General features: G+C 35.1%; 6 protein-coding genes across 15 annotated transcripts; 3 read left to right on the forward strand and 3 right to left on the reverse strand.

Moving 5' to 3' along the window:
• Positions 1 to 406: 406 nt before the first annotated feature.
• Positions 407 to 80642, reverse strand: LOC101895390 (sodium-coupled monocarboxylate transporter 1). Of its 10 annotated transcripts, none has more exons than XM_059128498.1 (11): positions 80469 to 80628; positions 74650 to 75657; positions 45624 to 45783; positions 5165 to 5230; positions 5058 to 5109; positions 2898 to 2965; positions 2676 to 2830; positions 1690 to 1939; positions 1241 to 1621; positions 815 to 984; positions 407 to 747 (listed from the first exon to the last, which is right to left on the reverse strand). In XM_059128498.1, exons 2-11 carry the CDS (start codon positions 75195 to 75197, stop codon positions 516 to 518), a joined length of 2082 nt encoding a protein of 693 aa, XP_058984481.1. In that variant the 5' UTR covers positions 75198 to 75657; positions 80469 to 80628; the 3' UTR covers positions 407 to 515. The 10 variants fall into 10 exon arrangements, with proteins under 10 accessions (XP_058984481.1, XP_058984479.1, XP_058984480.1 ...); XM_059128496.1 differs by lacking the exons at positions 407 to 747; positions 815 to 984; positions 1241 to 1621; ... (3 more) ...; positions 5058 to 5109; positions 5165 to 5230 and adding exons at positions 6923 to 7243; positions 7323 to 7492; positions 7628 to 8008; ... (3 more) ...; positions 10390 to 10441; positions 14317 to 14382 and having other exon boundaries at positions 80469 to 80627; XM_059128497.1 differs by lacking the exons at positions 407 to 747; positions 815 to 984; positions 1241 to 1621; ... (3 more) ...; positions 5058 to 5109; positions 5165 to 5230 and adding exons at positions 14587 to 14883; positions 14943 to 15112; positions 15173 to 15553; ... (2 more) ...; positions 17232 to 17351; positions 17655 to 17720.
• A 12552-nt stretch (positions 80643 to 93194) lies between these two features.
• Positions 93195 to 105192, reverse strand: LOC101893947 (lipase 3-like). Its single transcript, XM_059128523.1, has 4 exons — positions 104904 to 105192; positions 100740 to 101486; positions 100348 to 100663; positions 93195 to 93424 (listed from the first exon to the last, which is right to left on the reverse strand). Exons 1-4 carry the CDS (start codon positions 105177 to 105179, stop codon positions 93195 to 93197), a joined length of 1569 nt encoding a protein of 522 aa, XP_058984506.1. The 5' UTR covers positions 105180 to 105192.
• Positions 105193 to 108401: 3209 nt separating this feature from the next.
• LOC101893777 (lipase 3) lies at positions 108402 to 110386 on the forward strand. Its single transcript, XM_020039047.2, has 3 exons — positions 108402 to 108530; positions 108597 to 109322; positions 110000 to 110386. The coding sequence occupies exons 1-3, from the start codon at positions 108402 to 108404 to the stop codon at positions 110384 to 110386; spliced, it is 1242 nt and encodes a 413-aa protein (XP_019894606.2).
• Positions 110387 to 112532: 2146 nt separating this feature from the next.
• On the forward strand, positions 112533 to 114044 carry LOC101893609 (lipase 3). The gene is made up of 3 exons (XM_005189842.4): positions 112533 to 112706; positions 112765 to 113490; positions 113551 to 114044. The coding sequence occupies exons 1-3, from the start codon at positions 112578 to 112580 to the stop codon at positions 113941 to 113943; spliced, it is 1248 nt and encodes a 415-aa protein (XP_005189899.2). The 5' UTR covers positions 112533 to 112577; the 3' UTR covers positions 113944 to 114044.
• A 2960-nt stretch (positions 114045 to 117004) lies between these two features.
• Positions 117005 to 118372, forward strand: LOC101887293 (lipase 3). Its single transcript, XM_005184818.2, has 3 exons — positions 117005 to 117133; positions 117192 to 117917; positions 117977 to 118372. The coding sequence occupies exons 1-3, from the start codon at positions 117005 to 117007 to the stop codon at positions 118364 to 118366; spliced, it is 1245 nt and encodes a 414-aa protein (XP_005184875.2). The 3' UTR covers positions 118367 to 118372.
• Positions 118373 to 118989: 617 nt separating this feature from the next.
• On the reverse strand, positions 118990 to 120532 carry LOC101887460 (lipase 3-like). Its single transcript, XM_005184819.4, has 3 exons — positions 120263 to 120532; positions 119468 to 120193; positions 118990 to 119407 (listed from the first exon to the last, which is right to left on the reverse strand). The coding sequence occupies exons 1-3, from the start codon at positions 120389 to 120391 to the stop codon at positions 119015 to 119017; spliced, it is 1248 nt and encodes a 415-aa protein (XP_005184876.2). The 5' UTR covers positions 120392 to 120532; the 3' UTR covers positions 118990 to 119014.
• Between the last annotated feature and the right edge of the window lie 1990 nt (positions 120533 to 122522).

Below are 122522 nucleotides of genomic sequence, written 5' to 3' on the forward strand. Positions count from 1 at the left end.
GTCGATTACAATGCTACCTCGGATCTTACATTCTTCATAAGCGGACACATATATACATTTCTGTAGCGAATTGTTGCAAATTAGAGAGCAGTTAGAAAGAGAGAGAGAGAGAGAGAGTGAGAGAATTGTAGTAAAAGCCTTCCCAAGAAATGAATAAAATAAATTCGTCAAGAGAACATTACCCTCTAAGGGGAGATTAGGCAGCCTTTCAACTACGGTCCGTACAGAACGAGGTTAAAGCTCCCTGAATCTCATAACACCATATAAATTAGCCACCTATCGTTTCAGACCTGTTAATATAAAATATGTATCTCATTTTAGTTTTTCACCACCCTCTAAATTTCTAATGGCTTTTCCCATATTTTTTTAGAATATTAGGTTTTTTTTTTTTAATGAAACTCCACAGTTATGGGTGGACCTCTTTAGATCCGTTGCCTTAATTTGATATAGTTTTATTTCTAATAAGTAGCTTAATATAAATAACAATTTATAATAACAAATGAATATTTATACATTTACTTTAGACCGTTTAAGGGTAAATCCTTCACCACTTTCACTTCCGAATATTTATATTTCTGTATGTATTTAACAATAAATGGCGATACCAGTTTATCATCCAACTTGGAAACGTCATTGAGGCCAAAGAACAGGCAGGCCACATTGGAGGCAATCATAACCAAACAGGCACCCAGCCCAGTGTACCACAGAAAGGAAATGTGGTAAATGTTACTGCCATGGGATGGTAAACTAAAAGGGAATTGGGAAAAGGATTTCTTTATTTAAGAGGACACATATTTTTGATTTCAATACTCACTACTCCGAGGTGGTATTCAAATATTTTGACATATCAAAGTCATAGTTGCAGCCGTCCACAGCAACGGGTAGTTTGGGATGGCGAAAAGTCCCTGTGACATTGGCAATCTGGGCATTGATGCATATCCAGGCCATGGTTAAAAATGAGCAAATGCTGCCGGCCAGGACACTCTGGAGAAGAGAAAAGAAATTTTCAAAATTATTTAAAATAAAAAAAATATATATTCATTATTTTTTATTTATTAATTTGTTTTATTAATTAATTTATTTTATTTATTCAATTTTTTTATTTATTTAATTTTTTTATGTTGTTGGAAATTTTTTATTTATTTTTATTTTAATTTATTTATTTATTTGAATTTTTTTTTTTTGTATATTTATTTATTTTAATTTATTTATTTATTTTTTTTTTTGAAGTGCTTCTTACCTTCTCATTCAGCCACGGCATGAGCATGCCCACCGTAAATATACCCAACATCGGTCCATAGACAATTGACTGCAGAGTGGCCGATAGCTGCAGAACCATTCCCAATTTCTCCACCACATACACCAACCCTATCGAGCTAAGGCCACAAATCACCACCACGGTACGCATAATCAAACCTGTGGTTCTCTCACTGATATCCTTCTTGGCAAAGGGTTTAATAAAATCTTCCAAGACCACGGCAGCCAAAGAATTCAAATAGGTTGACAGGGAACTCAAAGCTGCACTGAAGACACCAGAAACAAAGAGTCCTGGCATACCAGGGAATTGACCCAAAACATTCATCACCAGAACGGGGACCAATTGATCTCGAGAGTGGCATAACTGTAAACAATATATGAGAAATTCTCTCTCACTCTCTCTCATTTCTCATCTCTCTGTGAAATACTTACCCCCGTTGCAATCGGGTCACAATCATGGAATGTGGCAAAGGCCAGTAGGCCCACGTAGATGCAAAGGCAGTATAGTAGAGTCAAACCAATGGAAAATGTCCACAGCGTCTGCTTAATTTGCTTCAGGCTGGGCAAGGACATAAATCGTTGTATAGTTGGCTGATTGATCGAAGTATTTTGGAGTTTGAAGAAGGTACCACCAATAAATACCGGTAAAATGCCCATGCGCACTGTTGGATCCAGGGTAAGTCTGTAAATATTTGTGTAAATTAAAATATATTGAAACCTTTTTTATACCCTCCACCATAGTATGGAGGGTATATTAAGTTTGTCATTCCGTTTGTAAGACCTCGGAGTATGAATCAGCAGAAAATTCTATGTCGATTTAGCGATGTCTGTCCGTCCGTTCGGTGGAATTCACTCTAGCTTCCGAACGAATTGAGGTAAGTTGATACAATTTTACACAGAAGTGTCTTTGGTTTGAAGGACTTTTGGGTTTGAAAATGGGCTATATAGCTTCACGCTTAGGTATAGCCCCCATATAAGAATACCTCCCTATATTCGGTATATTGGCGATCTTAGCGACATTATTCAATGGAATTGTTTCAAATTCGGTATTTGAAGTTCGAAATGGATACAACAGCCTATGACAGAAAATTGTCTGTGCAGCTCCCCGTCTTTGTATAGCCCCATATGACGGTACCTCCCTAAATTCAGTATTTTGAAGATTTAAGATGCATTATTCGCCGAATTGGTTTCAAGTTCCGCATTTGAATATTGTAATGGCTTGTGACAAAAGTTGCCTATGCAAGTCCACGTCTTCGTTTAGACCCCAATGGAACGGCTATATTCGGTATTTTAAAGATATTAACAGAATTTTTAACGGATTTTTTTAAAGTTTCCAAATCCGTTCCAAATGGTGGAGGTATTTAAAGTTCGTCCCAACCGAACTTAATGCTTTTTTTTTTTTGTAAATTTTGACTTACTCTGGGAAATTCAACCTTCCCCCTTCCAAATTCCTTTGCCATAGCACTCCTAGGCCTCCAACATCGATGGTCCCCTTAATAATCAAAATAAACATCGATCCAAACATAACGAAACTCTGAATAACATCAGTCCAGACAACACCACGAATGCCACCCTATTTTGAGAGCAAATATTGAAATTTATGAGAAAGTGTTGTAATTTTTTGCTTGTACAGTACTTACCACAGTGGTGTAGAAGGTGCAGATGACTATGACAATGGGAACAATGGTGTGCAGTTCAATGCCACTGACTGGAAAAGAAAAAAAAAAACATGATTATGAATTATATCAACAATTTCAGATTATTCTAAAATCGGTAAAATGGTATAATTATGTACTACAACGTGATAAGAGGAAAATCGGAAATGTTCGCCATCTCCACATTTTCCTCTCACAATTTAGAAGACCCTGCTCTCATTTGGTTACAAAACAATTTGAAATGTTTTGCAGGCATTACACACATGGTACAATTTTTACTACGGTACGTGACACAGTACCCAGGTTAAGTTCGGCCATAGACCATGTCGATTCATATTTCCATACAGCACCCACATAAGAGTATCTCTATATTTTCAGTCATAAATTCTAACATAATTGAAAAGAATTCAAATTCGGTATTTAGAGTTCGTAATGGGTTCTACCTCCTATGGCAGAGCATTGTCTATGTAGGTGCAGGTTTTCGTATAGACCCCATATAACGGGACCCCCGATATTTGGTATTTTAAATTAAAGCCACAATTTGTAACGAAATTATTTAAAACTAGTTTTGTAGAGTTCTTAATGTGTTCTTCCTCTTGGGGCAGAAAATTGTCTATATAGGTCAAAGTTTTGCTGTAGCCAATATAAAACATTTTATTAGCAGTATCGTCTGAAATTCGGTATATAGAGTTTGAAATGGGATCAATCTCCTGTGACAATAGCTTGTCTGAATATGTCCACGATCTTTTTTTTTGTGAATGGTCTTCATACCACTCTACTTCCCGATTAAAGAATTCGGAAAATGTTAAGTCAATTTCTGTCCAAATTTGTTTTATTGACTCGGAAATCCGTTCCAGGGCATTTGGACGATCTTGAAGTGTACGTCCGTCTATCTGGTTATTGCGCACAATAAATCTCGAAGGGAGTATCATATTTGATCCAAACTTGGTACATATTAATATTATTGTGAAACTAACATCGAGTTCGCTGGTAAACAATATCGGTTCACTCCTTCTGGTAGCGCCTCCATAAAAGGTCAACATTTTTACAGAAAATAATTTACGTTATAGAACAATAAAGGAAGATTCGATTCTATCAAAACTTTGTTAATCCCAATATTAGGTGCAAAAATGGTCCATGTACCTCCCACACAATGGGTCAACATTCTGAATAATTATAACTCCTATAAAATGCGAAATACGCATCCGAATCTCCTCAAATGTCGCACATCCCAGTATGTTTAAAAACACACGACCTCGTGTGGAGTAGGAATACAGCAGCCGCTTCTTCTGGTTCCTCCCCCACAAAGGTAGCAACATTTTGAATATTAAAACGATCATAAAATGCGAAATGAGCACTCGATTATTTTGAAACTTGGTACGTCCCAATATTTCTATCAACATAAGATATGATATGAAGATGGAATATGTCGCACCCCACCTTCTGGTGCCTCCCCCACAACGGGTCAAAATTTTAAATAATTCCAACTCTTATAAAATGTAAAATAAGAGTCCGATGGTCTTCAAATTTTACATATCCAAATATTTTTATTAAAACAAGATCTGGTATGAAGATCGGACATCTCGGTTCACTCCTACTGGTACCATCCACACAACGGGTCAAAATTGGGCTCGTAAAACACGAAATGTGCATCCGAATCCTTTTTAATTTTAAGTTTCTATCTCTTGAAAAGATGGTAGATATCAGTCCATTCCTTCCGGTATTTCCCACACAAATTTTCAAAATTTTGAATAACCAAATAACCACTCCTTCTTGTCCTTTCCTTACAAGCAAGTCGATATTTAGATTGATAATTTTTAAGTTCTTTAAATAGTTTTATGTTAAAACCCTACATCTAGGTTTTCTACCAAAATATTTGAACATATGAACAGAACTTAATAACAATAACAAAAAAAGAGAATATATGCAATTTAAAAAAAATTACATTTGAAAGATTTGTCTATATTTTTATTTTTCTGTTGCCTTGTCCGTATGCCTTGAAGGTATGGGTCTTGCGTATTTGGGTAATACGGACGCACAAAACATATTACCATAGAGAGAGAGAGAGAGAGAGGGTAAGTATTTATGTACGATACGTCATGCATTAGGTAGGCTTCCGAAATTTAATAAATAATTGACACTCACCTTGGCTCAATGTTAGGGCTGGAACGTAAACTGCAATGGGTAACCATAGGACCTGTTAAAAATGCAGCGTTATTATATGTCAGAAATTTTTATACCATTTTACTTACAGTTTTGATATTGAACAATACAGCTCCAAAAAGTCGCATACGACGACTGAAACGTTTATCAAAATACTAAAAGAGAAAGAAATATTTAATTACTTTCAAATTAAAATAAGCTATGGAAATAGGGGAATAGGTTCTCTTAATTTTAATAAAAAATTACGAAATGTAATTGGAGATAATTTTGGAAAAAAAAAATAATTTTAGCTAAATCAAACAATACTCACAGATAAGGAAGCTTATTTTCGCTTAGATATAGAGATTTTTTAGATGTTTATAAACCGAAACCTGCTGTAAATCAAAAAATAAATACTACTTTCCAAATGTGTAGAATGAAAATAAAAGTTATCAAAAAAAAAAAAAAAATCAAATCGAATTTTTGATTTTGAATTTTAAACCAAAATGATCAAAATGGGCATTTTTTTTTTTTTTTTTTTGATAAATTATTGGTAGATACTTTGACACATTAAAAATAGAGTAGAATGACGGTTTTAACCACAATAATCCGATTTGAAAATAGAACAGAAACATAGAAATATGCAAAATCTTCGCTCACCAACAAGGAGTGAACGTTTGGGTTATTTGAAATGTTAACCCCTTGTGGGGGAGGTACCAGAAGGACTGGACCGACATTCCATCTTTAAATCAGATTTTGTATTATTAATTGCATTTTATGAGATGTATAATTATTCAAAAATTTTACCCTTTCTGGGAGAGGTACAAACGTTTATGTAAACTTTCTTTAAAGTTGGTTCCTGCCCGTAACTGTCTTTGACTAACTATGATATCAACGGCTAGACTAGACCGCTACAGCCTAAAGTACTTTTTGGTAAAAAAAATCTTAACTGTACCAAAAACAATACTATTTTCGAAATACTTGAAAAATAAATTAATTTTGAGCCTAATTTATTTTGGTAACAAAAATATTAAATTTCGATATGAGTGTATACTAAGAATGTGAAGGATTTCGACAATCAGGTGCTTTTGGAAAGTCGTAGTTTGTGGTCTACAGAAAGTTCTAAATGCTACAAAATTTGGTATAAAGTGTAAGAGTATGAGCAAGGTTGGCACTAAAAAATACCAAGTGTCAACCTCAAGCAAGCGGTTCGGCGGAAATGTGCCAAAATACCGCATTGGCCGTTGGAAGGTCATAATTCGTGCCAAAGGTGACCAATTCGAACTAATCTAAACTTATTCTAAAATTTGATGCTATTTCCGACATTTTTGCTTTCACTCAATTAAAATTAAAAAATAATGTAAAACTTATGGCGTTTGACTTTGTTGCAGTTTTTTTATCTCACCCCACCAGAGTTTTGGCTTTTCCTTACTTGTTTAAAATTAATTTGGAAAGTACAAAAAAAAATTTTTTTTGACAACACAAATCGTTTCAGATCAAAAATATCCCAATTTTTTTTCTTTTCAAATTTTGCCTGATTTTATGAAAATTTTAACCTGTGCTGAGTACACTAATTCTCATGTAATGCGAATTTGAACCCATGACATTATGTGTCCAGAATAAAAAAAAAACATTTGATATTAAAGGCAATAAAAGCAAAATTACTTTTCATCCGGGAGAGGATAACATTATCTGCAAACTGTTGACCCATTGAAATTGATTATCCGGAAATATTTGATCTAACCCATAGATTAATAAAAACAACTTTATTTCTTTCTAAAACCCAAAATTTTATTTACTTAAACGAAAAACACAACCCAATATATACATACATACATACATTTAAAAATAATTGTACTAAATTAAAAAAAAAAAACTTAAAATTTTGATTAACATAATCTAAACTAGGCAATCATTCCTGTGTCGTATCATTCTCCTTATGATTTAGAGATTCCATTTCCTTGGCATTTTTATCCAAATCCACGGGAACACTGCTATATTTGTAGGGTTTCAAAAACCGCCTCAACTTGGGTATAATCAAATTTGGATTCACTTCACTGCTGTCCTGTCTGCCGAAATAGAATGTGGCCAGCAGTGAGACAACAACAGTTGTTGCCGCCCCCAATCCAGTGTACCACAAGAAGGATAAATGGTGGAAGGCATGGGGTGCGGTTTCTGGTGGGGGAATGCTACAGTGGAGGAGGATAAGGAGAGAAAATCATAATTTAATTATTTTTAAATTTTGATTTCAAATTCAATTTTAATTACCCAGTTAGAGTGGAGTTCACCACATGAGACATATCAAAGCTATAGGGGCAGCCATCTATGGACACCGGTTTTGTGGGGAATCTCAAAAGACCCAGGGCAGCATCGATTTGGGAACGTACGGCAATGTAGCCCATCAAAACAGAGGCTGAGATACAGCCAGCAAGTACGCTCTAGAGAAGGGAGAATTATTAAAAAAAAATATTCAAAATTATATTTTCAGGAGGACAAGAATTTAATGGTGCATTTTCGAAACATTTGGAAATTATCCAAAGTTTTGGAATAAGTTTTAACAACGATAGTCTTACCTCAGTCTTAACAAACGGCATTGTCATGCCCACGGTAAACATTCCAAACAACGGGCCCGCAGTCATGGAACCCACTGTGGTCGACAGCTGCATAACCATGCCCAGTTTTTGGACCACTTTCACCATGGCCATGGAGGACATACCAAACACCACCACAATAGCTCTGAGACCAAAAGCTGTTTGTCGTTCGGTCAGGGGGGTTTTACGATAGGGTTCAATGAAATCTTTTAGCAAAACTCCTGATAGGGAATTTAAGGCAGTTGAAAGGGAACTGAGGGCAGCACTAAACACCCCAGCCACAAAGAGACCAGCCAAGCCAGGATAGCTGCCAGCAATTTGCATAACATACAGTGGGACAATTTGATCTTTGGCTTGGGCGAGCTGAAAGAAAAAAGTGTTTTTGTTTGAAGTGAAGACCCCATGGAGGTCCTCAAGCATGGGAAACTTTTTGAGGTCGATCTTTTCTTAGGAGCCTTTCATCAGGGAATTTGCACTCAGTAGACCTTCCAGAGATCTTCAATACATAGAAGACAAAGAAGACCTTCTGGAGGTCTTCTATAAGGAAAAGTCCTTTCGGAGATCTTCTATAAACTGAAGACCCTCTAGAAGAAAACCTTTCGGAAATCTGAAGACCCTCTAGAAGTCTTCTATACAGAGAAAATCTTCTATAGGTCTTCTATATAGAGAAGACTTCTGGGGGTCTTCTATAAATAGAAGACAACCCTAAGGTATTCTACACATATGGCCTTCTGAAGGTCTTTTATACACAGAAGACCTTTAAGAGATTTTCTACAGAAAGAAGATCTTCTGGGGGTCTTCTATACATAGAAGACCTTTTGAAGGTTTTCTATAAAGAGAATACCTTTTGGAGGTTTTCAATAAAGAGAAGACCTTCTGGAGGTCTTCTATACAGAAAATACCTTCTGAAAATCTTCTATACAGAAAAGACCATCTGGAGATCTTTTATACAGAGAAGGCCTTCTGGAGGTTTTCTATAGAAAACACCTTCTGGAGATCATCTATGCACAGAGGACCCTCTGCAGGTCTTCTATGCATAGACCTTTATATAAGACCTTCTGGAGGTCTTCTATAAAGAAAAGACCTTCTGGAGGTCTACTACACAGAGAAGATCTTCTGGATGTCTTCTGTAAAGAGAAAGTACCTCCTACAGGTCTTCTATATTGAAAAGACCTTAAGGAGGTCTCCTAAATAGAAAAAACCTCCTGGAGGTCTCCTAAATAGAAAAAAACCTCCTGGAGGTCTCCTAATTAGAAATAACCTCCTTGAGGTCTTCAATATAGGAAAGAACTCCTGAAGGTCCTCTGCATTGAAAAGATCTCCCTCAGGTCTTCTATATGGAGAAGATATCTTGGAGGTCTTCAATATAGAAAAGACCACCTGGAGGTCTGCTATATTGAAAAGACCTCCTGGAGGTCTCCTAAATACAAAAATCCTTCTTGAGGTCTCCTAAATAGAAAAGATCTACTGGAGGTCTTCTCTAAAGAAAGGCCTCATGGAGGTCTTCAAAATAGAAAAGAAGTCCTGGAGGTCTTCAATATAGAAAAGACCTCCTGGTGGTCTTCAATATAGAAAAGACCTACTGGAGGTCTTCTATATGGGAAAAGACCTGCTGGAGGTCTTCTATATGGGAAAGACCACCTGGAAAAAGAAAAGACTTTTCTATATAGAAGACCTCCAGATGGTATTTTCAATATATTCCTGAAGGTATCCTAAATATAATATAACTCCTGAATATCTCCTATATTGAAAAGACCTCCTGGAGGTCTTCTATATTAAGAAGACCTCCTGAAGGTCTCCTAAATAGAAAAGACTTATCTTTCTCTTAAATATAAAAGACCCTTTAAAAGTCTTCTGTACTGAAAAGACCCCCTGGAGGTCTTCTATATGGCTAAGACCTCCTGGAGGTCTTCTGTATTAAAAAGTCCTCCAGGAGGTCTTCTAAATAGAAAAGACCTCACAGAAGATTGGGGATCTATTCCCAAAAAACCTTCTGGAAATCTTCTTTACACAGAAGACCGTCAACTGGCCTTCTTTACTCTCTTTGCATAGCAAAGTTTCCCGATTTTTCTTCAAATTCTCACCTTTGTCGTTATCGGATCACAATCATAATAGTGGGCATAGGCCAACAGACCCATGTAGATGCACATACCCAATATGAATACCAGACCAATAATAAAGATAATCAGGCATTTCTTGACCTCCTTCATGCCGGGTAATGATAAGAATCTCTGGACCGCCGGTTGAATGATACAGGTGTGTTGGATTTTCAACATGGTACCACCCACAAAGACGGCAAAGAAGCCCATGCGCACAGTGGGATCAAATGTGAACCTAGGCAAAAGAAATATTTTCTAATATTTCAAATTTCTTCACAAAATCTCGCCAAACTCACTCTGGTGCCTGAATACGTCCACTTTCCAAATTACGATCATACACCACACCCATGCCGCCCAAGTCGACGGTACCCTTTATGATCACAAAACCCATGGAACCAATCATAATGAAACTCTGCAAGACATCTGTCCAAATGACACCCTTTATGCCGCCCTGGAAATGTTTTGAAAATTAATTTCAATTTGTTTCTCTAATGAGTTTTGTAAGTCTCCACTTACAATACAGGTATAGAAGGTGCAGATAACACAGACCACCGGTATTATGGTAAATAGGTCAATACCCGTAACTAAAAGCAAGAGATATAATTAAATAATTAATTTATTCAGTTTTTTTAATGATGTAATTACCTTGATTGAAGGTCAATGCGGGAACGTAAATTGATATTGGCATCCACAGAAGCTAGATGTAGTATTGGAATAAATATGCATAATTTGTTCAGAATTGAATGTAGAATTTCGAACTTTGTGCAGGTTTACCACAAACGAAGTAATGGACTAGGGGGGAAATAATCAATTTTGACAAACAAAGTCGATGAGCTCTTTTGAAAATATTCTGAAACTAAAGGTTAAAAACCATCAATATCTACTGGAAACATTTTGTTCTAAAATCCCCGTTAGTGTATCTGAAGCTTATTGAACGCTTGATGATAAAAATACACTGTGCAACGTAAAAATGGTTACAGTGAAAATACAGCAGATTATGAAAGTAGAACTAAAATAGAAAACCCATGTATCGGCGTTTTGAAAGATAACATAGCAGGGTAACCTTAATAGAGGGTATAAGTTCCGCCCTTTTCAACACTTTTGGAAATGTTCGGATTAAGATTCTTCGGAATCCGTGCATTTTATATGCATAGTGTCTCCGGCAATATTGCTGATAAAAATACGAGGAATATTTTGGTCGAAATCTTTAACTCTTAAGCGATTCAACAAAGGAGTCTTTTTAGTTATTTTTGGAAAATATGGCCAAAAACTCCCTTTAAGCGGCATCGTAGCAAGTCAAACTATTGTACAAAACTATTTGTCATAAAATTCTACTATAGGACCTAGAAAATGTCAAATGGTTAACCATAAATATAACCCAATAATGTGGGTTCATGCAAAAACCTCCCACAAGGCATCATTTTAGAAAGATGATGTCAAAGATAAATATATTCTTCGTCAAATTTCACAATAAGTCACCAAAGAAAATAAATCTGTATTCCAATTGTATATTAAAAAAAAAAAAAACAAATTTTTTTTGTTACATTTTTCTTTTGACTTTGTTCGAGTCCATGCATAAAAGTAAAAAAATCGTTTTCGGCAAAAAGTATTAAAGGAGGAATTTTTGAATATCAAATTCCACTATTAGTCACTAAACAAAAACATAAATTTTTCCTCGACCTTTTTTCGAGTTGACACCTGAGAGTAAATAAAATTTCGCTTTAGGCCAAAGGTACCAAAGGAAGAAATATTCTACACAAAATTTCTCTATAGATCTCAGAATAAACTATATATCTAGGTACAATAGAAAATTACATTCAAAATTTATGTACCAAAACTTATGTACACCTTTTTTGGGAAATTGTCAAAGAAAGAATTATTCTACTTCAAATTTCATTGTGAGTCTCTGAACAAAGGAAACCTTGTTTATTTCTATGAAATTAAGCTCGTTTTCCGATTGGCTGAACATTTTCCTATAATGTCACTGTCTGGTTTTGGAAAAATTCCAAGTGGATTTAATAGTACTCGTTTTTAGTTGAAAACCCCAAGGGAGTTTCGGATTTCTAGGCCAAGCGTAGTTAAGGCCTTTATGTTGTTTTTACTGTTTTCAAAGGAAGATATATTTCGCAACATTTAAAATAGAGCTTTGAAATTTAATGGATATCTTTGGATTATATCCAAAATCATTGATACAGAAAATGGCTCATATCCATCCACTTTTTGGAGTAGCCTCCAATGAAGGATTTCAAGTATATTCTACATTTTTGAGATGCTTTCCCTTTAAATTCGCCAAATTTTTGCAATTTGAGTTCAAACAAGTTAAAAAACAGTAAGTTCGGCCACCATTTGGAACGAATTTGGAAATTTTCAAAAAATAGAATCCGTTAAAAATTCAGTTAAAATCTTAAAAATACCGAATATAGCTGTTATATTGGGGTCTATGCGAAGACGTAAACCTACATAGGCTATGTTTGTCATAAGCTATTACCATATTCAAATTCGAAACTTGAAATAAACGGTGAATAATGTAGCTAAAATCATCAAAATACGGAATATTTTTGAAGGTACCGTATTTTGGAGGTATACGAAGACCTGGACCTGCATAGACAATTTTCTGTGACAGGCTGTAGCATCCGTAACGAACTTCAAATAAGACATATCAAACAATTTCGGAGGGTATTGAACCTAAAATCTTCAAAATACCGAATGTAGGGAGCTACTGATATATGGAGCCTATACGATGACCTGGACCTGCATACACAATTTTCTGTCACAGACTGTAGCTCCCATTACGAACTCTAAATACGTAATTTGAAACTACTCCGGTACAACAGACAGACAGATAGAGAGACGGACGGACATAGCTAAATCGACTTAGAATCTTACGTTGATCAAGAATATAAATATATATATATATACTATATACAAACAGAATGACAAAGTTAATATACCCTCCATAGTATGGTGAGGTGTATAAAACTGGTCAATGTAGATTCTTTCGGTACAGCTATTTTAACCATATTTGACCAATTCTTTTACTCGCATGAGGATTAACATTTCTTTCTAAAATAATCCCCGTAATGTTATCTGCAAAATTACTCCAAAAACTATATTTCCAATATAAGCGGATTCCAAGCAATTGGAATCTTAATCGGAAAATTCCCAAAAATGTTAGAAGGGGGAACTTGTCACCTATATTTGGGTTATTTTGCGATGTAAGCTTTAAAATCGCCTATAAACGCGTCTTCTATTTTTGTTCTACTGCCATAATCTGCAGCATCTTTCGCTGTAATTATTTTTGTAGTGTAGCACAGTGTAATTATAGCTTTTTTATACCCTCAGCCATATGGCTATAGAGGGTATATATCATTTGATACAGCCAAAACGTGGCTCTTCGCAATAACGGTTTTAGACCCTAAGTCTTTGGACCAAATTTATTTTAAGATATTTGCAGTCGATCTAGAGATGTCCGTCCGTCTGTCTGTCTGGTTGGTGCGCACGACAACTCTCGAAGGGAGTATCCGATTTGATCCAAACTTGGTAATATTAATATCAAACTTAGGTCAAGTTTCCCCACAAAGGGTCAACATTTTGAATAAACACTTTACAATAATGGTCCATTCCTTCGAAACCTACTCCAAAAGTCAAAGTATATTTAAACAATCGAGCATTGGCTGAGGGCATATATCTGCAAAACCGACTGACACTTTTTATCTTGTTGTTCTATTCAGTAAAATATTTGCTTTGCGCTTGAATTTAAAACCGCTTTAAATGAAAACCGCTATGTGGGGTCTATACGAAGACGAGGACGTAAGTTTTTTTTTTCATAGGCTTTAGTACCGATTCCGAGCTTCCAACACGACATTTGAAACAATTCCACTAAATAATGTATCTAAAATCATAAAAAGACCGAATATTGAGAGATACCATTTTATAAGGGCTTTATGAAAACGTGAACCAACTTAACCTGCCTACTGGAAAAATACACATGTGAGGAAAATTGTAGCCTTCTATCTCAATTCGTTCGAAAGATAGCGTGATTACAACAGGCGAGCAGACTGATAAACAGACAGACGGACATCACTAAACCGACTTAGAATTTTATGCTGACCTAGAATATATATACTTTGTTGGGTCTATCATTTCGAGGAGTTAGAATTGGAATGATAAAGTTTATACGCACACATATCCAGGAAAGAATATCGGCGATTATTTAAATCGTCGCAGTATATGTGTTGGTCCCTGAAAATGTGTTCTTTAATCTTTTAAAAATCAATAATTGATAGTTCATTGTTCCCCGACAAATCTGTTTTAAAAATCGATCACTCATTGTCGATTATAGCTCTCCCTAAAACTTAGCTGTCCAATATTGCGTATAACACATCAGGTTACAGGAATTATACGTTACGGGATACAATGTACCAAGAATGATATTGTTAGAGAAAAAAAAACTCTGGAATGGTTTTTGGATTTATTTTCCCACCCTCTCTTTGTTTGCGGTAAACCCTATGGTAACTGAAAGAAAATTCCAGAAAAATTTGTTATTAATTTCAAAATCATTTTCATACTTACCGATATGAGTAAAAACATCACCGAACCAAAGAAACGTAAACGACGATCGAAACGCATTTCAAGATACTAGGGTGGGGGGGAGAGATAAAAACCGGAAAAAAGTTGAAATTTTTTCGTTCACCAAAACTGTGTAAGAAATTGCTACAGTGCGCGGTGCGTAAAGGCAAATGAGAGGTGCAAAAGGGTGCGATAGGACAAAAGAACCGACTATTACCACTACTTCGATATCGTAAAACTAGGACAATACAAGGTAAATAAAACAAAAGGAGATAAATGATCAATTTTCGATTCATATTTTATTCAACAACATCCAAAGATTTCTTAAAATTAAGAATTTCATCCTTGCCCTTCTCCATTTTCAAGGGTTCCATTTCGGCTGAAATAACTTCAACCCGGCGGGCGGGTAAAAATCTATGTAAAACAGGAGATATTAGATCAGGATTAATGTCCTCCAATTTGTTGGTGCCACACAGCAGACAGGCCAAATTGGCCACCACACAGCAAATTATGCCACCAAATCCGGTGTACCACATAAAGGACAAATGGTAGATGTTACGTTCCGAAGGCCTTGAAAAATAAGGGAAGAAATAATAGAATCTGAGGTAATCATAAAAATGGAGTCTTACGTATAATTTTGCCTCTCCCACAACGTCGAATTATCATAGTCATAAGTACAGCCCTCAACAGAAACCGGTAGCTTGGGATGCCTGACCAAACCCTGCATTTGACCCAACTGAGCATGGAAACAGATCCACCCCAGGGTAAGAAATGAAACCACACCGCCAATCAGGGTGCTCTGAAAGAAAACTCATAATTCATATCACATTCCAAAAAATATATTTAACCCCCTCATTACCTTCCCATTAACCCATGGCATGCACACACCACATATATAAAATCCCAATAGGGGACCCATGGTCACAGCTCCCGTCATTGTGGCCAATGTCAGCACCGTACCCATCTTCTCCACCACAAACACCAAGGCAATACAACTCAACCCAAAGAAGGCCACAATGAAACGAAGCATAAATCCCGTTTGCCACTCGGTAAGAGGATTTTTCAACACCGGTTTTATTATGTCCTCTGATATGACACAGGCCAAGGAATTTAAGCCAGTCGAGAGGGAACTCAAAGCGGCACTGAAGACACCGGCCACAAAAATACCCGGTAGACCGGGTATCACGCCCAAGATACGCATTACCAATATTGTGGGCATCTGGTCATCGGCACTGGCGAGCTGGAATCGAAAAACAATATTTAAATAGGTCAGAAAGAATAAGTCGGTTCACCGCCTAGTAGGAGGACCCCCTAACACTCTTCTGTGGATAAAATATCTTTAAAAACTCTTCTATTAATAGATAAGAAACTCTGCCATGGACAGAAGACCTTTTAAAGCTCTTCTATGGATAAAAAAGCTTTTAAAGCTCTTCTATACACAGAAGACCTCTTAAAGCTCTTCTCTTCGTTTAAAAGGTTTTCTGTACATAGAAGAGCTTTTAAAGGTGCATAAAATAGCTTTTAAAGGTCTTTTATGCACAGAAGACCCTTTAAAGCTCTCCTATTAATAGAATAACTTTTAAGCTTGTTCTACGGATGGAAGAACTTTTAGAGCTCTTCTATGCCCAGAAGACCTTCAAAAGCTCTTCTCTATATAGAAGACCTTTAAAAGAGAAAATATCTTTTAAGGTTCTTGCATGGATATAAGACCTTTTAAAGCTTTTAAAATTGTTCTACGGATAGAAAAACTTTTAAAGCTCTTCTATGGATAGAATATCTCTTTCGTGGATAGAAGAACTTTTAAAGCTCTTTCGTGGATAGAAGAACTTCATAAGCTATTCTATGCATAGGAAACCTTCAAAAGTTCTTCTATGGATAGAAGACCTCCAAAGGCTCTTTAAAGCTTTTTTTTGAATTGAAGACCTTTTAAAGCTCTTTTATGGGTGGAAGTCCTTTTAATGGTCTTCTATTGAAAGAATACCTTTTAAGGCTGTACTATGGATAGAGGACCCCTTTAAGCTCTTTTAAAGATAGAAGAGCTCTTAAAGCTCTTTTAAAGATAGAAGAGCTCTTAAAGCTCTTTTATAAATAGAATAGCCCTTAAAGCTCTTCTGTACACAGAAGGACTGCTAAAGCTCTTCAATGAAGAGAATATCTCATTAAGTCATTTTATTGATAAAAGATCCCTTTAAGCTCTTCTATTAATAGAAGGCTTCTTAAAGCTCTTCTATATATAGAAGACCTCTTAGAGCTCTTTCATGAATAGATTCCCCCTTCAAGTCCCCCTCGGAATAGATGTCCTTTTAAAGTTCACCTATGAATAAAATATCTCTTAAAGCTATTCCATGAGAAAAAAGCTTAAAAAGGGTTTTTCGCTGTTATCTCACCTTTGTCACCAACGGATCACAATCGTAGAACGAAGCATAGCTCAGCAGTCCCATATAACAGCAACAAAAAAGCAGGAATACCAGCAACGTTGTAAAGAGAAACATACACTGTTTCACCTTACCCATATCGGGTAAAGAGAGGAATCTTTGGAGAGACATTTGATTGACATCGCTGGACTGGATTTTATGCAGAGTTCCACCGATTATTACTGAGGTCATCGAGAGGCGTACAGTGGGATCCCAAGTCATGCTAAGGAATTTTTTTTATAAAATATTTAACCTTTCCCAACCTACTATTTCGTACTTACTCTGGAATCTTTAAACGGCCACCTTCCCAGTTCCTCTGCAACACTGCTCCCAATCCACCCAAATCCAGGGTACCTTTAATGCAGATGATCAAAATGGTGCCATACATCACCACACTTTGTATAGCATCAGTCCAAACCACTGCTTTAAGTCCTCCCTAGTCGTAGAGTAAATAAAGAATTAAGCCGAAACTAAAGCTTTGGCACCTGTAATAAAAAAGCTTACCACACAAGTATAGAATGTACAGACCACACACACCACTGGCGTTATGGTGTGTATATCAATACCGCTCACTTGATTAAAAGTTAAAGCGGGAACATAGATTGCGACAGGGAGATATAAAATCTGCAAGAGTAGAGGCGTTAATATTAAAAGCTCTTCAAGAAAAGGGTCTCGGTGAATGACTTTTTTATCAGACGCTGTGCACCACTTGTTTTGAAAATGTATTTATTTATTTATTATTATTTTTTTATTTTTATTTATTTATTATTTATTTATTTTTTTTTTTAAATCATTTGATATTTTTTTTTCTTTTTGTTCAGTTTTTTGATTTCTTAATTTTTTTAAATTTTTTAATTTTTTTTAATTTTTTTTATAATTCTGCTTGGTACATTCACCGTAACCCCTTAAAATTTCCATCATACTTACCATTCCCACTGTGAACAGAATTGAACAGAAATAACGTATCGACTTGCCAAAACGCATTTCGAAATACTATTTTGTGAATAAAAAGGAAATACATTTTACGATTTATTTATTATAATTTGCACTTGGTTTCAGAATGCAGAGAAATATTTCGGGCACAATGCAGTGTACATAAAGAAGAGCACAATTTCAAAACTTTTAAAAAGCAATGTCGATTAATTTAGTTAGAGAGTTGGTAACTAACTTTTTTTTTTGAATTTAAGATTGTTAAAGGATGCAAAAAATTAATTCAAAATTTCATATCAAAAAATCGATTTCATAATATGCGTTCCTTAGATATAAGACATTCCAGATATAATAAATTTAGATATATATAATTTAGAATATTAAGTTATATACACTGGAGCACCGAATTGCGTCATCCCGATTTACGTGGCCAGAAAATTCGATTTGCGTCATTGCAATTTCAAGTTGCGTCAGTCCAATCTACATTATGGATTACTAGTTTTCTGTCGTTTAGCATTTTTACAACTTCTGGCAACACCGATCGTAACCAAATTTTCAAATTGCGTGAAATAAGGGGAAATTCCTTTTCCATGTGGTGTATAGAAAAAGGTAATTCGATTTGCGTCTTTTTGAGTTGCGTCGCTATTCTCCGGTCCCCATTAACGACGCAAGTCGGGGCTCTAGTGTATTACAAATCTATAGGTTCTATTAATAGGTTTAATTGTAGAATATAGAAAACCCCTATGGATAGTTGCCCCCAATAAGTCTTTTATGAGAACGGGGCTCTTAAACCTTTTCAAATTTTAGAATCTTCGCATCTTTTTGATTTGTTATACATAAAAAGCTTTCAATTGATTTTTTGAAAGATGTATAGAAATCTATTGACTGCTTTGATTTCATGGCTATGTGGAAGGAAAAGATTCATCATTCGGCATTCAGCCAAATATTTTAGAATAAACCGAATTTCATATAATTAATAGTTATAAATTATCAATCATGATAATGTTAAAGTTATTACATTTGATTTAATGTGAATGTAGCCTTTATTAAATGTTGTACCGGACTTTGCTGAAAGCCTTTGAACGAAGTAGACGTGTTTTTAAATTTACGGAAAAATAAAAAGCCTGGCTGTGGGATTTGAACCGCGGACCTCGGTGTGCAGCCAACTAGAAGTTGCCGTCTCTACGTTCAGAGCCATTAACCCGTCTTCCTAAAGCAGCACTAAAACAAGTGTATGCATTGGAAGCAATGTAGTTGTTGTGGACAAAAAATCCATCACTACAAAAACAAAACTTTGCTGTGAAAAAGATCTGCCAATAGAACTTGAGTCGAACCTGGAGAGTTTCTAGTGTATAATTCGCATATGCTAATTTGCAATAAGTTCGAAATATATACTACTTTCCAGAGAACGGCCCTTGTAAGCCATCATCCACACCAAATATGCCTGATGAGCCGCTTAACCAACGGCGAAACGCGTCGCATAGTGGTGAGTGTGTGATAGTGTCTATCTGGCTTTCCTTTTCACTGCAAATTCCTGATCATTAAGCTCGTCTCGAAAGAGAAAACAAACACAAAAATTAATTAATTTTTTTCTGAACAAACTTTTCTGTCAAATTTTGAAATGGATTTGAACTCTTTGGGCGGAGATGTCCGCGATCCTGCTGAGAACATACCTCCAGATAAAGGCAGACAGACCACAAAATCAAGAATCGGAACGCTTTTGCATGCTGCTTGTTTCAATGAACATGTATCACCAAGACCTGATTCTAACAATGATGAAATATCGAATTCAAACCGTCAAGCTACATCTTCAATGTGTAAATTACACAAAAATACGAATATGATTTTAAGTGTTGAAGACTTGCCATCAATAGACGTCAAGAATTTGCAAAACCCAAATCCCATGCAAGACCATTCCGCAAGAATTTCGGTACTAGACTCTAATAGCAATATGGATCATGAAGAATTGTCTGATGAAGATTTTCAACTCGTGCAGAAGAAAAGGAAAATCGCAAGTAGCAATAAAAAAGCAAAAGTAGATTTGTCAAATGTTGAATTTAGCATTCCTAAAAACGTACCTGGTACATCGACCTCGCCATCTAATAGATTTGCACTGTTAGGTGACCTTGATGTTAAATCTAATAGCTCGTTGCATAAGACAGTCCCATTGAAAAACACGGCAAATGTAGAAAAGCCTAATGGTAATAAGAAATCTTTTTGTCCCCTAATCTTTCTTTTTGGTGTAGATATGCAGAGTCTAATTAAAGATTTAGAAGCCCGAAATATTGTTTTTAAGATAGTGAACAAAAACAGACTTAAAAGAAAACTCTATTTACAAGATACACAAGTTCACACAGAATTAATGAGCCTCCTTCGCGAAAAAAAATTAGATTCTTACTCTTTTACGCCAAAGGAGATGAAACGACAATCCATGGTTTTGCGTGGCCTCTTGTATGAGTCAAATGTAGAAGATATTAAAGCGGATATTGATAGGTTAGTTCCTGATACAATTGATAATGTCTCCAAGTTCTCTACTTCATTCTCGAGGAAAAACAATGTTGACACGGGTCTTTTCCTTGTAACTTTGCTTCCTGGTAAATCGGTGTCCGAATTAAAATGTCAAAGGTATATATTGAAGCAACTAATAACTTGGGAGTTGCCACGAAGGAATTTGGGTGATGTACGATGTTGGCGATGCCAGAAATGGGGACATATGTCAAAAAATTGCAACAGAGAGTCCGCCTGCGTAAAGTGCGATCAAAACCATGCTAGAGGGGAATGCCAATTTGTGCAGACTGAGAGTAATTTGCCATATTGTGTAAATTGTGGTAATCACGGTCATCCAGCAAGCTTCAGAGGTTGCTCTGAATATAAAAAATATGTTGAGCTAAAGAATAGAGCTGGAAAAGTTGCGAAAGAGGGAAAAGAGAAAGCTAATACTAATGACCTAAATGCCTTTAACTCAATTATTAAACCGAATGTTTCATTTTCAGATGCATCTCGAGGTGTTATTAATGCTCGTAGTCAAATTCCATCTCCCAAACCCAAGATTATTGAGGAATTCTTAAAGATCGCAAACGAAATTTGCCCTCCAAAAACGATTGCGCTTGAAAATAAAATAGCTACATTTCTAAGAGAGTTCAAATCGATTTCAAAGGATGAGGCTATACAGCAATGTATAAGTCTTTTACGCGAGGTGAATGAAGTTTATGGTCCGTAGCTTCCTAAACCTAATTACATTTAACGTCAGGTCACTTATTGAGTATGGCCGTAGATTTGAACTATATAATTTAATCAACAAGTTTGATGTTGATATTGCATTCCTTCAGGAAACTCACTTGCGCCCAGGTGTAAGAGTTAGTTTCGAGGGATGCAATTTTATTCGGGACAATAGTGCGCAAGGGGTTGCCATATTGCTCAGGCAAAATTACAAATATAAAATTGAAGATATTTCTGATTTCTGTTTTCCTTGTATATTTATCTCAATAGATGTTTCAATTAATGGGGTTCCTAGGAAAATTTTACTAGGCTCCATTTATATCCATGGGAATTCTAGTCATACACAAATAAACAGTTCTTTAACTTGTTTAGGAAATTATTCAAGAGGTTTCGATTTCACCTTTGTTGGCGGTGATTTCAATGCTAAACATGTTTCATGGGGGGATTCTATAAATAACTCTAACGGCACTTGCTTCTACGACTTTCTTCAACAACACCCCTATATGTTCACAAAAATTTCTTCGACTGAACCCACCTTTCCAAATGGTTCATCATTCTTGGACCATTTCATCGTCAATTCTAATTCTTCGGATCTACCAAACCCTTTATATTCCACCACATCCTTGCCCACATTTTCAGACCACTACCCTTTAAAACTTAATATTAAGCTTCCAAGTGTTGAAATTTTTCTACATCCTCCATCCTTCTTTGTGAGTCACCAAAACACGAATTGGAGCGATTTTAAACATGATGTGACGCAGGGTGTTATGACCAATTATCCTAATTCCGTTAATAATTTAACAAACGGAGAAATTGATCAATATATACAACATTTTACTTCTGTTATATGCACGGTTTCTGAATCTCATTCTGAAAAAGTCGAATTAGGAAGACGGAAGTTTTTGATTTCTGATAGAATTAAGAATCTGTACAAACTGAAATATAGTTGGCAAAAGGAACTTAAACGAATTTATCAACTCTCAAGTGATAGACATAGTCCGCAATATCGATTGTTATCTAAGCAGATTCAATTGCTAGATTTAATGATTAAGAAACAAGTTGAACTGGAACAGGTCTCAATTTTCAGGGAAAAACTCCGTGGAATTAAGCCTGGACCGAAAGCACATAGACAAGTTTTTAAGATCATTGGACATTATAAGACGCCTCCCTTGCAAAAACTATCAATTGATGGAGTAACGCTTACTAATGAGGCTGAATGTCTCAACCGTTTAAGATTGTTCTTTTCAAGTATTTATAATATGCCAGTACACCAACCTTCTGAAGAAGAACTCATTAACGGCTTCATTGCCAACCTTCTTCAACATAGTGTTTCATTTTCAAATGACGTGGATTCCAGAAATAGAGAAGGATGCGAAAGTCTTACAACCTTAGATGAAGTGATGGCCATTTCAGCAGCTATCAAGAATAAAAAGTCTTCCGGACTCGATGGTCTTTCTAATTTTATTATTCGCAAACTTCCCGTCAAAGCTTTCGAGTATTTAACCATTATATTTAATAATTGCATTTCTAATGGGTATTTCCCTGATTCTTGGAAAATTTCCAAGATTATTCCCATTAAGAAAAAAGCCAACAGTGAAGAAATTTCAAATCTTAGACCTATATCTTTACTTTCAAATTTGGGCAAACTTTTCGAGATAGTTATTCGGAAAAAAATGGATAACGGAATATCGTTGCCACATATTCCAAATTCACAATTCGGTTTTCAGAGGGGCCATTCAACAGTTGATGCAATGACAAAATTTCATAATGATATTGTTCTAAATTTAAGGGATAAAAAATGTACTGTCGCTGTTTTTCTTGACGTAGAAAAAGCTTTTGACCATGCTTCTCATTATGGAATATTGACGAAAATGATAAACATTGGATTTAATCCTCAGATCATAAAGCTGATTAAAAGTTTTTTCACAAGAAGACAGTTTTGCGTGCAGTTTAAACACAAGTTGTCAGAGCTTTCAGATGTGAACTGTGGTGTCCCTCAGGGTTCGGTTTTAGCTCCCCATCTGTACAATATTTTTATGAGTGATTTCCCCCACGATCGTGAACACTCCAAAAGTATTTTGTATGCTGACGATTCCTTGCTATATTCGCACCACGAATCGCCTGTTGCTGCTTTGGCAGATATCTCGCAACATCTCCGCGTAGTAAATCAATATTTTGATAAATGGGGTATCAAGATAAACCCTTCAAAATGTGAAGCCATTTGCATAAGGAATGCTTCTGGGAAATGCAAACGGTTTGTTGTTCCCGAAAGTAAGACATTAAAGCTTGTTTTGAATGGTACAGAAATTCCATTCAAAGACTCTGTCACATATTTAGGTATTGAGTTTAATAAACTTTTTAAATTTAATGTTCACGCGAGAAAAGTTCGAAATAAAGCTCAAAAAATCTTTAATTCTTTTCTAAAACTTTTTTGTAACAAATTTTTACCATCCAACACCAAAATTCTTTTGTACAAAACCTGCATAAGACCAATAATTAGTTATGCATTTCCAATTTGGTTCAATATATCACCGACGATAATGAAGGAACTTGAGATGCTGGAGAGAAAAATTTTAAGGTTGTGTATAGGGAAAAATTTTAGCAGTAGAGATAAAAGATATTCAAATAACTATATTTATTCCAAATCAAAGTTAAAGCGTTTTTCCAACTACGCTTTTGATATTTTGGATAAGTTTAATTTAAGATTGGAATTTCATGAAAATGCTCATATGATAGAGGCAATTAATAGTCAGAGAAACTTTGGGTTGTCAAACACACAATATCTCTCTCCTTTGGGGTTTTCAAATGAGGATCAGGCAGGCATTACCTGCTTTTATGAAAAGGCGCTCGCCGGGACTCATCGTGGGTAGCTATTGCGTACCTTTTTATTATTATTTTTTTTTTATTATTATTGTTTTGTTATTTTTTTGTTCTTTTTCATATGTTTTTATTTTTAGATGTAAGTTTTAGTTTTAAGTTTTAAACCCTAGATTTAAGATTTTCTCTTTTATGTAAAAGTCCCGGGAGCAAGGGCGTCCATTAACACACCAGATGTTCACATTTTATTGCCTTTTTATTAAATGAAGCATGATGCTGTATAACTTTTCTTGACATTAGGATAATACATTATAGTCTTAAGGATTCCTTTATATTGTTTTTAATTGTAATCTTATTGATAAAAAAAAGACTCAATAAAATATAACTTAACTTAACTTAACTTAAATGTTGTACCCTTATATTGAATCTAGAATCTAAAGCATACTTTTAGGTTTCTAGAAAACATTTAATAACATGTAGCTACAGCTTATTATAAGGAGAAGTTTAGTGATAAACAAGTAACGTACTGAGTAATTATGAAAGCCTTCAAAATGTTGCATGTCCGATAACCAAAATTGTTCGACAATACCTTTGAAAAATGTGGATAAACCCAATAAAACACCGAATATGGGAAATTGCTTCAATAGGGCCTATACCAGATCATGGGCGAATATTGGATACTTTGTTTTTGAATGTTAGGTACCCATTACCCTGTCTGCTGCCAAAAGGAATTTGTGTACTCTTTTTCAATTATATATATTAATCAATCGTATAAATATTTTAGTATAATCAAGAATAAATCCTGTCCCATATAAAAATTGCAACAAATTATATCGAACTGAACCGACAAAAAATTTAAAAATTTGGTTATGCACAAAAACACACCAATCAAATTATCTCGGAAAAGTTTTACTGTGTGAACAACTATATCATCTAAGACAATGATCGGCGTCTGATATTAAGGATACAAGATTTAAGGCTGATGACATACAACTGAAAAAAAAAATATATTCGACTTGGGCATCGGTGGGCAACATAGCTAAAACCATAGGTCAAATATAAATATCAATCAATTGTAATAAGAGATTAAAAAAACATTTTTAACACTTAATCTCACGCATTCTCAATTATTTTTTGTTTTTTTGGCATTTGAAAATTACATTTGCTGCACTTCAAATAAATCAACAACTAACCATAGCATTCAAAGTTGTTACATTTTGAAGTAGATTTTTTTTTTTTAATTTATGCCAATTTCTTGAACTACTGTACCATAGGAACAACTTTGTTAACATTCGTCGCAATGTTACCACCCTTTAAATACAAACAAGTAACAAATTTCAGATCATTAAGCTCGTCTCGAAAGAGAAACAAACACTTAAATCATAACCATATGATCTTCGCCTTAACAAGGCAAAACTCAAAAAAAAAAACAGTAAGTTCGGCCGAGACGAACTTTAATGCCCTCCACTATTTGGGATGAATTCGAAAAATTTCAAAAAAATAATATCGGAATATATGTATAAACAATTCTCTTCTAGGGGAAAAAGTACTCACACGGAACTCCTTGTGTGCAATTTCGGACAATTAGGTTGGAAAATGTAGCTAAAATCATCAAAATACCGAATATCGGGAGGTACTGTTATATGGGGACTATACGATATCGTGGACCTATATACACAATTCCCTTTCCGGGGGTAAAGTACTCACAAAGAACTCCTTGTGTAGAATTTCAGACAATTCCATTGGAAATTTTGGCTAAAATCATGAAAATACCGAATATCGGGGGTGCCGTTATATGGGGGCTATACGATATCATGGACCGATATAGCCCATCTTCGAACTTGACCTGCCTGCAGACAAACGACAGATCTGTGCAAAATTGTAGCTTCCTATCTTAATTCGTTTTGAGTGTAGCGTGATTACAACAGACGGACGGACGGACGGACTAAATCGTCTTAGAATTTTACGCTGATCAAGAATATATATACTTTGTTGGGTTTAAAATGATTATTTCGATGAGTAACAAACGGAATGACGAAATTAATATACCCTGTATACTATTTATGCTGGAGGGTATAAAAACAGATTCAAGAAATTAAACTCTTCTTTATGTACTCCGCAATATTACTTTAAGCATTCAGCCCTTTAATATTGGTATGAAGAAATATTTATATTTACACATGATTTTTTACATATTTATATACACACAGAGCACTAGCGTCAAATTTGGAAAAATGGATAAATTTTCAAACCGTAATTACACACATGCAAGAAAAAGGTAGGTAACTAAGGAATTGCTAAATATAAGTACAAGAATAACAATGTAAAGTTTAATAGAGGAAACATTCTAATAGATTTCATAGGTTAAGTCATTAGAATTTTACTTGATGTTAAGCTTTGCGAGCTGAATGACTTTATAGTACAATGAAAGAATAAAAATTGAAGCATACTTTAAGGCTTACAATAAAGAGGGGAACTAGTATGTACCTTGTGTGGCTCATGGACTTGTCGTAATGCACACATACCCAAACCCAAGTCAACAGTAAAACCAGTAAAGAAAGTCCTTAAGTCGGGCGGGGCCGACTTTATGATACCCTGCACCACTTTGCTAATTTAGTAGAGCTGCGCATAACAATTAAAAGTTCATACACGCTATGATTATAATTTAAAGGACTTGTATTACCCATTTGGTGCACAATTAACTTGAAATCGGATAAAGATATATATGGGAGCTATATCCAAATCGGAACCGATTTCGATAAAATTTGGCAAAAATATTTCTGCGCTGTATTTGATATATTTCCCTGAAAATCGTCGTTACGGAGTGCATATTACAGCTGTGGTAACAAATATAACAAATCGGATGAGCAGTATATATGGGAGCTATAGCTATATCTGAACCGATCTTCACCAAATTTGACATACTAGCTTCTAGACTCAATTCGGTCGTATGTGCCAAATTCCATCCCATTTGGACAAATATTAGACGTTTGGTGCACAATAAAAGGGAAATCGGACGAATTTATATATGGGAGCTATATCCAAATCTGAACCGATCTCGATAAAATTTAGCAAATGTATTTCTGAGTTGTATTTGATATATTTCCCAAAATATTGTTGTTACAGAGTGCATATTACGGCTGCGGAGGACAAAAATAACAAATCGGACGAACAATATATATGGGAGCTATAGCTATATCTGAACCGATTTCGATAAAATTTGGCATACTTATTTCCAGGCCTAATTTGGTTGTATGTGCAAAATTCCATACTATTCGGGCTGATATTACACGTTTGGTGCACAATAAAAGGCAAATTGAACGAAGATATATATGGGAGCTATATCTAAATTTTGACCGATTATCTCCATTTTCAATAGGGTTTGTACTTGGGCTAAACAAATGATTTGTGCAAAATTTCATCTGGATAGGACAATAAATGCGAACTGTACTATGTTTACAAAAATACATGGACAGACAGACAGACGGACGGACATGCATAAATCGACTCAGAATGTGATTCTATGCCGATCATCAAAAGGAACTATGGGTGTATCTCGTTTCCTTTTGCCTGTTACAAACAAATGCACAAAGACATAATACCCTGACCACCTTGTGGTGTAGGGTATAAAAAGAAACCAAAGGCTATATTGGTACGGAACAGAGCACGTAATACCCTAAATTTATTTGCGGAAAAGTTTCTATAGGTCTAAAACCCTTTTGAATAGAATGAGCAAACATTCACATATGGAGGTACATTTCTGGACTTTCTTGTATCAAAAATATTCACAGTTAAATGAAAATTATAGTATTTTTTACACATACGGTTCATTCCATCCTCTATATATAGTAAAATTCTGCATAGAACTGTCCATAATTGTGAACTGCGAAGGGAATTCAAAATGGTTTGCGATTAAATTCAAAAATATTTGAACTTATATCCTGACCGTAACCCTGGCCACATATAGGAATTTCGTGACATCAACCCATAATAGCAACCTATGAGGGGTTTAAAAATTAACATTGACAAATAGCTAAAGGGATAACTCATAATGTTCGGTATAATGCATGGTGGAGCTAGAACCAATATCTTCAGGTGTGACAATCTTTATGGTCCCATCAAACTTACGAGGGTATTGTAAGTCCGTAGAGAATTCTACCAGTAAGTCTTCTAGCTAAAATGAAACAAAGGAATAAACTCATTTGGAGGAAGAACCTTCTCTTTTATTTTCGCTCCTAACTTATGTATGACACATACATTACGGGCTACAAAATTGGACTTGCAAGTTTCAGAAAATTTTGAGGATTTTGGGAGGGGTGCCAGAGAAAAGAGGTCGATATACCGATTTCCACACTAGATCTCATAACGGCAAAAATATTGAGATGTGCAAAGCTGGAAAAAGATTAGACACCATTTTCACTTGGTTTAAGAGTCGTTTTTCTTCCCAGAAGGAACGGGCCGATATATTCGATTTTTGTGAAATTTTATAACATGCTAAGGGAATTCTGAGTTATTTCTTGCTTTATAAGAGCTATGATAATTCATAATTCGATATTTTTTTGGGAGTGATGAGTGGATGTTTACAATTTTCCCACCTGACCTAAGTCTGATAGATGGCTAATCCCAATGCTTTACATGAAATTTATATAATTACATAATTTTTGAATTTTTTGAAATTTTTATTTTAGGCCGGTTTTGGCACCAATTCCTACTTTATGTACTAAAAAATAAAACATATTTTACAATATTTATTGCTGCATACATTCTGCAGGAACACCCAAGTGCAGTTTTTTATAGGCAGTTTTCAAATTTCATATTAAAACCAGTAAAGAAAGTCTTAAAGTCGGGCGGGGCCGACTTTATGATACCCTACACCACTTTGCTAATTTAGTTGAGCTGCGCATAACAATTAAAAGTTTTTATGGGAGAATTCAATCATACACGCTATGATTAAAATTATAATTTAAAGTTCAAAGAACTAAATATGCCGAAGCATTTGTATCTTTTAAATTCTGAGTTGTATTGCCCATTTGGTGCACAATTAATCTGAAATCGGATAAAAATATATATGGGAGCTATATCCAAATCGAAACCGATCTCGATAAAATTTGGCAAATATATTTCTGAGCTCTATTTGATATATTTCCCTGAATATCGTTGTTACGGAGTGCATATTATGGCTGTGGGTAACAAATATAACAAATCGGATGAGCAGTATATATGGGAGCTATAGCTATATCTGAACCGATCTTCACCAAATTTGACATACTAGCTTCTAGACTCAATTCGGTCGTAAGTGCCAATTTGGGCAAATATTAGACGTTTGGTGCACAATCCAATGTAAATCGGACGAAGTTATATGTGGGAGCTATATCCAAATCTGAACCGATCTCGATAAAATTTAGCAAATGTATTTCTGAGCAGTATTTGATAAATTTCACCAAATATTGTTGTTACAGAGTGCATATTACGGCTGCGGAGGACAAAAATAACAAATCGGATAAACAATATATATGGGAGCTATAGCTATATCTGAACCGATTTCGATGAAATTTGGCATACTTATTTTGAGGTCCAATCTGATCGTACACGCGAAATTCCATACTATTCGGTCTGATATTACACGTTTGGTGCACAATAAAAGGCAAATCGGACGAAGATATATATGGGAGCTATATCTAAATTTTGACCGATTATCTCCAATTTCAATAGGGTTCGTCCTTGGGCCAAACAAATGATCTGTGAAAAATTTCATCTGGATCGGGCAATAAATGCGACCTGTACTTTGTTTACAAAAATACATGGACAGACGGACGGACGGACATGCATAAATCGACTCAGAATGTGATTCTATGCAGATCATCAAAAGGAACTATGGGTCTATCTCGTTTCCTTTTGCCTGTTACAAACAAATGCACAAAGACATAATACCCTGACCACTTTGTGGTGTAGGGTATAAAAATACGAAATATAAATTAAATAATGAAAACGAATATAATTCGCTTTAAATTAAAAATTTCAAAATTTTAGCCATCATAATTCAAATTAAAATAGAAATAAATGTATTTCAAATTATGTTATCATTTTGCAAACGATTTCATTCGAAATATAATCAAAGAAAGTGAAAATTTCCTATTTTGAACATATATTACTCGAGTCAGATATCCCCCCGAAAAAGCATTAAAAAAAAACAAAGTCTATATTCATTGTTTAATAAAAAATTATTTATTTTATATCATTACAATAACAACATCAATATATACATTTAAAAACAAATAATTTCGTAACAATTAAAAATATTTTTCCTACAGATTCTTACAGAACCTCATCGTCCTTTAAGGACTGCTTTAAGTCACTCTTTATCTGCATATCGTACACCATGACCAGTGTCTCATCCTCGTCTTCCTTGTCGAAGACACTCTGATATTCTTTCGATTTGATGAATTTGCGTACGAACGGAGGGAATAGTTGACGATTCATGGTCGCCGGATCGTTACGACCGAAAGCGCACGATGCCAAATGGGCTACGGCAACGGAAATGAAACAACCAACGGCCGCATAGAAGAAGAAGGACATTTGATAGATGTATTGGGCGAAGGTTTTGGAACTGCAAAAACGGGGGGAGAAGGCAAGAAGGAAAAATTAAAAAAAAAAAAACATAAATTGAAAATAGGTTTTAGAAGAACTCTACATTTTTTTAAAAGCTCTTCTGTATATAAAAGTGATTTAAAAGCTCTTTTTTATATAGAAGACTTTTAAAAGCTCATCTATAGATAACAGAGATTCGAACGCTCTTTTATGCATAGGAGCTCTGTAAAAGCTCTTCTCCAGATAGAAGACCTTTACATTGTTTCTTTAGATAGTAGGCCTCTAAAGGGTCTTCTATAGATAGAAGACCTTTAAAAGAATTTCTGTGAATAAAATACTTTAAAAAGCTCTTCTATGCATGAAAGACCTTTAAAAGCTCTTCTATGGATGGAAGAACTTTAAAAGCTCTTCCATGGATAGAATATCTTTAAAAGCTCTTTAAAAGCTCTTCTATGTATAAAATACCTTTAAAAGCTCTTCTATGGATAGAAGACCTTCAAAAGGGCTTCCTTACACAGAAGGCCTTTAAAAGCTCTTCTATATATGGGAGACCTTTAAAAACTCTTCTATGAAGACCTTAAAAGCTTTTCTATGGATAAAATACCATGAAAAGCTCTTCAATGGATGGGAGACCTTTAAAAACTCTTCTATGGAAGAACACTAACAACTTTTAAAAGCTCTTATATAGATAAAAGTGCTTTAAAAGCTCTTCTATAGATAGAATGCATTTAAAAGCTCTTTTTTATATAGAAGACTTTTAAAAGATATTCTATAGATAAAAGAGATTTGAAAGCTCTTTTATGCATAGGAGCCCTTTACAAGCTCTTCTCCAGATAGAAGACCTTTAAATTGTTTTTTAGATAGAAGACATCTAAAGGGTCTTCTATAGATAGAAGACTTTTAAAAGCATTTCTATGAATAAAATACTTTGAAAAGCTCTTCCATAGATAGAAGATCTTCAAAAGCTCTTCTATGGATAAAATACTTTTAAAAGCTCTTCTATATATGGAAGACCTTTAAAACTCTTCTATGAAAACCTTAAAGATTTTCTATGGATAAAATACCTTGAAAAGCTCTTCTATTGATGGTAGACCTTTAAAAGCTCTTCCATGAATAGAAGACCTGTAAAAGCTCTTCTATGGATGGAAGACCTGTAAAAGCTCTTCTATGGATGGAAGACCTTTAAAGCTCTTCTATAAATAGAAGACCTTTAAAAGCTCCTCTATAGGTAAAAGAGCTTTGCAAGCTCATCTCTGATATTAAAGCTCTTTTACATAACTTGCCTTGTATCAATAATTGTGGCATTGGCTGGTGTCATTTTCGGCTCAAAATCATAGGTACATCCTTCAGTTGAAAATGGCTTCTCGGGATACACCAGTTCACCGGTGGCCAAGGCTATTTGGCATTTAATGCAGATCCAGGTCATTGTTACAAAGGCCACAATACAGCCACTGATGGCACTCTACGAAAACACAAAATCCCAGAATTTAAAAACTCAAAATTTCCATTTTCGACAGCACGCTTTACCTTCGAATTAATCCATGGCATCAGCAGACCCATCAAGAACAAACTCAACAATGGCCCACCTGTCACCGATGCCAAAGTCGTCGATAGCTGGATAACCGCATGACCCAAAAATTGTATCACCAACACCAAGGCCACACTGATGATACCGATAATGACCACCGTCAAACGCATAATCCATGCCGTCTGCCTCTCAGTCAGTGGTGTTTTCTTGAAGGGCTTAATGTAATCCTCCAAAAAGACAGCAGCCAATGAATTCAAACCCGTCGACAGCGAACTCAGAGCAGCACTAAACACCCCAGCCACAAAGAGGCCAGCCATACCGGGTAAAGATTTCAAAGTTTCCATTACCATCAACGGCACCATTTGATCTTTGGCCTTGGCCAATTGGGTACTCAACGGATCACAGTCATGATAATTGGCAAAAATCAGCAGGCCATTATACATGGTCAGGACATTGATGATAATAATGCCCACAGTAAAGTAGATACAGGCAACCTTGGCTTCTTTGAGTGAGGGTACGGATAAGTAACGTTGCACAATCACCTGATTGCCACAATTCACCTGGGTATACCAGAGAGTGGTGCCCACCAAAATCGATAACATCGAGACACGGCTTGTGGGATCCCAGGTAAGTCTGAAAAGAGCGATATTTTTCTCAACTTTCTCAGTTAGGAATATTTTTCTAAGACTCACTCTGGTATCTCTATCCGTCCAGTGGCCACATTTCGTTCCCAAACCACCCCCAAGCCACCAACATCTATGGTACCCTTGACAATAACAAAAATAATGGCTCCTACCATAATAACCGTTTGTATGACATCCGTCCAGACAACGGCTTTTAGGCCACCCTAAGAATTTAATTATTTAATACGGCATTACAAGGTTCTATAAATTCAGATTTTGTCCCAGATTTAATAAATACACATTGAGATTGGCAGAGAACGAGGTAGAGAACTAGAAAAGAAAAAGCGACCAACATACGGTTCCAGAAATATCAAAATCAATTTAGAGATATTTACTTCGGCAGATTTTGTCCCATTAGCAAAATCGAGTCGTGTTGTGACGTTTTTTTGTAAAAAAATCCACTTAGGCCGGATTCGATTCTTATTTTGATATAAAGTTTTGCCAACAGGTAAATAGCTCGCATATTTCTGGTTTTTTGATGGGTAAAAAATATTAAAATTTTCACTTCGTCAACATTTCAATTTTTACGGCAAAAAAAAATCGACTTCGATTTCCTAATACCAAAAGTCGATTGATCTAAATTCGAACTATTCGAAAGTAGTCGAATTCTGACGACTTATGATATGAACTATGTTATAAATTTTCGGTAAAATTCACATTCTCCTATCCATCTTCTCTCTCTCTTTCTCAAAGCATTTGTTAATCTAGAACATTTTTATAAATTTTGCGAAACTTACCACACATGTATAGAAAATGCAGACCATACACACAACCGGTGTTATAATGTGAATGTTGACACCAGTCACTAAGAATTAAAAAAATTGCAAATCAATAATCGATCGACAAAGAAATCTAATTTTCATCGATTGGAGTCTGGACACATTTTCAGAAATAACAAGTAAAAACGCCGTAAGTTCTGCTGGGACGAACTTTAATTACCCTCCACCATTTCGAAGGAATTTTGAAATTTTTCAAAAAAAATTCGTTAAAAATTCTGCTAAGACCTTAAAAATTCCGAATATAGCAACTATATTGAAGACGTGGGCCTGCATAGGAAAATTATGTCATAGGCCATTACAATATTCAAATACGAAACTTAAAAAAAATCGGGTGAATAATGTAGCTAAAATCATCAAAATACCGAATATAGGGAGGTACCGATATATGGGGCCTATATGAAGACCTGGAGCAGCATCGACAATTTTCTGTCGCAGGCTGTAGTAAATATTTGGAACTTCAAATACAAAATTTGAAAATTCCGGTGAACATTGTACCTTAAATAGTCGAAATACCGAATTATGTGAGGTAGCGTTATATGGGGGCTATACGAAGACCAGGACCTACACAGACAATTTTCTGTCAATGACTGTAGTATCCATTACGAACTTCAAAGACCGAATTTGAAATGATTCCGGTAAATAATATCGCTAAAATCATCAATATACCGAATATCGGGATGTACCGATATATGGGGCTGTACGAAGACGTGGACCTGCACAGACAATTCTCTGTAGTACCCATTAGAAACTTCAAACACGAAATATGAAACAGTTCCAGCGAATATTGCACCTAAAATCGTCTAAATACTGAATACAGGGAGGTACTGTTAATATGGGGGCTATACTATATTGTAGACCTATAAAGACAATTCTCTTCCAAGGGGTGAAGTGCTCAGAAATAACTTCTTGTGTGGATTTTTAGACAATTCCATTGAAAAATATAGCGAAAATCATAAAAATACCGAATATATGTAGGTACGGTTATATGGAGGATATACGATATTGTGGACCTATATAGACAATACTCTTCCAGGGGGGTAATGTACTCACATGGAACTCCTTGTGTGGATTTTCAGACAATTCCTTAAAAAAATAAAATACAGAATATGGGAGGGTACACGATTTCGTGGACCTATATAGCCCATCTTCGAACTTCGAACAAAAGTCTTATCTGAGCAAAATGTTAGTTTCCTATCTTAATTCGATTTGCTTCTGGATTACAAAAGACGGAAGGACGGACAGAGTTAAATTGTCTTAGAATTTTACGCTGATCAGGAATAATTTTTGTCTAAGGTCTAAAATTATTATTTCGATGAGTTACAAACGAAATGAAGAACTTAATATACCCTCCATAAATAGTATTAGCCTGTTTTGCCTACAGGTGTATACACCCAGCCTGGAGTTATGATTTTTCTAACTGTTGATCATATACGGACAAAGTTCTGAAGAAGTGGGCCAATATTGTCCATTTCGTATCTGACCAAATATGATATATATAATACAACGTGCCATATTTGGAGTATATCGTCTACTTCCTATACTTTCTATGGGATATGTGGAAATTTTTGGAAAATGTGGAAACAGATATAGCGGATCGAAATAATCCACTTCATCTAATACATTTATATCCAATTTTATACGAAATCATAAATTTTGATAAATCAAGTATTTATATCAGATTTCAGGTTAAGAACATACTTCGGTATAGCAAGTTGTAAGGAATAGCTGACCCTCTGTGTGGGTGAGGAACCAGAAGATTTTGGGTCATAAAATATTTGGATGTGCGAAATTTGAAGAGAGTTGGAAGCTTTTTTCGCTTTCTTTGAAAGTTTGTTTTTTAAATATTTTGAACCCTATGTGAGAGAGGTACCAGAAGAAATTATCCGATTTCTACCATCTATATAAATGATCTTGTGTTGATGGAAATATTGGGATATACTAAATCTGGATGGAATCGGATGTTAATATCGCGTTTTAAGAGCTTCATAGATATTCAATATTTTGACCCACTGTGGGGGAGGTACCAGAAGGACCGATACATCGTATTTTCACAGTAGATCTTGTGTCAGTAGAAATAATGGGATATGTAAAATATGGAGAGTGCCGGATGCTAATTTCGGATGTTATGATTGTTTTGGTTATTCAAAACTTTGACCCTTTGTGGGGGGGTACCAGAAGGAATGGTCCGATCTCTACCATCTTTATAACAGATATTGTGTTGATAGAAATATTGAGATGGACGACGTCTGAATGGAATCGGACGCAATTTCGCTCTTTATGAGATTCTTGGATATTCACAATTTTGACCCTTTGTGGGGGAGGTACCAGAGGGAGTGGACCGATATATTTCATCTTCACATCAGATCTAGTGTTAGTAGAAATAATAGGATGTGTATAGTTTGAAGAGAATCGGATGCTTATTTCGGATTTTATGATCGTTTTGGATATTCAAAACTTTGACCCTTTGTGGGGGAGGTACCAGAAGAAATGTTCCGATCTCTACCATCTTTATAACTGATCTTGTGTTGATGGAAATGTTGAGATGTCTTCAGTCTGAATGGAATCGCATATTATTTTCGCGTTTTATGAGCTTTATGGATATTCAAAATTTTTACCTTTTTGGTGGAGGTACCAGAAGGAATTCGCAGATATACATTATCTTCACAGCGGGTCTTTTGTTAGTATAAAAATAGGATACGTGAAATATGAAGAGAACCTGACACTTATTTCGGATTTTATAATAGTTTTGGTTATTCAAAACTTTTACCTTTTGTGGGGGAGGTACTTGGTGGAGTGCACCGTTATTATCTGTTTTTGCACCTAGCGTAGAACTGACGCAAATATTATGATTGGCAAAGTGAAAACAAAATTGGATCATCGATTCTCTTTCTGTTAATTTTTTTTTTTTTTTGGAATTTTTAATTTTTTGTGGGAGAGTTACCAGAAGGAGTGGACCCATATATTCCATCTTAACACCAGACCCTGGGTTAATAAAAATATTGGGATCTGTGAAATTTTAAGACAATCGGACTCTTACATCACATTTTAAAAGAATTGTAATTATTAAAAATTGTGACCCATTGTGGGGGAGGTACTTGATGGAGTTGACCGATATTGTCCCTTTTTCACACCTGACTTAATACAGAAGCAAATATTAGGATTTACAAAGTTGGAGAAAAATCAGATTATCCTTTTCTCTCTATGCAGTAAATTATTTTTATTGAAAATGTTGACATTTTGTTGGGGGAGGTACCAGAAGGATTGGATCGATATTGTCCATTTTCGCACCAGACCTAACACTGACGCAAATATTTTAGGATTTGCAAAGTTGGAGCAAAATCGGATTATCCTTTCTCTTTCTGTGCAAAAAATATATTTTATGAACATTTTGACGTTTTGTGGAGGAGTAACCAGAAGGAGTGGACCCATATTTCCCATCTCCGAACTCCATCTAAATTTGACAATAATACTACGATATACCAAGTTTGAATCAATCGGATACTCCCTTCGAGAGTTATCGTGCGGACCAGCCAGACAGACAGGCGGATGGACAGACGGACATCGCTAGATCGACTCCAAATGTCCGGAAATGGATTTAGTCCAAAAAGACTTAGGGTCTAAGATCGTTATTTCGATAAGCCCGTATCAAATGATATATACCCTTTGTAGCCATATGGCTAAGGGTATAATTACTCAAAACTGTGACCCTTTGTGGGGGAGGTACTTGATGGAGTGGTCCGAAATTTCAAAATTGGATTATTCTTTCTCAGTAAAATATATTTTTTTTCTGGAAAATTTCGACCTTTTTTCTGGGAGGTAACAGAAGGGGTGGACTGATATTGCCCATCTCCGAACTCCATATAAATTTGACAATAATATTACGATATACCAAATTTGTATCAAATCGGATACTCCCTTCGATAGTAATCGTGCGCACCAGCCAGCCAGCCAGACAGAAAGATGGACGGACGGACATCGCCAGATCGACTCCAAATGTCCTGAAACGGATTTGATCCAAAGAAACCTAGGGTCTAAGACCGTTATTTCGATGAGGCACGTTTTGGCCATATCAAATATTTATACCCTCTTTAGCCATACGGCTGAAGGTATAAATAGTAGTTAAATTACACAGACTTCTCTCTCTCTCAATTAAACTTTTCTCTCACTCACTCGTATTTATAATTTATTCCCCTTTTTTGTTTAAATACATTGATACTCTTTAATATTTAATTTTCACTGAAAAAAACTTTCTCTACCTCTCTGTTACTCTCAAAATAGTGTCCAGACTCTTTCGATTAGTTTTCAATCAAACATTAATACAATCACAGCAGACTCAGAGAATGCCGAGAGAATATCTCTGACGACATCAACGCAACACAACAAGTGGCCCTGTTAACATTACCTTGATTGAACGCCAGCGCTGGGACATAAATCACAATAGGTAACCATGTTATCTAAACGGATGTTGGTATTAGAGGAATTAGGAAGCAGTGATGCAACAGCAACAACAACCATGTCAGTATGGGTAAGGAGACCACACATCATCGTGGTGTGTGTGTGTATGTAGGGATTGATTTTTTCAATTGTTGCAGGTCGCCATTGAGGTTGAGAGTTTTGTGGTATTGTTGCGACGACAGGAAATAAGTCGTTAACATTGCATTGCATCGTTGAGTCCATTCGTCACAAGTTCAGCAGGAGTGGCATCGGCATTGGAATAAAAGGTGTATCCATCCGTTTTGCAAAGGTAAACAATGAACACCGAGAATACAATGCAATGCAATGCGACATAATACCAGTTAGTTGGAGTGCAACCGTCCATCGTCGAAATTCCATTGTTCACATTCAAGAGTAGTTGAATGGATTTTGGTAGATTATTCAATTAAAGGATTTTTATTGTTGGTCGCAATGGAAGGGGAAATAGAAAAAAAAAAATACGAAATAGATTTGTTTTCAATTTTACTATTTGACTATCGTGAATACTTACCGTGCCCAGTGAGAACAGTATCGAACCGAACAAACGAATTCCTTTGCCGAAACGCATTTCAAAATACTGGAAAATAATTGTTATTCACTTTTTTTGTGTGGCACGAAAAATTAGTTCGATTTGTTTTGTTAATTTTTTTTTATTTTTTGTTTTAGAGAACGGAGACAAAAGCAACAACAACTACTGCATTAAAGTTTTTTTTTTATTTTGGGAAATTTTTTTAATTTTTATTTCAAATCAACAATGGCCATTGTTGTTTTTGTCCTCTCTAGGCGAATGCACTTGTTTTCTTGGTTAACAACAACAACAAAAAATATTATAAAAATATTAAATACAGATGATAAGCAACACAAATAGTTAGAAATAGTGTACAAGAAAATCCGATTAGACACGATAGCAGAGAATTGGAAATATTAGCAAATATTCCCACACAGAAGAAAGTTTAAAGTAGATCGCAGAAGTATTTGTGTAAATATGTTTATGTTTTTAAAAATAATTATATTAAAGTGTTAATTAAGAAATATTAATATTTAGTAAGAAAAAAATCGATAGGAAAATATTTTTTCAATAGACGAGAAATTCAGACTCATAAAAAATCAAAAGATAAAAAATAACAAGTAAAAAGCTGTAAGTTCGGCCGGGCCGAACTTTCAATGCCCTCCGCCATTTGGAACGTATTTGGCAATTCTCAAAAACAATTAAATCCATTAAAAATTCTGTTAAAATCTTAAAAATACTGAAAGTAGCTGTCATATTAGGGTCTATACGACGACATAGACCTATATAGGTAATATTTGTCATAAGCCATTACCATATTCAAATTCGAAACCTGAAATAAATGGTGAATAATGTAGCCAAATCATCAAAATACCGTTCATAGGGAGGTACCGTTAAATAGGAGCTATACGAAGACCTTTACCTGTATAGACAATTTCTGTCACAGGCTGTAGCTTTCATTACGAACTTCAAATGCGACATCTCAAACAATTTCGGTGAATATTGTACTTAGGTACAATATTCAAAATACCAAATATCGAGAGGTACCGTTATATGGGGTCTCTACGAAGACGTGGACCTGCACAGACAATTTTCTGTCTTAGGCTGTAGTATCCATTTCGAACTTCAAATTCCAAATATGAAAAAATTCCGGTAACGCTAAAATCTTCAAAATACTAAATATTGGGAGGTACCGTTATATGGGGGCTATTCCAAAATGTGGACCTGCACAGACAATTTTCTGCCTTAGGCTGCAGTATCCATTACGAACTTCAAATACCAAATTTGAAACAATTCCAGTGAATAAAGTCACTAAAATCATCGAAATACCTAATATAGGGAGGCACTGCTAAGTGGGGGCTATACGAAGACGTTGATCTGCATACGCAGTTTTGTGTCACTAGCTGTAGTACTCATTAGGAACTTCAAATACAAAATTTGAAACAATTCCGATGAACAATGCCGCCAAAATCATATAAATACCGAATATAAGGAGGTAACGTAGTATGGGGGCTATACGAACACCCTGACCTGCATAGACAATTTTCCGTCACAGGCTATAGTACCCGTTACGAACTGCAAATACGAAATTTGAAACAATTCCGGTGAATAATATTAGTGACATTAAAATTCCGAATAAGAGAGGTGCCGTTAAAGGTATATGAAGACCTAGACTTGCATAGATAATTTTCCGTCATAGACTGCAGTACCCATTAGGATCTTAATTACTACATTTGAAACAATTCCCTTGAATAATGTCGCTAAAATCATCAAACTACCGAATATCTGGGGGTATCGTTGAATGGGGGCTATAAGATATCGTGGACCTACATTGACAATGCTCTTCCAGGGTACTTAAAAAGAACTCCTTTTGTGGATTTTACAGCCCTCTCATTTTTGGATTGAATCCCAATTTAGAACCTATAGCTCTTTTACAGGTTGTCCATCATCTATGAGCTTTGTTAGCCCTTTCTAGGATGTGGTCTCTCGAAGTAAGTTTCCTATTTAGAATCACATCCAAATATTTAAATTTTTTGTAAATTTTGATTGTCTTGTTCAGGTAGACTGGTTCATCGAAGGACCCAAATTTGGTTTTCCAAGTGAAAAGACATAACTGAATTTTTCCGATACCTGTTAAGCCCTATTGGTCTAGTCCAGTTGTATGCAAATTTCAGAGTCAAGTCGGGCCTTCTGCACAACAATTTTGGGTTATTTCCCTTAGAAGTGTTATAACGATACAATGCCTTCATGTTATAACGTCCAAATAGCTCCCTGTGGCGTTCCTTTTCATATAGCCCACCACTTATGCATTCTGAGGGTCTGGTCGACCTGGAAATTGCCTAAAGAGAGGATGAGTATATATATGCTGACGTTTTTGAACGCGCCTTCGATATCAACGCTTACTGCCAGTGCGAACATCTTTTTATCGAAAGTGCTCTCTAAAGCTGTTTCCACTGAGCGTCCTTTTACTAATAAATGTTCCTACATCACTTGTATTTATCTTTTACTTCCTCTCTCAAAATTTCTAGGAAGCTATAGAATCAGATAAACTAGGCAATGTTTAATGATAGCAAAATTGCGAGTCAAATCGGACCACAATAAATATATTCGCAGCCAAAATAGTACAAAAAAAGTGAAATACATTTTGATTGGCTGTTACTAGTTTCGTAAAAGCTACCATAACCTGGCCGAGAGTATAAAAAAGGTAAACAAGTGCAGGTAAACGATAATGGGTTGGTAAACAAGTGAACCTAGCCCAAGAAGCTGCAAGAAAAGGAGAAGTTAAGTCTTTACACAACATATCAAAAATATTATGTGGAAACTCCACTTGTGACAACAAAGTTATCTCCAGCATTTGCAGCTATTTTGGTGGATGGACAACTGGCAGCATTCGAAGTCAACAGAAATTCATCCAATAGGATTAAGTGCGCCTAGAGCAACGCATTCTGCAGCCAATTGCGAAATGGAATTAAAGACCAAACAGATTCAAGGTGAAAGTCGCAATGAAATGTCTCCAAAAAAAATGAGACCCCAGACAACAAAATTTTTTCCAATGCAATGCGTATATGAGACACAGACAAATACATTATAGCCATTGTTTACATAGCGATTTCCGGAAGAAGATGTGCTTCCATCTTTTCGAAATGAAGACATTTTGAGCGACGCATATTGCAGCCAATCGCGAAATGACATTCATTGGACTTATTGACCAAACAGACAAAAGGTGAAATTCGCAAAAAAAAAAAATCTTAAAAATGTATAATGCAATACTCATGTGAGACGCAGACAAATCAACAAGATTATGCCAATAGTTTACAAAGTTAATTCCGGAAGAAAATAATAGCCATTTGAAAATTTCCAAAGAAACTTTTTCAAAAATGGCAACAATTACAAAGGACACTATTGCGCGTATACTGACAAATTGGTTGAAGCGATTAGCCTTGATTGATGACCAATCACAATCAATTTAATATATCGTGGAAATGAAGGACGGGATAAAATATCTAGGGATCATATTTCATAAGAGATATGTCATAAAGAACACGTTATAGTGACAATTCCGAAAAGGCACACTTTTAACCTTTTTAATTTTTATAAAATACGTTAAGATTTTCTCTGTTAAATATACAATTGAATCAAATTTACAAGACTTTTCTTGAAGTAAAATCACAATACAATTCAACTAGTTTTGAAATTTACTAAATAGTTCCTCGAATGCGGATTAAAGAGTAGCAAAATAAATTGTAAACTACTGACTCGATGGTTTAAATATCTCCATATGGACCTTCATGGACTACTAACTCCCTGGGTAAATATCTCCAAATGGCTCCGAAAGAAATACTGTCTCGTCAGTCGTGAATAACCGCTTACGTTTCCTACAGCGGTTTTACAATGTTCACTTTGAATCCTATGTTTCGTCTGTAGGCGCTTCAGTTGCATAATATGATTGAAACCCTTAAAATGCCAAATGTGGGGAAATAATGTACTTTACCAAAAAAAAATACCAAATTAGGATCCAAGAGCGATACATCTGGGCAAGAGAGATGATCTAGCCTCCTATTAGTACCAAAACTCTGTAAAATAAATCGTTCCTTCTGTTAGGAGAAAAACGGTCTTGTATGGTACAAAAAGAAGTTCTTTAATAAGAACCCATAAATCATATTTATATTAGCAAAATTAGTATTTTTAAGTGACTAATAAATATATGTGTTTATATGAGAAACGCTACAGCAGCATCACTGCTGAACTGTTACTTTCTGAACATACCCCACATAAACACTGTCCCTCTTTTGTTACTCTCTTTCGCTTGTTGTGGATATTGTAGACATGTGATTAGTATAAATCAGTGGTGCTCAAAACCGTGTTCTAGAACATGAAGAGAAAAAAGAGATAATTTAAGAGAAATTAAAACTCTGTTTTTCTTTATATTTTACGGTTCTATTTAATTGTTTTTAAACACGAATGTTTGCCAAAACAATTAATAAAGCAAATGGATAAAAATATTTGTATAAATAATGACTTAACACTGTTTTGTTCTTGATTTAAATAAGCAAAGAGAAATTTGAATGAAAAGAGATATTTCTTTTTGGGCACCGCTGGTATAAATATAAACAGAGCAAGAATAGCAACAATCACACAACAGAGAGAAAGAGAGCTGTGAATTTTAAGTCAGTGCAAACCAGTATTGCAATTAGAAGCAGCATCAGTGCAAGAGAAAAGGAACTGTTTGCTTAGAAGAACTTGATTTTAAATTTGTCATTCCATTTTCGCAACCAAGGAGACAAGTTAGCTGAAACATTAATAAATACATTTTAAAGATTAGAACACAGTCTTTCTTTTCGAATTAAATATACATGAGCAAGAGGATAAGTAAAAACCTTATATTACTTTAGGAATAGTATTGTAAATCGCTGGATTATTACTCGTGGAGAACTAATAAATAGATCAAATACAAGGTGACGCAAAAGTAATCCTCCTATCGGAAAATGCTATAAATTAATGTCAGTTCTGTTTTGACAGTTTTGTAGTAAGCACATGCGAAATACACGTTAATAAACAATCTTACGCTACACTGCTCCATAACGCGGAATATTGGTGACTATTTATTTGACCAATAATCGTTCGGTGACTCTGGCACAACATGAATTTCGTCGCAGATTTTCTGGCCGTCCAACGCCTACTGGTGAAACACTACGACGTTTAGCCATTCTCCTCGAAGAGACTGGCACAACAAAAGATGCTGCCAAGCAGACCCCGAAGTATCGGTTCTACAGAGAATATTGCTACTGTAGCCGAGGATGCCATGGAAACGCCGTCGACCAGACGACGTATCACGTAAATGGGTATCAGTCGACGGTCTTTACAGCGAATTTTGGTACAAGATTTGAACATGTTTATGTAGCCGAGGATGTCATGAAAGCGCCGTCGATATCGGCCAGACGACGTGTCACGAATTTTGGTACAATATTTGAAGATGTTTCCGTACAAAGTCCAGATGTTGCAACAGCTGTTAGCTGCCGAACGCCAATTGCTTCTAACATACGCTCAAGCCATCCTTAATTAACACCAAGAAGATGATTTTTCATTAAAAATAATCATGAATGATGAGGCCCATTTCCATCTCAGCGGGTACGTAAATAAGCAAAATTAATGCTTCTGGGGCACTGAAAATCCACGTGTAACCCACGAAGAGACATTACACCGCTCAAAGTCACTGTAAGGTCTTCTGTTTTCGCTAGACTAGCCATCGGACTTTTTTTCGAAGACGTAGCGGGCCAAACGGTTACTGTGAATGGTGAGCCCTACAAAGCAATGATCAACGACTTCGATTTTGCCGCAATATGATGAGTTGGGATGGAAAACATGTTGTTCTAAGAGGACGGTGCAACGACACATACTACACGTGCCACAATCGATATGCTGAAGGATACATTTCTCGGGCGCCTAATCTCCCATTTTGGCGACTTGCACTGGCCCGTAAGATTGCCTGATTTGACTGCTCCATACTTCTTTTTGCTGGGCTTTTTTTAAATCGTGGGTTTATGTCAACAAGCCTCAGATTCTTTCAGTTCCTTAAGACAATATTTGTCGAGAATCTGAGGACCATTCGCCGGAAGTTTTGGCCAAAGTGATGGAAAATGCCATAAAAGGGGCTCAATTGACAATAAATTGTTGCGGCGGACATTTATATGACATCGTATTCTCGACTTGTTGTAAAAAAAAACTAACATTGTTTGTGAAGCAAGTATTAATAACAATTGGGAAACGATCAATTACCCTTACATTAGAGGGGTCGTTGGCGCATCACGGGTAAGAAATTTAAGTTTTTTTTTAACAACAGAGAAAGAAGTCAACTACAGCCAGAAACGGCAAGTTTACATCGCTGCAAAGGGAGTTTATTGATGGGAGAAGGGATTGACCAGGAACAGTACATCCGTGGTTGTCAGCCTCAGTAAATTTAGGAAATTGGCCCAATATTTGTAGCCGATTCAGTTGAATATTGCGACATGAAAGAGACTCTCTCAGAACAAAAAAAAAAGTACATTTATAGAACGAAGAACCCACGCACCTTCTTTTTACTAACCCAATTAGTCTTTTTAAGTGACTAATAGATCTATTTATAAAGACTCCTCTTTCAAAATCTTTGCGAGATAAGCTACTGGATCATTAGCATCATAGTCATTAAATAATCACATACGAGACATTTAAAAGACACTTGGTTCGTGCTGCTGATAAGAACGAACCATTTCTAAGAGTTCATAGTCAAGTTTCTTTTAAACTCACATGCTATTGCGTTAACTGATAATAAATTATTGTTTTGATTTGGGTTCGAGGAACCCATAAGTTCTAAATGATTTTGCATTTTTCAGCTGGGAAAGATGTCTAGTATTGAGAATTACAATTTCACAGATGGTTGGAATTTATTTTTGGATTTTTAACTCAGTTTACTGCGAGAAATGCCAAAATTAAAAATTAAACACGAATGTTTGGTGAGAACCTTTTCGATATCCCAGTCCAAAATAATTTTCAAGTTGTCGTGATAACCTTTCAGGTATTTAACCTCCAAAATAATTTACAAGTTAACAAAGTAAAATAGAGCTGTGTTAAAGAAGCATATTTACAAGCATTGAAGTAAGAAAAATATTATAAAACACATAAAAAATAAGTAAAGTATTTAAGAAAAAACAAAAGAAATGATAGAAAGCGGTATAAGAAACATATAAAGCTACTGAGCATGCGTGCAATTATTTACAATAAAAGTAATAGGTGTTAACTACGATATGCCAATTAATTTTTATAGCCAATTCCATGTTAATAAAACAAACTAATATTCTAAATGAAAATCAAGTAAAACAATTTCAAATCACTTACCTCATAGGTCGATGTCAATTGGAGATTACAGAATACCGGCAAGAAGACATACCATGAAATTACACCGGACAATGCCAGCGTAATCAGGATGAAGGCATACTGTGTTCCATAGACATAGATTTCCGTGGATGTACCCAAAAGGGATATGCCCGAAACGAAACTGAAACGAAAGAAAATGGAAATATTAGAACACTGATGGCACAACGATTTGTAGAGGGTGGCCCGGAAAGACCGAAGTGGGATTTCACACCACTTCGGGCTTTCCGGTCTTTTATTTAAGACATATTTTTATTTATTTATTATATTTTTTAAATACAGAAAATTTTTAGATTAAAATAAAAAGTGGAGCGAGAGCTTCAGAAAGCAGACATAAGAAAAACGACAGGAGACATTGAGCTCGAAAATCCTGGGTCATTGAGAAAAACCCTGGAACTATAATATAGTAATGCAGCAACCGTTTTGGGTGTTCCAGCAGAAAAGATGCTGTTCCTATTTCAAATGCAGCAGGAATAAATAAAGCAGATGTTGATATTCCAACAATCATTCAGAAATAATAAAGAAGACATGAAACGAAAGGGCAAACCGTAGTATGCGTACAGGCTAACGGTGACAAGTGCGAACGCTGTGTCATCCATCTCCAGTCAGAGAAAAGATAATGAAGCTTTCATATGCCGTAGAAGAAGATATTTCTGGGGTGAGTAAATATGCTCTAGAAAATAAAATGGGGATAAACACTTTGACGACATTAAGCAGCTGCATTTAGAAGTAAACATGGAATATGGAATGGAAAAGGCGAATGACGAATTGGATAAATAATTAGTGCCCTAAACGTCTCAGTCCGTGGATTTAAAACCGATACAGATTCCAAGCTAGGATAGAAATTTTGAAGTCTTTTTCCACCGGCATGTTGTCATTTTGAGGGAGTAGAAGAAAAGAAAAAAGTAAACCAGTAAGGAAAGCTCAAAAGTCGGGCGGGGCCGACTATATGATACCCCACACCACTATGCATATTTAGTAGAGCTCTCGTAAAAAGGTTTATACAGGGCATTTCAGAGCTCTATGAGATATTTGGTACAAAATCAAAATCTATCTAATTCTATCGTGCATTTTACGAACTATAGCTATCTCTGAACCGGGTTTCTCCAAATTTTACGTATTCTTCTTCTTCTTCTAGACTGGTGATTTGGGCTGATATTGACCATTTTGTGCACATTTAACCCGAAATCGGATGAAGATATATATGAGAGCTATATCCAAATCTGAACCGATTTCGATAAAATTTAAAACAGCTATTCCTGTGCTCCATCTAATACCTGGTACCAAATATCACGGTTGTGGAGTGAATATTACGAATGTATGGGACTAAAACTCTAAATCGGATGAAACATATATATGGTTGCTATATTTATATCTGAACCGATTTTCACTAAATTTGATATACTTGCTTCTAGGCTGAATTTGGTCCGATGTACTAAAATTCAGTCCATTTGGACTTATATCGGCCATTTGGTGCACAATTAACCCGAAATCGGATGAAGATATATATGGGAGCTATATCCAAATCTGAACCGATTTCGATAAAATTACAAACATCTATTTCTGGGCTGCATCTTATATCAGGTACCAAATATCATTCTTGTGGAGTGCATATTACGAATGTGAGAGGCTTAAACACCAAATCGGATGAAAGATATATATGGGAGCTATAGCTATATCTGAACCGATTTTCTCCAAATTTGTTTTATTTGCTTTAAGCCTAATCTCGGTCACATCTGCCAAAATTCGGGCCATTTGGGCTGATATTGGTCATTTGGTGGTCAATTAACCCGAAATCGGATGAAGATATATATATGGGAGCTATATCCAAATCTGAACCGATTTCAATAAAATTTAAAACAGCTATTTCTGTGCTCCATCTAATACCTGGTACCAAATATCACGGTTGTGGAGTGCATAGTAGGAATGTGAGGAACTTAAAGATCAAATCGGATGAAAGATATATATGGGAGCTATAGCTATATCTGAACCGATTTTCTCCAAATTTGATATACTTGCTTCTAGGTTGGGTGTGCCAAAATTCAGGTAATTTGGACTGATAGTGGATATTTGGTGCACATTTAACCCGAAATCGGATGAAGATATAGATGGGAGCTATATCTAAATTTGATCCGATTCTCACCAATTTCAATAGGGTTCGTCCTTGGGCCAAAAAAATATTGTTTGGAAAATTTCATCTCAATCGGATAATAAATGCGACCTGCATTTTGTTCACAAGAATACATGGACAGACGGACGGACATGCATAAATCGACTCAGAAAGTGATTCTATGAAGGTTCTCAAAAGTAACTATGGGTCTATCTCGTTTCCTTCTCCATGTGGTGTAGGGTATAAAAAGCAACTGATTTCAGCCGGGTCGAACTTTTCATACCCTCCACAGTTTGGAAAGTAACTCATGTCTGTTAACACCGAAATTCCGGTATTTGATTGGTATGCGTCACTTCTGTTATTAGGAACATCTAATTCAAATACTAAACAATTCTGTAAATAATACCGAGTATCTATAGAAAAACTTTGATTTATTTAGAAATATTTCAATATAAGCAGAGGAACCCATTACAGAATCCGTAAACTGAAGTCTATGTAATTTTAAGCATATCGGGAAATACCTTTATTTGGGGGATAACGTGGGTCTAAATAGACAGTGTTCTGCTGCAGAATATAGTATCTAATATGAACTATAAATATCGAGTTTTAAGAAATATTAGCTTGGACATATAGAGGTAGTTTCCGAAAGTCGTACTATAATTGTACGAAATGTACTGAATGGTACTATATTTGGTATTGGGTGAAGGAATAGAGATAAAAATCTGAAATTTGATATGGATGCCACTTATGGTGTCTGTGTTTGAGAGAAGAAGCTGGTTTTGGATATGCGTACTATAATTGCACTAAATTTTGTAATAGAGAAAATTAAAGAACTGAAATCTTGAAATTTGTTATCAGGGTCTCTGTTTATATCTGGTGTTGACATATGAAGATTGTTTTGAAAATGCGTACTATAATTGTACGAAAAGTACTAAATTTGGTATTAGGTGAAGGGATAGAGATAAAATTCCGTAATTTGATATTTAGATTACTGATGGTATCTGTGTTGGAGATTTGGCGGTGATTTCGGAAATGAGTTCTTTATTAGTACGAAAATTACTAAATTTGGTACTGAGTGAAGGGAAGGGTCTGTTATCCTGTACTCTTGAGATCAGTCTTGGTATCTGGAATTGAGATATGGAGGTGGTTTTGGAAATTTTTACTATAATTGCACGAAAAGTACTGAATGGTACTAAATTATTTGAAGGAAAAGAGATAAAATTCTGAAACTTGTTATGGATTAAATTTTGGTGTCTGTGGTTGAGAGAAGATGCTAGTTTTGGATATGCGTAGTATAATTTGACTCAAAAGTGCTAAATTTGGTATTGGATGAAATTAAAGTGCTGAAATTTGATATCAGGGTATTTAATGGTACTAATTTTTGGTATTGGGTGAAGAGATAGAGCTGCAATCCTCAAATTTGATAATGCAATCTCTCTGGGAATCTGGAATTGAGGTTGGTTTGGAAATGCGTTCTATAATCGAACGAAATGTAGTAAATCTTACTAAATATGGCATTGGGTGAAGGGATAGGGCTGGAATTTCAAAAGTACTAAATGTTACTAAATTTGGTATTGGGTAAAGGAATAAAGCTGAAATCCTAAAATTTCTTAATGTGGTATCTGGTGGTGGTGGTTTTGTTATTACTTTTAGATGACTTTTGGTGTCCAGGATGGAGGAATGTTGACTGATTTCGATACTAAATTTGGCATTGGGCAAAGCGATAGAGCTAAAATTCTGATATAAGATATTGAGGACACTATGATTTACGTTAAAATAGTTTTGAACATAAAAATTGGATGGAGGTCCATTGTGAATGTAATTTGGTATTGGGTGAACGGATAGTGCTTGAAAACTGAAATACGACGTTAGAAGTACTGTAAGCATGTAGGGTTTAGATTTGGAGGTGGTTTTGGAAATTCGTACAAAGAAAGTACGAAAAGAACAAAATGGTACTAAATTTAGTACATCGGAAAGGGGTAGAGCTGGAAACCTGAAATTTGGTATAACAGTAGACAAACCAAAAGAAAAATATCGGAAATAACATCAAATTTTAGAATATGTTTAGATTTGTTCGAATTGCTCAACTTTGGCACGAATTATGGCCTTCAAACGGCCAATGAAACCACACGCTGTCCGAATGTTACTCTGCGGTATTATGGCCCATTCCCAGCGAAGCGCTTGCTTGAGGTGATCGACACTTTGGTATTTTTTAGTGCCAACCTTGCTTTCCTAAATACTCCAGATACAATAGTCCAACGGATTGGTATCCGGAGATTCTGGTGGCCATTGTGTGCTGGAAATGAAGCGAGGAACCGCATTTGCGATGGTGCTGGATCCTGTTGGAATGTCCAAGATCTGCGGCCAAAATGTTGGCGTGCCCAAGACTTTACTACACCCTACAGAATATTTTCGCCATAATATTCGGCATTTATTCTGATGTCACGGTCGATTAATACGAGCGGAGAGCGGCCATCGGCTGTTATGGTGGCCTACACCATCACCATGGCCGGCGCTTGAGTTCTGGTGGCCAATCGAAGGTGCACATTTTCAGCTGATCTCTTTGGCAAGTTAACACGACCATTTTGTTTGTTTACAAGCTGCTAGACAACGAATGTTTTCTCATCGAAGAAAACCAAATTCGACAGTTCACCACTTTCGGCCAAGCGAAGCCACTCTTTTGAGTCTATTTTCTGTTCTTTCTGTTGCGGTGTAAGTTCTTGCACTTTTTGAAATCTCAATGGCTTTACCCCGAGCTTATATTTGCCGAATGGAATATTGCGATATGTTCAGCTCACGAGCCAGCCAGCTTCGTACACTGCTACGCGGGCTTCGATCAAGTCACTTCTTTACTTTTCGAACCATTTCTGCTGATATTGCTGTTTCCTTCTTCAGTCCTCTACCTAGACACTGGGCTACGCTACCAGCATCCCTGTAATGAGCGATGATTTATTCACATTTAAATGCCGGAGTGCTCTAAGGATAGCCACTTGCGGTTTTCCGGCCAAATATAAAGAAATCACACTATCACGCTTGAATTCCATCACGAATAACTTTTTTTTCTGGAAAATTCTCACCAAAATGCTTTTTGTACTCTTGCGAACAATATAATGAGCTACCACTGGAATAATTTTAACAGCTGTCGGACGTGTGGCTTAGTAATGACAGCAGTCTGAAGTTGGTTGCAGTTTTTTCATCTCACCGTGTATTTATGAATTTTGCTATCAGGGTATCTATGGGCCAAAAATAACGGACCGTTTTTCAAAATGTGTACGAAAAGTCGTAAATTCGGCTTGGAGTTTAGATAAAGAGGTTGATTTGCAAAGGCGTACTATAATGTACAGGAAAAGTACTAAATGGTACGATTTTTTTAACAATCGAAAAGTTACCTTTTTCTTTGAAGTCAAAAAGACGACATTTGTTGCGATAACTTATCCCTAGTCCAGATTATCTCCTAGTCGCCTACACCCAACCATGATCCTTTTCATTCCTCTTTTCAATCTATTTTTCTTGGAAACATCTCATGGTAGCCAATTTTCTACGTATCCCCCATATCATGCCGACCATGAAAATGGTTTCTTTCACCTGCCTATCGAACTTGTTTCAAACATCAATATTTATTCTTTAAAATTGCCCAACTGTGTGTTGTGGGGCTATAAATGATGACAGAATTGTTTCCAGGGATTTGATACGACACAACAAAGGTTAATTTCCAACTTAAGCTCTAAGTTATTAGGCATCTCATAGACCGAAACTGAAACAACAACAAACAATTTACGAATAAATTAATTCCTTGGAAAATTCTTTCTTTTGTTGGGCCAAAAAAAGGAAAGTTTAACAAATTTTCTTCTTCTTCTTTGGAAAATTCATCATCTTTAAGATTAGTTTTTCGTTGTAGTTGGTGTTGGTGTTCATTGTCAATTTGTTATTTTTCATTCATTGCCTTCGAGTCAAAATTGTGAACATCCTTTGTGTCGCACTCAAACGCACACACACACACTCACCCAAGTTGTTTACGGACAGTCTGTCCCGGTTCGATGATGATCCTGATGATGCTGGCGACTTGTTGCAAATTGAGGCCAATGTCAATGTAAAACATTTCACACTTTCCTTTCTTCCCTGGAAAAGTGAGGCCCGAGGATGGATGTTAATGTCAAACGACAGCTGAGTGATGTGGCTGGACGGATGGACGGGTGGGTGTAACAATGCTTGATGGCATTAATAAATTTTATGGTTAGCCTTTATGCCAGTGCTAATCACCAAAATGCGGTAGACCAGACAGGCAGACTGGCTGGCAGGCGATAAGACGTTTGGGATTCGCCCTCCAAACAACAAAAGACACCAACATCAGCCAGCCAAGAAGAATTCATTAGTGAAATAATTTTCTCCTACGACCCTCAAATGAAATTCTTTTGTGTGTGTGTGTGTCTGCCTGGGCATTCCGCCATTTAAATCTCTGGTACTTGAAATTCCTAATCGCTGCGATTTCATGGGAAATTGTCAAGGCAGAAAATTTCAGCTTAAATTCGATATGCCGCGAATGAAAACTTTCTTTTTTGTCGTTCAAATATGTTGATGTTATTATCCCTTGTTTACCTTCTTGCCAATTGCTGGCTGACAAGACGGACGCGGGGATCGAACCAAAGCCTCAGACAGTTTTGACAGATTTCTTGCAAATGATATTGACTTGCTGTTTTTTTTTTTTTTTTTTAGTAAAGGGGGGAAAGTATTTCAGTCAAATTGTTTTTGTTGTTGTTGCTATTTTAGGTTCTTGCAAGAGTATAATTAGAAAACTGATACCAAAAAAAAAAAAAGAAAACAAACTCTTTGGAATTAAAAACCGTGTAAATTTTGCCATTGGCTGTTCAAGCGATTTTAAGTCGCCTTAAAAATTAATGATGGTTTTTAAAGGGAGTGCGGAAAACGGGGGTATTTCATACAAAATAATTAAGTGAACAGGGTTTAGTGAATCGTAAATACGAAAATTCATAAGAAAGCTGGTTTCCATTCACCTGGAGTGAAATGAGCAATTTCGCCTGGGTCGTGGTAGTCTTGAAAAGCTAGACTTCGACTCTAAATACATCTTACGGAGATGGGCAATGTCGGCAGCCTCCTTCTGGTGTCTTCCTAAAAAAGATCAACATTTTTACAGAAAACAATTGCCCACATGGGACAAGAAACAATTTCCAATTTCAATATTTCTTTATCAGTCCTAGGTAACTTTCAGTAACTCCCTCACAAAGGGCCAACATTTCAAATAATCGAATTTCGAATAATCCCTTCACATAGCTTCAAATGCTACCAAATTTAGTGCTTTTTATACTTTGGGTACACTTACTTTCCGTATTTCCAAAAACCCTTTGGTTCATCTACCTTACGCAACTTCAAAAACTGTCACACCAAATTTCAGATTTCCAGCTCTGCCCCTTTCCGGTATACCAAATTTAGTACCATTTTGTACCTTTCGTACTTTCTTCGCACGCATTTCCAAAATCACCTCCAAATCTCAACCCTACATGCTAACAGCAAGTCTAATGGCAAATTTTAGATTTCAAGGACTATCCGATCATCCAATACCAAATCATGTACCATTTAGTATTTTGCGTTTACTTGAAGCATGCATTTTCAAATCCACCCCTTTATTTCACAATGGACCCCTCATCCCATTTTTCTGCCCAAAACTATTTCAACGTAAACCCTCGAAACCAAACAGTGACCTCATTACCAAATATCAGAATTTTAGCTCTATCCCTATACCCAATACCAAATTAAGTAAAATTTAGTACGCATATCGAAAATAATCTACGTCTCTCCATCCTAGACACCAACAGTGATCGAAAAGTAGTACCATTTAGTATTTTTTCGAACAGTTGTGGAACGTATTTGCAAAACCACCAACAGATACCAACACGGAACCTCAATATCAAATTTCAGGATTCCAGCTCTATCCCTTTACCTAATACCAGAATTTAGTACCATTTAGTACTTTTCGTACAATTAAACCAACAGTGACATCCATAACAAATTTCAGGATTTGAGCTTAGTACTTTTAGCACAATTATAGTGCAGATTTCCGGAAATACCTCCATATCTTAACCTCAGATATCGGAGACCCCTATATCAAATTTCAGGATTTCAGCTCTTAAATTTCCTCTATCAACAAATTTTATACCATTTAGTACTATTATAGTACGCTTATCCAAAACCGGCCTCTTCTCTCAACCACAGACACTAACCGAGACCTCAATTTCTAAATTAGGAATTCCAATTGTATCCTTTCACCCACTACCAAATTTTAGTAACATTTAGTACTTTTCCAACAATTATAGGACGCTTATGCAAAACCATCGCCAGATCTCAATTCTACATACCAAAAGAGACCTCAATATCAAATTTCAGGATTTCATTAATTTCCCCTATTACCAAATGTAGTACAATTATAGTACGCTTATCCAAAATCAGCAACTTATCTCAACCACAGACACTAACAGAGACCTCAACATTAAATTTTCGAAATTCCATTTGTATCCTTTCACCCAGTACCAAATTTTAGTAACATTTAGTACTTTTCGAACAATTGTAGTACGCATTTGCAAAACCATCGCCAGATCTCAATCCTAGATACCAAAGAGACCTCAATATCAAATTTCAGGATTACAGCTCTTTAATTTCCCCTATTACCAAATTTAGTACGCTTATCCAAAACCCTACTTCTCTCAACCACAGATAATAACAGAGACCTCAATATCAAATTTTGAAATTATATTTCTATCCTTTCACCCAATACCAAATTCACTAACATAGACAGGGTTGCCCATATTCGACGGATCCATGTTTTTTTTTTTTTTAAAAATCAAAGAAAAAAATAAAAATTTCGCGGTTGACAATGTTAATCATTTAATTTGTTCCAAGTAGATTTGTTTACATCAATTTTTGAATATGATATCTCTCAAATGGCCGCCTCTGGCGTTGATGGCGTATTGTGCCCTTTTTGCTGCATTTTCCATCGTTTTTGCCAACATTTCGGCCGGAATAGCGGCTATTTCTTCACGAATGTTGCCCTTGAGCTCTTCAACGGTCCTTGGCTTGTTAACGTAAACCTTTGACTTCAAATATCCCCACAAGAAGAAGTCAGGCGGCGTCAAATCGGGCGAACGCGATGGCCAGTCCAAATCACCACTTTTCGACATCAAACGGCCCGGAAAAAAATTCTTCAGAAAATCGATTGTTATGCGACTTGTGTGCGGTGGAGCGCCGTCTTGTTGAAACCAGAACTGCCTCATACGCTTTCGACGAATAATTGGCATCACAAAATTGGTCATCATGTCGCGATAACGCTCCTGATTGATGGTAACAGCATGGCCATTTTCATTTTGGAAGAAAAACGGCCCAATGACCGTTTTCGCACTAACGCCGCACCAAACTGTGACCTTTTTCGTCATGAAGAGGCACTTCTTGAATCTCCTGAGGATTTTCAGTGGCGTAAAAACGGCAATTTTGCTTATTTACGGTCCCATTCAATGTGAAATGGGCTTCATCGGACATGATAATTTTGTTTCAAAATTGCTCGTCATCTTCGGCCATTTCGATGACTCTTTGGGCCAATTCCAATCGACGAGACTTGTCCGCAGGCAACATTCTTTGCGTCAATTGAATTTTGTAAGGGAACAAATGCAAATCAATGCGAATGATCCGTTGTAAAGTGGACCGAGTCATGCCCAACTGTTGAGAACGGCGTTTTTGGGATGTTCTTGGGGACCTCTCAACACTGGCTCGTACGGCAGCGATCTTCTCGGCCGATCGCCTTGGTCGACTATTATATGGCCTCTTCGGATTAGAAAGAGCCTTACCAGTCGAAAATTTTTCGTATAAACGCTTAATGGTGTTCTTAGAAAGCGCACTTCTCACATTTTTATACCCTACACCACAAGGTGGTCAGGCTATTATGTCTTTGTGCATTTGTTTGCAACAGGCAGAAAGAAACGAAATAGACCCATAGTTCCTTTTGATGATCTGCATAGAATCACATTCTGAGTCGTCCGTCTGTCCGTCTGTCCATGTATTTTTGTAAACAAAGTACAGGTCGCATTTATTGCCCGATCCAGATGAAATTTTGCACAGATCATTTGTTTGGCCAAGGACGAACCCCATTGAAATTGGAGATAATCGGTCAAAATTAAGATATAGTTCCCATATATATCTTCGTCCGATTTGCTTTTTATTGTGCACCAAACGTGTAATATCAGCCCGAATTGTATGGAATTTTGCATATACACCAAAATTAGGCCTGGAAATATGTATGCCAAATTTGATCGAAATCCGTTCAGATTTGGATATAGCTCCCATATGTATTGTTCATCCGATTTGTTATTTTTGTCCACCGCCGCCGTAATATGCACTCTGCAACAACAATATTTGGGGAAATATAGCAAATACAGCGCAGAAATACATTTGCTAAATTTTATCGAGATCGGTTCAGATTTGGATATAGCTCCCATATATAACTTCGTCCGATTTGCCTTTTATTATGCACCAAACGTCGACTATTTGTCCAAATGGGATGGAATTTGGCACATACGACCAAATTGAGTCTAGAAGCTAGTATGCCAAATTTGGTGAAGATCGGTTCAGATATAGCTATAGCTTCATCCGATTTGTTTTATTTGTTACCCACAACCGTAATATGCACTCCGCAACAACGATATTCAGGGAAATATATCAAATACAGCTCAGAAATATTTTTGCCAAATTCGATCGAGATGGGTTCAGATTTGGATATAGCTCCCATATATATCTTTATCCGATTTCAAATCAATTGTGCACCAAATGGGCAATACAATTCCGAATTTAAAAGATACAAATGCTTCGGCATATTTAGTCCTTTGAACTTTAAAATATAATTATAATCATAGTGTGTATGATTGAATTCTCCCATAAAAACTTTTAATTGTTATGTGTAGCCCTACTAAATTAGCAAAGTGGTGTAGGGTATCATAAAGTCGGCCCGCCCGACTTTAAGACTTTCTTTACTGGTTTAATGTTTTAAAAGCACGTTGAGTTTTCACAATTGACTTCTTGTAAATTTGAACTATTTCAGAGCGCTCGCGGGGCGTGTATTGGTTCATGGTAAAAATCTGCTTGGACTGACGCTTTAAACGCGGTATGTCATTAAGCGATGTGACATCTCTGTCAAAAGTTATGGCGATGACAGATGGGTCCGTCGAATATGGGCAACCCTGTAGTACTTTTCCTTTGATTTTAGTAATCATTTGAAATCACGTTCCATATTGCAATATCCAATTTCACGGTATCAGACCTATCTCTTTACTCAATACCAAATATAGTACATTTTCCAAACCACCTCCATATCTTATATCCAGATATCAACAAAGGCCTTAAAATCAAATTTGAGGATTTCAGCCCTATTAGTTCACCAAATATCAAATATAGTATCATCGAGTAATTTTGAACATTTATAGTACACATTTTCCTGGTGCAAAAGATTCAAGATTCTAGTTTATTCTCTCTTCAAGTAATTTTGTTCCAGAATTAATACTGAATATACTCACTTACGTAATAATTGTATTCCACCCTCAATCATATTAGCTAGAGAGGGTATATATCATTTAAAACGGCCAAAACGGCCCTCATCGAAATAACGATTTTAGACCCTAGGTCTCTTTGGACCAAATACGTTTCAGGATATTTGAAGTCGAAATAGCAGTGTTTTCAAGCTTAGATTGAGTTCGGAGATGGGCAAAATCTGTGCACTCCATCAAAGAAAATAATTTACTGCACAGAAAGAGAAAGCATAATCCCATTTGGTTCCAACTTTATAAGTCCTAATATTTGCATCAGTGCTAGGTCATGTGAGAAAATGGACAATATCGGCCCACTCCATCAAGTACCTTCCCCACAATGGATCAACATTTAGAATAATTATATCTCTTATAAGATGTGATGTAAGAGTCCCATTGTCTTCAAATTACACACATTACAAAATTTTTATTAACCAAAGGTCTAGTGTGAAGATTGAATATATATTGGTTCACTCCTTCTAGTGCCTCCCCCACAAAAGGTCGAAATTTTGAATATGCATTTAACTCATAAAACGCAAAATTAAAATCCGATTCCATTTAAACTTGGCACATCTGAATATTTCTATCAACACAGGATCTGGTTAAAGACGGTTGAGATTGGACCATTTCTTTTGGAATGGAATACTTCGGGTGACCACCTGGTACCTCACGCACTTTTTAACATTTTCTAAAATTATCACATATCTCGTATAAAGTGGAAGAAGTTACCAAACCTGGCAATATTTCTATCATATTTATTTAGGTCCGATACGAAATGGGCAACATTGGCCCATTCCTTTGGCACCTACTCCATAGTGAGCCAGCCATTTGAATAATCATAGCAGAAGTCGCAATTTATTTAAATAATCGAACATTGGTTGAGGGTATATATCTGTCGGCAAAACCGACGGATACTTTGAACTTGTTTCCATTTTTATACCCTCCCTAAGTTTGTCATTCCGTTTGTAACACCTCGAAATATACATTTTAGACCCCACAAAGTATATATATATTCTTGATCAGCAAAAAATTCTATGTCGATCTATCAATGTCCGTCCGTATGTCCGTCTGTGGAAATCAGTCTAGCTTCCGAACGAAATGAAGTAGGTTGATAAAATTTTACTCAAATGTGTACTATGTCTGCAGGACTTCTGGTATTGAAAATGGGCCATGTAGGTCCACGTCTTCGTATAGACCCATATAACGGTACCTCCCGATATGCGGTATTTTGATGATTCTAGCGACATTTTTTACTGGAATTGTTTCAAAATTTATATTTAAAGTTCATAATAGATGCTACGGCTTAAGACAGAAAATGGGCCATGTAGGTCCACGTCTTCGTATAGCCCCCATGTAACGGTAGCCCCCTATATTCGGTATTTTGATCATTTTAGCGACATTATTTACCGGAATTGTTTCAGTTTTAGTATTTGAAGTTCGTAATGAATACTACATCCTAAGACAAAAAATGAGCCATGTAGGTCCAGGGCCCCCATATAACGGTACCTCCCGATATTCGGTATTTTGATGATTTTAGCGGCATTATTTACAGGAATTGTTTCACATTTTGCATTTGAAGTTCATAATGGATGCTACAGCCTATCACAGAAACTTGTATGTGCAGGTCCACGCCTTCGTATAGCCCCCATATAACGGTACCCCCCGATATTCGTTATTTTGATGATTTTAGCGACATTATTTACCGGAGTTGATTCTAATTTCGCAATTTGAAGTTCGTGAAGTACGATATTACAGCCTATGACAGAAAATTGATTGTGCATTATAAACAGATTTTTTTCAAGTTTCGCATTTCAATAGTGTAATAGCTTGTGACAAATGTTGCCTATGCAGGTCCACATCGTCGTATAGACTCTAATATATGGCTACATTAGGTATTTTCAAGATTTTAACAGATTTTTTAAGGGATTTTATTTTTTTGAAAATTGTTAAATTTGTACCAAATGGTGGAGGGTATTCAAAGTTCGGCCCGGCCGAACTTACAGCTTTTTTACCTGTTTTTATCTCACCCTGTATATGGGAGCTATATCGAAATCAGAACTGATAATGACACAATTTTAGGCACTTATTTATGAACTGTATCTGATATCTGGGACCAAAAGTCATTATTGTGGCGTGCATATTACGCATGTGAGGGGCCTAAGACCCCACATCGGATGAAACATATATTTGGGAGCTATAGTTATATCAGAACCGATTTACACCAAATTTGAAGTACTGGTTTATAGGATGAATTCTGTCGTAATTTCCAAAATGCAGTTTATTTGGGCTGATATTAGGAATTTGGTGCTCAATAAACCTGATATCGCCTAAAGATATATATGGGAGCTATATACTAATCTGAACCGATCTGGATAAAATTTTATAAAGTATTTTCGAGCAGTATCTGATGTCTGATACCAAATATGATTCTCCAAGGGGGGCATGTTACGCATGTAAAGGACTTAAAACCCCAAATCGTATGAATCACACATATGGGAGCTATAGCTATAAAACCGATTTCTTCAAATTTGATTTACTTGCTTCTAGAGTGAATTTGGTGGGATGTGCCAAAATTCAGATCGTTTCTAATATTGCCATTTGGTTCACAATTAGCCCGAAATCGGTTGAAGGTATATGGGAGCTATATCTCAATCTGATCCGATTATCACCAAATTCAATAGGGTTCGTCCTTGGGCCAAACATATATTGTTTGGAAAATTTCATCTCAATCGGATAATAAATGCAACCTGCATTTCGTTCACACGAATTCATGGACGGACGGATTGACATGCATAAATCGACTCAGAAAGTGATTCTATGAAGATCCTCAAATGTAACTATGGGCCTATCCCGCTTCCTTCTCCATGTTACCAACAAAGGCATAATTAACAAGTTAAAAAGTATCAGTCCGTATTGCCGACAGATATATACCCTCAGGCTATTTTCGATTAAATAAACGAAATATATTTGACTAGTACCGGCTCCGAAGGAATGGGCCAATATTGTCCATTTTGTATCAGACCCAAACATACGATATAAATATTTCAACGTTCCTGGTATGGATATATCTACTCACTCCTTCACTTTATAGATATGTAATAATTTTTAGAAAATGTTAAAATGTGCGTGATGTACCATATAGAGTCTACCGAAATATTCCATTTTTATACTTCATCTGATACAAATAAAAAATATTGAGCGAGATATTGGGCAAAATTACACGAAAGGATATTTATGTCCAATTTTATGCCAAATCATAAATTCCGATAAATTTCATATTCATATCAGGCTTCTTATTAAGAGAAATATTTGAGCATAGCAATTAGTAAAGTTTCGAAAGTTATTACAAATAAAATTATTGAAAATTGTGATCCTTTGGGTATTCAAAATTTCGACACTTTGTATGGGAGGTACCAGAAGGAGTGGACCGATACATTCCATGTTAACACCAGACCTTGTGCTAATGAAATTATTGGAACGTGTGAAATTTGAGGACTATCTGACTCCTACAACACATTTTATAAGAGTTGGAATTATTCAAAATTTTGACCCTTTGTGGGGGTGGTACTTGAAGGATTGGACCGATATTGCCCATTTTCGCACCTAACACTGATGAAAATATTAGGATTCACAAAATTCGAGCAAAATTGGATTATCCTTTCTCTTTCTGTGCAATAAATTATTTTCTTTGAAATTTTTGACATTTTGTGTGGGAGGTACCAGAAGGAGTGGACCGATATTGCCCATCTCAGAACTCGATCTAAGTTTGACAAAAAAATTACGATGTACCAAGTTTGGATCAAATCGAATACTCCCTTCGAGAGTTATCGTGCGCACCAGCCAGACAGACGGACGGACGGACATCGGTAGATCGACTCCAAATCTTCTGAAACGGATTTGGTCCTAAGAGACCTAGGGTCCAAAACCGTTATTTCGACTAGGCACGTTTTGACCGTATCAATTGATATATACCCTCTGTAGCCATATGGCTGAGGGTATAAAAATGTTTAACGAGTTCCTTTACCTCGTCTTCATGGATAAAATTTAGTTGCCTAAATATCATAAAGAGATCTCTAATTTTTTTCCATTTCAGATTTTGTATCTCAACCCTGTAAAGAAATCCCAAAGGTCTTCAAAATAAAATTAATACTTATCATTATCATTTTGGTACACAACATCCTATTTCAACGTGGTAGGATACAATATGAACTAATATTCCCTCCTCAGCGACTATGAAGACAAATTAATTTGTTACATGACCCGTCGTAGGAGACTCCTGTAAAGCCGCCTACCTCGAAAAAAATTACAAATTATAGATTTGAACTCTGCTCTAAGGAAGTCATTAAAGAAAGAAAATCCTTCACGTTCCTCTGTGTTGCCATAAAAAAGACACACGGCGAACAAACAAACATTTAACCAAGATTAATGACCATCATCCGGGGCGGCCAAAAAGGGTCTGGCATAAAATTGTGTTAACTTTGTCCTCCTTTGCCAGCTGCATTTTAAAATATTCCACCTATCGACCTATTTAATATTTTAAGAATTTCATTAACTTTTGGCGCGTAGACTTAACCTTAAAATGCTGTTCTTCCACAAAAATGGATCCTTTTTAACGTCGTACTTTTTTAATAAACATAAATATATTCACTTAATTTTGTCACGTAGCTTAAAAGACAACATTTGAAATAATTTAAGACAAATTCTAAACGCTTAACGAAATTGCACGCACACCCACACAATCTCGCGCACACACTCACACAACCATACATCCCAAAAAAATTCAAAAGAAACCCAACGAATGGAAGAGGAAACCAAAACAAAAACGTGGAATATAAACTTTCCAGCCGAACGTTTTGTTGTAAAAGGATCCCTAGAAATCCTTGTGTAAATCTTGAAGTGAATTTTTATTTATTTTTTTTTTTTTTTTTGATTTTTGCCGTTTGAAAAAACAAACACAATGCGTTTGCCCGACATGGCCATGGGCCCAGGGCGAAAAGGCCGCACTATAAAGCCAACATTATAAAAGGCAGAAAGGCAGGCGGACGGACGCACTGCCAAGTCAAGCAGCCAAGCCAAGTGAATAAAAGCCATGACAAGTGACACGTGCATTTCACACACAAAACTGGAACTTCAAATCAAATCAGTATTGGTTTCGAAGAACACCGGTCTGTTAGGTTTCCAAATTCGCCGAAATGTGTGTAAATGTCGTAAAATGTCATAAAGTTTTAAACTGGGGACATGACTTGTGAGTTTCTTTTTATTTGGAAATAGATTCAAAGGGCGAGTTAGGTTACAAATCTGTTGGTGGGAAGGTAAGAGAAAAGGTGGGTTTTTGGATATTTGTCCTATAAAGGTACTAAAAAGTATCAATACTGTATTTTTGGCCTAAAATTCCAGAAGGGGTTCAGAGATATATATCTTCTTCAAAACAGATCATGTGTTAGCCAAAATGTTTGTATGTGTGAAATTTGAAGAGAATTTGAGGCTTATTTCGTTTTTTTTTTTTTGAGCGTTTTGTTTTTCAAAATCTGCAACCCTATGTGGGTGAGGTACCAGAAGAAATGGTCTGAAAACTTTGACCCTTTGTGGGGTAGGTATCAGAAGAAATGGTCCGATCTCTACCATCTTTATAACAGATCTTGTGTTGATGGAAATATTGAGACGTGCCAAGTCTGAACGGAATCGTATATTAATTTGGCGTTTTATGAACTTCATGGATATTCAAAATTTTGACCCTTTGTGGGGGAGGTACCAGAAGGAGTATACCGATATTTTCCATCTTCAAACAAGACGTTGGATTAATAAAAATATTGAGATCTGTGTAATTTGAAGACAATCGGACATCACACATTCAACACACATCACATTTTATAAGAGTTATAATTATTCAAAATTTTGACCCTCTGTGGGGGAGGTACCAGAAGGAACAGTCCGATCTGTACCATCTTTATAACAGATCTTGTGTTGAGATGTGCCAAGTCTGAACGGAATCGTGTATTATTTTGGCATTTTATGAACTTCATGAATATTCAAAGTTTTAACCCTTAGTGAAGGAGGTACCAGACTGATGCAAAAATTAGGATTCGCAGAATTGTAGCAAAATCGTATTTTCCTTTCAGATCAGATTTTTTTTTTTTTTTTTTTTTTTGAAAATGTCGACCTTTTTTGGGTGAGATACCAGAGGGAGTAGATCATCCCCGAGCTCGATCTAAGTTAAATGTGTGGGGGAGGTACCAGAAGGAATGGTCCGATCTGTACCATCTTTATAACAGATCTTGTGTTGATGGAAATATTGAGACGTGCCAAGTTTGAGCGGAATCGTATATTAATTTGGCGTTTTATAAACTTCATGGATATTCAAAGTTGTGACCCTTTGTGGTGGAGGTACCAGACTGATGAAATTATTAGGATTCGCAGAATTGTAGCAAAATCGGATTTTCCTTTCTGAATTTTTATTTTTTTTATTTTTATTTTTTTCATTTATTTATTTATTTTTTTTTTTTTTTTGTTTGAAAATGTCGACCTTTTTTGGGTGGGATGCCAGAAGGAGTGGAACATCTCCGAACTCGATCTAAGTTAAATAGTAATATTACGATGTACCAAATTTGGACCAAATGGCATACTCCCTCCGAAAGTTAACGTTCGCATCAGCTAGACGGAAAGGCGGACACTCCTAGATCGGCTTCAAATGTCCTAAAACGGATTTGGTCAAAAGAGATTTAGGTCCTAAGACTGTTATTTCGAATATCGGAAAATGATATTACATAAGGACTGTAAGAAAACTAGGACCGATATAGGTAATATTCTGCCAAAGGAGGCAGAACCTGCGTTGAAATATAAATGTCAAATATAAAAAATACGTCAAAATAAGTGACTAAAATCACATTAATATCGAAAATCGAGACGAACCGCTATATGGAGGCTACCGAAAAACATAGACTGACTGACGAACTTAACCTTCCAACTGACAAAATACAAACTTTAATTATCTATCCTCATTCTTTCGAAATTTCAGTAGACAGGCAGACTGACGAATAGGCGGATAAACTTAGAATTTTACGTTGACCAAGAATATAACCCCATTATTTCGAGGAGGAACGCGAAAAGGCATGTAAGTTTAAAAAAATACCCTCCATAGTATGGTGAAGAGCATAAAAACAAATGGCTATTCAGCAGACCTTCAAAATTCATGAAGCATTTCATTAAATGAAACTCATTTCTAAACTTGGAACTCCCTTAAATATTTTTGGGGATATTTTCTATCTCTCAGGATATTGGCACAAATAGAATGGAATTTGGCACAAATTGGGACTAGAACAAATTTGGTGGAAATCGGTGCAAATACAGGGTGAGATAAAAAAACTGCCACAAAGTCAAACGCCATAATTTTTACATTTTTTTTAATTTTATTGAATGAAAGCAAAAATGTCAGAAATAGCATCAAATTTTAGAATAAGTTTAGATTTGTTCGAATTGGTCACCTTTGGCACGAATTATGGCCTTCAAACGGCCAATGAAACCGTCATAAGCTGTCCGAATGTTGCTCTGCGGTATTTTGGCCCATCACCGGCGAAGCGCTTGCTTGAGGTGATCGACTCTTTGGTATTTTTCAGTGCCAACCTTGCTTTCCAAAATACTCCAGACACAATAGTCCAACGGATTGGTATCCGAAGATTTTGGTTGCCATTGTGCGCTGGAAATGAAGCGAGGAACATCATTCTGTAACCATCCTTTGGGAGACGCGTGCTAAGTGCGATGGTGTTGAGTCCTGTTGGAATGTCCAAGGTCTGCGGCCAAAATGTTTGCATGCCCAAAGCTTTAATACACCCACCAGAATTGTTTCGCGATAATATTCGGCATTTATTCTGATGCCACGTTTGATTAACACGAGCGGAGAGCGACCATCGGCTGCAATGGCGGCCCACACCATGACCGCCGCTTGAGTTCTGGTGACCAACAGAAGGTGCACATTTTCAGCTGACCTTTTCGACAAGTCAACTCGATCATTTTGTTTGTCTACAAACTGCTGAACAACGAATGTTTTCTCATCGGAGAACAACCAAATTCGACAGTTCACCACTTTCGGCCAAGTGAAGCAACTCTTTAGCTTATTTGAGTCTATTTTCTGTTCTCTCTGTTGCGGTGTAAGTTCTTGCACTTTTTGATATTTCAATGGCTTTACCCCGAGCTCATTTTCCAATATTTTCGAATGGATGATTGCGATATGTTCAGCTCACGAGCCATTTTTCGGTCACTGCGACGCGGTTTTCGATCAAGTCCCTTCTTTACTTCTATTTCTGCTGATGTTGCTGTCCACTTCCTTGACGTCGGGCCACGCTACCAGTATCGTGGCGGTGGAACGAGACACATAAGATTTATTCACATTTAAATGCTGGAATACTCTAACGTAAGCCACTTGTGGTTTTCCAGCCAAATATAAATAAATCACACTATCACGCTTGACTTCCACCACGAATAACTTTCTTTCCGGAGAATTCTCACCAAAATGCTTTTGTACGCTTGTAAACAATATAATGAGCTATTACTAGAATAATTTTAACAGCTGTCGGACGATTGGCTTAGAAATGATAGCATCCTGAAGTTGGTTGCTGTCACATCTCACTGAAATTTTATCAACCTACTTCAATTCGTTCAGAAACTAGACATATTTCCACAGACGGATGGACATCGCAAAATTGACTTAAAATGTGCCGGCTTCAATTGACATTTTTTCAAAGGGGTGAGCAAAAGCCGAAATATGCCAATTTACATCAAAGACGTAAAATTAGGTCTTAAAAATTCCGAAGTTTGGCGGACTTTACAATTAAAAGTTTTTATGGGAGAATTCAATCATACACGCCATGATTATAATTATAATTTAAAGTTCAAAGCACTAAATATGCCGAAGTATTTGTATTTTTTAAATTCGGACTTGTATTGCCCATTTGGTGCACAATTAATTTGAAATCGAATAAAGATATATATGGGAGCTATAGCCAAATTGGAACCGATCTCGATAAAATTTAGCAAAGATATTTCTTAGCTGTATTTGATATATTTCCCTGAATATCGTTGTTACGGAATGCTGTGGGTAACAAATATGACAAATCGGATGAACAGTATATATGGGAGCTATAGCTATATCTGAACTTGACATACTAGCTTCTAGACTCAATTCGGTCGTAAGTGCCAAATTCCATCCCATTTGGTCAAATATTAGACGTTTGGTGCACAATAAACGGTAAATCGGACGAAGTTATATATGGGAGCTATATCCAAATCTTAACCGATCACGATAAAATTTAGCAAATGTATTTCTGAGCTGTATTTGATATATTTCCCCAAATATTGTTGTTGCATAGTGCATATTACGGCGGCGGTGGACAAAAATAACAAATCGGATGAACAATATATATGGGAGCTATAGCTATATCTGAACCGATTTCTATCAATTTTGGCATACTTATTTTCAGGGCTAATTTGGTTGTATGTGCAAATTCTATACTATTCGGCCTGATATTACACGTTTGGTGCACAATAAAAGGCAAATCGGACGAAAATATATGGGAGCTATATCTACATTTTGACCGATTATCTCCAATTTCAATAGGGTTCGTCCTTGGGCGAAACAAATGTTGATTGGAAAATTTCATCTCAATCGGATAATAAATACGACCTGTATTTTGTTCACAAGAATACATGTACACACAGACGGACGGACATGCATAAATCAACTCAGAAGGTGATTCTGTGGAGATCCTCAAAAGTAACTATGGGTCTATCTCGCTTCTTTCTCCATGTTACAAGCAAATGCACAAATACATAATACCCTTACCTCTATGTGGTGAAGGGTATAAATATTTTATTGAAAATTACATCTGAAAACTTCAAAATGGATAAAATCTGCATATTCTTGTCTCTACCAAATAGATATACTCTAATCTCCATATTATGGTGGGTAGGGGCACTGGGGCCGGATTTTTTTTTTTTTTTTTGAACTTTTTGATTAGAAACTTTACTTTTCTACAGTTTGGGTTTCCTTGCCGAAATGGTTTCGAACGGTATCTCAGCGTACGTCACTTTTAAAATATGACCATATTTAGATTTCCTATAGGTTTATAGGTCACTAAGAAGAGAATTTTCATCTTTCAAGAGAGCTCGAAAGGTCTTCTTTTTTCGATTTTCTGAAAATGTAATTAACTATATAAAGTTAGTAGATAATCCATATTTTTCCTATTCATTGAACACCTCCTAGGAGTAGAGTAGGAGTAGAGGTCTTTATAAAAAGGGTTTTTATGGTGAAAACCTTTCAAACGATTTTATGGATATTTGGTACATCTTAGATTAATTTCCACTTATCCTTGAGGTAGCTTATGTTAGAGGCTACTTGTAAAATTGTCTCAGTTTGGCATACATTAAAATCCCTGTCAAATATGAAACATTCACACGACTTGTCATCCCTGCCATAAAAACGCCCTTCACCCAAACCCTGCAGCCAGACGAATTGAAATGCCAAACACGTTTGAAATTGGGATATTTACCTTAAAAACCATGATTTTTTTGGCTAAATAAAAATCGAAAGAAAATTTTCACTTAAATGTACTCCGCACATACCTACCAATCCGATAAGTTTGTGTGTTTATTTACGTGTTTGTGTGTGTTTTTTTTTAGTTCAGCCACACAATTATCATTGGAAAACATTATAATGATGCTGTTGCCGCTTGGTGTTCAATGCAGTATTGCGGTTCACATTTTTTCGCTGGATTTGAATTGATTTTAAAGGTAAATATTTACATATTTAAGACCTCGGATTTCTTCATCTTACCCCTGGCCTTGTTCCAAATTCCGATGCCTGTTGCCAAAAAGTCAATGACGTTCATTAAGAAAAACAAAAGCCCAAGGCATTTTTAAATGGGGGAAAAGGGCAAAAAACAAATGTCGATGATTTTGCAAAATTATGCTAATTTTTTTGGAGGGTGTCCATTGATTTCAAGTTCAAGGTACAACAGCCGTTCGGGTTTTGTTAACATTCATTAAGTTGGAAAAGATGAGATCTAACTTTAAGACAATTACCTAATGAAATATTTGAGGGCCAAAGGTGGCGTTTTTTTAATCATGATTTTGGATGGGTATTTGAGTACAGAAATGGTAAATTTTAAAGGTTTAAGGCATCAAAAATCTAAAGAGATTTTGGAAGCTACTAGTAACTAGTAGTACATTTATTTTTCATACTAAGTAAGGATTAATTCCCAAATAAATTATTACCATTTCATATTTTTTCTTCAAACACACTATTTCTGTACACATGGTTGGGCGCCATCTCGAATTTGTTGACTAACGTCGCATTGAAGAGCCTGTACGAATATGACTACAACCCTTTTGATGAGATGAATTCCGGATGGCGCCCAACCTTGTGAAACCCTACCCCACATAGTGGTAAGGGTATTATGTCTTTGTGGATTTGTTTGTAACATGAAGAAGGAATCGAGATAGAGCCATTGTTACTTTTGAGGATCCTCATAGAATCACTTTCAGCGTTGATTTATGCATGTCAGTCTTTTTCCGAATTTATTATTGAGATGCAATTTTCCAAACAATATTTGTTTGGCCCAAGGACGAACCCTACTGAAATTGGTGAAAATCGGTTAAAATTTACCAACTAAATTCAGACTGCTGTCATTTCTAAGCCACTCATCCGACAGCTGTTAAAATCATTCCAGTGACAGCTCATTATATTGTTTACAAGCGTTCGAAAGCATTTTGGTGAGAATTTTCCAGAAAACAAGTTATTCCTGATGGAATTCAAGCGGGATAGTGTGATTTCTTTATATTTGGCTGAAAAACCACAAGTGGCTATCGTTAGAGAACTCCAGCATTTAAATGTGAATAAATCTTTTGTGTCTCGTAGCATCGCTCGTTACCGTGATACTGGTAGCGTATCCCGACGTTTGGAAGTGGACGGAAGAAACCAGCAACATCAGCAGAAATGTTTCGAAAAGTAAAGAAGCGAGTTGATCGAAACCCGCGTCGCTGTGGCCGAAAAATGGCTCGTGAGCTGAACATATCGCAATATTCCATTCGGTAAATATTGAAAAATGAGCTCGGGTAAAGCCATTGAAATTCCAGAAAGTGCAAGAATTTACACCGCAACAGAAAGAAAAAGAAAAGAGGCTCAGAAGAGCTAAAGAGTTGCTTCGCTTGGCTGAAAGTGGCGAACTGCCGAATTTTTTTTTCTCCGATTAGAAAACATTCGTTGTCCAGCAGTTTTTAAACAAACAAAAAAATCGTGTTTACTTGCCAAAGAGGTCAGCTGAAAATGTGCACCTTCGCTTGATCACCAGAACTCAAGCGTCAGCCATGATGATGGTGTGGGCCACCATAACAGCCGATGGTCGCACGATCGCACTCAGCACTCGCCACCCAAGAATGGTTACAAAATGAGGTTCTTCGATTCATTTGCAGCCCACAATGGTCATCTAAATCTCCGGATACCAAGCCGTTGGACTATTGTGTCTGGAGTATTTTGGAAAGCAAGGCTGGCACTAAAAAATGCCAAAGTGTCGATCACCTCAAGCAAGCGCTTCGCCGGGAATGGAGCAAAATACCGCAGAGCAACATTCCTTCAGCGTGTGACGGTTTCATTGGCCGTTTGAAGGCCATAATTCGTGCCAAAGGTGACCAATTCGAACAGATCTAAACTTATTCTAAGATTTGATGCTATTTCCGACATTTTTGCTTTCATTCAATAAAATTAAAAAAAAATGTAAAAATTATGGCGTTTGACTTTGTTGCAGTTTTTTTTTATCTTACCCTGTATTCGTTTCCTCTGAAACCAAATTATAACTGCTTTAAAGCCAAAGGTTGATAGGCCGTATGATCTACTTCAAATAAATTCTTTTGTTACCGGAGCTCCACTAAAAATGCATAGTGGAGTAGGGTATAACATAGTCGGCCCGCCCGATTTTTTGACTTTTGCTTACTAGTTTTGTACAAATGGTTGGGCGCCATTTAGAATTTGTTGACTGGTGTCCAACTAAAGTGACTGTTGGAATATGACTATAGCTCTTTTGATTGGATGTCGTCCAGATGACGCCCAACCGTTCTATACCTTGACATTCTTTTCCTACGAAATGCAGATTAACTTAAAATCAAATGTTTGATGTAGGAATATGTCTACATGACTGACTTATTTTTTTTTTTTAATTATTGCGATTTTTTCAAACTCGGTTTTCATTGATATTATTGGGCGCCATTTAGAATATATTATATATACAGTCTCATTAGTGGGACATGACTTCATCAATTCTAAATGGCGCCCAAAGTTTTCATTCCTTGAACTTTTTCATAAGAATTAAACTCCCAAAAAAATATCAATTTTTTCTGCAAACAATATTCTCTTGCAGATGGAACGTGAATTGAAAATTCTAGATGGCGCCCAACTGTTGATAATTTCCATACGAAGTAGGATTAACTCCCAAAACAACTGATTTCCTATTTTGAAAAGAATTTTAATTTTTTTTATCCACTTACGTCCCACTAAAGAGACTGGAGAAACATATCTCTTTAATGGGACATGAGTTTACAATTGCCAGATGGCGGCCAACTGCAGATTTCAATGAACATTTTCATATAAAATAGGATTAACTCACAAATTGCCTATTTTCAAAAGATTTTAATTTTTTTCTCGAAATTCTATTTTGATACAGATGTTTGGGCGCCATCCAGGATTTATCTACTGACGTCCCACTAAAGAGACTGTAGAAGCATATTTTTTTAAAGGGACGTGAGTTGACAATTGCCAGATGGCGCCCAATCGCCTGCATTAAAACAGCGTTTGAAAAAAATATGGGTAAAATCAGATCAGGTCATGTAAAATAGTATTGCATTTTTTAAAACACCCATACGGCTATATCCAGCTTCGGTAAGGCAAAAATATTTCAACCAATACCTTCTATAATTTCGCCGATGTAAAGGAAGTACATATTCAATATTTTTTGAAAAAGAATAAAAAAATAACTTAGGAGATTGGAAGCAAGTGAAAAAGCTCGCCCATATTTGATATAACATAGCAATCTTTTATAACAGCAGGAGCCAGAAATTACAATAAAACCACTCCCATTTAGTCAAAACAAATTACAATAGAAAATTTTTTAATGATACAGCGTAAGGCTCATCATTTGATTTTTAATATGTTTCCAACTTTTAACCTTTCGCTTCACCTCACTTCACAAACTCATTTACAAATCTATTAATGCCACTTAAATCCCAAACATTTTATCTTTAATTTAAAGCAGAGCTCATAACTGCTCAATTCATTAAAGGATAATTAAGGCAAATCGATATCCTAAACCTTTTAATATCATTATCGCCATGCCATATCCTTTCATTTCAACAACTCAACAACTCTAGGGAGTAGGGGGGGGGGAGAAAAAGTTTTGCAAAACTAATAAAAATTAAGTAGAACTGAAAGAAACTATCATTAATGGCAACATTTCAATGAATTTTTCTTGGTATTTTGCTATCATAGCCCGCACTACTGTTGGGGTAGAATATACTAATTTTTTCATATGGTTTGTGAAAGGTATTCAGATAAAGCCGTAGAAATGTGGTCTTCATCGAGAAAGCAAAAGTCTTCTTATAAAAAACCAAAAGGCCTTCTCATTTAAAATCAGAAAACTTGAAATTTTTTTGGAGACGACATGAACGTCTTCTTGTGGAAGACCATAAAATGTTTCATAAAAAAACAGAAGAGGTCTTTCAATAGAACGCGAGAAAAGAAACATTTCCAATCGAAGATTAGAAGAGAAGGTCTTTCATAAAAGGCCAGACAACAGGTCTCACCCAAGAAAACTAGAAGACAATTATTCCCATAGAAGACCTGAAAGATCTAATCCAAGAAGGTCGGATGATATACTCGTTGGAGACAAGAATGGAACCTCATAGAAGACTACTAAGGGATCTATTCATAGAAGTCTAGAAGGTCTTCTCCTAGAAGATCAGAAGATCTTCTCGTAGCAGACCACACGTTCTACTCATAGAAGCTTTCAAAAAAAGCATTATCATAAAAGAACACCAGAAGGCCTTCTCTCATAGAAGAAAATGAGACAGCCTTATTTTTATAAAAAAGGAACAGATGGTAATTTTTTTTAATAAAAGATGCTCAAAATGCTTTATTCTCACTAAAGAAGCCCAGTAGGTCATCTTCTCATAGGCACCAAAGCGTATTCTGATAGAAAATCTGGAGTTCTTCTCATAGAAAACATGTAGCCCTTCAAATGGAAGACCTAGAGGTATCCTCATAGAAGAAGAGCTTCTCACAGAAGATCTGGAGAAGTTCTCACAGAAGACCTGGAGGTCTTCTCACAGAAGAGCCGAAGGTCTTCTCATAAACGGCCGGAAGGACTCCTTCATAGAAGTGCTGAAGGTCTTCCTCAAAGAAAAGCCTAAGGTTTTTCTCAAATATTAGCCGAAGGTCTTCCTCAAAAAGAGCCGAAAGTCTTCCTCATAGACGACCTGGAGGTCTTCTCATAGAAGACGTGGAGATTTTCTCATGGAAGACCTTGATGTCTTCCCATGGAAGACCTGGAGGCCTTCTCATGAAAGACCTGGAGGCCTTCTCATAGAAGACCTGGGTCTTCTCATAGAAGACTTGTTCGTCTTCTCATAGAAGACCACTTTGACCACTTCTCATATAAGACCTATTGATCTTCTCATAGAAGACTACTTGGTCTTCCCATATAAGACCTCCTGGTCTACTCATATAAGACCTCCTGGTCTACTTATAGAAGACCTCTTGGTCTTCTCATAGAAGACCTCTTGGTCTTCTCATAGAAGACCTCTTGGTCTTCTCATAGAAGAACTCTTGGTCTTCTCATGGAAGACCTCTTGGTCTTCTCATAGAAGACCTCTTGGTCTTCTTATGGAAGACCTCTTGGTCTTCTTATGGAAGACCTCTTGGTCTTCTTATGGAAGACCTTTTGGTCTTCTTATGGAAGACCTCTTGGTCTTCTTATGGAAGACCTAGAGGACTTCCCATAGAAGACATGAAGGTCTTCTTATTGAATATCTCTAGGTCTTCTCATAGAAGACCTGTTGGTCTTCTCATTGAAAACTGGAAGAGATCTTCTCATAGAAGACCTGGAAGAGATCTTCTCATGAAAGACCTGGAGGAGATCTTCTCATAGAAGACCTGTAGGTCTTCTCATAGAAGACATGTCGGTCTTCTCATAGGAGACCTGTAGGTCTTCTCTTAGAAGTCCTGTAGATCTTCTCTTAGAAGTCCTGTAGGTCTTCTCTTAGAAGTCCTGTACGTCTTCTCATAGAAGACTTGTAGGTCTTCTCTTAGAAGTCCTGTAGGTCTTCTCTTAAAAGTCCTGTAGGTCTTCTCTTAGAAGTCCTGTAGGTCTTCTCATAGAAGACTTGAAGGTCTTCTCATAGAAGACCTGTAGGTCTTCTCTTAAAAGTCCTGTAGGTCTTCTCTTAGAAGTCCTGTAGGTCTTCTCTTAGAAGTCCTGTAGGTCTTCTCATAGAAGACCTGTAGGTCTTCTCATAGAAGACCTGTAGGTCTTCTCTTAGAAGTCCTGTAGGTCTTCTCTTAGAAGTCCTGTAGGTCTTCTCATAGAAGACCTGTAGGTCTTCCCATAGAATTTCTGAAGGTTTTCCCATAGAATTCCTGTAGGTTTTCTCATAGAAGTCCTGGAAGAGATCTAAAAGATCTGAAGGAGATATTCTCATTGAAAGCCTGGAAGAGGTCTTCTTATTGAAAACCTTGACGAGGTCTTCTTATAGAAGAACTGGACTAGGTCTTCTCATAGAAAACCACTTGTTTTCTTGGAAAATATTGGAAAAACTCATGTTTGTGGCCTTAAAAAATATTTCACGTGTTCTATTGAACTAAAAAAATATTTTGTGAAGGTCCTTTAAAGATCCCTTTTTATGGCTATCTTGATTCTTGCTACAAGATATATCAAACCCTAAAAAACTGTTTTATAATCCCCATATCAGGCTCTCTAGGTCCTTAGAAAATCCTTGTCGCAGGGTATATCTAATCCTTCTATTCCTTCTAATCTGTAACTTTCATCCTCTTCATATTTTCCTCTTCCGAATTGGTATGTGTGTATGTTTCCCAATCTCCTGTGTTATTTTCCTGTCATTCACTTTCCTAATAACTTTACTTGCCTTTGAGAAAACGAGAGACCATAAATTAAAGTGGAAAACTTTTCCACCACTTCTACCCCTTTTTGTGGAAAATCGCTATACTCTAAACCAGGAAGAAGAAGAAAAAATTTGTTCGCATACATACCTGGCTACCAGTGACAACGAGACCGGAAACACTTTCATCTTTCGACCACCCACCAAATAATCCAAAGCCTCTGAGCCACGTCGCTGTTCGGTGGCGCTACCCTTTTGGCCCTTCTTTTTCTGTTTCTTTTCGATGAAACCGAAATAGAAGCCAATGGCGGCACAAATAATTAACATCAGAACGAAGACACAGTAGTCGACAATGCCGAAGTGTTGCAGGGACGAGCTTAGATCGGCCACACTTTGTTTGGTCGGATCGTTGGCCAGGCTGGAGGATATGGCGGCCGTTGAGGAGACGGATGAAATTGTGGTGGTCGAGGGGGTGGCCATACTGGTTGTGGTTGTTGTTCTTGCTGTTGGTGTTGTAATTAAAGTTTTCATAGTTTCCTTAATGCCGGCCACCGTTGAGCCCACAATCTCGGCCGCAACTGTCGTGCTGGTGGTGGTGGTTGTGGAGGGGGTACTGCTTCCTGCCAACTGTGAGCTGGCCATTATTGTGGCACTCGGTGTAGTGGTTATGATTTGACCACCTGCTGGTTCACTCGACATGGGGGAGGGGTGGAGAGGGTTATGAGAAAAGTTCAGACGACGACAACTTCCTTTGATCCGCACTTAATTAAGTTTAGCTATTTTTTCTTCTGATATTTGCCGTCTCCCCTTTGTTGCATTCCAGACCAGCTTTAGGAGGTGTCGCTACTTTATCTCAATTTGCAACTTGAGGTCTCTGTGTGAGTATACGTGTGGCTGTGTGTGTGTGTTTACGTCTGGGTCTCTTCGGTGTGTTAGTGTGTGTGTGTGTGTGCGGGTTGTGGTGGGTGATGACAACGCTTCGCATTACACTCTGTTATTGATTTTAATGGAAATTTGTTTTCACTTCGATTCCTTTCTTATCGTTCTTGAGTCTTTGTCGTTTCGCCGTTCGTCCCTCACCGCGGGTCCGTATCTCACGCTCTTCTTTTCTTCTACTTCGTCGTCACTTTGAATTAATTTAATTTTGTTTGCATTTCCACTGTAAATGAAATGAAAGTTTTCCATTGGTTTTGTTGTTCGTTTGTTCGGTCTGTCATCGAACTTTGGTTATGAAACCTTCATTAGCTTCGAACCACCTAAACTTCTGTAACTGAATTTATTGTTGTGGTTGTTGTTGTTGCTGTTATTCGAACACATCGAATAAATTTGTTAATGATTGAAGATTACAAATTGTCTCTCTCTCTTATTGTGGAATTCTGCTTTCTAAATCTGGTCGAAATACTAACAGCCAGGCTGTGTCGTCGACCATGGCCAACATTTCAATATTGACATTGACATTGTCTCTGTTCTTTGCCAAAGCCCAAGAAAATCCAAACAATTAGCACAAAAAGAACGAAACAAAAAGAATCGCAGACCTTGAATTCGAAAGTAGACTGCTGATGATGCTGTTGCATTATCTCAGCTGAACGTAGGGGGGAAGGGGGAGTGGTGTCGACTGCCAAATTATCAAATTAATGGGAAAACGTGTCCAGACTTTTTTTTGGAAAATAAAATCCATTCAAAAAAAGACTGCAGCAAATTACACGATAAGCCTGTGAAAAAGATTCAATGAGCGATGACACCATTTTTATAATTGATATTCTTGGAAGAAATTCGAATTCGAGGTGAAAGCAATGGGTAGTGGGAAAATTTCGAAGGAAATTTTCAAATTAGATTTGATAGAAGAAGTACTATAGGGTTATTGGTCTTGTCCATTCAAGGAGTTGTAAGATACCGTATTCCCAGCTGATAGGGTGGGGTGAAGGGCATAAGACCTGGTTATATCCTACACCACATAATGGCAAGGGTATTATGTCTTTGTGCGTTTGTTTGTAACATGGAGAAGGAAGCAAGATATACCCAAAGTAACTTTTAAGGATTTTCATAGAATCACTTTATGAGTCGATTTATGCATGCGTCCGTCAATATGGACAAAATGCAGGTCGCATTTATTATCCAATTGAGATGACATTTTCCAAACAAAATTTTTTAGCCCAAGGACGAACCCTATTGCAATTGTTGAAAATCGGTTCAAATTGAGATATGGCTCCCTTATATATCTTCAGCCGATTTCGGGTTAATTGTGCTCCAAATGGCCAATATCTGTCCAAATGACCTGCATTTTGACACATCCAACTTAATTCAGTCGAGAAACAAATAGATCAAATTTGCTCCCATAGCTTCCATATATAAGTCTCCTCCGATTTGGTGTTTAAGTCCACCACATTCGTAATATGCACCCCACCAGAATGATGTTTGGTATAAGATATCAGATACAGCCCAGAAATACTTTTGTGAAATACCTCTTGTATCAAGATCGGTTCAGATTTGGATATAGTTCCCACATATATCTTCAAACGATTTCGGGTTAATTGTGCGCCAAATTGCCAATATCAATCCAAATGGCCTGAATTTTGCCGCATCCGACCGAATTCAGTCTAGAAGCAAATACATCAAATCGGTTCAGATATAGCTATTGCTCCCATATATATATGTGTTATCCGTTTGAGGTTAAAGTCCCTCACAAGCGTAATATGTATTCAACAAAACTGATATTTGGTACCAAAGGTTGATAGGTGGTAACAACTACTTCAAATAAATTATTTTGTAACTGGAGCTCTACTAAATATGTGGGGTATTATATAATCGGCTCGCCCCGCCTTTGACTTTTCCATACTTGTTATAATAGATTTTCTTGAAAGAAATTCCATTTTGAGATGAAAGCCATGGGCAGTGGGAAAAATTTAAGGACATTTTAAAATTAGATCGATAACGAAGAGGTGCCCAATAGGGTTAGTCCATTCAAGGACTTGTCTGTCAGTGATGGTAATAAAACCGGGTTTCAATCTGGGATTGACATCTTTATCGGCCTCCGAACAAAGGGCTCCGACTCACGAAAAACTCTTTACGTGGCGTTCATTTCAACAAAAATCACTTGACATTTAACATGTCCCCTAAAGCAAAATTGATACGATATAGGTCTTAAAAAACCCTGTTGCCGATTCGTCGCTGCTTGCAATTTTGGTCAAATTTTCTTTTCAATTTTTTTTTTCTTGAATCGATTGAAGTAAATAATGAAAATATTAAAATTAAGGTAACCAAACTATTTTTTTAGATGGAGCGGGAGGACATGTTTAATATATTCAATAGCAAACGGGTATGATATTGAACTTAAATAACACAGTATAGGCGCAGGCGGCCTACACTGTTTTAATATTGAAATTCTATTGTAATTAAGGTGACCACATTTTTTATTAATTTTTTTAAAGTGTGGGCGATATGGAGAATAAATATTAGGATTTGCAAAGATGGAGCAAAATCGGATGATCTTTTCTCTTTTTGTGCAGTCAAATATATTTTTTGAAAATTTCGATCTTTTGTGCGGGAGGTACCAGGAAGGGTGGACCGATATAGCCCATCTCCGAAGTCGATCTAAGTGTGACAATAATATTACGATGTACCAAGTTTGGATCAAAATGAGTACTCCCTCAGAGAGTTATCATGCACACCAGCCAGACAGACTGACTGAGGGGCGGACACCTCTACATTGACTCCAAATGTCCTGAAACAGGTTTGCTCCAAAGTGACCTAGGGTCTAATTTCGGTGAGGCTGTAACAAATGATACATACCCACTTTTATCGTTTGGCTGTGGGTATAAAAATATAAATCTCATGTAGATCGTTTGAAGTATTCGATTTTGTCGAATTGATCTGATACCTCCCCAGAAAGGGTCAATATTTTTAATACTCGTTACTATTAGAAAATTCGAAATAAATTGCTGAATCTCTTCAAACTTTGCAACTTCAAATACTTCTAGCAATACTTTTTATATCTCATATAAATCGTATACACTTCGATCTGAACCTGAAACCACAGCGATAGTAATATTTTATTCAATCAGTGCGAAGATGAAAGATATTGACCCAATACTTTTAGAGCCTCTCCAACGAAATGTCAAAATTTAGAATATTCAGACCTAGCACATTACAATACTTTTTTCGATTTGACCGTTTATTGGGCACACACACACAAATTTAATAAATAATATTTTTGTTCTGTTACAGTTATCCTTGGAAAAAAGTTTTCCAAACTCTAACAAACATTAGGTTCGACCGGGTCGAACTCTGAAAACCCTCCACCATTTGGAAGGAATTTGGCATTTTTCAAAAAAAAAAAAAAAATAATTAAAACAGTTGTAAGTTCGGCCGGGTCGAACTTTGAATACCATCCACCATTTGGAACAAATTTGGCAATTTTCAAGAAAAAACTTTAACGAAGACGTGAACCTGCATAGGCAACTTTTGTCATAAGCCATTACAATATTCAAATACGAAACTTGAAAAAACCGGTGAATAAGGTAGCTAAAATCATCAAAATACCGAATATAGGGAGGTACGGTTATATCGGGGCAATACGAAGACCTGGTCCTGCATAGATAATTTTCTGTCACAGGCTGTAGCATCCATTACGAACTTCAAATACCACATCTCAAACAATTTCGGTGGGTATTGTACCTAAAATCGTCAAAATACCGAATATAGGGAGGTACTGATATATGGGGCCTATACGAAGACCTGGACCCGCACAGACAATTTTCTGTCACAGAATGTAGTTCCCATAACGAACTTCAAATACCAAATTTGAAACAATTCCCGTGAATAATGTCTCTAAAATCATCAAAATACCGAATATCAGGAGGTACCTTTATATGGGGGCTATATGAAAACGTGGACCTACATAGCCCATTTACGAACTTAACCTGCCTACTGGAAAAATAAACATGTGTGCAAAATGTTAGCCATCTATCTCAATTCATTCGAAAGATAGCGTGATTACAACAGACAGACGGACGGACGGACAGACAGACAGACAGACATCGCTAAATCGACTTAGAATTTTACGCTGATCAAGAATATATATACTTTGTTGGGTCTGATATGAGTATTTCGAGGAGTTACAAACGGAATGACAAAGTTAATATACCCTCCATAGTATGGTGGAGGGTATAAAAATGATGGCGTTTGACTTTGTTGCAGATTTTTTATCTCACCCTGCATGTGTAGCGGGCACTTGCTAATATTACGCATGTGGCGCACAATAATTTCGAAATCCGACGAAAATATATATAGGATCTATATCGAAATTTGGACCACCAATCATCAATTTCAATAGGATTCGTCCCTGGAAAAGTTTATCTCAATCTGACAATAAATTCGTCCTGTACAATATTGACAAAATATATATGGAGAACCGGTCGGTTGAGTACAAATAGTACCGTCTTGCGAACAGCTTGACAATTTTTTTTACCTAGAAGTACTCGAAGTACTTTGAGTAAATTTATAATTTAATATCTTTGACAAAAATAGATTTTTTTCGTTTCGAAAACAAGTTTTTTCGTGTCAAATAAAATTGTAGCAAATTGTACCACACTGTACATTCTTAGAGTTTTTTACTAAAAAGGAAAATGGTACAAAATTCCCAAATAATAGAATATATAAATATATTTATGTTGTTTTATGAAAATTTAACACAAAAATAAATAAAAAAAATTGTAAAAAAATCTAGAACTAATTTGGTCCCAAAAATTCCACAATAAATTTTGAATTTCAACAACGTATATTTCACATAATTCCAGTTACAGAAGTTGAAAACGTTTCAAAATAACACTTGTTCTCAGTATTTACTAATTGTACTATTTTAATTAATTTTTTTTTTTTTTTTTATTTTTAATTTTTTTATTTTAGATTTTTTTTTTTTAATTTTCAAACACTTGATCCTTTTCGAAGGATATGCACTTGAGTTTAACTAACCGCCAATACGATCGTACGCTGTATTATAGTATCAGATTTCTGTCAGACGCGTCGTATTACACACACCGTCACATCAATCCTTTTAACGAGCAGAGATGTTGTTCCGATTTAATGGACGTTCATTACACGGCAAAACACTGCAGACTGAATTGAAATTTAAAGATTTTTCCGCCATTCAGAAAACTGAAATCCAGTCCCCAATACTAATGCAAACACTCACACACACACACATGAGTTTCTTTGAAGAAAAGCAGTTACTTTTGTTTATAACTCTCAAGAGAAAGATAGTCTTCTCTGGGGGTTTCAATTTTTATGTGTGCAATGATGATAGTGTGTGAATGTCACGCTAACGATTTTTGGGGGGAGGTGTTGTTGGAGGCGCCAAAACAAACAAAAGATCTTCTCCAGCGAGATGAGTTACGACCGCAGAGATAATTTAGATGCTGTGGCTCGGATGCTGATCCCACTAATGCTAAAAGTTTTTATTTTTATCAGAGTGACAAGTAAAGAAATAGAATTGTCGTTACGGTGAACCACATATACACACACACACATACATACATACTCACTTCCAGTAGTTACATAGCTAAGCAAATGGAGATAAAAATGGACCAAAAAAAAAAAGATGCCAGTAATATACAACAAATTAAGAAGCTTAATATTTAAAACAATTATCAACGCACGCCAGCAATTAGTCTAAAGAGAGAGAAAGCGGGAGAGGGGGAGGTAGGAGGTGGAGATAATACAACACACCATCAGCTCGTGCTTCATTCAAGAAGTGGAACTTAGAATTAGTGCTACCACCCACTCCTAACAACTAAGTATGATATTTATACCCTACACCACAAGGTGGTCAGGGTATTATGTCTTTGTGCATTTGTTTGTAACAGGCAAAAGGAAAAGAGATAGACCCATAGTTCCCTTTGATGATCTACATAGAATCACATTCTGAGTCGATTTATGAATGTCCGTCCGTCCATCTGTCCATGTATTTTTGAAAATACATGGACAAAGAAAAGTTCGCATTTATTACCCGATCCAGATGAAATTTTGCACAAATCATTTTTTTGACCCAAGGACGAACCCTATTGAAATTGGAGATACTCGGTAAAAATTTACATATAGCTCCCATATATAACTTCGTCCGATTTACCTTTTATTGTGCACCAAACGTGTAATATCTGCCCGAACAGTGTGGAATTTTGCACGTACGATCAGATTGGACCTGAAAATAAGTATGCTAATTTTGATCGAAATCGGTTCAGATATAGCTATAGCTCCCATATATATTTTATTTCCGATTTGTCATTTTTGTTACCCACAGCCGTAATATGCACTCCGTAACAACGATATTCAGGGAAATATATGAAATACAGCTCAGAAATATCTTTGCCAAATTTTATCAAGATCGGTTCGGATTTGGATATATCTCCCATATATAACTTCGTCCGATTTACCTTTTATTGTGCACCAAACGTGTAATATCAGCCCTAATGGCATGGAATTTTGCACATACAACCAAATTAGGCCTGAAAATAAGTATGCCAAATTTGATCGAAATCGGTTCAGATATAGCTATAGCTCCCATATATATATTGTTCATCCGATTTGATATTTGTGTCCTCCGCAGCGGTAATATGCACTCTGTAACAACAATATTTGGGGAAATATATCAAAAACAGCTCAGAAATACTATTGCCAAATTTTATCGAAATCGGTTCAGATTTGGATATATCTCCCATATATAACTTCGTCCGATTTACCTTTTATTGTGCACCAAACGTGTAATATCAGCCCGAATAGTATGGAATTTTGTACATACAATCAAATTAGGCCTGAAAATAAGTATGCCAAATTTGATCGAAATTGGTTCAGATATAGCTATAGCTCCCATATATATATTGTTCATCCGATTTGTTATATTTGTTACCCACAGCCGTAATAACCACTCCGTAACAACGATATTCAGGGAAATATATGAAATACAGCTCAGAAATATATTTGCCAAATTTTATCAAGATCGGTTCAGATTTGGATATATCTCCCATATATATCTTCGTCCGATTTACCTTTTATTGTGCACCAAACGTCTAATATTTGGCAAAATGGGATGAAATTTGGCACTTACGACCGAATTGAGTCTAGAAGCTGGTATGTCAAATTTGGTGAAGATCGGTTCAGATATAGCTATAGCTCGCATATATATATTTTTCATCCGATTTGTTATTTTAGTCCTCCGCAGCCGTAATATGCACTCTGTAACAAAAATATTTGGGGAAATATATCAAATACAGCTCAGAAATACATTTGCCAAATTTTATCAAGATCGGTTCAGATTTGCATATAGCTCCCATAAAAATCAAAAGGGGCAATACAAGTCCGAATTGAAAAGATACAATTGCTTTGGCATATTTAGTCTTTTAAACTTAAAAATTATAATTAATTCTCCCATAAAAACTTTTAATTGTTATGCGGAGCTCTACTAAATTAGCAAGGTGGTGTAGGGTATCATAAAGTCGGCCCCGCCCGACTTTAAGACTTTCTTTACTGGTTTTGCACGTGTTACAGGTAAAATGGGTCAATCGATTCAAAACTTGATGCTACTCGTCCCATTCGACCACTGATGAGAGCAATTGACTTTATGACGAATATTAGTTGACGGAAATTAATTTGCCACCAGTTGTTGCTGTTTTTTTTTCTTTAGAAAAACAATGATGTTTATATTATTAACAACAACATTTTGTTATAACAGCTGCACTGTCATGGACCTTTTTTTGCAATGCGGTTTATTTTTAATTTTTTTTTTCAGTTTTTATTTTGTAATTATTAATAGAAAGTTAGTGACAATGAACTTTTTAAGTACAACGTAACTATTTTTTGCGATATTTGACGTTATGCGTTTCAAAATAATAAAACTTAAACAGTCGTACACAGAACTAAGATAGAGAACTGTGGTCCTAAGTTAAAATGTTAAGAAAGTGCTAAAATCTTGAAATTTTGCACAAGGGCCAGTCTTGGTGTGAAGGTGCGTACTAAAAGGGTACGAAAAGTACTCACAATTAAATACTTTGTATTGGACAAACGGAATGTGCGTTAAAATTAAGAATAAGAGTCACTGGTGGAGAGCAGGATAGCTGTAACAAAGGGTTTTTTGCAAATTCGAACTTTAAGGTTACGAAAATTTCCAAAATCGGACTAAACTCTTAAAACGGTACAATTTGGTATTATGTGGATGGGTAACAACTTGAAATTCGGTATGAGAATCAGCCTTGGAAAATAAGTTTGATATATGAAGGTGGTTCTGGAAATATGTACTAAATGTGGCAACCGTACTAAATAGTACTTAATTTGGAACAGTTTGTTGCAGGGTGATAGGATGAAGCCGGAATTCTGAAATGTTTGTTTTGGGAACCTCCTTAGTAGATTTGTGATAAAAAGGAGATTTTGAAAATTTGTACTACAAGTGCACGAAAAGTACCAAAAAGTACTATATATTTGGTACGATTTTGGTATTGGAGTCGCTGTTCGGAAATTTGATATAAATCATACTAAATTTGTATTTGGGAAGAGATGGTACTATAATCCTCAAATTTTGATATTGAGGTCGCTGTTGGTATCTGAAAATGAGATATGGAGGTGGTTTTGTAAATATCTACTATAATTGTTCGAAAAGTACTACGTGGTACTAAATTAGAGCTGAAATCTTGAAATTTGTTGTATAGATGTCAATGTTGGCGTTTGTATGGGGGTATTTTTGCAAATAAGTACTAAAATTATAAGAAAAGTACAAAAGGTTACTAAATTTGATATTGAGTAAAGGGATAGAGCTGAAGCTAGGGATAGAGCCTAGACATATGAAAGTGATTGTGGAAATGTGTGCTTTAATTGTACGCAAAGTACTGAATGTTACTTACCTTGTTATTGGTTAATTTGTTTGAGATTTGGCGATGGTTTTGAAATGAATCCTAAATTTTTACGAAGGTACTAAATTAGATATTGGGTGAAGGGATAGGGCTGAAATCCTAAAATTATGCATTAAGGTCTCTATTAGTATCGGTAATAGCCATATGGTTATGGGTTTGGAAATATGTACCATTACTGTTCGAAAAGCACTAAATAGTACTTTATTTGGTACAATTTGATATTGGGTGAACAGAGATTGCTTGAAATCTGAATCTGTATTAGAGTCGTGCAGCCTGGACATATAGAGGTGGTTTCCGAAATAAGTACTATAATTGTACGAAATTATACGAAAAGTACTAAAGGCTACCAAATTTGATATTGAGTAAAAGTATAGAGCTGGAATACTAAAATTTGATAATGAAGTCTCTATTGGTATCTGGGATTGAGAAGTGGAGGTGGTTTTGGAAACTTATACTACAACTGCACGAAAAGTACTAAATAGTACTTTATTTGGTACAATTTGGTATTGGGTGAACAGTTAGTGCTTGAAATCTGAACTTTGGTGTGAGAGTCGCTGTTCATGTGCAACCTGGACATATGCAGGTGGTTTTGGAAATGTGTACTATAATTGTATGAAAAGTACTGACTGGTACTATATTTGGTATCGGATGAAGGAATAGAGCCAAAATCTTGAAATTTGCTATTGAGGTCTCTGTTGGTATCTAGGATTGAGTTATATAATTGTTTGGAAAGTACTAAATGGTACTAAATTTGGTATTGAATAAAGGAGATATGGCTGAAATCTTGAAATTTTATATAGATGTCAGGGTTGATGTTTGTGGTTAAAATATGGAGGTGGTTTTGCAAATGAGTACTAAAATTTTACTCAAAGTATTAAATGTTACTAAATTTGGTATTGAGTAAAGCTGGAATACCGAATTCGGTCTGGGATTGAGAAATGGATGTGGTTTTGGAAATTTGTACTACAAGTGCACGAAAAGTACTAAATAGTACTTTATTTGGTACAATTTGATCTATGGTGAAGAGATGGTGTTTAGTGTTTGCAATCGGAAATTTGATATTAGGGTCACTGTTCATGTGTAGCCTAGACATATGAAGTTGGTTTCGCAAATGTGTACTATAATTGTACAAAAAGTTCCGATTGGTACTATATTTGGTATTGGATGAAGGAATTGAGCCGAAATCTTGAGATTTGATACATTTTGTCTCTATTGGTATCTGTGATTGAGATATGTAGGGGGTTGTGGAAAGCTGTACTATAATTGTTCTAAAAGTACTAAATGCTACTAAATTTGCTATTGGGTAAAGGGATAGAACTGAAATTCTAAAATGTCATATTAAGATAACTGTGGATCTCGAGGGGTTTACATTAGGAGACGTTTAAATGCCATCTTCTCACCTGATCTCTAGGTAGTAAAAATATTGGGTTGTGTGAAATTTTGAAGATAATCGGATCTCTATTTGGTTTATACGAATGTTTAGTTATTCCAAATTTTGATCCCTTTGTGGGGGAGGTACCAGAGGGATTTGTCTGAAATTTTCCATCTTTACACCTGATCTTGTGTTGACAGAAATATTAGAATGTACCGAGTTTGAAAATAATCGGATGCTTATTTCGCATTTTTGAAAGATTAAATTATTCAAAATTTTGACCGTTTGTGCGGAGGGTACTTGGTGGAGTGGGTCGATATTCTCTATTTTCGAACATGACGTAGCGCTGATGAAAATATTGTGACTAAACAAGTTTACACAAACGTGCATGATCCTTTCCTGCTCTATACGGTTAATTATTTTCCATGGATATTTTGACCTTTTGTGGGGGAGGATTTAATGGAGTGAGTCGATATTCTCCATTTTCACACCTAACGTAGAGTTGATGAAAATATTAGGACTAACCGAGTATGCATAAACGTGCATGATCCTTTCCCGCTCTATACGCTAAATTATTTTCCATGGATATTTTGACCTTTTGGTAGGGGAGGAATCAGAAGTAGTGGGCCTATATTACCCGTCTCCGAACTCGATGTAATTTTGGCAATAATATTACGTTGTACCAAGTTTGAATCAATTCGGATACTCCCTTCGAGAATTATCGTACACATCAGCCAGCCAGGTAGCCGGACGGTCGGACAGTCATCGCTAGATCGACTCCAAATGTCCTGAAACTGATTTAGTCCAAAGAGACCTCGGGTCTCAAACCGTTATTTCAATGTGGCACGTTTTGGCCGTATCAAATTATATATACCCTCCGTGGCCTTATGGCCGTGGGTATAAAAATGGGTTCACAATATGTAATAGCCCACCTATAACGGTACAATCCGAATGACAGTATTGTTGTGTTTTTATACCCTACACCACATAGTGGTAAGGGTATTATGTCTTTGTGCATTTGTTTGTAACAGTGAGAAAGAAGCGAGATAGACCCATAGTTACTTTTGAGGATCTTCATAGAATCCCTCTTTGAGTCGATTTATGTACGTCAGTCCGTCCGTCCATGTATTCCTGGGGACAAAATGCAGGTCGCATTAATTATCCGATTGAGATGACATTTTGCAAAAAAAATTGTTTGGCCCAAGGACGAACCCTATTGAAATTGGTGATAATCGGATTAGATTTTGATATAGCTCCCATTAATCTTCAACCGATTTCGGGTAAATTGCGCACATAATGACTTATATAAGTCCAAATGGAGCGGTACATTCCACCGAATTCAGTCTAGAAGCAGGTAAATGTGGAGAATATCGGTTCAGATATAGCTATAGCTCCCATATATCCATATATATATGCACTCCAGAAGAATGATATTTGGTACCGGATATCAGATACTGCTCAAAAATACCTCTGTTAAATTTTATAGAGATAGGTTCAGACTAGGATATAGCTCCCATATATATCTTTATCCGACATCAGGTTTATTGTGCTCCAAATGACTAATATCAGCCCAAATGGACCGAATTTTGGTAATTACGACTGAATTCATCCTATAAAGCAGAATTTAAAATTTGGTGTAAATCGGTTCAGATATAGCTATAGATCCCATATATATGTTTTATCCGATTTGAGGTTTATAGTCCCTCACAAGCGTAAAATGCATTCGACAACAATGATCTTTGGTGCCAAATATCAGATACAGCTCCGAAATAAGTGTATCAAATTTTGTCAAGATCGATTCAGATTTGGATAAAGCTCCCATATATCCTCAACCAATTTCGGGTTAATTGTGCACCAAATGGCCAATATCAGTCCAAATGACCTGAATTACTACTTGAAATAAATTTTTTTGTTACGGGAGCTCGGCCCGCCCGACTTTAGACTTTTCCTTAATGTTTTTTATACGGAAGTCAATGTCCAAACGCACAGAATACATCCTTGCATTTGGACCATAAAGGTCCAAATTGTGATATGAGCGGGACCATCCGATACACGGCATTTATACGATTTTAAACACATTTTTCAACGGAATTTTCTCAAGTTTGGTATTTGGAGTTCTCAGTAGATACTATTTTCTCTATGTAGGTTAACGTTTTCGTATAGCCCCCAAATAAGGGGAAATTGTTTATTTAAAATTTAATAAAGCAATACATTTGTTTAAAATTCCTCTGCATAATTTTTACTGTAAGAAATTTTAAACAAGACATTTTAACTGTGATAGTCATCCCATCCCCACCCATCTACCTGACCGGCCCGGTCCGATTACAACTACTTCTTTAAGTAGTTGTGTCTATTAAACAAAGCGTCCATCGTCTTCTCTCGGAATGCACCAAAGCAGAAGAAGAAGTTTATTAGACGCAACGTAATCGCATCGGGACAATCAATTTAATTTGTTTTTATTTTTGTTGTTTTTTTTTTTCGTTTCAGTTTTACTTCGCGTCCATTCCATTGTGTGAGCATTAAAGTATAATTGAGTTAGAATGCGGACGAAGAAGAAGAAGAAGAAGAGCATCATGATGTTTGAATGCGCTGGCTGGCTTGAAAAGCAGACAAAAAAAATAATACACCACTTGAAAAGAATATTGCAGGGAATTTGAAGTGAGAGAGAGAGAGAGAGATCATAATGGCAAAATGCACTTGAAATATCTCAAAGCAAAGAGAGAGAGAGAGCAAGAGAAAACGAATATTCTGAGAAAGGTGTTCTTTTGAGACTTTGTTGTTGTTAAAATTCGTTAGAATGAATGCTTAAAGCGATAATGCTTTGTAGTTATGGGATTTTAGTTGGAAATGAAATTTAAATCCTGAAAAATGAAAAATAATTTATGAAAAAAGCTAATTATATAATATACCAACCATGCCATCTGTGTGTAAAATGTGTTTTAGGGCTCTTCTCCGCCTTCTTACACCCTCAACCATATGACCAAAACGAAAATATATTATTTGGAATGGCCAAAACGTTCCTCATCGAAATAATGATTTTACAGCCTAGGTCTCTTTGGACCAAATCCGTTTCAGAACATTTGGAGTCGATCTAGATGTTGCAAACTAAGATCGACTTCGGAGATGGGCAACATCGGTCTACTCCTTCTAATAGCTCCCCCACAAAAGGTGAAAAATTATATAGAAAATAATGTACTCATAGAAAGAGAAATAGTCATTCGATTTCGTACAAACTTTGCAAATTCCAATATGTTTTCGGTGCTAGGTGAGGTACGAAAATGAACAATATCGAACCACTCCATCAAGTACCTCACCCATAAAGTGTCAACATTTGGAATATTTATTACTCATATAAAATGTGAAATAAGAATCCGATTGCCTTCAAATTTCACACATTCCAATATATTTACTAACACAAGATCTGGTGTGAATGTACGATATTCGGTATTCTTCTTCTGGCACCTTCTCCACAACGGTTCAAAATTTGGAATAGCCATGAAGCTCGTAAAACGCGAAATAAGCATCCGATGCCTTTCAAACTCGACACATCCCAATATTTCTATGAACGCAAGATCTGATGTGAGGATGGTAGATATCGGTCCACTCCTTCTAGTACCTCTCCTACAAAGGGACGAAAATTTTAATAACCAAAACGACAATAAAATGCGATATAAGCATCCGATTCTCTTCATATTTTAAACATCCTAACATTTTTACTGACACAAGATCTACTGTGAAGATGGAATACTACTTCTGATACCTCCCACACAAAGGGTCAACATTTTGAATAATTATATCCCTCATTACATGCGAATCAAATCAACAATTTTTTATACCCTACACCACAAGGTGGTCAGGGTATTATGTCTTTGTGCATTTGTTTGTAACAGGCAAAAAGAAAAAAAGGATAGGCCCATAGCTCCTTTTGATGATCTGCATAGAATCACATTCTGAGTCGATTTATGCATGTCCGTCCGTCCGTCTGTCCATGTATTTTTGTAAACAAAGTACAGGTCGCATTTATTGCCCGATCCAGATGAAATTTTGCACAGATCATTTGTTTGGTCCAAGGACGAACCATATTGAAATTGGAGATAATCGGTCAAAATTTAGATATATCTCCCATATATATCTTCGTCCGATTTGCCTTTTATTGTGCACCAAAAATATCAGCCTGAATTGTATGGAATTTTGCATATGCACCCAAATTAGGCCAGAAAATAAGTATGCCAAATTTGATCGAAATCGGTTCAGATTTAGCTATAGCTCCCATATATATTGTTCATCCGATTTGTTATTTTTGCCCTCCGCAGCCGTAATATACACTCTGCAACAACAATATTTGGAGAAATATATCAAATACAGCTCAGAAATACATTTGCTAAATTTTATCGAGATCGGTTCAGATTTGGATATATCTCCCATATATAACTTCGTCCGATTTACCTTTTATTATGCACCAAACGTCTAATATTTGTCTAAATGGGACGGAATTTGGCACTTACGACCGAATTGAGTCTAGAAGCTAGTATGTCAAATTTGGTGAAGATCGGTCTAGATATAGCTATAGCTTCCATATTTATTATTCATCCGATTTGTTATATTTGTTACCCACAACCGTAATATGCACTCCGTAACAATGATATTCAGGGAAATATATCAAATACAGCTCAGAAATATCTTTGCTAAATTTTATCGAGATCGGTTCAGATTTGGATATAGCTCCCATATATATCTTTTTCCGATTTCAAATTAATTGTGCACCAAATGGGCAATACAATTCCGAATTTAAAAGATACAAATGCTTCGGCATATTTAGTCCTTTGAACTTTAAATTATAATTATAATCATAGCGTGTATGATTTAATTCTCCCATAAAAACTTTTGAATTGTTATGTGGAGCAATACTAAATTAGCAAAGTGGTGTAGGGTATCATAAAGTCGGCCCCGCCCGACTTTAAGTCTTTCTTTACTGGTTTAAAACTTGATTTATCTAAATATTTCCCTCAGCCAGAGATCTTATGGAAATATGGAATTTATCAGATATCAACAAGGACATATATATCAAATTTCAAGATTTCAGCCCTATCTCTTTATGTAATACCAAATTTAGTACTTTTTGTACTTTTCGCACAATTGCAGTACACATTTCCAAACCGGCCTCTATATCAAAATTCCAGATACCAACAATGACCGTAATATCAAATTTGAGGATTCCAGCACTATCCCTTCACCCAATACTAAATTTAGTTCTATTTAGTACTTTTCGTACAATTATGGTACACATTTCCAAAATCACCTCTATATCTTAATTCAAGATATCAAAAATGACCACAATATCAAATTTGAGGTTTCCAGCCCCATCCCTTCACCCAATTCCAAATTGTACCAAATACAGTACCATTTAGTACTTTTCGTACAAATATAGGAGATATTTCCAAATCACAGCGAAATCTCAAAGACAGATACCAACAGTAATGTATATAGCAAGTTTCAGAATTGTATCTCTATCCCTTCACCGAATACCCAATTTAGTAGCATTTAGTACTTTTCGTACAATTATGGAACACATTTCTAAAATCACCTTTACAGGGTGAGATAAAAAAAACTGCAACAAAGTCAAACGCCATAATTGTTACATTACATGAAAGCAAAAAAATTTGGAAATAGCATCAAATTTTAGAATAAGTTTAGATTTGTTCGAATTGGTCAACTTTGGAACGAATTATGGCCTTCAAAGGGCCAATGAAGCCGTCCCTCGCTGCCCGAATATTGCTCTGCGGTATTTTGGCCCATTCCCGCCGAAGCGCTTGCTTGAGGTGATTGACACTTGGTATTTTTTAGTGCCAACCTTGCTATCCAAAATACTCCAGACACAATAATCCAACGGATTGGTATCCGGAGATTTGGGTGGCCATTGTGCGCTGGAAATTAAGCGGGAACCTCATTTTGTAACTGTTCTTGGGTGGCGCCTGCTGAGTGCGAAGGTGCTGAGTCCTCTTGGAATGTCCTAGTCTGCGGCCAAAATGTTTGCGTGCCCAAGGTTTTAATACACACTCCAGAATATTTTCGCGATAATATTCGACATTTATTCTGACGCCACGATCGATTAATACGAGCGGAGAGCGACCATCGGCTGTTATGTGCGGCCCACACTATCACCATGGCCGGCGCTTGAGTTCTTTTTTTTCTTGTGGCCAACCGAACGTGCACATTTTCGCCTGACCTCTTTGGCAAGTAAACACGATCATTTTGTTAGTTCACTGGACAACGAATGTTTTCTCATCGGAGAAAACCAAAAACCAAATTCGGCAGTTCACCACTTTCGCCCAAGCGAAGCAGTCTATTTTCTTTCAGTTGCGGTGTAAGTTCTTGCAATTTTTGGAATTTTAATGGCTTTACCCCGAGCTTATTTTTCAATATTTGCCGAATGAAATATTGCGATATGTTCAGCTCACGAGTCATTTTTCGGCCACTGCGACGCGGATTTCGATTAAGCCGCTTCTTTACTTTTCGAACCATCTCTGCTGATGTTGCTGTTTTCTTCCGAAGTACGTACATCGCTAGATCGACTTCAAATGTCCTGAAACTTATTTGGTATAAAGAGACCTAGGGTTTAAAACCGTTATTTCGATGAGGCACGTTTTGGCCGTATCGAATGATATATACCCTCTCAAGCCACATGGCTGAGGGTATAATAAAACAATCGATTTTTGTACACATTATTTGGTTCTTGGTGACAGTACCTATTCCCCATGATATGCCCATATTAAAAAAAGTTGTACTGGTGCCAAGATATTCCTAATATCATTACCAAAAAAATTAAATAAGAATTTTGTGAGGGGTGTCGACGAACCCTTTGCATTTTTCTAGATGTTTCTCTGTTTGATGGTGCAGAAATTTGAAACAGACACCTTAGGTTTTGAAGTATGGAGTACTCACTCTGTGCAGACATTATTCATTACTTGGAAAGATAAAATGTTGGTTACTTGACCTTGTGAGTCAAAAATGCATAACATATATTTTATAGCTTACCGGTACCGTAAAGTGTATATCTTTGACATTACAGTGGTAGATGTTCTGTCTAAATTTTACTGTGACTACAAAGAAGATCTTCTCTGAGTACCCTATGTTCAAAATATCTCTCTATATATTTTTCAACTTCCTATAAGATTTTTGCATATGGATGACCTTCTTTGGATTTTATGGTTCATTAATGAGGTCTGTGACCTCCAACATACACACATACGTATATATTCTAACATAACATAGCACGTTTATCTTGTGTGAAACTCCAACCTTGACTTATGATAATACATAGAACAAAACATCACGATACAATGGGAAACGCAAATCATCGCCTGAATTTATGATTTCATTAGACCCCTAAGCTCTATTTCCAAGTCAGAAAAAAATATATATATAAATTTCTCACAAAGGATTACCAGCTTCCTTATCTGTCACAATTGTGACAAGCCATGCAAACAAAAGGCGACATTCAAACGCCAACATTTTATCCGCTTTTCGCCTCACCAGTCGATTTAGTCGACAAATGCCAACACATTTGACACATGAGGCGATAATTTTATCACCATCACCACCGACGTCATTTGGAATTATCTCCACGGCAAAATGATGGAAGTCGAGAATAAGATATCCAACTGAAATAGAAATTCTAATTCCGAAAAAAATTTCCATTAGACAAAATGAATTATAAAACACATGTGGGAAGATAAAGACGACCATCGCTCGCATCTCATCTCATTTCATTATTTAATTAGACAGTAGCCAAAGAAAAAGAAGAACAAATATTCGACACGCCAGATAAGGTTACAGGCCAAAAATTTTTTGTCATTCATGCTCGAGACAAATGAAACGAGACATATACCAGATGGAAGTACATATGTAAACTTGTATGTGTGTGTGTAGACAGTAATTTATGTTTATTTGTGCATGTCCAAAATTCCAAGAAATGTTGGTATTTAAGTGTTAAGGGCTAGATTAGATAGGGCCAAAATGTAAATCTACTTCTAAGGCCTTGTGCAGGTCGTCGAGTAACCTTGAGCCTAGAGGTTTATCACAAATTTGTATCAGGTTCTTGGCCATTCCAAAAAATCCACGTTTAAGTTTTCCTTATTCTTAAAAAAATCCACGTTTAAGGGTTCCTTATTCTTAAAAAAATCCACGTTTAAGGGTTCCTTATTCTTAAAAAAATTCACGTTTAAGGGTTCCTTATTCTTAAAAAAATCCACGTTTAAAGGGTTCCTTATTCTTAAAAAAATCCACGTTTAAGGGTTCCTTATTCTTAAAAAAATTCACGTTTAAGGGGTCCTTGAAAATACTTCTTTAAAAAATCCATGTTTAAGGGTTCCTTATTCTTAAAAAAAATCCACGTTTAAGGGTTCTTTATTCTTAAAAAAATCCACGTTTAAGGGGCAACGAAAAGTATTCTTTAAAAAATCCACGTTTAAGGTCCTCAAAAATTATTCTTTACAAATTCCACGTTTAAGGAACAACTGGTCTTTGAAAAGTATTCTTTAAAAAATCCACGTTTAGGGTCCTCAAAAATTATTCTTTACAAATTCCACGTTTAAGGAACAACTGGTCTTTGAAAAGTATTCTTTAAAAATTCCACGTTTAAGGTCCTCAAAAATTATTCTTTACAAATTTCACGTTTAAGGAACAACTGGTCTTTGAAAAGTATTCTTTAAAAAATCCACGTTTAAGGAGTCCTTGAAAATTATTCTTTACAAAATCCACGTTTAAGGAGTCCTTGAAAATTATTCTTTAAAAAATCCACGTTTAAGGAGTCCTTGAAAATTATTCTTTAAAAAATCCACGCTTAAAGGTCCTTAAAAATTATTCTTTAAAAAATCCACGCTTAAAGGTCCTTGAAAAGTATTCTTTAAAAAATCCAGGCTCAAAGGTCCTTGAAAATTATTCTTTATAAAATCCAGGCTTAAAGGTCCTTGAAAATTATTCTTTAAAAAATCCAGGCTTAAAGGTCCTTGAAAATTATTCTTTAAAAAATCCACGTTTAAGGGATCCTTGAAAATAATTCTTTAAAAAATCCACGTTTAAGGGGTCCTTGAAAATAATTCTTTAAAAAATCCACGTTTAAGGGGCAACTGGTCCTTGAAAATAATTCTTTAAAAAATCCACGTTTAGGGGTCCTTGAAAATAATTCTTTAAAAAATCCACGTTTAGGGGTCCTTGAAAATAATTCTTTAAAAAATCCACGTTTAAGGGGCAACTGGTCCTTGAAAACTATTCTTTAAAAAATCCACGTTTAAGGGGCAACTGGTCCTTGAAAACTATTCTTTAAAAAATCCACGTTTAAGGGGTCCTTGAAAATAATTCTTTAAAAAATCCACGTTTAAGGGGTCCTTGAAAATAATTCTTTAAAAAATCCACGTTTAGGGGTCCTTGAAAATAATTCTTTAAAAAATCCACGTTTAAGGGGCAACTGGTCCTTGAAAACTATTCTTTAAAAAATCCACGTTTAAGGGGTCCTTGAAAATAATTCTTTAAAAAATCCACGTTTAGGGGTCCTTGAAAATAATTCTTTAAAAAATCCACGTTTAAGGGGTCCTTGAAAATAATTCTTTAAAAAATCCACGTTTAAAGGGTCCTTGAAAATAATTCTTTAAAAAATCCACGTTTAAGGGGCAACTGGTCCTTGAAAATAATTCTTTAAAAAATCCACGTTTAAGGGGAACTGGTCCTTGAAAACTATTCTTTAAAAAGTCCACGTTTAAGGGGCAACTGGTCCTTGAAAAGTATTCTTTAAAAAATCCACGTTTAATGGGCAACTGGTCCTTGAAAAGTATTCTTTAAAAAATCCACGTTTAATGGGCAACTGGTCCTTGAAAATAATTCTTTAAAAAATCCACGTTTAAGGATGAAATGGTCCTTGAAAATAATTCTTTAAAAAATCCACGTTTAAGGATGAAATGGTCCTTGAAAATAATTCTTTAAAAAATTCACGTTTAAGGGGCAACGGGTTCTTGAAAATAATTTTTTACATAATCCACGTTTAAGGGGCAATTGGTCTTTGAATATTATTTTTTAAAAAATCCACGTTTAAGGGGCAACGGGTTCTTGAAAATAATTATTTAAAAAATCCACGTTTAAGGGGCAGCTGGTCCTTGACAATTATTCTTTAAAAAATCAACGTTTAAGGAGCAATTAGTCCTTGAAAATTATTCTTGAATAAATCCACGTTTAAGGGGCAACTGTTCCTTGAAAAGGATTCTTCAAAAATCCACGTTTAAGGGGCTACTGGTCCTTAAAAATTATTCTTTAAAAAATCCACGCTTAAAGGGCAACTGGTCCTTGAAAATTATTCTTTAAATAATCCACGTTTAAGGGGCAACTGGTCTTTGAAAATTATTCTTTACAAAATCCACGGTTAAGGGGCAAAAGGTCCTTGAAAATTATTCTTCAAAAAATCCACGCTTAAAGGTCCTTGAAAATTATTCTTTAAAAAATCTACGTTTAAGGAGCAACTGGTCCTTGAAAATTATTCTTTAAAAAATCCACGTTTAAGGAGCAACTGGTCCTTGAAAATTATTCTTTAAAAAATCCACGTTTAAGGAGCAACTGGTCCTTGAAAATTATTCTTTAAAAATCCACGTTTAAGGAGCAACTGGTCCTTGAAAATTATTCTTTAAAAAATCCACGTTTAAGGAGCAACTGGTCCTTGAAAATTATTCTTTAAAAAATCCACGTTTAAGGAGCAACTGGTCCTTGAAAATTATTCTTAAAAAAATCCACGTTTAAGGAGCAACTGGTCCTTGAAAATTATTCTTTAAAAAATCCACGTTTAAGGAGCAACTGGTCCTTGAAAATTATTCTTTAAAAAATCCACGTTTAAGGAGCAACTGGTCCTTGAAAATTATTCTTTAAAAAATCCACGTTTAAGGAGCAACTGGTCCTTGAAAATTATTCTTTAAAAAATCCACGTTTAAGGAGCAACTGGTCCTTGAAAATTATTCCTTAAAAAATCCACGTTTAAGGAGCAACTGGTCCTTGAAAATTATTCTTTAAAAATCCACGTTTAATGGGCAACTGCCCCTTAAAAATTATCCTTTAAAGAATCAACGTTAAGGCCCTTGAAAGGTATTCTTTCAAAAATCAACGTTAAGGCTTTTGAAGGCTATTTCTTAAAAATCCCAAGTTTAAGGGCTAAATAGACCTTGAATTTTTTTTTAATCCACTTTTAAGGATTAAATTTTCCTTGAAAAAATATTTCATCTGGTGTTGAAACTGTCTCAGATTCTTGGCCATTTTGAAAGTTTCATACAATTCGAACCACTTCCAACTCCATAGGTCAACTGAATTGCAAATAATTCAAGGATATACTCAAATTCTAGACATCTTTTATGGGACACTAGAAATTTGGTCCATACCCTTCCAGTGGCCCATAAATGTCGTCTAGATTTCAAATGTTCGCATCACTCACTCAGATTTGCTATCTTCTAGTATTTCAATCAAATGTTCTCGGTACTAATTTTAGCCAGAATGAACTAAATTTAACCAACTTATCAGCGTTATCTAACAGAAGGCCCCCTCATAATTTATGACTTGGAAGGAAATGTTATCTTCTAACTGCTAAAATCCTCTTGAAGATATACAATCTTACGGTGTGATATTTTATCGTGGTGTGGAATTTAATCATATATTTAGCAGCCTTTGAAGATAATTGAGGATGTAGGATTTACGAATAAATTTTAGAATTTTTCCATTGTGCAAAATTTCAGGAGAGATATAAGTTTTTCAAGATCCATCTGGTGCATCCAAAATGTTTAAACTTATGATTAGATAAATTCCTCAAGGTAGAAGACCTGTTGAAGGACTTCTATTTATATGGAGATACGTTAAAGACATTTTGCTTAGAGATTGAAAACGTTTTTGTATCTGTGTTTTTAAATCAAATTCTCATTGTCCCCCAGTAGGGAGACCTTTTGATCTTATAATAAAGTGTCTATTGGCAATATTGCAGATAAAACACGAGGATTATTTTAATCGAAAATTTCATTTTCTATTTTGCAAATATCGATAATATCTCCCCTTAAACTAGATGACGTCATATGTCTCAATTTAACATATTCATAGTTCATATATCATAAAAATACATTTTAAGTTTAAAGCCATACTTTTTTGTGAGTTTTTGTAAAAATCGCCAACAAACCTTCATTTTTGCAGGTTAACGTCAAAGACAAAAATATTCGTCATCACTATAGTCATTATAAGTCAACAAGGAACAGGAATCTCTATTATTTCTCAATAATTTTTTCCGCGTTAAGGGACCTAATTGACCATGAAAATTATTTTTTAAAAATCTACGTTTGAGGGCCGAATGGTCCTTGAAAACTATTCTTTAAAAAATCCACGTTTAAGGATAAAACGATTGACAATTATTCTTTGAAAAATCCTCGTTTAAGAATAAAAAATTCATAGAAAAAAAATTCATTGAAAAAAATCTTTAAAAAATACAGTTTTCAGGATAAAATAGTCCTTGAAAAAAATCTTTAAAAACTCCACATTTAGGGATAAAATGGTCGTTGAAAATATTCTTAAAATACTCCATGTCGAAATAACAAGTGGTCCTTGAAAAATATTTTTACAAAAATCCACGTTTAAGGACTAAATGGTCATTGAAAATCCACGTTAAGGTAACAAATGGTCCTTTAAAAGTATTCTTTAAAAAATCCAAAGATTAAATGATCCTAGAAAGAAAAAAAATTATGTTTAGGAATCAAATTGTCCTTGAAAAAATTCCTTAAAATGGATAAGAAATCCTCGTTTAAGAATTAAATGGTCCTTGAATTTTTTGTAATCGAAGTAAATCCACGTTTAAAGACCAAATTGTTATTGAAAATTAATCTTTACAGAGGACAAAATAGTCCTTGAAATTTATTCTTTAAAACATCCACGTTTAAAGATAAAATTGTCCTTGACAAAATTTTTTAAAAAATCCACGTTTAAGGATAAAAATTCTATAAAAAATCCAAGATTAAGGACTAAATGGCCCTTGAAAAAATATTTAAAAAATCTACGTTTAAGGATAAAAATTCTATAAAAAATCCACGTTTAAAGATAAAAGTTATGATCTTTGGAAAAATTCTTTAAAAAATCCACGTTTAAAGATAAAAGATATGATCTTTGGAAAAATTCTTTAAAAAATCCACGTTTAAAGATAAAAGTTATGATATTTGGAAAAATTCTTTAAAAAATCCACGTTTAAAGATAAAAGTTATGGTCTTTGGAAAAATTCTTTAAAAAATCCACGTTTAAAGATAAAAGTTATGGTCTTTGGAAAAATTCTTTAAAAAATCCACGTTTAAAGATAAAAGTTATGGTCTTTGGAAAAATTCTTTAAAAAATCCACGTTTAAAGATAAAAGTTATGGTCTTTGGAAAAATTCTTTAAAAAATCCACGTTTAAAGATAAAAGTTATGGTCTTTGGAAAAATTCTTTAAAAAATCCACGTTTAAAGATAAAAGTTATGGTCTTTGGAAAAATTCTTTCAAAATTCAACGTTTAAAGATAAAAGTTATGGTCTTTGGAAAAATTCTTTAAAAAATCCACGTTTAAAGATAAAAGTTATGGTCTTTGGAAAAATTCTTCAAAAAATCCACGTTTGTAGCTCTGATGGTCCTTAAAGAGAATTATTTAAAAAATCCACGTTTGTAGCTCTGATGGTCCTTAAAGAGAATTCTTTAACAAATCCACGTTTGTAGCTCTGATGGTCCTTAAAGAGAATTCTTTAAAAAAATCGACGATTGTAGCTCTGATGGTCCTTAAAGAGAATTCTTTAAAAAATCCACGTTTGTAGCTCTCATGGCCCTTAAAGAGAATTCTTTAAAAAATCCACTTTTGTAGCTGTGATGGTCCTTCAAAAGAATTATTAAAAAAAAACCACTTTTATGGCTCTGATGGCCCTTCAAAAGTATTCTGATGGTCCTTGAAGCTTATCCGTTAAAAAATCCACGTTTGTGGCTCTGATGGTCCTTGAAGCATATCCTTTAAAAATCCACGTTTAAGGAAAATCCACGTTTGATCCTTGAAAAATATTTTTAGAAAATCGTTTGTGTTTCAAAAAACGCCAGGACATTATCCTTAGATAAGCCATGGTCCTTGCAACAAATATTTCCACGTGTAGGGATCAATTGCTCGAATTTTAAGGATCTAAATATTCCTTAAAAAATCCAAGACTATCTGTTCTTAAAAAATCAAGGTTGTTGGTCTTTGAAAAAATATTCATTAAAAAATCAACAGTAAAAGGTCCTTGAACTTGAGAAATAATTCTTACAAATTTAAAGATTGATGGTCCTTGAAAATATTCTTTAAAACATTTTAAGCGGATAGATTTTTGGTCCTTGGAAAATCCAGGTTAATCTTTGAAATTAATTCTAAACAAAATCCAAGCTGAAAGTTTCTTTGATTCTTTAAAAAATTTTTTTTTTTTTAAAAAATTGAAAATCTTTAAAATTTCAATATGACATTCCATTTTTATTTCTCTCATATGTATCCAAAACCTCAATGAGAGGTTCATTGACCTGTTGTCGTGCATTCAAACCGAACATATAATCACTATGCGACCAATTATCATCGGATATACGATGTAAAACTACCGCGGGCATTCCGGCTGCGAAACGATGTACATCTTGGGGTTTCACCGTTTCATCTCCACGACTATACCAAATGTGTAGAAGTTTATGTATTCTCTCCAAAGGATAACGTGGCGGATAGGCCTGAGAGTAACGGGCAAAATTCTCAAATAAACCAAAATCATATTGGCGAAATTCCGATGAGTAAATCACTTGCATAAAATGGAGGAACTGTTCGGTGGAAATGCCACCCGGATGGGTTTCCAGACATAGCTGCAAGGCGGACTAGTATAGGGGGAGAAAAGGAACAATTATTAATTGACTCATTGTGGGGATCCCAGATCCCTCTCTCTTTACTCACCCTATTCTTATTCTGATACGTTCCCTCAATCATTATAGCCAAAGGCGAACAGAAGGCATGCAGCTGTGATTCCTTCTGACATGCCGAGTATTTTAGGAGGTCAAACAACTCATTGAAGGGTACGAATTCTTGGCGACTAAATTTTTCGGTAACAATATTATAATAACCCATATATGGACTCAATACCTTGAGCAGACGATTTTCGGTATTATCCAAAAATATCACCGGGGACCAAAGGTTTACCGTCCTCAAATATTGCTGATACTCCTCACGCATTGTCATTAGCACTGTTAAAATAGTTGTACCCTGGGAGTGGCCAACATAGTGCAGTGACTTCTCTGCCACTTCGGTAGCATTCTGCAAAATATAATCAATGGTGGCTGCTAGATCATAATAACCAATTTCATGCCAACTAAAACGCCAAAAGTCTCCTTGGTGTATACTAAGTCTTCGGTGTTTGCGGGCATAAAGATTTCCACGGGCATTTCCAAGCCACACATCATAACCACGATCAGCCAAAAGGAAGGGTAGACTACTTTCCGGACCATTTAATATCCAGGTATCTGAGGTGCCCATTAGGCCATGTTCCAGTAACACCAGGGGGCGTTGTCGAGAAGATGAGGGGGATGGGGATTGGACTATGGATTTCGGTGAGTCTGGTATTCGATATATTTTGAGAAAGTAACCATCTTCCGTTTCGACTTCATGCTCCTCACAAGGATATCCAACTTCCAGAACTCGGTCTAACTGGAATTTAAATAAATAATTAGGAAAAATATTCATTAAATAATGCACGTTGAAGGATCAAATGATCCTTCAAAAATATTCTATAAAAAAATTAAAATTTGTGGCTCCAAAGGTTCTTGAAAAATATGCATAAAAAATTACATTTGTGTCTCTAATGATCCTTAGAAAATATTCTTCAAAAACTCCACGTTTAAATATCAAAAGGTCCTTGAAAAAATATTTTTAAAAAATCCACGTTCTAGGATCAAATACTCCCTGAAATATTCTTTAAAAATCCACGTTTAAGGATCAAATGGAGATTGAAAAATATTGTTTAAGGATCAAATATTCCATGAAATATTCATTAAAAAAAAAACTAAAACAAATCTTTGAAAAATCCATATTTAAGGATCAAATTGTCCTTGAAAAATATTCTTAAAAAATCAACGTTTGTGACTCTGATCCAAGTTTAAAGATCAAATGGACCTTGAAAAATATTCTTTAAAAAATCCACGTTTGTGGCTCCGATCCAAGTTTAAAGATCAAATGGTCCTTGAAAAATATTCTTTAAAAAATCCACGTTTGAAGCTCTGATCCAAGTTTAAAGATCAAATGGTCCTTGAAAAATATTCTTTAAGAAATCCATGTTTGTAGCTCTGAAAAATATTCGCCAAAAAATCCACGTTTAATGGTCCTTGAAAAATATTCTTTGAAAATCCACGTTTAAGGATCTAGGATCATTATTGAAAAATCTTCTTTAAAAAAATCCATGTTTGTGGCTCTGATGGTCCTTGAAAAATATTCTTTTAAAAATCCACGTTTAAGGATCAAACGGTCTTTAAAATATTTTATAAAAAATGCAAATAATGATCATATGATCCTTGGAAGATGTCCTTAAAAAAATCCACATTTAAGGATCAAATGGTCCCCCACAAATATGCTTAAAATGACCACGTTTGTGGCTTGAGAAGTATTCTCTAAAAAATCCACGTTTAAGAATCAAAAGGTCTTTGCAAAAAATTCCTTTTAAAATCCACGTATAAAAATCGAAAGGTCCTTGAAAAATATTCTTTAAAAAATCCACGTTTAAGGATCAAATGGTCCTTGAAAAATATTTTTTAAAAAATCCACGTTTAAGGATCAGATGGTAATTGAAAAATATTATTTAAAAAATTCACGTTTAAAGATCAGATGGTAATTGAAAAATATTATTTAAAAAATCCACGTTTGTGGTTCTGATGGTCCTTGCAAAATATTATTTAAAAAATCCACGTTTAAGGATCAAATGGTCTTTGAAAAATATTTTTTAAAAAAATCCACGTTTAAGGACCAAATGGTCCTTGAAAAATATTCTTTAAAAAATCCACGTTTAAGGATCAAATGGTCCTTGAAAAATATTCTTTAAAAAATCCACATTTGAGGATCAAATTATCCTTGAAAAATATACTTTTAAAAATCCACGTTTGAGGATCAAATTATCCTTGAAAAACATTCTTTTAAGAATCCCCGTTTGAGGATCAAATTATCCTTGAAAAATATTCTTTTAAAAATTCACGTTTGAGGATCAAATGGTCCTTGAAAAATATTCTTTAAAAAATCCACGTTTGAGGATCAAATTATCCTTGAAATATATTTTTATAAAAATCCACGTTTGAGGATCAAATTAACCTTGAAAAATATTATTTTAAAAATCCACGTTTGAGGATCAAATTATCCTTGAAAAATATTCTTTAAAAAATCCACGTTTGAGGATCAAATGGTACTTGAAAAATATTATTTTAAAAATCCACGTTTGAGGATCAAATTATCCTTGAAAAATATTCTTTAAAAAATCCACGTTTGAGGATCAAATGGTACTTGAAAAATATTCTTTAAAAAATCCACGTTTGTGGCACTGATGGTCCTTGAAAAATATTCCTTAAAAAAAATCCACGTTTGTGACTCTTATGGTCCTTGAAAAATATTCTTTAAAAAATCCACGTTTGTGGCTCTGATGATCCTTTAAAAATATTCTTTAAAAAATCCACGTTTGTGGCTCTGATGATCCTTTAAAAATATTCTTTAAAAAATCCACGTTTGTGGCTCTGATGATCCTTTAAAAATATTCTTTGAAAAATCCACGTTTGTGGCTCTGATGATCCTTTAAAAATATTCTTTAAAAAATCCACGTTTGTGGCTCTGATGATCCTTTAAAAATATTCTTTAAAAAATCCACGTTTGTGGCTCTGATGATCCTTTAAAAATATTCTTTAAAAAATCCACGTTTGTGGCTCTGATGATCCTTTAAAAATATTCTTTAAAAAATCCACGTTTGTGGCTCTGATGATCCTTTAAAAATATTCTTTAAAAAATCCACGTTTGTGGCTCTGATGATCCTTTAAAAATATTCTTTAAAAAATCCACGTTTGTGGCTCTGATGATCCTTTAAAAATATTCTTTAAAAAATCCACGTTTGTGTCTCTGATGATCCTTTAAAAATATTCTTTAAAAAATCCACGTTTGTGGCTCTGATGATCCTTTAAAAATATTCTTTAAAAAATCCACGTTTGTGGCTCTGATGATCCTTTAAAATATTCTTTAAAAAATCCACGTTTGTGGCTCTGATGATCCTTTAAAAATATTCTTTAAAAAATCCACGTTTGTGGCTCTGATGATCCTTTAAAAATATTCTTTAAAAAATCCACGTTTGTGTCTCTGATGATCCTTTAAAAATATTCTTTAAAAAATCCATGTTTGTGTCTCTGATGATCCTTTAAAAATATTCTTTAAAAAATCCACGTTTGTGGCTCTGATGATCCTTTAAAAATATTCTTTAAAAAATCCACGTTTGTGGCTCTGATGATCCTTTAAAAATATTCTTTAAAAAATCCACGTTTGTGGCTCTGATGATCCTTTAAAAATATTCTTTAAAAAATCCACGTTTGTGGCTCTGATGATCCTTTAAAAATATTCTTTAAAAAATCCACGTTTGTGGCTCTGATGATCCTTTAAAAATATTCTTTAAAAAATCCACGTTTGTGGCTCTGATGATCCTTTAAAAATATTCTTTAAAAAATCCACGTTTGTGGCTCCGATGGTCCTTGAAAAATATTTTTTAAAATATCCACGTTTGTGGCTCTGATGGTCCATTAAAAATATTGTTTAAAAAATTCACGCTTGTGGCTCTGATGGTCCTTTAAAAATATTCTTTAAAATATCCACGTTTGTGGCCCTTATGGTCCATTAAAAATATTGATTAAAAAATGCACGCTTGTGGCTCTGATGGTCCTTTAAAAATATTCTTTAAAAAATCCACGTTTATGGTATTTTGGTCCTTGAAAAAAATTCTTTCAAAAATCCACGTTTGTAACTCTGATGGTCCTTGAAAAATATTCTTTGACATATCCACGTTTGTGTCCTTTTTGATCCTTGAACAAATAATTAAAAAATTAAATTTACCGTTGTTTTGCGATTCAATTGCAAATGTTTTCCAGGTTGTTGAAAATATTGCAGAATATTTGCATTTCCTTTAATCTCCATGGTTTCCAGCATAGCTGCCTCAGCTGTGCTACAAATCATCGCTACCCAGCAGATTCGAATTATTGTCAATTTCATTTTAATATTTTCTTTATTCTTGCTAATTGGTTTATAAATGAACAATTTTCCTCTCCACTCTGAAGTTGTTGTTGCTTTTGTAATTGTTGCTACTATAATTATGTGCAATAAACTGCACATTGCTATTTAAAGTTATAATTAATAATTTATTTTCCTCTGCTTTGCTAAATAACTTCATAATTTTCCAGCCGAGTGTCAACGGCGTCCCTAACCTTTCCATTAATAACCTACATTTTTTCCTCATTCCGACTGCAACCTTTCCATCAATAACCCAGTTTAGTAATTTACCTTTTTTCCTTATTTCTCCATGCACTTGATGATAGTTGTTGTTTTTTTTTTTCGATTTTTTCTTCCTCCATTGTTTTGTTTACCTTAGCTTAACACCAGTAGTCTATTGTTGCTGCCGTTATCGGCCGTAAACAATTTATGGGGGCTCTTATACACTTGGGTGAGGTGCTAGCCCATTATAAAAATAGCTACCGATTACATATTTCTATTATTTTGTCAGAGATACTGATCGACCCCCTACGAATACCGATTTGTGTCGAGAGGCCATAAATCGGTCTAAATTTGTTTATTTTTTGATTTGATAAAAAAGAATATCAACAAACCAAATCAAAAAAAAAAGAAAAAATGGTTGTGGGGACTTCAACTTGAAAGGCGTAGAAATTAGTCAGTTCCAAAAAATGGACAAACATATTTCTTCAAGACTATTCGGGCCTTTTTAAGGCATTTTTAAATATTTTGGACCTTTAAAAAGACCAGTTGGTCCTTAAACGTTATTTTTTTAAAGAATATTTTACAAGGACCATCAGAGACACAAACGTGGATTTTTTAAAGAAAACTTTTTCAAGGACCACTTGATCCCTAAACGTGGATTTTTAAAGCATATTTTTCCAGGAACATTTGATCCTTAAACGTGTTTTTTTAAAGAATATTTTTCAAGGACCAACAATGCCACAAACGTAGATTTTTAAAAGAATATTTTTTAAGGACCAACAATGCCACAAACGTGGATTTTTTAAAGAAAACTTTTTCAACGACTATCAAAACCACATACGTGAATTTTTTAAAGAATATTTTTCAAGGACTATCGGAACCACAAACGTGGATTTTTTAAAGAATATTTTTCAAGGACCATCAGAACCACAAACGTGGATTTTTTAAAGAATATTTTTCAAGGACCATCAGAACCACAAACGTGGATATTTTAAAGAATATTTTTCAAGGACCATCAGAACCACAAACGTGGATTTTTTAAAGAATATTTTTCAAGGACCATCAGAACCACAAACGTGGATTTTTTAAAGAATATTTTTCAAGGACCATTTGATCTTTAAACGTGGAGTTTTTATATATTATTTATCAAGGAGTTTTTAAAGAATATTTTTCAAAGACCGTCAGAACCACAAACATGGATTTTTTAAAGAATATTTTTCAAGGACCGTCAGAACCACAAACGTGGAACTTTTAAAGAACATTTTTCAAGGATCATCAGAGCCATAAACGTGGATTTTTGATCTTTAAACCTGGATTTTTAAAAAATATTTTTCAAGGACCAACAATGACACAAACGTGTATTTTTTAAAGAATATTTTTCAAAGATCATTTGATCCTCAAACGTGTATTTTTTAAAGAATATTTTTTAAGGGCCATCAGAGCCACAAACATGAATTTTTAAAGAATATTTTTCAAGGGCCATCAGAGCTACAAACATGGATTTTTTAAAGAATATATTTCAAGGACCATCAGAGCCACAAACATGGATTTTTAAAAGATTATTTTTCAAGGACCATCAGATATTTCCAATGACCAGCGGTTCCTAAACGTGGATTTTTAAAAGATTATTTTTTTCAAGGACCATCAGAGCCACAAACATGGATTTTTTAAAGAATATTTTTCAAGGACCATCAGTGCTACAAACATGGATTTTTAAAAATCATTTTTAAGGAATCATGGCATTTTTTAAAGAATATTTTCGAAGGATTGTTTGTTCCTTAAACGTGGATTTTTTAAAGAATATTTTTCAAGGACCATTTTATCCCTAAACGGGGATTTTTTTAAGAATATTTTTCAAGGACCATTTGATCTTTAAAGAATATTTTTCAATTATATATAGTATTTTTAAAGGACCCTTAAACGATTTTTTAAAGAATATTTTTCAAGGATTATTTTATACTTAAACGTGTAGTTTTTAAAGAATATTTTTCAAGGACCATTTCATCCTTAAACGCGGATTTTTTAAATAGTATTTTCAAGGACCATTTCATCCTTAAACGTGGATTTTTTTAAGAATATTTTTCAAGTACCATTTTATCCTTAAACGTGGATTTTTTAAAGAATATTTTTCAAGGACCATTTCATCCTTAAACGTGGATTTTTTAAAGAATATTTTTCAAGGACCATTTCATCCTTAAACGTGGATTTTTTAAAGAATATTTTTCAAGGACCATTTCATCCTTAAACTTGGATTTTTTAAAGAATATTTTTCAAGGACCATTTCATCCTTAAACGTGGATTTTTTAAAGAATATTTTTCAAGGACCATTTCATCCTTAAACGTGGATTTTTTAAAGAGTTTAATTAAGGATCATTTGATCCTTAAACGTGGATTTTTTAAAGAATATTTTTAAGGACCATTTCATCCTTAAACGTGGATTTTTTAAAGAGTATAATTTAAGGATCATTTTATCCTCAAACGTGGATTTTTTAAAGAATATTTTTCTGTGACCTTTTGATCCTTTAACGAGGAGTTTTTAAAGAATAGTTTTTGATCCTTTAACGAGGAGTTTTTAAAGAATAGTTTTTGATCCTTTAACGAGGAGTTTTTAAAGAATATTTTTCAGGGACCTTTTGATCCTCAAACGAGGATTTTTTAAAGAATATTTTTGAGGGACCTTTTGATCCTCAAACGAGGATTTTTTAAAGAATATTTTTGAGGGACCTTTTGATCCTCAAACAAGGATTTTTTAAAGAATATTTTTGAGGGACCTTTTGATCCATTAACGAGGAGTTTTTAAATAATATTTTACAAGGATTAAAGACAAAAATGGGGAATTAAAAAAATAGGACTACCAAAGCCACGAACGGGGGTTTTTAATGACTATTTTCGAAGGATCATCAGAGCCACAAAAGAGTTGGTTGAGGTGTTTTTTTTTTAAGATCCTCCTGTGCAATACACACACTTAGACACATATCAAAAAAAAATTATAATTATTTAAAAATCACCAATGCATTTATCTAATCTTGAAGAATGTGAATAAATTAGCGCAATCGAATCGAAGATTCAATATAGAGTGTTAATAAAATTGTACCCATTTAGTCTGATCCGAATATTGGCAAAATGAAGACGTGGTTCTTGTTTGTTCTCTTAATAGTAGTGGCCAAGGCTGGAGTGCCACAGCCAACTGAACTGTTGAAATATTTGTTCGATTCTGATCCAAAATTGTTACTGAAACCCAAACTGACGACAGTACGAACCCGCCAAGATTTGTGATATAGAATTCGATTTAATGCCTTCGTTTTTCTCATCCCCCAGGCTGATCGCATTGCTGCCCATGGCTATCCGGTTGAGAGTCATCACATTATCACCGAAGATGGTTACAATATTACCGCCTTCCGCATGCCCTACTCCCATAAATTGCAAAATCAAAAAGATTTCCGTCCCATTGTTTTGCTACTGCATGGTCTCTTTTGTAGTTCCGATTTTTGGATCTTGAATGGACCCAATGACGCCCTGTCTTTCAATCTCGTCGATGCTGGCTATGATGTTTGGATACTTAACTCCCGTGGCAATACCTATGGCCGTAAACATATCTCCCGCTCCACTAATCATCCCTACTTTTGGCGTTTCAGTTGGCATGAAATTGGTTTCTATGACATTGCAGCTCAAATTGATTATGCCTTGGCCACAAATGGCCAGGGCCAGAAGTCAGTGCATTTTGTGGCCCATTCTCAAGGCACATCGGCATTCTTTGTATTGACCTCAGCTCGACCGGAATATAATGAAAAGATCAAAACTGCTCACACCATGGCTCCTATTGCCTATGTCAGCAATATGTCGGATAAAATGTTGACGAGAATGGCTCCAGTGTTGGGTCATCAAAATGCCGTTACAGCGGCCTTTAGTGATCAGGAATTTTTGCCACACAATGAATTCTTTACGAAATTGGGTTACAATGCCTGCAATCCAAATTCCATGCTGCATAGCATGTGCAGTGCGATGGCTTTTATGTTCGAGGGCAGTGAATCAAATGCTAATAGGGTGAGTAAAGGAAAAAATAATTTTTAAAAAATCCACGTTTATCAGGGCCTTGAAAAAATAATTTTTAAAAATTCCACGTTTATCAGGCCCTTGAAAAATAATTTTTAAAAAATCCACGTTTATCAGGGCCTTGAAAAATAATTTTAAAAAATCAGGGCCTTGAAAAATAATTTAAAAAAAAACATGTTTATCAGGGCCTTGAAAAGTAATTTTTAAAAAATCCACGTTTATCAGGGCCTTGAAAAAATAATTTTTAAAAAATCCACGTTTATCAGGGCATTCAAAAAATAATTTTTAAAAAACCCACGTCTATGTTGGTCTTCAAAAAATAATTTTTTAAAAAATCCACGTCTATGTTGGTCTTTAAAAAATAATTTTTAAAATATCCACGCTTATCAGGGCCTTGAAAAAATAGTTTTTAAAAATTCCAGGTTTATTAGTCCCTTGAAAAAATAGTTATTAAAAAATCCACGTTTATCAGGGCCTTGAAAAAATAGTTTTTAAAAAATCCAGGTTTATCAGTCCCTTGAAAAAATAATTTTAAAAAAATCTACGTTTATCAGGGCCTTGAAAAAATAGTTTTAAAAAAATCCACGTTTATCGGGCCTTGAAAAAACAATTTTTAAAAAATCCACATTTAAATAATATTTTTTTTCTTTCCGTTTTTCTCCCCACAGTCCGCTGTAACAATCATGGCCGAAACCCATCCCGCCGGTCTGTCGACCAATCAAATGTTACACACAATGCAAGAACATCAATCCGGTCGTTTCTGTTGGTATGATCATGGCAAGGCGAAAAACCTAAAATTATATAGCCAAGAAACTCCCCCAGACTATATAGTGGAACAAATTACGGCCAACGTTCATTTGTGGTATTGTGATACAGATCCAGCTGTGGCCGTGGAGGATGTTGAAATTTTAGCTAGCAAATTGCCGAATAGGGTCAAGCATCATATTACCGACCCCACTTGGGCCCATAGTGACTATGTCACACACATCGATGTGAAGAGATTGATAAATGAACCGATTATTGAGATAATGAATCAATATGAAGAGGCTTTGTGAAATGGAAATCATTTTTGTGGAATAAATTTTGAGGTGGTCCAAAAAGATAATACAAAGAGAAACTTGATTTAAAATGTCTTATAATTATTATGTGTTGCATACTTTAAGGGTAGGGTTTTTATTAATTGGCTTTAGCAAATGTGGATTTTTAAATTACACTATGCTAACAAAAAAATATTTTTCTTTTAATTTATTTTTTGAAGCCCATCAAAAACGTAGATTTTTTAAAATTATTTTTGAAGGCCAACAAAAACGTGGATTTTTTACAAAATATTTTTTGAAGTAGAACATAAACGTGGATTTTTTAAAAATTATTTTTTGAAGTAAAACATAAACGTGGATTTTTTAAAAATTATTTTTTGAAGTAAAATATAAACGTGGATTTTTTAAAAATTATTTTTTGAAGTAAAACATAAACGTGGATTTTTTAAAAATTATTTTTTCAAGTCAAACGCAAATTATTTTTGAGAGTCCAACATAGACGTGGATTTTTTACAAATTATTTTTTAGAGTCCAACATAGACGTGGATTTTTTAAAAATTATTTTTTAGAGTCCAACATAGACGTGGATTTTTAAAAAATTATTTTTAGAGGCCAACATAGACGTGGATTTTATAAAAATTATTTTTTAGGGGCCAACTTAGACGTGGTTTTTTAAAAAATTATTTTTTAGAGGCCAACATAGACGTGGAGTTTTTGAAAATTATTGTTTAGAGGCCAACATAGACGTAGATTTTTAACAAATTATTTTTTAGAGGCCAACATAGACATGGACTTTTTGAAAATTATTTTCAGAGGTCAATATAAACGTGGATTTTAAAAAATTATCTTTTAGAGACTAACATAGACGTGGATTTTTTTGAAAATAATCTTTTAGAGGCCAACATAGACGTGGACTTTTGAAAATATTTTTTAGAGGCCAATATAAACGTGGATTTTAAAAAATTATCTTTTAGAGACCAACATAGACGTGGATTTTTTTAAAATTATTTTTTAGAGGCCAACATAGACGTGGAATTTTTGTAAATTATTTTTTAGAGGCCAACATAGACGTGGATTTTTTTTAAATTATTTTTTAGAGGCCAACATAGACGTGGAATTTTTGTAAATTATTTTTTAGAGGCCAACATAGACGTGGATTTTTTTAAAAATTATTTGAAATTCGCCTTCAAAGGTATTATTCCTACGGTCATTCATCAGGCCTCCTTGTAAACCACAAAATCGATTATACAATTTAACGCTTTTAATTGTCCAATCCGATGGACTATCTAAACTTAAAAAAGAAATGTTTGTTTTTCCTAATCTAATCTACAATATTATTTAAATTGGTCACTTGGGGTACCTGATTACCAGATTATGAAAAATTGATGATAATACCAAATCTAGCAGTAACCCCAAGCAAATTCCAGACCGATAATTGACCGCCCTTTGTCAATATTGGTATTTTGCAAAATGAGGACGTGTGTCTGGTTAGCTTTGCTGATATCGCTAACAGCTGTTGGCAGTCAGCCAACGCCGGATATTTTGAGATATTTTCAAAATCCCGAACCTCATGTTGAGGCTCCCACATAAACGTGGATTTTTTAAAAATTTATTTTTTTAAGTCAAACGCAAATTTTTTTTGAGAGTCCAACATAGACGTGGATTTTTTAAAAATTATTTTTTAGAGGCCAACATAGACGTGGATTTTTTGTAAATTATTTTTTAGAGGCCAACATAGACGTGGATTTTTTGTAAATTATTTTTTAGAGGCCAACATAGACGTGGAATTTTTGTAAATTATTTTTTAGAGGCCAACATAGACGTGGATTTTTTGTAAATTATTTTTTAGAGGCCAATATAGACGTGGATTTTTTTTTAATGTTATTTAAGAAGTCTATAATGAACTTGGATTTTTTGTTTCCCACGATCAATCCTCAGCTACAGAATGACCCCCTCCCTGGAATTATAAACCTCAAACTCGATTAAACAATTTACCACTTTTAATTGTCCAATCCGGGGGGCTATATAAACTTAAAAAACAAATGTTTATTTTGCCTAATCTAATCTTCAATATTATTTAAATTGGTCACTTGGGGTGCCTGATTACCAGATTATGAAAATTTGACGATAATTCAAAATCTAGCAGTAACTCCAAGCAAATTCCAAACCGATAATTGACCGCACTTAGTCAATATTGAAATCTTGCAAAATGAGGACGTGTGTCTGGTTAGCTTTGCTGATATCGCTAACAGCTGTTGGCTGTCAGCCAACGCCGGATATTTTGAGATATTTTCAAAATCCCGAACCTCAGCTAACATTGAGACCGAAAATCACAACGGTAAGTGAAAAAAGAAAATTTGAAGAGATGCATATTTTTAAATCTTGTATTTTCCCAGGCCGATCGCATAGCTTCCCATGGCTATCCGGCAGAAACCCATAAAGTTGTCACCGAGGATGGTTATATTATTACCCTCTTCCGCATACCCTATTCCCATAAATTGCAAAATCAAAATGCCTATCGTCCGATAGTTTTGATACAACACGGTTTGTTTAGCAGTTCCGATGGTTGGATGTTGAATGGCCCAAATGATGGCATTGGTTTCAATTTAGCCGATGCTGGCTACGATGTCTGGTTTGGCAATGCGCGTGGCAATACCTATAGTCGCAATCACACATCGATGTCCACAAATCACCCGTACTTCTGGCGCTTTAGTTGGCATGAAATTGGCCATTATGATATTGCGGCCATGATTGATTACGCCCTGGCCATAAATGGTCAGGGACAAAAGGCCATACATTATGTGGGCCACTCGCAGGGAACCACTGTGTTCTTTGCTCTGATGTCATCGCGTCCTGAGTATAATGCGAAAATTAAAACAGCCCACATGTTGGCCCCGGTGGCCTTTATGAATAATATGTCCGATAAATTGGTTAGGACATTGGCACCCTATCTGGGGCACCACAATGGCTATGCGGCATTTTTTAATGATCAAGAGTTTATACCCTACAATGAGCTGTTTACCAAATTGGGTTACAATGCGTGTGCCCCGAACTCTAAGACCCATCAACTATGCAATAGTATTGCCTATATGCTGGAGGGTCCGGAATCCAATACAAATAGGGTAAGTTGAAGAAATGCCATACTTAAAATATATAATTATTACCCTATTGTTTATTTCCAGACCGGTCTAGTCATTTTGGCAGAGACCCATCCTGCCGGTTGTTCTACCAATCAAATATGCCATTACATGCAAGAACAGCAGTCGGGTCGTTTCTGTCTGTATGATTATGGGCGAACAAAGAATCTCCAACTGTATGGTCAACCTACGCCACCCGATTATCCAGTGGAACAGATTACCTCGAAAGTTCATCTGTGGTACAGTGACAATGATGACATGGCAGCTGTGATAGATGTTGAACGTTTGGCAGACAAATTACCCAATCGTGTCATGCATCACATGGAAGATCCCACATGGGCTCATGGCGATTTTGCCTCACATATAGAAGTCAAGAAGTATATCAATGAACCGATTATAGAAATAATGAATGACTACGAACAAGAAATGAAAATGTGAAGATAATGAAAGGAAAATAAAAGATTTAAAAAAACGTGGATTTTTTTAAAATTATTTTTTGGTTGCCAATATAAATTTGGATTTTTTTTAAATTATTTATTTTAGAGCTAACATAAACGTGGATTTTTTAAAAAAATGTTTTTTGAAGTCCAATATAAACGTGGATTTTTTAAAAATAATTCTTTAAAAAAAAATTTTTGAAGGCTTAGCGTAGTGTGACTACTACCGTCAAGTTAAGTGCAATAGTAACACTTGACGGTAGTAGTCACACTTCGCTAGTTTTAAGTTTATTATTTTAATTATTTGCAAATCACCCTGAAGATGAAACTCAAAGAGCTTCGAAATATTGGAAAAAGAAAAATAAATAATTAAAAAAACCAAAAAGTTTGACCCCAAGCTCAAATAATTGTTTTTATTAAAATTATTTTTTTAAATTCCTGATAAACGTGGATATTTAAAAAATTATTATTTTAAATTCCTGATAAACGTGGATTTTTAAAAAATCATTTTTTAAATTCCTGATAAACGTGGATTTTTAAAAAATCATTTTTTTTCCTGATAAACGTGGATTTTTTTAAAATTCCTAATAAACGTGGATTTTTAAAAAATCATTTTTTTTTAATTTCTGATAAACGTGGATTTTTTAAAAATTATTTTTTTTAAATTTCTGATAAACGTGGATTTTTAAAAATCATTTTTTTTTAAATTCCTGATAAAAGTGGATTTTTAAAAAATCATTTTTTTAAATTCCTGATAAACGTGGATTTTTAAAAAATCATTTTTTTAAATTCCTGATAAATGTGGATTTTTAAAAAATTATTTTTTTAAATTCCTGATAAACGCGGATTTTTAAAAAATTATTTTTTTAAATTCCTGATAAACGCGGATTTTTAAAAAATTATTTTTTTAAATTCCTGATAAACGCGGATTTTTAAAAAATTATTTTTTTTAAATTCCTGATAAACGCGGATTTTTAAAAAATTATTTTTTGAAAGTCTGATAAAAGTGTTTTTTTAATTATCTTTTGAAGGCCAACATAAATGTGCATTTTTAAAAAAATATTTTTTGAAATTACTGATAACGCGAATGTTTAAAAAATTATTATTTTAAGTCCCTTTTGTTTCAGAAGGTCCCGTGTTGTATCAGAACTATCGGATTCTGCAAATTATGGGAATATGGTATGCGGAAAAAGGGGATGATAGCATCTTCGGTGTTTATCTCATGGGTTCCCCCTGAATAGCCATGTTTGGTAATGCGGTCGACCCATTTGAAATTGAAATCCATCTATCAATTTTTCCCTATTTGACTTACCGTAGAGATTTTAAGTCTCAATGTCAACTGCCGGGTTGAGGATTTTAAAAATATCTCCAAATATCCGTCATTTGTTCACAACCAACAGCTGTTAATGATGTCAGAAAAGTGACCAGACATGCGTCCTAATTTTGCAAAATTCGCACACACGACTAGGTGCTTCAGTTTACAACAATAACCAGTTGTTGTATTTGAAATATTTTGGGAAATGTTGATATCAGCTAATTTCGCATAACCCTAGTCATTGTCCAATTAACACAACATTTGAGATAAGATTAATGAATGCATTTGATTTAGATTACCCCCCTATCCGTCCGATTAAAGAAGCAATATAACTTCCAGGGGTCTCCGAAATCATTTCCAAAAAAAATCCACGTTTATGTTGATCTTCAAAAAATATTTTTTTAAAACATCCACATTTATGTGGGACTTCAAAAAATATTTTTTTAAAACATCCACATTTATGTGGGACTTCAAAAAATATTCTTAAAAAAACGTTTATGTAGGACTTCATAAAAATATTTTTTAAAAAATCCGCGTTTATGTTAGCCCTCAAAAAATAATTTTTAAAAATCCACGTTTATTAGAGACTTCAAAAAATATTTTTTTAAAAAATCGACTTTTATGATGGCCCTCAAAAAATAATTTTTAAAAAATCCACGTTTATTAGAGACTTCAAAAAATAATTTTTAAAAAATCGACATTTATATTGGCCCTCAAAAAATAATTTTTAAAAAATCCTCGTTTATTAGAGACTTCAAAAAATATTTTTTTTAAAAAATCCACGTTTATTAGAGACTTCAAAAAATATTTTTTTAAAAAATCGGCGTCTATGTTGGACTTCAAAAAATAATTTTCAAAAAATCCACGTTTATGTTGGACTTAAAAAAATAATTTTCAAAAAATCCACGTTTATGTTGGACTTAAAAAAATAATTTTCAAAAGATCCACGTTTATGTTGGAATTCAAAAAATATTTTTTTTTAAAAATCCACGTTTAACAAGGCCTTCAAAAAATATTTTTTAAAAATCCACGTTTAACAAGGCCTTCAAAAAATAATTTTTTAAAAATCCACGTTTAACAAGGCCTTCAAAAAATATTTTTTTTAAAAATCCACGTTTAACAAGGCCTTCAAAAAATAATTTTTTAAAAATCCACGTTTAACAAGGCCTTCAAAAAATAATTTTTTAAAAATCCATGTTTAACAAGGCCTTCAAAAAATAATTTTTTAAAAATCCACGTTTACTAAAGACTTCAAAAAATAATTTTTAAAAAATCTATGTTTATGTTGGACTTCATAAAAAATAATTTTAAAAAATCCACGTTTAACAAGGCCTTCAAAAAATAATTTTTTAAAAATCCACGTTTAACAAGGCCTTCAAAAAATATTTTTTTAAAAATCCATGTTTAACAAGGCCTTCAAACAATAATTTTTTAAAAATCCACGTTTACTAAGGACTTCAAAAAATAATTTTTAAAAAATATATGTTTTTGTTGGACTTCATAAAAAATAATTTTAAAAAATCCACGTTTATTTTGATCTTCAAAAATAATTTTTAAAAAATCCACATTTATGTGGGACTTCAAAAAATAATTTTTAAAAAATCCACTTTTATTAAGAATTATTAATAAATATTACTAAAAATAGTTTGAATAATAATCTTATCAAAGTACACATTAGATCGACTGATAATTTCGGCACCCCCAATAAAAGCATTGGCTTTTTCAGTCTTAAGGGGAGCTGTATACGATGAAGACATACATCTGGATTGCGCTGCTGGTGGCAATTGCCGGTGTTAGTGCTCAGCCCACTGCTGATATTTTGCGCTATTTTCAGAATCCTGAGCCACATATTACACTAAAACCCAAAATTACTACGGTAGGTCTAAAACATAAAATTTAAAAATATTCTTCTAAAAATAATAACTTTTAACCAGGCAGATCGCATTGCAGCCCATGGCTATCCAGCAGAAACTCATGGGGTGATTACAGAGGATGGCTATAATATTACCCTCTTTCGCATACCCTATTCCCATAAATTGCAAAATCAAAATGCCCAACGTCCCATTGTTCTGCTGCAACACGGTTTGCATAGTAGTTCGGATGCCTGGATGGCTGTTGGTCCAGATGATGGCATCGGTTTCAATTTAGCCGATGCTGGTTATGATGTTTGGTTTGGCAATGCTCGTGGCACCACCTATGGGCGTAATCACATATCGAAATCCACAAATCATCCCTACTTCTGGCGTTTTAGTTGGCATGAAATTGGTCAATATGATATTGCGGCCATGATTGATTATATCTTGGTCGTAAATGGTCAGGGCCAAAAGGCCATACATTATGTGGGCCACTCGCAGGGGACCACTGTTTTCTTCGCCTTGATGTCTACCCGTCCTGAATATAATGAGAAAATTAAAACCGCCCATATGTTGGCCCCAGTGGCCTATATTGGTAATATGTCGGATAAATTTGTGACGACCTTGGCACCGATTTTGGGCCACCACAATGCCTATGCTGCCTTCTTCGATAGTCAAGAGTTTATTCCACACAATGAATTGTTTACGAAACTGCTCTATAATGCCTGCTCACCAAAGTCCAAATTACATGGACTGTGCAGTAGCATCGCTTATTTGGTCGAGGGCTCGGAAAGTAATAAAAATATGGTAAGGAATAACTATTCGTTGCAGAAATAACCTAAACTTTAATTAAATCTATTATCCAGACCGCTTTGCCCATCATACTTGAAACCCACCCTGCTGGAGCCTCCACCAATCAAATGTGTCATTATATGCAAGCACAACAGTCGGGTTGTTTCTGCCTCTATGATCATGGTCCGAAAAAGAACATGGAACTATATGGTCAAGCCACACCACCTGAGTATCCTGTAGAGTGGATTACTTCCGAAGTCCATCTCTGGTACAGTGACAATGATGACTGGGCTCATTTGGACGATGTTGAACGTTTGGCTGTCAAATTACCCAATCGTATTATGCATCACATGGAAGACCCCACATGGGCCCATGGTGATTTTGCAGTACACAAGGAGGTCAAGAAATATATCAGTGATCCAATTATTGAAATTATGAATAAATATGAAAATTTAAATGAATAAAAAATGATTAAGGGCTTCAAAAAATAATTTTTAATAAATCCACGTTTGTTAGGGACCTCAAAAAATAATTTTTAATAAATCCACGTTTGTTAGGGACCTCAAAAAATAATTTTTAAAAAATCCACGTTTGTGGTTGGACTTCAAAAAAGTATATTAAAAAATTATATTAAATATATAATAAATTTTTAAAAAAATCCACGATTGTAAAATACCTAAAAAATAAATTTTTAAAAAAATCCACGTTTGTAAAGGACCTAAAAAATAAATTTTTAAAAAATCCACGTTTGTAGAGGACTTCAAAAAATAATTTTTTAAAAACTCCACGTTTGCGGTTGGACTTCAAAAAAGTATATTAAAAAATTATATTAAATATATAATAAATTTTTAAAAAAATCCACGTTTGTAAAGGACCTAAAAAATAAATTTTTAAAAAATCCACGTTTGTAGAGGACTTCAAAAAATATTTTTTTAAAAAATCCACGTTTGTGGTGGACTTCAAAAAAAATTTTAAAAAATCCACGTTCATGTTGGACTTGTAAAAATAATTTTTAAAAAACTCCACGTCTATGCCGGTCTTCAAAAAATATTTTTTTTAAAAAATTCACATTTATTAAGGACTTCAAAATTTCATCCTAAATATTTATTTTTTCATAATTGCATTTCCTTTTCATAATTATTCATGATTTCCACAATTGGATCACTGACAAATTTCTTGACTTCTATGTGCATGGCAAAATCACCATGAGCCCATGTGGGATCTTCCATGTGATGCATCACCCGATTGGGCAATTTTTCTGCCAAACGTTCAACATCTACCACAGCGGCCATGTCATCATTGTCACTGTACCACAGATGGACCTGAGAAGAAATTAACTCCAGAGGATAGTCAGGAGGCGTGATTTGACCATACATTTCCATATTCCTTTTGGGGCCATGATCATAGAGACAGAATCGTCCCGACTGTTGTTCTTGCATGTAATGGCATATCTGATTGGTAGAGGCCCCAGCCGGATGGCTTTCAACCATGATGGGTAGGGCAGTCTAAAAGAAATGAAAAATTCTGTAGTTGCCATTCACATTTGATCTGATTTCCTAACTTACCATATTCACATTGCTCTCGGGACCCTCAACCATATAGGCAATGCTACTGCACAAGCTATTAAGCTTTGAATGTGGGGCACAGGCATTGTAGAGCAACTTGGAAAACAGATCATTGTGAGGTATAAACTCCTGACAATCGAAAAAGGCCGAATAGGTATTGTGATGCCCCAGATAGGGCGCCAATGTTCTCACCAACTTATCGGACATGTTGCTCATAAAGGCAACGGGGGCCAACATATGGGCGGTTTTAATTTTCTCATTATACTCGGGACGTGATGACATCAGGGCAAAGAACACAGTGGTCCCCTGTGAGTGGCCCACATAATGTATGGCCTTTTGCCCTTGGCCATTTGTGGCCAGGGCGTAATCAATCATGGCCGCAATATCATAATGACCAATTTCATGCCAACTAAAACGCCAGAAGTATGGGTGATTTGTAGACCTCGATGTGTGATTACGACCATAGGTGGTGCCACGAGCATTGCCAAACCAAACATCGTACCCAGCATCGGCTAAATTGAAACCGATGCCATCATTTGGACCTACACCCATCCAGGCATCGGAACAGCTGAATAAGCCATGCTGTATCAAAACTATCGGACGATAGGCATTTTGATTTTGTAGCTTATGGGAATAGGGAATGCGGAAAAGGGTCACAATATAACCATCCTCGGTGACTACTTTATGGGTTTCTGCTGGATAGCCATGGGAAGCAATGCGATCGGCCTAAGAAAAAAGAAAATTAGATATGTGTAAAGAAATCTATATTTTTGATAAGTTCTATGGCATATCTACCGTGGTAATTTTGGGCCTTAGTGTAATATTTGGTTCAGGATCTTGAAAATAGCGTAAAATATCAGCAGTGGGCTGAGCTCGAATAGTTGTAATTGTCACCAGCAATGCAAGCCACAAATACTTCTCCATTGTGTCCAAGTTTTCTAGAGACTACTTCTAAACAAAAAACTAGTAATAATTTGGAACCCCGATGGACTTCCATTTGCTAAAAATATTACTTTATCACATATTACCCACTTTGAATAATCTATGCCACAAGAGTCCTCCAGATACCTCGAATTGATTAGATTGGAAATCTAATCCACTGCAAACTTGCAATTAATTTTTTTTTAATATATTGAAAATATACGAAATTTCTGTAAAATTAGTTTAGTGGATTTTTAAAAATTATTTTCTGAGGTCAAACATATATGTGGATTTTTTTAAAATTATTTTTTCACGTCCAACATAAACGTGGATTTTTTAAAAATTATTTTTTAGAGGCCAACATAAACGTGTTTTATTTAAAATTATTTTTTAGAGGCCAACATAAACGTGGATTTTTTAAAAATTATTTTTTCAAGGCCAACATAAACGTGGATTTTTTAAAAATTATTTTTTAGTGGCCAACATTAACGTGGATTTTTTAAAAATTATTTTTTAGAGGCCAACATAAACGTGGATTTTTAAAAAATTCTTTTTTAGAGGCCAATATAAACGTGGATTTTTAAAAAATTATTTTTTAGAGGCCACATAAATCTGGATTTTTTAAAAATTATTTTTAAGAAGCCACATAAACGTGGATTTTTTAAAAATTATTTTTTAAAGGCCAACATAAACGTGGATTTTTTAAAAATTATTTTTTAAAGGCCAACATAAACGTGGATTTTTTAAAAATTATTTTTTAAAGGCCAACATAAACGTGGATTTTTTAAAAATTATTTTTTAAAGGCCAACATAAAGGTGGATTTTTTAAAAATTATTTTTTAAAGGCCAACATAAACGTGGATTTTTTAAAAATTATTTTTTAAAGGCCAACATAAACGTGGATTTTTTAAAAATTATTTTTTAAAGACCAACATAAACGTGGATTTTTTAAAAATTATTTTTAAAGACCAACATAAACGTGGATTTTTTAAAAATTATTTTTTAAGACCAACATAAACGTGGATTTTTTAAAAATTATTTTTAAAGACCAACATAAACGTGGATTTTTTAAAAATTATTTTTAAAGACCAACATAAACGTGGATTTTTTAAAAATTATTTTTTAAAGACCAACATAAACGTGGATTTTTTAAAAATTATTTTTTAAAGACCAACATAAACGTGGATTTTTTAAAAATTATTTTTTAAAGACCAACATAAACGTGGATTTTTTAAAAATTATTTTTAAAGACCAACATAAACGTGGATTTTTTAAAAATTATTTTTTAAAGACCAACATAAACGTGGATTTTTTAAAAATTATTTTTTAAAGACCAACATAAACGTGGATTTTTTAAAAATTATTTTTAAAGACCAACATAAACGTGGATTTTTTAAAATTATTTTTAAAGACCAACATAAACGTGGATTTTTTAAAAATTATTTTTTAAAGACCAACATAAACGTGGATTTTTTAAAAATTATTTTTTAAAGACCAACATAACGTGGATTTTTTAAAAATTATTTTTTAAAGACCAACATAAACGTGGATTTTTTAAAAATTATTTTTTAAAGACCAACATAAACGTGGATTTTTTAAAAATTATTTTTTCAAGTCTTTAATAAACGTGGATTTTTTAAAAATTATTTTTTCAAGTCTTTAATAAACGTGGATTTTTTAAAAATTATTTTTTCAAGTCTTTAATAAACGTGGATTTTTTAAAAATTATTTTTTCAAGTCTTTAATAAACGTGGATTTTTTAAAAATTATTTTTTAGAGGCCAACATAAACGTGGATTTTTTAAAAATTATTTTTTAAAGGCCAACATAAACGTGGATTTTTTAAAAATTATTTTTTAAAGGCCAACATAAACGTGGATTTTTTTAAAATTATTTTTTAAAGGCCAACATAAACGTGGATTTTTTAAAAATTATTTTTTAAAGGCCGACATAAACGTGGATTTTTTAAAAATTATTTTTAAAGGCCAACATAAACGTGGATTTTTAAAAATTATTTTTTAAAGGCCAACATAAACGTGGATTTTTTAAAAATTATTTTTTAAAGGCCAACATAAACGTGGATTTTTTAAAAATTATTTTTTAAAGGCCAACATAAACGTGGATTTTTTAAAAAT

Source organism: Musca domestica, unplaced genomic scaffold, assembly GCF_030504385.1.
Source record: "Musca domestica strain aabys unplaced genomic scaffold, Musca_domestica.polishedcontigs.V.1.1 55, whole genome shotgun sequence".
NCBI classification, from domain to species: Eukaryota; Metazoa; Arthropoda; class Insecta; order Diptera; family Muscidae; genus Musca; species Musca domestica.

Bases quoted from the DNA above. Each gene is read 5' to 3' on its own strand.
- LOC101893947 (XM_059128523.1), bottom strand. From the start codon at position 105,179: ATGTGCAGTTTATTGCACATAATTATAGTAGCAACAATTACAAAAGCA. The intron at 101,487-104,903 runs GTAAATTTAATT...TTTAAATTCCAG, and splicing joins AATTGAATCGCAAAACAACG to TTAGACCGAGTTCTGGAAGT. The intron at 100,664-100,739 runs GTGAGTAAAGAG...CCCCTATACTAG, and splicing joins CGTATCAGAATAAGAATAGG to TCCGCCTTGCAGCTATGTCT.
- LOC101887293 (XM_005184818.2), top strand. From the start codon at position 117,005: ATGAAGACATACATCTGGATTGCGCTGCTGGTGGCAATTGCCGGTGTT. The intron at 117,134-117,191 runs GTAGGTCTAAAA...ACTTTTAACCAG, and splicing joins TAAAACCCAAAATTACTACG to GCAGATCGCATTGCAGCCCA. The intron at 117,918-117,976 runs GTAAGGAATAAC...TCTATTATCCAG, and splicing joins CGGAAAGTAATAAAAATATG to ACCGCTTTGCCCATCATACT.
- LOC101895390 (XM_059128494.1), bottom strand. From the start codon at position 75,197: ATGTCGAGTGAACCAGCAGGTGGTCAAATCATAACCACTACACCGAGT. The intron at 32,657-33,229 runs GTAAGTTTCGCA...TTAAATTCTTAG, and splicing joins GCATTTTCTATACATGTGTG to GGTGGCCTAAAAGCCGTTGT. The intron at 31,744-31,808 runs GTAAAGCGTGCT...GTGTTTTCGTAG, and splicing joins TGCCATGGATTAATTCGAAG to AGTGCCATCAGTGGCTGTAT.
- LOC101893777 (XM_020039047.2), top strand. From the start codon at position 108,402: ATGAAGACGTGGTTCTTGTTTGTTCTCTTAATAGTAGTGGCCAAGGCT. The intron at 108,531-108,596 runs GTACGAACCCGC...CTCATCCCCCAG, and splicing joins TGAAACCCAAACTGACGACA to GCTGATCGCATTGCTGCCCA. The intron at 109,323-109,999 runs GTGAGTAAAGGA...TTCTCCCCACAG, and splicing joins GTGAATCAAATGCTAATAGG to TCCGCTGTAACAATCATGGC.
- LOC101893609 (XM_005189842.4), top strand. From the start codon at position 112,578: ATGAGGACGTGTGTCTGGTTAGCTTTGCTGATATCGCTAACAGCTGTT. The intron at 112,707-112,764 runs GTAAGTGAAAAA...GTATTTTCCCAG, and splicing joins TGAGACCGAAAATCACAACG to GCCGATCGCATAGCTTCCCA. The intron at 113,491-113,550 runs GTAAGTTGAAGA...GTTTATTTCCAG, and splicing joins CGGAATCCAATACAAATAGG to ACCGGTCTAGTCATTTTGGC.
- LOC101887460 (XM_005184819.4), bottom strand. From the start codon at position 120,391: ATGGAGAAGTATTTGTGGCTTGCATTGCTGGTGACAATTACAACTATT. The intron at 120,194-120,262 runs GTAGATATGCCA...CTTTTTTCTTAG, and splicing joins TAAGGCCCAAAATTACCACG to GCCGATCGCATTGCTTCCCA. The intron at 119,408-119,467 runs GTAAGTTAGGAA...CATTTCTTTTAG, and splicing joins CCGAGAGCAATGTGAATATG to ACTGCCCTACCCATCATGGT.